The sequence below is a fragment of the Molothrus ater genome, chromosome 24 (genome assembly GCF_012460135.2).
Source record: "Molothrus ater isolate BHLD 08-10-18 breed brown headed cowbird chromosome 24, BPBGC_Mater_1.1, whole genome shotgun sequence".
Lineage (NCBI taxonomy): Eukaryota > Metazoa > Chordata > Aves > Passeriformes > Icteridae > Molothrus > Molothrus ater.
In genome coordinates, this window is record NC_050501.2 from 98017 (window position 1) to 237604 (window position 139588).

At 48.7% G+C, this 139588-nt stretch overlaps 6 protein-coding genes, 2 long non-coding RNA genes and 4 other non-coding genes across 22 annotated transcripts; 3 read left to right on the forward strand and 9 right to left on the reverse strand.

The window, feature by feature from the left end:
- Positions 1-30632: 30632 nt before the first annotated feature.
- On the reverse strand, positions 30633-52206 carry YTHDF2 (YTH N6-methyladenosine RNA binding protein F2). Its single transcript, XM_036397129.2, has 5 exons — positions 51920-52206; positions 51475-51499; positions 51117-51196; positions 45620-47185; positions 30633-31581 (listed from the first exon to the last, which is right to left on the reverse strand). Exons 1-5 carry the CDS (start codon positions 51944-51946, stop codon positions 31558-31560), a joined length of 1722 nt encoding a protein of 573 aa, XP_036253022.1. The 5' UTR covers positions 51947-52206; the 3' UTR covers positions 30633-31557.
- Positions 52207-53551: 1345 nt separating this feature from the next.
- GMEB1 (glucocorticoid modulatory element binding protein 1) lies at positions 53552-65072 on the reverse strand. 2 transcript variants are annotated; one of them, XM_036397263.2, is made up of 10 exons: positions 64772-65072; positions 63218-63378; positions 62208-62290; positions 61147-61271; positions 60250-60353; positions 59684-59838; positions 58434-58562; positions 57604-57741; positions 56416-56538; positions 53552-55359 (listed from the first exon to the last, which is right to left on the reverse strand). In XM_036397263.2, exons 2-10 carry the CDS (start codon positions 63343-63345, stop codon positions 54653-54655), a joined length of 1692 nt encoding a protein of 563 aa, XP_036253156.1. In that variant the 5' UTR covers positions 63346-63378; positions 64772-65072; the 3' UTR covers positions 53552-54652. The 2 variants fall into 2 exon arrangements, with proteins under 2 accessions (XP_036253156.1, XP_036253157.1); XM_036397264.1 differs by lacking the exon at positions 64772-65072 and adding an exon at positions 64150-64331.
- On the forward strand, positions 65052-82534 carry TAF12 (TATA-box binding protein associated factor 12). 6 transcript variants are annotated; one of them, XM_036397265.2, is made up of 6 exons: positions 65267-65426; positions 78769-79020; positions 80162-80239; positions 80994-81108; positions 81293-81381; positions 82059-82534. In XM_036397265.2, exons 1-6 carry the CDS (start codon positions 65424-65426, stop codon positions 82092-82094), a joined length of 573 nt encoding a protein of 190 aa, XP_036253158.1. In that variant the 5' UTR covers positions 65267-65423; the 3' UTR covers positions 82095-82534. The 6 variants fall into 6 exon arrangements, with proteins under 6 accessions (XP_036253159.1, XP_036253158.1, XP_054373179.1 ...); XM_036397267.2 differs by lacking the exon at positions 65267-65426 and adding an exon at positions 75837-75996; XM_036397268.2 differs by lacking the exon at positions 65267-65426 and adding an exon at positions 76017-76193.
- On the forward strand, positions 67575-75205 carry LOC118695619 (discoidin, CUB and LCCL domain-containing protein 1-like). Of its 2 annotated transcripts, XM_036397261.2 has the most exons (14): positions 67575-68316; positions 70505-70642; positions 71099-71150; positions 71336-71408; positions 71575-71708; positions 71848-71885; positions 72006-72200; positions 72898-73019; positions 73108-73276; positions 73392-73484; positions 73674-73764; positions 73916-73953; positions 74120-74236; positions 74690-75205. In XM_036397261.2, the coding sequence occupies exons 1-14, from the start codon at positions 67575-67577 to the stop codon at positions 75076-75078; spliced, it is 2391 nt and encodes a 796-aa protein (XP_036253154.1). In that variant the 3' UTR covers positions 75079-75205. The 2 variants fall into 2 exon arrangements, with proteins under 2 accessions (XP_036253154.1, XP_036253155.1); XM_036397262.2 differs by lacking the exon at positions 67575-68316 and having other exon boundaries at positions 68359-70642.
- On the reverse strand, positions 75418-75547 carry LOC118695636 (U11 spliceosomal RNA). Its single transcript, XR_004981554.1, has one exon. It is a non-coding gene; the product is annotated as a U11 spliceosomal RNA (small nuclear RNA).
- A 1379-nt stretch (positions 82535-83913) lies between the features above and the next one.
- RAB42 (RAB42, member RAS oncogene family) lies at positions 83914-87275 on the reverse strand. Its single transcript, XM_036396875.1, is given in 6 exon segments — positions 83914-84346; positions 85159-85424; positions 85426-85537; positions 85539-85579; positions 87017-87091; positions 87192-87275. Coding segments are annotated over 6 exon segments (1011 nt in total).
- A 1058-nt stretch (positions 87276-88333) lies between these two features.
- LOC118695617 (uncharacterized) lies at positions 88334-91187 on the reverse strand. 2 transcript variants are annotated; one of them, XR_004981549.2, is made up of 5 exons: positions 90963-91187; positions 90506-90569; positions 89866-89911; positions 89398-89499; positions 88334-88783 (listed from the first exon to the last, which is right to left on the reverse strand). It is a non-coding gene; the product is annotated as an uncharacterized LOC118695617 (long non-coding RNA). The 2 variants fall into 2 exon arrangements; XR_004981550.2 differs by having other exon boundaries at positions 90506-90572.
- LOC118695638 (small nucleolar RNA SNORD99) lies at positions 88911-88981 on the reverse strand. Its single transcript, XR_004981556.1, has one exon. It is a non-coding gene; the product is annotated as a small nucleolar RNA SNORD99 (small nucleolar RNA).
- LOC118695641 (small nucleolar RNA SNORA44) lies at positions 90028-90158 on the reverse strand. Its single transcript, XR_004981559.1, has one exon. It is a non-coding gene; the product is annotated as a small nucleolar RNA SNORA44 (small nucleolar RNA).
- Positions 90752-90894, reverse strand: LOC118695640 (small nucleolar RNA SNORA16B/SNORA16A family). Its single transcript, XR_004981558.1, has one exon. It is a non-coding gene; the product is annotated as a small nucleolar RNA SNORA16B/SNORA16A family (small nucleolar RNA).
- A 4009-nt stretch (positions 91188-95196) lies between the features above and the next one.
- On the reverse strand, positions 95197-112078 carry TRNAU1AP (tRNA selenocysteine 1 associated protein 1). Of its 3 annotated transcripts, XM_036397150.2 has the most exons (10): positions 111964-112050; positions 109167-109243; positions 108954-109051; positions 108129-108228; positions 105599-105651; positions 104840-104971; positions 101337-101456; positions 99710-99872; positions 98790-98823; positions 95197-96584 (listed from the first exon to the last, which is right to left on the reverse strand). In XM_036397150.2, exons 3-10 carry the CDS (start codon positions 109037-109039, stop codon positions 96448-96450), a joined length of 825 nt encoding a protein of 274 aa, XP_036253043.1. In that variant the 5' UTR covers positions 109040-109051; positions 109167-109243; positions 111964-112050; the 3' UTR covers positions 95197-96447. The 3 variants fall into 3 exon arrangements, with proteins under 3 accessions (XP_036253043.1, XP_036253041.1, XP_036253042.1); XM_036397148.2 differs by lacking the exon at positions 109167-109243 and having other exon boundaries at positions 111964-112078; XM_036397149.2 differs by lacking the exons at positions 109167-109243; positions 111964-112050 and adding an exon at positions 110878-110913.
- Positions 111709-115473, forward strand: LOC118695546 (uncharacterized). Its single transcript, XR_004981541.1, has 3 exons — positions 111709-111850; positions 113060-113199; positions 114283-115473. It is a non-coding gene; the product is annotated as an uncharacterized LOC118695546 (long non-coding RNA).
- Positions 115474-139588: the final 24115 nt, after the last annotated feature.

Genomic DNA, 139588 nt, shown 5'->3' on the forward strand with positions numbered 1-139588 from the left:
TGGGCCAATGACTTCATTTTCCCCATGGAAAATGGGGTCAGTTTGAGGCCACGCGCCCTGGCTCTCTGCATTGTTGCCCTCTGTGAAATTTGCAAACTTGGCTGATTTTCTCCAAAACTAGAGCTGCTGGCAACGAGGAACCTGCAAGTCCTTAGGGCCCCAGATGCCACCTTTCGTGTGATACCCACACCCTGGGCCAATGACTTCATTTTCCCCATGGAAAATGGCCTCCATTTCTGGCCTCTCACCCTGACCAACCGGGTGGTGCCCAGCAAGAAAGTTGCAATCTTTGCTGGATTTCTCCAAATCTAAAGCTGCCAGTAAGAAGTACCCTGCAAGTCCTTAGAGCCCCAAAAGTCACCTTTCATCTGACACCCAGACCCTGGGGAAAGGACTTCTTTTTCCCATGGAAAATGGCTTCTCTTTGCAGCCATTTGCCCTGGCTAACAGGGCAGTGCCCAATCAGAAAGTTTTAAGCGTTGCTGGATTCTTCCACAACTAAAGATGCCGGCAACTAGGAGCTTGCAAGTCCTTAGAGCCCCAAAGGTCACCTATAATTGACAGCCAGACCCTGGGGACATGACTTCTTTTCCCCATGGAAAATGGGGTCAGTTTGAGGCCACTCGCCCTGGCCATCTGCATTGTTCCCTTGTGAAATTTGTAAATTTTGCTGGATTCCTCCACAACTAAAGCTGCCAGTAAGTAGTACCCTGCAAGTCCTTAGAGCCCCAAAGGCCACCTTTCATCTGACACCCAGACCCTGGGGAAAGCACTTTTTTTCCCCATGGGAAATGGCCTCCGTTTGCAGCCACTCGCCCTGGCAGAAATTTGGGAGCCAAGCTAGAATTACCAAATCGTTGCCGCATTTTTCCAAAATAAAAGCTAGCAGCAACTAGAACCCTGGAAGTACTTAGAGCCTCAAAGGCCACCTTGAACATATTACTGAGACAATGGGTAAAGGACATTTTTCCCATGCAAAATGGCCTTCATTTCTGGCCACTTGGCCTGGCAGGCAGGGCAGTGCCAAGCAAGAAATTTACAAACTGTACTGGATTCTTCAAAAATGAAAGCTGCCAGCAACTAGGACGCTGCAAGTCCTTAGAGCCCCAGATGCCACCTTTCATCTGATACCGAGACCCTCGGCCAATTTCATTTGCAGCCATGTACCTTGGCCAACAGGGCAGTGCCAGTGAGAAATTGGCCCAGGGTCTGGGTATCAGATTCATTTTCCCCACGGAAAATGGCCTCCATTTCTGGCCTCTCACCCTGACCAACCGGGTGCTGCTCAGCAAGAAAATTGCAATCTTTGCTGGATTTCTCCAAATCTAAAGCTGCCAGTAAGTAGTACCCTGCAAGTCCTTAGAGCCCCAAAGGCCACCTTTCATCTGACACCCAGACCCTGGGGAAAGGTCTTCTTTTTCCCCAAGCGAAATGGCCTCCGTTTGTACCCACTCACCCTGGCAGAAATTTGGGAGCCAAGCTAGAATTACCAAATCTTTCCTGGATTTTTCCAAAAGAAAAGCTGGCAGCAACTAGAACCCTGGAGGTACTTAGAGCCTCAAAGGCCACCTTGAACATATTACTGAGACCCTGGGTAAAGGACATTTTTCCCATGCAAAATGGCCTCCATTTCTGGCCACTTAGCCTGGCAGGCAGGGCAGTGCCAAGCGAGAAACTTACAATGTGTGCTGGACTCCTCAAAAGAGAAAGCTGGCAGCAACTCGGACCCTGCAAGTCCTTAGAGCCCCAGATGCCACCTTTCATCTGATACCCAGACCCTGGGCCAATGACTTCATTTTCCCCATGGAAAATGGGGTCAGTTTGAGGCCACGCGCCCTGGCTCTCTGCATTGTTGCCCTCTGTGAAATTTGCAAACTTGGCTGATTTTCTCCAAAACTAGAGCTGCTGGCAACGAGGAACCTGCAAGTCCTTAGGGCCCCAGATGCCACCTTTCGTGTGATACCCACACCCTGGGCCAATGACTTCATTTTCCCCATGGAAAATGGCCTCCATTTCTGGCCTCTCACCCTGACCAACCGGGTGGTGCCCAGCAAGAAATTTGCAATCTTTGCTGGATTTCTCCAAATCTAAAGCTGCCAGTAAGAAGTACCCTGCAAGTCCTTAGAGCCCCAAAAGTCACCTTTCATCTGACACCCAGACCCTGGGGAAAGGACTTCTTTTTCCCATGGAAAATGGCTTCTCTTTGCAGCCATTTGCCCTGGCTAACAGGGCAGTGCCCAATCAGAAAGTTTTAAGCGTTGCTGGATTCTTCCACAACTAAAGATGCCGGCAACTAGGAGCTTGCAAGTCCTTAGAGCCCCAAAGGTCACCTATAATTGACAGCCAGACCCTGGGGACATGACTTCTTTTCCCCATGGAAAATGGGGTCAGTTTGAGGCCACTCGCCCTGGCCATCTGCATTGTTCCCTTGTGAAATTTGTAAATTTTGCTGGATTCCTCCACAACTAAAGCTGCCAGTAAGTAGTACCCTGCAAGTCCTTAGAGCCCCAAAGGCCACCTTTCATCTGACACCCAGACCCTGGGGAAAGCACTTTTTTCCCCATGGGAAATGGCCTCCGTTTGCAGCCACTCGCCCTGGCAGAAATTTGGGAGCCAAGCTAGAATTACCAAATCGTTGCCGCATTTTTCCAAAATAAAAGCTAGCAGCAACTAGAACCCTGGAAGTACTTAGAGCCTCAAAGGCCACCTTGAACATATTACTGAGACAATGGGTAAAGGACATTTTTCCCATGCAAAATGGCCTTCATTTCTGGCCACTTGGCCTGGCAGGCAGGGCAGTGCCAAGCAAGAAATTTACAAACTGTACTGGATTCTTCAAAAATGAAAGCTGCCAGCAACTAGGACGCTGCAAGTCCTTAGAGCCCCAGATGCCACCTTTCATCTGATACCGAGACCCTCGGCCAATTTCATTTGCAGCCATGTACCTTGGCCAACAGGGCAGTGCCAGTGAGAAATTGGCCCAGGGTCTGGGTATCAGATTCATTTTCCCCACGGAAAATGGCCTCCATTTCTGGCCTCTCACCCTGACCAACCGGGTGCTGCTCAGCAAGAAAATTGCAATCTTTGCTGGATTTCTCCAAATCTAAAGCTGCCAGTAAGTAGTACCCTGCAAGTCCTTAGAGCCCCAAAGGCCACCTTTCATCTGACACCCAGACCCTGGGGAAAGGTCTTCTTTTTCCCCAAGCGAAATGGCCTCCGTTTGTACCCACTCACCCTGGCAGAAATTTGGGAGCCAAGCTAGAATTACCAAATCTTTCCTGGATTTTTCCAAAAGAAAAGCTGGCAGCAACTAGAACCCTGGAGGTACTTAGAGCCTCAAAGGCCACCTTGAACATATTACTGAGACCCTGGGTAAAGGACATTTTTCCCATGCAAAATGGCCTCCATTTCTGGCCACTTAGCCTGGCACGCAGGGCAGTGCCAAGCGAGAAACTTACAATGTGTGCTGGACTCCTCAAAAGAGAAAGCTGGCAGCAACTCGGACCCTGCAAGTCCTTAGAGCCCCAGATGCCACCTTTCATCTGATACCCAGACCCTGGGCCAATGACTTCATTTTCCCCATGGAAAATGGGGTCAGTTTGAGGCCACGCGCCCTGGCTCTCTGCATTGTTGCCCTCTGTGAAATTTGCAAACTTGGCTGATTTTCTCCAAAACTAGAGCTGCTGGCAACGAGGAACCTGCAAGTCCTTAGGGCCCCAGATGCCACCTTTCGTGTGATACCCACACCCTGGGCCAATGACTTCATTTTCCCCATGGAAAATGGCCTCCATTTCTGGCCTCTCACCCTGACCAACCGGGTGGTGCCCAGCAAGAAATTTGCAATCTTTGCTGGATTTCTCCAAATCTAAAGCTGCCAGTAAGAAGTACCCTGCAAGTCCTTAGAGCCCCAAAAGTCACCTTTCATCTGACACCCAGACCCTGGGGAAAGGACTTCTTTTTCCCATGGAAAATGGCTTCTCTTTGCAGCCATTTGCCCTGGCTAACAGGGCAGTGCCCAATCAGAAAGTTTTAAGCGTTGCTGGATTCTTCCACAACTAAAGATGCCGGCAACTAGGAGCTTGCAAGTCCTTAGAGCCCCAAAGGTCACCTATAATTGACAGCCAGACCCTGGGGACATGACTTCTTTTCCCCATGGAAAATGGGGTCAGTTTGAGGCCACTCGCCCTGGCCATCTGCATTGTTCCCTTGTGAAATTTGTAAATTTTGCTGGATTCCTCCACAACTAAAGCTGCCAGTAAGTAGTACCCTGCAAGTCCTTAGAGCCCCAAAGGCCACCTTTCATCTGACACCCAGACCCTGGGGAAAGCACTTTTTTTCCCCATGGGAAATGGCCTCCGTTTGCAGCCACTCGCCCTGGCAGAAATTTGGGAGCCAAGCTAGAATTACCAAATCGTTGCCGCATTTTTCCAAAATAAAAGCTAGCAGCAACTAGAACCCTGGAAGTACTTAGAGCCTCAAAGGCCACCTTGAACATATTACTGAGACAATGGGTAAAGGACATTTTTCCCATGCAAAATGGCCTTCATTTCTGGCCACTTGGCCTGGCAGGCAGGGCAGTGCCAAGCAAGAAATTTACAAACTGTACTGGATTCTTCAAAAATGAAAGCTGCCAGCAACTAGGACGCTGCAAGTCCTTAGAGCCCCAGATGCCACCTTTCATCTGATACCGAGACCCTCGGCCAATTTCATTTGCAGCCATGTACCTTGGCCAACAGGGCAGTGCCAGTGAGAAATTGGCCCAGGGTCTGGGTATCAGATTCATTTTCCCCACGGAAAATGGCCTCCATTTCTGGCCTCTCACCCTGACCAACCGGGTGCTGCTCAGCAAGAAAATTGCAATCTTTGCTGGATTTCTCCAAATCTAAAGCTGCCAGTAAGTAGTACCCTGCAAGTCCTTAGAGCCCCAAAGGCCACCTTTCATCTGACACCCAGACCCTGGGGAAAGGTCTTCTTTTTCCCCAAGCGAAATGGCCTCCGTTTGTACCCACTCACCCTGGCAGAAATTTGGGAGCCAAGCTAGAATTACCAAATCTTTCCTGGATTTTTCCAAAAGAAAAGCTGGCAGCAACTAGAACCCTGGAGGTACTTAGAGCCTCAAAGGCCACCTTGAACATATTACTGAGACCCTGGGTAAAGGACATTTTTCCCATGCAAAATGGCCTCCATTTCTGGCCACTTAGCCTGGCACGCAGGGCAGTGCCAAGCGAGAAACTTACAATGTGTGCTGGACTCCTCAAAAGAGAAAGCTGGCAGCAACTCGGACCCTGCAAGTCCTTAGAGCCCCAGATGCCACCTTTCATCTGATACCCAGACCCTGGGCCAATGACTTCATTTTCCCCATGGAAAATGGGGTCAGTTTGAGGCCACGCGCCCTGGCTCTCTGCATTGTTGCCCTCTGTGAAATTTGCAAACTTGGCTGATTTTCTCCAAAACTAGAGCTGCTGGCAACGAGGAACCTGCAAGTCCTTAGGGCCCCAGATGCCACCTTTCGTGTGATACCCACACCCTGGGCCAATGACTTCATTTTCCCCATGGAAAATGGCCTCCATTTCTGGCCTCTCACCCTGACCAACCGGGTGGTGCCCAGCAAGAAATTTGCAATCTTTGCTGGATTTCTCCAAATCTAAAGCTGCCAGTAAGAAGTACCCTGCAAGTCCTTAGAGCCCCAAAAGTCACCTTTCATCTGACACCCAGACCCTGGGGAAAGGACTTCTTTTTCCCATGGAAAATGGCTTCTCTTTGCAGCCATTTGCCCTGGCTAACAGGGCAGTGCCCAATCAGAAAGTTTTAAGCGTTGCTGGATTCTTCCACAACTAAAGATGCCGGCAACTAGGAGCTTGCAAGTCCTTAGAGCCCCAAAGGTCACCTATAATTGACAGCCAGACCCTGGGGACATGACTTCTTTTCCCCATGGAAAATGGGGTCAGTTTGAGGCCACTCGCCCTGGCCATCTGCATTGTTCCCTTGTGAAATTTGTAAATTTTGCTGGATTCCTCCACAACTAAAGCTGCCAGTAAGTAGTACCCTGCAAGTCCTTAGAGCCCCAAAGGCCACCTTTCATCTGACACCCAGACCCTGGGGAAAGCACTTTTTTTCCCCATGGGAAATGGCCTCCGTTTGCAGCCACTCGCCCTGGCAGAAATTTGGGAGCCAAGCTAGAATTACCAAATCGTTGCCGCATTTTTCCAAAATAAAAGCTAGCAGCAACTAGAACCCTGGAAGTACTTAGAGCCTCAAAGGCCACCTTGAACATATTACTGAGACAATGGGTAAAGGACATTTTTCCCATGCAAAATGGCCTTCATTTCTGGCCACTTGGCCTGGCAGGCAGGGCAGTGCCAAGCAAGAAATTTACAAACTGTACTGGATTCTTCAAAAATGAAAGCTGCCAGCAACTAGGACGCTGCAAGTCCTTAGAGCCCCAGATGCCACCTTTCATCTGATACCGAGACCCTCGGCCAATTTCATTTGCAGCCATGTACCTTGGCCAACAGGGCAGTGCCAGTGAGAAATTGGCCCAGGGTCTGGGTATCAGATTCATTTTCCCCACGGAAAATGGCCTCCATTTCTGGCCTCTCACCCTGACCAACCGGGTGCTGCTCAGCAAGAAAATTGCAATCTTTGCTGGATTTCTCCAAATCTAAAGCTGCCAGTAAGTAGTACCCTGCAAGTCCTTAGAGCCCCAAAGGCCACCTTTCATCTGACACCCAGACCCTGGGGAAAGGTCTTCTTTTTCCCCAAGCGAAATGGCCTCCGTTTGTACCCACTCACCCTGGCAGAAATTTGGGAGCCAAGCTAGAATTACCAAATCTTTCCTGGATTTTTCCAAAAGAAAAGCTGGCAGCAACTAGAACCCTGGAGGTACTTAGAGCCTCAAAGGCCACCTTGAACATATTACTGAGACCCTGGGTAAAGGACATTTTTCCCATGCAAAATGGCCTCCATTTCTGGCCACTTAGCCTGGCAGGCAGGGCAGTGCCAAGCGAGAAACTTACAATGTGTGCTGGACTCCTCAAAAGAGAAAGCTGGCAGCAACTCGGACCCTGCAAGTCCTTAGAGCCCCAGATGCCACCTTTCATCTGATACCCAGACCCTGGGCCAATGACTTCATTTTCCCCATGGAAAATGGGGTCAGTTTGAGGCCACGCGCCCTGGCTCTCTGCATTGTTGCCCTCTGTGAAATTTGCAAACTTGGCTGATTTTCTCCAAAACTAGAGCTGCTGGCAACGAGGAACCTGCAAGTCCTTAGGGCCCCAGATGCCACCTTTCGTGTGATACCCACACCCTGGGCCAATGACTTCATTTTCCCCATGGAAAATGGCCTCCATTTCTGGCCTCTCACCCTGACCAACCGGGTGGTGCCCAGCAAGAAATTTGCAATCTTTGCTGGATTTCTCCAAATCTAAAGCTGCCAGTAAGAAGTACCCTGCAAGTCCTTAGAGCCCCAAAAGTCACCTTTCATCTGACACCCAGACCCTGGGGAAAGGACTTCTTTTTCCCATGGAAAATGGCTTCTCTTTGCAGCCATTTGCCCTGGCTAACAGGGCAGTGCCCAATCAGAAAGTTTTAAGCGTTGCTGGATTCTTCCACAACTAAAGATGCCGGCAACTAGGAGCTTGCAAGTCCTTAGAGCCCCAAAGGTCACCTATAATTGACAGCCAGACCCTGGGGACATGACTTCTTTTCCCCATGGAAAATGGGGTCAGTTTGAGGCCACTCGCCCTGGCCATCTGCATTGTTCCCTTGTGAAATTTGTAAATTTTGCTGGATTCCTCCACAACTAAAGCTGCCAGTAAGTAGTACCCTGCAAGTCCTTAGAGCCCCAAAGGCCACCTTTCATCTGACACCCAGACCCTGGGGAAAGCACTTTTTTTCCCCATGGGAAATGGCCTCCGTTTGCAGCCACTCGCCCTGGCAGAAATTTGGGAGCCAAGCTAGAATTACCAAATCGTTGCCGCATTTTTCCAAAATAAAAGCTAGCAGCAACTAGAACCCTGGAAGTACTTAGAGCCTCAAAGGCCACCTTGAACATATTACTGAGACAATGGGTAAAGGACATTTTTCCCATGCAAAATGGCCTTCATTTCTGGCCACTTGGCCTGGCAGGCAGGGCAGTGCCAAGCAAGAAATTTACAAACTGTACTGGATTCTTCAAAAATGAAAGCTGCCAGCAACTAGGACGCTGCAAGTCCTTAGAGCCCCAGATGCCACCTTTCATCTGATACCGAGACCCTCGGCCAATTTCATTTGCAGCCATGTACCTTGGCCAACAGGGCAGTGCCAGTGAGAAATTGGCCCAGGGTCTGGGTATCAGATTCATTTTCCCCACGGAAAATGGCCTCCATTTCTGGCCTCTCACCCTGACCAACCGGGTGCTGCTCAGCAAGAAAATTGCAATCTTTGCTGGATTTCTCCAAATCTAAAGCTGCCAGTAAGTAGTACCCTGCAAGTCCTTAGAGCCCCAAAGGCCACCTTTCATCTGACACCCAGACCCTGGGGAAAGGTCTTCTTTTTCCCCAAGCGAAATGGCCTCCGTTTGTACCCACTCACCCTGGCAGAAATTTGGGAGCCAAGCTAGAATTACCAAATCTTTCCTGGATTTTTCCAAAAGAAAAGCTGGCAGCAACTAGAACCCTGGAGGTACTTAGAGCCTCAAAGGCCACCTTGAACATATTACTGAGACCCTGGGTAAAGGACATTTTTCCCATGCAAAATGGCCTCCATTTCTGGCCACTTAGCCTGGCACGCAGGGCAGTGCCAAGCGAGAAACTTACAATGTGTGCTGGACTCCTCAAAAGAGAAAGCTGGCAGCAACTCGGACCCTGCAAGTCCTTAGAGCCCCAGATGCCACCTTTCATCTGATACCCAGACCCTGGGCCAATGACTTCATTTTCCCCATGGAAAATGGGGTCAGTTTGAGGCCACGCGCCCTGGCTCTCTGCATTGTTGCCCTCTGTGAAATTTGCAAACTTGGCTGATTTTCTCCAAAACTAGAGCTGCTGGCAACGAGGAACCTGCAAGTCCTTAGGGCCCCAGATGCCACCTTTCGTGTGATACCCACACCCTGGGCCAATGACTTCATTTTCCCCATGGAAAATGGCCTCCATTTCTGGCCTCTCACCCTGACCAACCGGGTGGTGCCCAGCAAGAAATTTGCAATCTTTGCTGGATTTCTCCAAATCTAAAGCTGCCAGTAAGAAGTACCCTGCAAGTCCTTAGAGCCCCAAAAGTCACCTTTCATCTGACACCCAGACCCTGGGGAAAGGACTTCTTTTTCCCATGGAAAATGGCTTCTCTTTGCAGCCATTTGCCCTGGCTAACAGGGCAGTGCCCAATCAGAAAGTTTTAAGCGTTGCTGGATTCTTCCACAACTAAAGATGCCGGCAACTAGGAGCTTGCAAGTCCTTAGAGCCCCAAAGGTCACCTATAATTGACAGCCAGACCCTGGGGACATGACTTCTTTTCCCCATGGAAAATGGGGTCAGTTTGAGGCCACTCGCCCTGGCCATCTGCATTGTTCCCTTGTGAAATTTGTAAATTTTGCTGGATTCCTCCACAACTAAAGCTGCCAGTAAGTAGTACCCTGCAAGTCCTTAGAGCCCCAAAGGCCACCTTTCATCTGACACCCAGACCCTGGGGAAAGCACTTTTTTTCCCCATGGGAAATGGCCTCCGTTTGCAGCCACTCGCCCTGGCAGAAATTTGGGAGCCAAGCTAGAATTACCAAATCGTTGCCGCATTTTTCCAAAATAAAAGCTAGCAGCAACTAGAACCCTGGAAGTACTTAGAGCCTCAAAGGCCACCTTGAACATATTACTGAGACAATGGGTAAAGGACATTTTTCCCATGCAAAATGGCCTTCATTTCTGGCCACTTGGCCTGGCAGGCAGGGCAGTGCCAAGCAAGAAATTTACAAACTGTACTGGATTCTTCAAAAATGAAAGCTGCCAGCAACTAGGACGCTGCAAGTCCTTAGAGCCCCAGATGCCACCTTTCATCTGATACCGAGACCCTCGGCCAATTTCATTTGCAGCCATGTACCTTGGCCAACAGGGCAGTGCCAGTGAGAAATTGGCCCAGGGTCTGGGTATCAGATTCATTTTCCCCACGGAAAATGGCCTCCATTTCTGGCCTCTCACCCTGACCAACCGGGTGCTGCTCAGCAAGAAAATTGCAATCTTTGCTGGATTTCTCCAAATCTAAAGCTGCCAGTAAGTAGTACCCTGCAAGTCCTTAGAGCCCCAAAGGCCACCTTTCATCTGACACCCAGACCCTGGGGAAAGGTCTTCTTTTTCCCCAAGCGAAATGGCCTCCGTTTGTACCCACTCACCCTGGCAGAAATTTGGGAGCCAAGCTAGAATTACCAAATCTTTCCTGGATTTTTCCAAAAGAAAAGCTGGCAGCAACTAGAACCCTGGAGGTACTTAGAGCCTCAAAGGCCACCTTGAACATATTACTGAGACCCTGGGTAAAGGACATTTTTCCCATGCAAAATGGCCTCCATTTCTGGCCACTTAGCCTGGCACGCAGGGCAGTGCCAAGCGAGAAACTTACAATGTGTGCTGGACTCCTCAAAAGAGAAAGCTGGCAGCAACTCGGACCCTGCAAGTCCTTAGAGCCCCAGATGCCACCTTTCATCTGATACCCAGACCCTGGGCCAATGACTTCATTTTCCCCATGGAAAATGGGGTCAGTTTGAGGCCACGCGCCCTGGCTCTCTGCATTGTTGCCCTCTGTGAAATTTGCAAACTTGGCTGATTTTCTCCAAAACTAGAGCTGCTGGCAACGAGGAACCTGCAAGTCCTTAGGGCCCCAGATGCCACCTTTCGTGTGATACCCACACCCTGGGCCAATGACTTCATTTTCCCCATGGAAAATGGCCTCCATTTCTGGCCTCTCACCCTGACCAACCGGGTGGTGCCCAGCAAGAAATTTGCAATCTTTGCTGGATTTCTCCAAATCTAAAGCTGCCAGTAAGAAGTACCCTGCAAGTCCTTAGAGCCCCAAAAGTCACCTTTCATCTGACACCCAGACCCTGGGGAAAGGACTTCTTTTTCCCATGGAAAATGGCTTCTCTTTGCAGCCATTTGCCCTGGCTAACAGGGCAGTGCCCAATCAGAAAGTTTTAAGCGTTGCTGGATTCTTCCACAACTAAAGATGCCGGCAACTAGGAGCTTGCAAGTCCTTAGAGCCCCAAAGGTCACCTATAATTGACAGCCAGACCCTGGGGACATGACTTCTTTTCCCCATGGAAAATGGGGTCAGTTTGAGGCCACTCGCCCTGGCCATCTGCATTGTTCCCTTGTGAAATTTGTAAATTTTGCTGGATTCCTCCACAACTAAAGCTGCCAGTAAGTAGTACCCTGCAAGTCCTTAGAGCCCCAAAGGCCACCTTTCATCTGACACCCAGACCCTGGGGAAAGCACTTTTTTTCCCCATGGGAAATGGCCTCCGTTTGCAGCCACTCGCCCTGGCAGAAATTTGGGAGCCAAGCTAGAATTACCAAATCGTTGCCGCATTTTTCCAAAATAAAAGCTAGCAGCAACTAGAACCCTGGAAGTACTTAGAGCCTCAAAGGCCACCTTGAACATATTACTGAGACAATGGGTAAAGGACATTTTTCCCATGCAAAATGGCCTTCATTTCTGGCCACTTGGCCTGGCAGGCAGGGCAGTGCCAAGCAAGAAATTTACAAACTGTACTGGATTCTTCAAAAATGAAAGCTGCCAGCAACTAGGACGCTGCAAGTCCTTAGAGCCCCAGATGCCACCTTTCATCTGATACCGAGACCCTCGGCCAATTTCATTTGCAGCCATGTACCTTGGCCAACAGGGCAGTGCCAGTGAGAAATTGGCCCAGGGTCTGGGTATCAGATTCATTTTCCCCACGGAAAATGGCCTCCATTTCTGGCCTCTCACCCTGACCAACCGGGTGCTGCTCAGCAAGAAAATTGCAATCTTTGCTGGATTTCTCCAAATCTAAAGCTGCCAGTAAGTAGTACCCTGCAAGTCCTTAGAGCCCCAAAGGCCACCTTTCATCTGACACCCAGACCCTGGGGAAAGGTCTTCTTTTTCCCCAAGCGAAATGGCCTCCGTTTGTACCCACTCACCCTGGCAGAAATTTGGGAGCCAAGCTAGAATTACCAAATCTTTCCTGGATTTTTCCAAAAGAAAAGCTGGCAGCAACTAGAACCCTGGAGGTACTTAGAGCCTCAAAGGCCACCTTGAACATATTACTGAGACCCTGGGTAAAGGACATTTTTCCCATGCAAAATGGCCTCCATTTCTGGCCACTTAGCCTGGCAGGCAGGGCAGTGCCAAGCGAGAAACTTACAATGTGTGCTGGACTCCTCAAAAGAGAAAGCTGGCAGCAACTCGGACCCTGCAAGTCCTTAGAGCCCCAGATGCCACCTTTCATCTGATACCCAGACCCTGGGCCAATGACTTCATTTTCCCCATGGAAAATGGGGTCAGTTTGAGGCCACGCGCCCTGGCTCTCTGCATTGTTGCCCTCTGTGAAATTTGCAAACTTGGCTGATTTTCTCCAAAACTAGAGCTGCTGGCAACGAGGAACCTGCAAGTCCTTAGGGCCCCAGATGCCACCTTTCGTGTGATACCCACACCCTGGGCCAATGACTTCATTTTCCCCATGGAAAATGGCCTCCATTTCTGGCCTCTCACCCTGACCAACCGGGTGGTGCCCAGCAAGAAATTTGCAATCTTTGCTGGATTTCTCCAAATCTAAAGCTGCCAGTAAGAAGTACCCTGCAAGTCCTTAGAGCCCCAAAAGTCACCTTTCATCTGACACCCAGACCCTGGGGAAAGGACTTCTTTTTCCCATGGAAAATGGCTTCTCTTTGCAGCCATTTGCCCTGGCTAACAGGGCAGTGCCCAATCAGAAAGTTTTAAGCGTTGCTGGATTCTTCCACAACTAAAGATGCCGGCAACTAGGAGCTTGCAAGTCCTTAGAGCCCCAAAGGTCACCTATAATTGACAGCCAGACCCTGGGGACATGACTTCTTTTCCCCATGGAAAATGGGGTCAGTTTGAGGCCACTCGCCCTGGCCATCTGCATTGTTCCCTTGTGAAATTTGTAAATTTTGCTGGATTCCTCCACAACTAAAGCTGCCAGTAAGTAGTACCCTGCAAGTCCTTAGAGCCCCAAAGGCCACCTTTCATCTGACACCCAGACCCTGGGGAAAGCACTTTTTTTCCCCATGGGAAATGGCCTCCGTTTGCAGCCACTCGCCCTGGCAGAAATTTGGGAGCCAAGCTAGAATTACCAAATCGTTGCCGCATTTTTCCAAAATAAAAGCTAGCAGCAACTAGAACCCTGGAAGTACTTAGAGCCTCAAAGGCCACCTTGAACATATTACTGAGACAATGGGTAAAGGACATTTTTCCCATGCAAAATGGCCTTCATTTCTGGCCACTTGGCCTGGCAGGCAGGGCAGTGCCAAGCAAGAAATTTACAAACTGTACTGGATTCTTCAAAAATGAAAGCTGCCAGCAACTAGGACGCTGCAAGTCCTTAGAGCCCCAGATGCCACCTTTCATCTGATACCGAGACCCTCGGCCAATTTCATTTGCAGCCATGTACCTTGGCCAACAGGGCAGTGCCAGTGAGAAATTGGCCCAGGGTCTGGGTATCAGATTCATTTTCCCCACGGAAAATGGCCTCCATTTCTGGCCTCTCACCCTGACCAACCGGGTGCTGCTCAGCAAGAAAATTGCAATCTTTGCTGGATTTCTCCAAATCTAAAGCTGCCAGTAAGTAGTACCCTGCAAGTCCTTAGAGCCCCAAAGGCCACCTTTCATCTGACACCCAGACCCTGGGGAAAGGTCTTCTTTTTCCCCAAGCGAAATGGCCTCCGTTTGTACCCACTCACCCTGGCAGAAATTTGGGAGCCAAGCTAGAATTACCAAATCTTTCCTGGATTTTTCCAAAAGAAAAGCTGGCAGCAACTAGAACCCTGGAGGTACTTAGAGCCTCAAAGGCCACCTTGAACATATTACTGAGACCCTGGGTAAAGGACATTTTTCCCATGCAAAATGGCCTCCATTTCTGGCCACTTAGCCTGGCAGGCAGGGCAGTGCCAAGCGAGAAACTTACAATGTGTGCTGGACTCCTCAAAAGAGAAAGCTGGCAGCAACTCGGACCCTGCAAGTCTTAGAGCCCCAGATGCCACCTTTCATCTGATACCCAGACCCTGGGCCAATGACTTCATTTTCCCCATGGAAAATGGGGTCAGTTTGAGGCCACGCGCCCTGGCTCTCTGCATTGTTGCCCTCTGTGAAATTTGCAAACTTGGCTGATTTTCTCCAAAACTAGAGCTGCTGGCAACGAGGAACCTGCAAGTCCTTAGGGCCCCAGATGCCACCTTTCGTGTGATACCCACACCCTGGGCCAATGACTTCATTTTCCCCATGGAAAATGGCCTCCATTTCTGGCCTCTCACCCTGACCAACCGGGTGGTGCCCAGCAAGAAAGTTGCAATCTTTGCTGGATTTCTCCAAATCTAAAGCTGCCAGTAAGAAGTACCCTGCAAGTCCTTAGAGCCCCAAAAGTCACCTTTCATCTGACACCCAGACCCTGGGGAAAGGACTTCTTTTTCCCATGGAAAATGGCTTCTCTTTGCAGCCATTTGCCCTGGCTAACAGGGCAGTGCCCAATCAGAAAGTTTTAAGCGTTGCTGGATTCTTCCACAACTAAAGATGCCGGCAACTAGGAGCTTGCAAGTCCTTAGAGCCCCAAAGGTCACCTATAATTGACAGCCAGACCCTGGGGACATGACTTCTTTTCCCCATGGAAAATGGGGTCAGTTTGAGGCCACTCGCCCTGGCCATCTGCATTGTTCCATTGTGAAATTTGTAAATTTTGCTGGATTCCTCCACAACTAAAGCTGCCAGTAAGTAGTACCCTGCAAGTCCTTAGAGCCCCAAAGGCCACCTTTCATCTGACACCCAGACCCTGGGGAAAGCACTTTTTTTCCCCATGGGAAATGGCCACCGTTTGCAGCCACTCGCCCTGGCAGAAATTTGGGAGCCAAGCTAGAATTACCAAATCGTTGCCGCATTTTTCCAAAATAAAAGCTAGCAGCAACTAGAACCCTGGAAGTACTTAGAGCCTCAAAGGCCACCTTGAACATATTACTGAGACAATGGGTAAAGGACATTTTTCCCATGCAAAATGGCCTTCATTTCTGGCCACTTGGCCTGGCAGGCAGGGCAGTGCCAAGCAAGAAATTTACAAACTGTACTGGATTCTTCAAAAATGAAAGCTGCCAGCAACTAGGACGCTGCAAGTCCTTAGAGCCCCAGATGCCACCTTTCATCTGATACCGAGACCCTCGGCCAATTTCATTTGCAGCCATGTACCTTGGCCAACAGGGCAGTGCCAGTGAGAAATTGGCCCAGGGTCTGGGTATCAGATTCATTTTCCCCACGGAAAATGGCCTCCATTTCTGGCCTCTCACCCTGACCAACCGGGTGCTGCTCAGCAAGAAAATTGCAATCTTTGCTGGATTTCTCCAAATCTAAAGCTGCCAGTAAGTAGTACCCTGCAAGTCCTTAGAGCCCCAAAGGCCACCTTTCATCTGACACCCAGACCCTGGGGAAAGGTCTTCTTTTTCCCCAAGCGAAATGGCCTCCGTTTGTACCCACTCACCCTGGCAGAAATTTGGGAGCCAAGCTAGAATTACCAAATCTTTCCTGGATTTTTCCAAAAGAAAAGCTGGCAGCAACTAGAACCCTGGAGGTACTTAGAGCCTCAAAGGCCACCTTGAACATATTACTGAGACCCTGGGTAAAGGACATTTTTCCCATGCAAAATGGCCTCCATTTCTGGCCACTTGGCCTGGCAGGCAGGGCAGTGCCAAGCGAGAAACTTACAATGTGTGCTGGACTCCTCAAAAGAGAAAGCTGGCAGCAACTCGGACCCTGCAAGTCCTTAGAGCCCCAGATGCCACCTTTCATCTGATACCCAGACCCTGGGCCAATGACTTCATTTTCCCCATGGAAAATGGGGTCAGTTTGAGGCCACGCGCCCTGGCTCTCTGCATTGTTGCCCTCTGTGAAATTTGCAAACTTGGCTGATTTTCTCCAAAACTAGAGCTGCTGGCAACGAGGAACCTGCAAGTCCTTAGGGCCCCAGATGCCACCTTTCGTGTGATACCCACACCCTGGGCCAATGACTTCATTTTCCCCATGGAAAATGGCCTCCATTTCTGGCCTCTCACCCTGACCAACCGGGTGGTGCCCAGCAAGAAAGTTGCAATCTTTGCTGGATTTCTCCAAATCTAAAGCTGCCAGTAAGAAGTACCCTGCAAGTCCTTAGAGCCCCAAAAGTCACCTTTCATCTGACACCCAGACCCTGGGGAAAGGACTTCTTTTTCCCATGGAAAATGGCTTCTCTTTGCAGCCATTTGCCCTGGCTAACAGGGCAGTGCCCAATCAGAAAGTTTTAAGCGTTGCTGGATTCTTCCACAACTAAAGATGCCGGCAACTAGGAGCTTGCAAGTCCTTAGAGCCCCAAAGGTCACCTATAATTGACAGCCAGACCCTGGGGACATGACTTCTTTTCCCCATGGAAAATGGGGTCAGTTTGAGGCCACTCGCCCTGGCCATCTGCATTGTTCCCTTGTGAAATTTGTAAATTTTGCTGGATTCCTCCACAACTAAAGCTGCCAGTAAGTAGTACCCTGCAAGTCCTTAGAGCCCCAAAGGCCACCTTTCATCTGACACCCAGACCCTGGGGAAAGCACTTTTTTTCCCCATGGGAAATGGCCACCGTTTGCAGCCACTCGCCCTGGCAGAAATTTGGGAGCCAAGCTAGAATTACCAAATCGTTGCCGCATTTTTCCAAAATAAAAGCTAGCAGCAACTAGAACCCTGGAAGTACTTAGAGCCTCAAAGGCCACCTTGAACATATTACTGAGACAATGGGTAAAGGACATTTTTCCCATGCAAAATGGCCTTCATTTCTGGCCACTTGGCCTGGCAGGCAGGGCAGTGCCAAGCAAGAAATTTACAAACTGTACTGGATTCTTCAAAAATGAAAGCTGCCAGCAACTAGGACGCTGCAAGTCCTTAGAGCCCCAGATGCCACCTTTCATCTGATACCGAGACCCTCGGCCAATTTCATTTGCAGCCATGTACCTTGGCCAACAGGGCAGTGCCAGTGAGAAATTGGCCCAGGGTCTGGGTATCAGATTCATTTTCCCCACGGAAAATGGCCTCCATTTCTGGCCTCTCACCCTGACCAACCGGGTGCTGCTCAGCAAGAAAATTGCAATCTTTGCTGGATTTCTCCAAATCTAAAGCTGCCAGTAAGTAGTACCCTGCAAGTCCTTAGAGCCCCAAAGGCCACCTTTCATCTGACACCCAGACCCTGGGGAAAGGTCTTCTTTTTCCCCAAGCGAAATGGCCTCCGTTTGTACCCACTCACCCTGGCAGAAATTTGGGAGCCAAGCTAGAATTACCAAATCTTTCCTGGATTTTTCCAAAAGAAAAGCTGGCAGCAACTAGAACCCTGGAGGTACTTAGAGCCTCAAAGGCCACCTTGAACATATTACTGAGACCCTGGGTAAAGGACATTTTTCCCATGCAAAATGGCCTCCATTTCTGGCCACTTAGCCTGGCAGGCAGGGCAGTGCCAAGCGAGAAACTTACAATGTGTGCTGGACTCCTCAAAAGAGAAAGCTGGCAGCAACTCGGACCCTGCAAGTCTTAGAGCCCCAGATGCCACCTTTCATCTGATACCCAGACCCTGGGCCAATGACTTCATTTTCCCCATGGAAAATGGGGTCAGTTTGAGGCCACGCGCCCTGGCTCTCTGCATTGTTGCCCTCTGTGAAATTTGCAAACTTGGCTGATTTTCTCCAAAACTAGAGCTGCTGGCAACGAGGAACCTGCAAGTCCTTAGGGCCCCAGATGCCACCTTTCGTGTGATACCCACACCCTGGGCCAATGACTTCATTTTCCCCATGGAAAATGGCCTCCATTTCTGGCCTCTCACCCTGACCAACCGGGTGGTGCCCAGCAAGAAAGTTGCAATCTTTGCTGGATTTCTCCAAATCTAAAGCTGCCAGTAAGAAGTACCCTGCAAGTCCTTAGAGCCCCAAAAGTCACCTTTCATCTGACACCCAGACCCTGGGGAAAGGACTTCTTTTTCCCATGGAAAATGGCTTCTCTTTGCAGCCATTTGCCCTGGCTAACAGGGCAGTGCCCTATCAGAAATTTTTAAGCGTTGCTGGATTCTTCCACAACTAAAGATGCCGGCAACTAGGAGCTTGCAAGTCCTTAGAGCCCCAAAGGTCACCTATAATTGACAGCCAGACCCTGGGGACATGACTTCTTTTCCCCATGGAAAATGGGGTCAGTTTGAGGCCACTCGCCCTGGCCATCTGCATTGTTCCCTTGTGAAATTTGTAAATTTTGCTGGATTCCTCCACAACTAAAGCTGCCAGTAAGTAGTACCCTGCAAGTCCTTAGAGCCCCAAAGGCCACCTTTCATCTGACACCCAGACCCTGGGGAAAGGTCTTCTTTTTCCCCAAGCGAAATGGCCTCCGTTTGTACCCACTCACCCTGGCACACCCTGGCAGAAATTTGGGAGCCAAGCTAGAATTACCAAATCTTTCCTGGATTTTTCCAAAAGAAAAGCTGGCAGCAACTAGAACCCTGGAAGTACTTAGAGCCTCAAAGGGCACCTTGAACATATTACTGAGACCCTGGGTAAAGGACATTTTTCCCATGCAAAATGGCCTCCATTTCTGGCCACTTAGCCTGGCACGCAGGGCAGTGCCAAGCGAGAAATTTACAACCTGTACTGGATTCTTCAAAAATGAAAGCTGCCCGCAACTAGGACGCTGCTAGTCCTTAGAGCCCCAGATGCCACCTTTCATCTGATACCGAGACCCTCGGCCAATTTCATTTGCAGCCATGTACCTTGGCCAACAGGGCAGTGCCAGTGAGAAATTGGCCCAGGGTCTGGGTATCAGATTCATTTTCCCCATGGAAAATGGCCTCCATTTCTGGCCTCTCACCCTGACCAACCGGGTGGTGCCCAGCAAGAGATTTGCAATCTTTGCAGGATTTCTCCAAATCTAATGCTGCCAGTAAGAAGTACCCTGCAAGTCCTTAGAGCCCCAAAAGTCACCTTTCATCTGACACCCAGACCCTGGGGAAAGGACTTCTTTTTCCCATGGATAATGGCTTCTCTTTGCAGCCATTTGCCCTGGCTAACAGGGCAGTGCCCAATCAGAAATTTTTAAGCGTTGCTGGATTCTTCCACAACTAAAGATGCCGGCAACTAGGAGCTTGCAAGTCCTTAGAGCCCCAAAGGTCACCTATAATTGATAGCCAGACCCTGGGGACATGACTTCTTTTCCCCATGGAAAATGGGGTCAGTTTGAGGCCACTCGCCCTGGCCATCTGCATTGTTCCCTTGTGAAATTTGTAAATTTTGCTGGATTCCTCCACAACTAAAGCTGCCACCATCTAGGAGCTAGCAAGTCCTTAGAGCTCCAAAAGCCACCTGTCATTAATACCCAGACTCGGGAGACATCACTTCATTTTCCCCATGGAAAATGGCGCCAGTTTGAAGCCACTCGCCCTGGCAGAAAGTGGGGAGCCAAGCGAGAATTACCAAATCTTTGCTGGATTTTTCGAAAAGAAAATCTGGCAGCAACTGTAACCCTGGAAGTACTTAGAGCCTCAAAGGCCACCTTGAACATATTACTGAGACCCTAGCTAAAGGACATTTTTCCCATGCAAAATGGCCTCCATTTCTGGCCACTTGGCCTGGCAGGCAGGGCTGTGCCAAGCGAGAAATTTACAAACTGTGCTGGACTCCTCAAAAAGGAAAGCTGCCATCAACTCGGACCCTGCAAGTCCTTAGGGCCCCAAAAGCCACCTTTCATCTGATACCCAGACCCTTGGCCAATGACTTCATTTTCCCCATGGAAAATGGCCTCCATTTCTGGCCTCTCACCCTGACCAATAGGGTGGTGCCCAGCAAGAAATTTGCAATCTTTGCTGGATTTCTCCAAATCTAAAGCTGCCAGTAAGTAGTACCCTGCAAGTCCTTAGAGCCCCAAAGGCCACCTTTCATCTGACACCCAGACCCTGGGGAAAGGTCTTCTTTTTCCCCAAGCGAAATGGCCTCCGTTTGCACCCACTCACCCTGGCAGAAATTTGGGTGCCAAGCTAGAATTACCAAATCTTTCCTGGATTTTTCCAAAGGAAAAGCTGGCAGCAACTAGAACCCTGGAGGTACTTAGAGCCTCAAAGGCCATCTTGAACATATTACTGAGATCCTGGTAAAGGACATTTTTCCCATGCAAAATGGCCTTCATTTCTGGCCACTTGGCCTGGCAGGCAGGGCAGTGCTGTTGTCTTCTTGTGAAGGCCGTGATGACCTGCTATCGTAGTCCAGCACTGCGATCTCCTCCTTGGGATCCCTTGTGGCCAATAACGGACGCTAACACCAATGTGGTGGACGGTTAAAGGCGTTTATTGAGGGGTCTCAAGGGTATTTATGGACTAAGGGGTTTATCTGCGTCAGAAGGCGGTTTGGGTATACTTTCTAGGGTTAGTGTGGAGTGGAAAGTTACTGGCATCCATAGGTTAGGGGGGCTACACGTTTGGCTACATTCCATGGGTGATCCTTATCTATGGGGAGAGGGGTAGAAGGATTCCTGTAATTTTCCGTCACAGCCCGAAATCTTCCGAACGCCTGTACCTATGCCTACCACACAGTGCCAAGCGAGAAGCTTACAATGTGTGCTGGACTCCTCAAAAACGAAAGCTGGCAGCAACTCGGACCCTGCAAGTCCTTAGAGCCCCAGATGCCACCTTTCATCTGATACCCAGACCCTGGGCCAATTACTTCATTTTCCCCATGGAAAATGGGGTCAGTTTGAGGCCACTCACCCTGGCTCTCTGCATTGTTGCCCTCTGTGACATTTGCAAACTTGGCTGATTTTCTCCAAAACTAGAGCTGCTGGCAACGAGGAGCCTGCAAGTCCTTAGGGCCCCAGATGCCACCTTTCGTGTGATACCCACACCCTGGGCCAATGACTTCATTTTCCCCATGGAAAATGGCCTCCATTTCTGGCCTCTCACCCTGACCAATAGGGTGGTGCCCAGCAAGAAATTTGCAATCTTTGCTGGATTTCTCCAAATCTAAAGCTGCCAGTAAGTAGTACCCTGCAAGTCCTTAGAGCCCCAAAGGCCACCTTTCATCTGACAACCAGACCCTGGGGAAAGGACTTCTTTATCCCCAAGGGAAATGGCCTCCGTTTGCACCCACTCACCCTTGCAGAAATTGGGGAGCCAAGCTAGAATTACCAAATCTTTGCTGGATTTTTCCAAAAGAAACGCTGGCAGCAACTAGAACCCTGCAAGTCCTTCGAGCCTCAAAGGGCACCTTTCATCTGACATCCAGACCCTGGGGAAAGGACTTCTTTTTCCCATGGAAAATGGCCTCTCTTTCAAGCCATTTACCCTGGCCAACAAGGCAGTGCCCACGGAGAAATTTGTAAATTTTCCTGGATTCCTCCACAAATAAAGCGGCCGGCAACTAGGAGCTTGCAAGTCCTTAGAGCCCCAAAAGCCACCTGTCATTGATACCCAGACCCTGGGGACATGACTTCATTCTCCCCATGGAAAATTGGGTCAGTTTGAGGCCACTCGCCCTAGCCATCTGCATCGTTCTCTGTGTGAAAATTGCAATCTTCGCTGATTTCCTCCAAAATGAAAGCTGCTGGCAACTAGGACCCTTCAAGTCCTTAGAGCCCCAAAGGCCACCTTTCATCTGACACCCAGACCCTGGGGTAAGGACTTCCTTTTCCCATGGAAAATGGCCTCTCTTTGCAGCCATTTGCCCGGGCTAACAGGGTGGTGCCCAATCAGAAATTTTTAAGCGTTGCTGGATTCTTCCACAACTAAAGATGCTGGCAACTAGGAGCTTGCAAGTCCTTAGAGCCCCAAAGGTCACCTATAATTGATAGCCAGACCCTGGGGACATGACTTCTTTTCCCCATGGAAAATGGGGTCAGTTTGAGGCCACTCGCCCTGGCCATCTGCATTGTTCCCTTGTGAAATTTGTAAATTTTGCTGGATTCCTCCACAACTAAAGCTGCCAGCATCTAGGAGCTAGCAAGTCCTTAGAGCCCCAAAAGCCACCTGTCATTAATACCCAGACCCTGGAGACATCACTTCATTTTCTCCATGGAAAATGGCGTCAGTTTGAGGCCACTCACCCTGGCAGAAAGTGGGGAGCCAAGCGAGAATTACCAAATCTTTGCTGCATTTTTCCAAAAGAAAAGCTGGCAGCAACTGTAACCCTGGAAGTACTTAGAGCCTCAAAGGCCACCTTGAACATATTACTGAGACCCTAGCTAAAGGACATTTTTCCCATGCAAAATGGCCTCCATTTCTGGCCACTTGGCCTGGCAGGCAGGGCTGTGCCAAGCGAGAAATTTACAAACTGTGCTGGACTCCTCAAAAACGAAAGCTGCCATCAACTCGGACCCTGCAAGTCCTTAGAGCCCCAGATGCCACCTTTCATCTGATACCCAGACCCTGGGCCAATGACTTCATTTTCCCCATGGAAAATGGCCTCCATTTCTGGCCTCTCACCCTGAGCAATAGGCTGGTGCCCAGCAAGACATTTGAAATCTTTGCTGGATTTCTCCAAATCTAAAGCTGCCAGGAAGAAGTACCCTGCAAGTCCTTAGAGCCCCAAAGGCCACCTTTCATCTGACACCCAGACCCTGGGGAAAGGACTTCTTTTTCCCATGGAAAATGGCCTCTCATTGCAGCCATTTGACCTGGCCAACAGGGCAGTGCCCAATGAGAAATTTTTAAACTTTGCTGCTTTCCTCCACAACTAAAGCTGCCGGCTACAAGGAGCTTGCAAATCCTTAGAGCCCTAAAAGCCACCTGTCACTGATACCCATACCCTGGGGACAGGACTGTTGCAGACATCTTTCATGAAAAATCCTGTCTTAGGAGCAGTTTCAGCAACCAAAGTAAACAATGGTTATCTGCTGCTGTGGAATGCAACAGGTAGACCCTTGATTGGTCTACTGTGGGTGTTTGGATTTCTTGACCACTCATGGCAGAGCTGGCTCTTCCTCTGTCGGGGACACAGATCTTTGTTATTCATTCTTTTCTATTCTTAGCTTAGCTAGCTTCTCAAGAAACCTTTTCCTTTCTATTGCTTTTTAGTATAGTCTAATGTAACATATATCATAAAATAATAAATCAAGCCTTCTGATCATGGAGTCAACATTCTCGTCTCTTCTTCACCCTGAAAACCCTTGTGACCACAGTCACGCAGGACTTCATTTTCCCCAAGGAAAATGGGGTCAGTTTGAGGCCACACGCCCTGGCTATCTGCATTGTTGCCCTCTGTGACATTTGCAAACTTGGCTGATTTTCTCCAAAACTAGAGCTGCTGGCAACGAGGAGCCTGCAAGCCCTTAGGGCCCCAGATGCCACCTTTCGTGTGATACCCACACCCTGGGCCAATGATTTCATTTTCCCCACGGAAAATGGCCTCCATTTCTGGCCTCTCACCCTGACCAACCGGGTGGTGCCCAGCAAGAAATTTGCAATCTTTGCTGGATTTCTCCAAATCTAAAGCTGCCAGTAAGAAGTACCCTGCAAGTCCTTAGAGCCCCAAAGGCCACCTTTCATCTGACACCCAGACCCTGGGGAAAGGACTTCTTTTTCCCATGGAAAATGGCTTCTCTTTGCAGCCATTTGCCCTGGCTAACAGGGCAGTGCCCAATCAGAAAGTTTTAAGCGTTGCTGGATTCTTCCACAACTAAAGATGCCGGCAACTAGGAGCTTGCAAGTCCTTAGAGCCCCAAAGGTCACCTATAATTGATAGCCAGACCCTGGGGATATGACTTCTTTTCCCCATGGAAAATGGGGTCAGTTTGAGGCCACTCGCCCTGGCCATCTGCATTGTTCCCTTGTGAAATTTGTAAATTTTGCTGGATTCCTCCACAACTAAAGCTGCCAGCATCTAGGAGCTAGCAAGTCCTGAGAGCCCCAAAGGCCACCTTTCATCTGACACCCAGACCCTGGGGAAAGGACTTCTTTATCCCCATGGGAAATGCCCTCCGTTTGTACCCACTCGCCCTGGCAGAAAGTGGGGAGCCAAGCGAGAATTACCAAATCTTTCCTGGATTTTTCCAAAAGAAAAGCTGGCAGCAACTGTAACCCTGGAAGTACTTAGAGCCTCAAAGGCCACCTTGAACATATTACTGAGACCCTAGCTAAGGGACATTTTTCCCATGCAAAATGGCCTCCATTTCTGGCCACTTGGCCTGGCAGGAGAGGCAGTGCCAAGCGAGAAACTTACAATGTGTGCTGGACTCCTCAAAAGAGAAAGCTGCCATCAACTCGGACCCTGCAAGTCCTTAGGGCCCCAAAAGCCACCTTTCATCTGATACCCAGACCCTTGGCCAATGACTTCATTTTCCCCATGGAAAATGGCCTCCATTTCTGGCCTCTCACCCTGGCAGAAAGTGGGGAGCCAAGCTAGAATTACCAAATCTTTGCTGGATTTTTCCAAAAGAAAAGCTGGCAGCAATTAGGACCCTGCAAGTCCTTAGAGCCTCAAAGGCCACCTTGAACATATTACTGAGACCCTGGCTAAGGGACATTTTTCCCATGCAAAATGGCCTTCATTTGTGGCCACTTGGCCTGGCAGGCAGGGCAGTGCCAAGCAAGAAATTTACAAACTGTGCTGGACTCTTCCAAAACGAAAGCTGGCAGCAACTAGGACCCTGCAAGTCCCTAGGGACTCGAAGGCCACCTTTCAAATGATAGCCAGACCCTGGGGAAATAACTTCTTTTTCTCACGGAAATATTCCTCTTTCTGCAGCCACTCGCGCCTTCCGACAGGGCGTTACCAAGCTCAAAATTGCAAACTTTGCTGGATTTCTCCACAACTAAAGCAGCCAGCAACTAGGACCCTGTAAGTCCTTAGAGCCCCAAGACAACCTTTCTTCTGATACCCAGACTCTGTGGAAATTGCTCCTTCTTCCCATGCAAAATGGCTTCTCTCTGCGGCCTCTCGCCCTGTCCAACAGGCTGTGCCCTACTCCAAACGGGAAAACTCTGCTGGATTTCTCCAAAACTAAAGCTGCCAGAAACTTGGACTCTGCAAGGCCTTTGAGCCCTAAGAGTCACCTTTCAACTGATACCCAGACCCTGAAGAAAGGACTTCTTTTCCACATGGAAAATGGCCTCCGTTTGAGGCCACTCACTCTGGGCGACAGGGTGCGTCCATGTTAGAAATTGGCAAACTTTGCTGGATTTATCCAAAACAAAAGCAGCCAGCAACTAGGACCCTGCACGTCCTTAGAGCCCCAAGAAAACCTTTCTTCTGATACCCAGATTCTGGGGAAATGACTCCTTCTTCCCATGGAAAATTGCCTCTGTTTGTGGTCACTCGCCCTGTCCAACAGGGCTGTGCCATACTCCAAATGGGAAAAGTCTGCTGGATATCTCCAAAGCTAAAGAAGCCAGCAACTGGCAACCTGCAAGGCCTTTGAGCCCTAACAGTCACCTTTCATCTGATACCCAGACCCTGACGAAAGGACTTCTTTTCCACATGGAAAATGGCCTCCGTTTGAGGCCACTCGCTCTGGCTGAGAGGGCAGTGCCAGGTAAGAGATTGGCCAACTTTGCTGGATTTCTCCAAAATTAAAGCTGCCAGCAACTAGGACCCTGCAAGGCCTTAGAGCCCCAAGGCCACCTTTCAACTGATACCCAGACCCTGAGGAAATGAATTCTTTTCCACATGGAAAAATGCCTCTGTTTGCGACCCCTCACCCTGTCCAACAGGGCGGTACGAAGCGCGAAATTGGAAATCTTTCTGGATTTCTCCAAAACTAAAGCTGCCAGAAACTAGGACCCTGCAAGGTCGCAGAGCCTCAAAGGCCACCTTTCATCTGAAATTCGGACAGTGGTAAATGACTTCCTATTCCTACGGAAAGAGGGCTCGGTTTGCAGCCACAGGCCCTGCCCGACAAGGCAGTGCCAAGCTAGAAAAGGGCACACTTTGCTGGATTTCTCCAAAACTAAAGCTGCCACCAGGTAGGACCCTGCACTTCCTGAGAGCCCCAAGGCCACCATTCATCTGATACCAAAACCCTGGGGAGAGGACTACTTTTACCCATGGAAAATGGACTCTGTTTGGAGCAACTCAATCCTTGCCAACAGGGCGGTGCCCAGGTAGAAATGGGCAAACCTTGTTGGATTTCTCCAAAACTAAAGCTTCCAACAACTAGGACCCTGCACGTACTTAGACCCCAAGGCCACCTTTCATCTGATACCCAGACTCTATGGAAATGACTCCTTTTTTCTCATGGAAAATTGCCTCCCTTTGCAGCCACTCACCCTGTCCAACTGGGATGTGCCATGCTCCAAACAGGAAAACCTTGCTGGATTTCTCCCAAACTAAAGCTTCTAGCAACTAGGACCCTGAAAGGTTTTATAGTTCTAAAATGCAGCTTTCAACTGATACCTGAACTGTGAGGAAAGGACTGCTTTCCACGTGGAAAATGGCCTGCATTTGAGGCCACTCACTCTGGCCGACAGGGCAGTATCAGGTAAGAAATGCGCAAAGTTTGCTGTATTTCTCCAAAACTAAAGCAGCCAGCAACTAGGACCCCGCAAGATTTTGAGCCCAAAAAGTCAACTACCAAGTGATACCAGGCCCTGGGGAAAGGATTTTTTTATCCCACAGAAAATGGCCTCAATCAGCAGCATCCCGCTCTGGCCGAGAGTGCGGACCCAAGAAAGAATTGGGCACACTTTGATGGATTTCTCCAAAGCTAAAGCCGCCAGCTACTAGGACCCTGCATGTCCTTAGAGACCCAAGGCCACCATTCTATCTGATACCAGAACCCTGGGGAGAGGACTTCTTTTCTTCCATGGAAAATGGACTCTGTTTGAATTAACTCAATCCTTGCCAACAGGGCGGTGCCGAGGTAGAAATGGCAACCTTGTTGGATTTCGCCCAAACTAAATCTGCCAGTAACTAGGACCCTGCAAAGTCTTAGCGCCCGAAAAATCACCTTTCAACTGATACCCAGACCCTGAGGAAATGACTTCTTTTCCACACGGAAAAATGCCTCTGTTTGCGGCCACCCGCCCCTTCCGTCAGGGTGCTACAAAGGGCAAAATTGGCAAACTTTGCTGGATTTCTCCAAAACTAAAGAAGCCAGCAACTGGGCCCTGCAAGGTTGCAGAGCCTCAAAGACCACCTTTCATCTGAAATTCGGACAGTGGTAAATGACTTCCTATTCCTACGGAAAGAGGGCTCGGTTTGCAGCCACAGGCCCTGCCCGACAAGGCAGTGCCAAGCTAGAAAAGGGCACACTTTGCTGGATTTCTCCAAAACTAAAGCTGCCACCAGGTAGGACCCTGCACTTCCTGAGAGCCCCAAGGCCACCATTCATCTGATACCAAAACCCTGGGGAGAGGACTACTTTTACCCATGGAAAATGGACTCTGTTTGGAGCAACTCAATCCTTGCCAACAGGGCGGTGCCCAGGTAGAAATGCGCAAACCTTGTTGGATTTCTCCAAAACTTAACTGGCCAGTTACTAGGACCCTGCAAAGCTGTAGGGCCGCAAAAGTGACCTTTCAATTGATACCCAGACCCTGAGGAAAGGACTTCTTTTCGACACAGAAAATGGCCTCCGTTTGAGGCCACTTGCTCTGGCCAACAGGGAGGTGCCAGGTTAGCAGTTGGCAAGCTTTGCTGGATTTCTCCAGAACTAAATCTGCCAGTTACAAGGACCCTGCAAGTCCATAGAGCCCTAAAAGTCACCTTTCAACTGATACGCAGACCCTGGGGAAATTACTTCTTTTTCCCATGGAAAAGGGCCTACCTTTTCAAACCCTCACCCTGGTAGACTGTGATGTGCCATGCAAGAAATTTCCAAATTTTGCTAGATTTCTCCAAAACTAAAACCGCGAGAAAGTAAGACTTCTCCAATACTAAGCGCCCCGAAAACCACCTTTTATCTGATACCCAGACTCTGGGGAAATGATATAATTTTCCCATTGAATACAGCCTCCATTTGCAGCCACTCCCCCTGGTAGAATGAGATGTGCCAAGCGAGAAATTGGAATACTTTGCTGGCTTTCTCCACAACTAAAGCTGCCAGCAACAAAGATCCTGCAAGTCCTTAGAGCCCTAAAGGCCAACTTTCATCTGATACCCAAACTGTGGGGAAATTTCTTCTTTTTCCCATGGAAAATGGCATCCGTTTGCAGACACTCACCCTGGCCGACAGGGTGGTGCCAAGATCGAAATTGGCAGACTTTGTTCTTTGTCAAGAACTAAATCTCCCAGCAAGTAGGACCCTGCAAGGCGTTTGAACCCCAATGGCCGCATTTCAACTGACCGCCAGACCCTAGGGAAATGACATCTTTTTCCCATGGAAAGTGGACTTCATTTGGGGTCACTCGCCTTGGCCGACACAGCGATGTCAAGCTCAAAATTGGCAAACTTTGCTGGATTTTTCCAAAACTAAACCTGCCAGTAACTAGGACCCTGCAAATCCTTAGCAGCCCAATGGCCACCTTTGAACTGATACCCAGAACCTGGGGAAAGGACTTCTTTTTCCCAGGGAAAATGGCCTCCGTTTGCGGCCACTCACCCTGACTGACAGGGTTGTGCCAATTGTGAAATTAGCAAACTTTGCTGGATTTATCCAAAACTAAAGCTGCCAGCAACTAGGACCCTGCAAGTCCTTAGAGCCCCAAAGGGCAATGATAAACTGATCCGCAGACCATGGGGAAATGACTTTGTTTTCCCATGGAAAATGGCCTCTGTTTTCGGCCACTCACCCTAGGCGAAAGTGCGGTGATAAGCTCAAACTTGGCAAACTTTGCTGTATTTCTCCAAAACTAAAGCTGCCAGCAACTAGGACCCTTAAAGTCTTTTGCAGCCCCATGGCCAGCTTTCAAGTGATACCCAGACCCTCTGGAATTGACTTCTTTTTTCAATATGGCCTCAATTTGGGGCCACTTGCCCTGACATGGCAGGGCCATGCTAGAAATTGGCAAACTTTGCAGGATTTCTCCAAAACTAAAGCTGTCAGCAACGAGGACCCTGCAAGTCCTTAGAGCCCCAAAGGCCACCTTTCATCTGCTACCCAGACCCTGGGGAAATGACTTCTTTTTCCCATGGAAAATGGCCTCGCTTCGCAACCCCTCTGAATGGCAGACCGTGACGTGCCAAGGTAGAAGTTGGCAAACTTTGCTGGATTTCTCCGTAAGTAAATCTGCCAGCAACTAGGACCCTGCAAGTTCTTAGTGTCCCAAAGGCCACCTTTAATCTGATCCCCAGACCCCGGGGAAATAACTTTTTTTTCCCATGGAAAATTGTGTCCCTTTGTAGACATTCCCACTGGTACTTAACATTGGTTTGCAGCAGCAATTTCAGTCCCATCCAAGACCTGACTGTCTTATGCTGAGAGAAAAACTCTGAATAGTTCGATATATTTCTAGTGCCATCAGAGAGATATTTTCTTCCATTTTCAAGCCCTTTATTTTTTATTTTATGTACATAAAAGTTGTATTTGCTTTTTTAAGCCCTATATATCTGTATTTAGAATTTCTAATACTCCACTATCTTGTATATAGTACAGTAGATACAAGGTTCTATTTTGAAATAAATTTTACCAAGAGTCATTTTTTTTATATTCGTAAAAGATAAGAATGGTATGGTTTTTTGTATTTTTTGCACAAACACCCCCAAAACTTCCAGGCAATTTTGGGGTTTACAGCTCCCAAAGGGCTGTAAACCTCCTTTGGGAGGACCCCCACCTAACCACTCATTTAGTCTACCTTCTCCTCCACTGCATCTTCACTCTCTCCCAGTGACATTCGGCTCCCCCAAATTACCATCTCTGTATCACCTCCTAACCTGGGCTCCCTCATAGCTCATTCCCCGGTTCTAAGGGAGGGAAAGGCAGCCAGTATGGTCTTATTCCATCACTCACTCACTTACCAAGTTACTTCAGCAAGTCTGCTGGCACTTGGGGGCCCTGACACTGGCCATGCCCCCAGGACACCTGACATTGTTCCACAGCAGTGCTTGTCAGACTGGTTAGTTGGTCACCTCCTGGAGCAACAGGCTGCTGGACAGAGGTGGAGTCCACCAAAATTGAGCAGCAGGGTCCATGATGACAGAAGAGGAAGAGGGAAGGGGAGGTTTTTTATTATTTTCTTCACAATGTGTTTTTCCCAGGGAAGATGATTTGGGCTGTGAGGCATCTGCATTTCCCACTCCTGGAAGGAGCTTGGATCGTCCCCAACTTACCCATGACATGGGAAGGAATCCTGGGAGCAAGGCCAGGTGGGCACTGCCCCTCACATCCAGAGGCAGGTGACACTATAGAGCCACAACAATCCCAAAGGGCTTGAACAGCCCCAGGATTTTGCTGGGGATGCCACAGTAAGAGCACTCTACTTCAAACTCAAGGAGAAAACACCTCTCCACTCCTTTTTTTAAGGTATTTTTCCAATAGTTGAGGGGCTGACAGCAAGGGGAAGGGAGCAGGAGACAACAGGTGATGCTCAACAAGATCTCACATTTATTAATGAGAAGTGATTAATGGTGAAAAGAAAGGCAACACCCAGTCCTCATTGGCTTAACAAGAAACTGAAACATAGTCACTACACATTTTACAATATTTCTTCCTTGGTTTGTTTGTTTTGGGCTTTTTATTGTCCAAAATTCATTTTCCTGTAAACAAGACAAGTTTTTACCATTGTTCTCAGCTTTCAAAAAATCAAATTCATCCAGACCTAATCTTTAAATCTATATAATGCACAAGAACAGAACATTTCTTAGGACTCCTAGTACTTGACTTTTGAGTAACAAAGGGTCAGAGAAAAATGAACCACCTTTAAGACATAACCTCTTGGACAATTTTCTGTTCAATTCTTCTTAGGTCAAAACCCCAACTTCCTCACAGAATTCCTCCTCTTCTGGTCCGGGGAAAGAAAAAAAAAATAAAGTTACTCCACTTTGCATGGTGGATGCTATAATTCAGTGCTCCAAGTGCAAATATCAAAACCAGGGAAGGAGGCCCAACAGGGTGGAAAGAGGAGGAACAATGAGATTTAAAAATTAGACAAAAAAAAAAAGGCATATGCCAGTTATGGACTTGAAAATCCAAAAACCATAGTAAAAAGACAAAAACAAAGTGTATGCTCTGAAATCACAACCAAAGCCAAAAGAAATGGGACAGGTTTTACCTCTACGCTACCTAGAAGGGATTTTTTTGTAGTTGTTTTTGGTTTTTTTAGTCCTATGTCTTGTGATATTCCAATACTTTTTTTTTTAATTGGAAGTTTGTAAAAGTCTTTTTGAAGTCAAAGGAATTAAGAAAAAAAAGTCCTAATTCTTTCTGGGATACTCTTGCTCCTTTCTCTCTCTGAAAGACAGCTGGGATGCAATCTCTGCAGCAATCTGTGCTGGAGGAATGGCCTTTTACTTGACACGGCCTTGGCGTTCCTGCAAAAAAAGTAAGAGAGATCATATTAACTGAGAGCAGTTTTATTCACCACTGTTACACATCGGCATTCCAAGACATGGTTCTCCCATGGACCCTGTCCCAGCAAAGCCAGGAAAAGAGCATTGTTCTTGTCAAAAGAAGTGCTGCTACTGCATCCAGTCACTGCAGAGATGTGACGCTGAGGTCAAACAGCTCCTTATTCTCCTTTTTTTATCTCAGGTGATTCACCACCTGCAGAGCTGCATCCAGCTCTGGGGATTCCAACATCAGAAGGATGTGGAACTGCTGGAGGAACTCCAGAGGAGACCACAGAAACACTCTGAGGACTGGAGCCCCTCTGCTCTGGAGATAGGCTGGGGGTGTTCATCCAGGGAGACCTCTGAGGCCCTTTCTGGTGCCTCATGGGGCTCCAAGAGAGCTAGAGAGGAACTTTGGACAAGAGCCTGGAGGGACAGGGCAAGGAGGAATGGCTTCCCACCGCCTGAGGGAAGGGTTAGGTGAGATCTTGGGAAGAAATTCTTCCCTGTGAGGGTGGTGAGACCCTGGCACAGGGTGCCCAGAGAAGCTGTGGCTGCCTCATGCTTTTAAGTGTCCAAGGTCAGGTTGGACAGGGCTTGGAGCAGCCTGGTCTAGAAGAAGGTATATCTGCATTGGAATGAGATGGTCTTTAAGTTCCCTTCCAACCCAAACCATTCCATGATTCTATGAAAAAACGCCACCTGAACTCCCACGTAGGCATCAAAGTAGGCTGGAGCTCAAACCCAGGGAGCATTGACATCAGCCTTGATCTGCAGGGACTGAAACAGTCCCAGCCCCCCAGCAGAAAATCTCTCCAATACCCCTGTCACAACTTGATGGTATCTCACTGGAAAAACAAGAACTTCACAGGAATTTCCCACTGACTGCTATCACCCTGGGTTTTCCTCCAGCACTGTAGAAACACCCTGTCCAAACACTTGCACCAGAACATAGAGGCAGCACAGCACCAAATACCCCTAGACACCAAAGGCTGCCACCCACTTTGCTGTTCTCAGCACTCCATGCCCATCTCTTCAGAGTTCTGTTTGGGTTTAATGGAGAAGCTCTCACAGAAGCGGGTCCAGGCTTCCTCAAAGGGTTATGAGGTGTTTGAAGTGTCATTCCCAGATCATAAGACACCACCTCAAAAATGAAACCTGTCAGCAGCCAGAGGGCCCTGAGCCGATGCTTCTCCCTGGCTCTGCCTCTTCCCTGAAGACAGTCAGGTCCCTGTAGTTTAGGCATGACATGCACTGCAGGGCTCCAGCTCCTGTGGAGTGAGCCCATCACCACCTATCTAGTCCAAGAGGTGCCAAGTCCATCCCACTTCCACAGCAAAGCCGTACCTGCAGCAGGTACCCACAGGTACAGCAGGTTTTCCCTCTTCACTCAGAGAGGAGATGCTGTCAGGGCTCTGAACCTAGTACTTTGGTTCAGCTGAGGATGTTTCCCTGCATGTCCCTCTCTGCCTGGAGTCGTATCACCTGAAATAAGGGCAGCAACAGAGTCCCCTGCCTTCTTCCCACGGTCCCATGCTAACCTGCTGATGGGGGGCACCTTCCCATCTTGGCAGCTCACGTAACCGCTGCCACAAGCACACAGGCTGCTACAGGAAACCCCATCCTTTGCCACTGCTGAATCCAGGGAGAGCCCATCCCCAAACAGCTTCAATCCTGGGACAACAGCATGTGCAGCCATCTATCCTTAGAAACCTTCCCAAAAACAGAGGTCTGGTCTCCAGCTTAGAACACCACTGGCTTTAGCCTCAGCCACAGACGCAAAGAGGCTTTACTTCCCATTCCTCTGTAGGATGCAGAGCAAGGCCAGCATGATCCTCTGCTGTCTTCTGGGGACAGGGATCAGACGAAGGCACATGTTCTCATCAAGAACAGTTACGCAAGTAAGTCAATTAAATTCCCCTTTTCCTGTAATTCTGCCCAAGTCGGTTGCAGGTGCTTTCATTGCCAAAACACCACAACAGCACAGCAAAATCCAACTGCTAGGTTGGGAAGCAGAGCCAGGCCTGAACACAGAGCACAAGAAGCACTGCAGGGAGAGCCACAAATCCAAAGCAAGGTGCCAAGCCCTGTTCCTGGTTCAGCAGCTAGCATGTTATGTTACACAGGGACAGATGGCAATGTCACACATCCCTTTGGAAGCAACTGCAACTGCCTGAGCTAATGTAACCACTTCCCAAATGCAGACATGGGATAAGCTGGCTGCCATGTTCAATCATGCCCTGTGCATCTCCAGGGCCAGTGTCCTGGGCTGGGACAGTGGCCAAGGTTCCTGCTGTACACATCACCGTGTTAGCTGAGCAGCTGGACTCCAATCAATCACCTCTTCCTGCTGAGAAGATGATGCTGCTCCCAAGGCCTGCATGCAGCTAATAAGGAGCCAACCCCAGGGAAAATCCTCCCCTTAAATACCGATGTGTCAGAACAGAGCCTAGAGCAGATGTCCCCCCATGTCACCAAGCTAGAGAGGGGGCCAAAGTGAACATCTTCACTTCAGACCTGCTGTAAACCAGGACTGGGGGATGGGGTCCCCAAAAGGTCCCCATTCCCCTTCAGTCAAGAGCCTGCCTCAAGGAGCAAGCCAGAGGGGAATGGAGGAAAGGTGGCTGAATATGAAAGGAGGTGGATCCCTGATCCAAAACCACAGAACCTAACTGGTTTGGGCTAGAAGAGAGCTGAAATCTCATCTTGCCATGGGCAGGCACACTTTCCACTAGACCAGGTTCTTCCAGGCCCTGTCCAACCTGGCCTTATACAATTCTGGGGATGGGGCAGCCACAGTTTCTCTAAGCACCCTGTGCCAGAGCCTCACCACACTCCCAGGGAACAATCCCTTCCCAATATCCCACCTGGCAGTGAGAAGCCATTCCCTGTGTTCTGTCCCTCCATTCCTTGTCCAAAGTCCCTCTTCAGCTGTCTTGGAGCCTCTTTGGGCATTAGAAGGGCCTCTAAAGTCCCCCTGGAGCCTTCTCATCTCCAAGTGAACACCTGCAGCTCTCCCAGCCTGGCTCCAGCTCTCGGAGCATCTTTGTGGCCTAGTCTGGACTTTCTCAAGCAGCTCCACATCCTTCTGATGCTGGAATCCCCAGAGCTGGATGCAGCACTGCATGTAAGGTGTCATCTGAGTAGAGCAGAGAGATTCAAGACATCTTGTCCTCAGGAGCATTACAGTGATCATTCAACCACCAGCCAAATCTACCAGAATACACAGCAAAGCTCAACCACATTGCAAACGTTTGTCCTTCCTGGCTCATCCTTGTCCAAATCCACAGGCTATTAACAGTGTAAGTGTCACAGCCCACCCAGCTACACAACAGCCCCGGAAGACAAAGCAGCATCTGCGCACGCAGACTAGGCTTTGCTCTGGGATATGATCTCTGGAAAGCAAAGGGATTCCATCAGGAAGTGTTTTATGCCCTTTGGCTGCACTTTCATTAAACTTGGGTCATATCTTATTGATCCATATGGGAAGAAACAAGAAAGACACCTGCTCAGACTCATCCCCATCCATCAAACCCCTCAGGAAGAGCAAGAGCAGCATGTTATGGAAATGGCTGATTTGTGCCACGGCTCAAATCCTGTGCTGACACAAAGCTCACACAAGGCAAGTGTGCAAACAGGAGCTCTCTCTGATCACACCACTCAAAGCAACTTCAGTCCTGTCACTACTGTCCCCAGGGGCTGCAGCCATGCCACAAGCCAGGTCCTGATAACAGCAACTGAGCAATATGAGATCACCTTATATATTCACACTGCAGGGGAGCCAACAACAAAAGGATCAAATGTTTGCACCTGACAAAATGACAGTGAGAGACAACATTGCCCACCTATTCAGAGGCTCTGACCTTGATTGACAACCAAGGTCCAGCATCAACACTCCCAGCAAAGGTAAAGATTTTATTGCCACACCACAGATAGGGAAATAGCCAGACTAAGCCAAAGGAGGACCTGGAGAAGAAGCCAGGGCACAGCTCCCAGCTGTGCAGCTTACAAACTCTAGTTTGTTGGGACCTGCCTGAGCTGCAGGCCTGCCTTGGGCAGGCCAGGCCAGGCACAGTCTCAGTTTTACCTGAGAAAGTCCTCCAAGCAAAAGGCATCACTCACCCAGTGCCTGCCCATAGAGGAAACAGCAGGCAATTCCTTCATTGGAGCAATGGAACTCCCAGTACCATTCCCCAAAATGCTAAGACACCCAATCAGAAAATCCTGAGTTGGACCCACAAGGATCATCAAGTCCAGCTCCTGGCCCTGAACAGGACACAGCATCAATCCCACCCCATGTTAGAGAGCATTGTCCAAATGCTTCTGGAGCTCTGGCAGCCTTGTGGCCCATGACCAACCCCTGGAGAGCCTGTAATCAAACTCTGGCCTTGGTACACACCGACACACACACACACATCAAGCACCTCAACAGCCCCGCTCAGCCTGTGATGCTGCACTTCGCTGTTCGATGCAATCCCAGCCAAACAATCCAGCAGGACTTCCATGTGCCCGTGTCTCCAAGGCAGACATCTTAGATCACTGCCTCAGAAATCATGACTTACTGCAGCCCATGGCCCTCCCAGCAGGATCTGCTCAAGGAAGACACAGCACAAATGATGGATGATGTATCACTTGTATATTATGCTCCACAAGCAGTCTCAAGTCCCAGTACTTTCAAACCAAACATGATTTTTCCAGTTGTCAGCATTAGAAAGCCATCAGGGTTACCAAAAAAAGCTACATCCTTGTCTAGAAAAGGGGATAAAAATCATGTAGTGATCTGCTTATAGCCTGACACCTTCATCCTACTTCCCATTCACTTAATGGGGCTCACCACCAAGGAAGACAGGAAATGAGGCAAATAAAAGTGATTCTTTGTCATAGCAGGACAGGCCTTTTGTTCTACAGATCAAAATCCAACACAGCAAACCCATATATCCACACAACTCTAAACAGAAAAAACTCATATCAGTGAACAAGCAGGAGCCAAGAAGAGACATGGCCTTGGACCCCTAATTTCCATGTCAGAACAGCCAGCCTGGTACAAGAAGGGCATGAAGACAGCCAAGGCTTTTCCTCTACAGGAGGGTTTACACAAGGTGGTCTGTGCTATTGGATATCCTCAGGCACACTGCTGTTCCCACAATATTTCCAGGCACCTTTTAAAACGGATTCAATCAATTGCAAAGAACAAACCTCCTCTTAAACATCACATTTAATTGCCTGAATAAAGCAGCCCAATTCCCATAAACATTTCTAATTACTTTCACATAGGAACTCTTGTCCCAAGGGGCAGGAAACAGAATGGTGAAAAGCTGAGAACATGCATGAGTATTTAGAGCAAAGGAGACAGAGCAAGCTGGGAGGATTCCCAGTGGCATTCCATGGAAGGACAGCTTGGCTCACAACACAGCCTGGAACTAGACTGGCTGACTTTGGAGCACAAAAAAAATAACACAAGTCCTTTCCAGTCATTAGGAAGAAAGAAAACTCTCCAGGTCTTCAACAACCAGGGAGATTTTTATTCTTCCCCATCACTACAAGGGAAATGCATTTCATTACTTTGGTTACCTTAAGTGATCGCTCAGGCAAGAAGTCTTACCACAAGTGCCACAAAACTCTTCAGAAAAGGAAGGAACTCCACTTTAATGTTTCAAAATCTTCACTGCTTTAGAGTTAAAGCCTTGGCAGTGCCCTCTGTCACACCATGCAGGTGTAATGTCAAGGACAGAAAACCCACAGAGCTTCAGTGGAATTTGTGGCTCCACATACTCATAAAACATCTAGAAAGAGGACTGACCAAGTTTACTGATGATATTAAGCTATTCAGAGTAATAAAAACAGCAGTTGACTAAGTGGACAACTTTGTGAGAAAAAGCTGCGGAACTTTACAGGTACACTTGGTCTACCTGGTTGAGAAAAATTAAACAATACACATGCATAAAATCCCTGCCCTAATCCTAAGAATACAGGTTCCAAACTGACCATTAACCATCAGAAACATGATCTGTAATGCCAGAAAACTGACTAACCTGAAGAAAAGCAAATGTCACCCTGAACAAATGTTATACAAACCCAGACAGGATTTATCCTGAGCAGAGTGTAGCTTTGCTCATCTCCACCTCCACAGGCATGAAGCAGAACTGAAAAAGTGTCACAGAAAACCAGGGATGAGCAAGGGACAGAAGCATTTCCATCTGCATTTCCATCTGCATCTGTGCTTTAACTCTCTGGCCTGGAAGACAGATGACTGGAAAGGCAGAGTAGGCACAGAAGAGAGTGAAATAATTGCTCACCATCTTTTCTCACACAAGAAAAAGGGAGAATCATGAGGTAAACTCAAAGCAAATCAAAAGGACACATTTCCCCACACAACACATAAATTAGCTGAAGCACTGTAGATCCTGTGGATGCTCAAGGAGTTCATTGAGATCATGGACAGAAAAGTCATTATTTGAGAAAGACAAAGATACATCCTCGGGATAATGTAAATTCCAAAGCCAACATATTGTTCAAGGGAAAGAAAACCTTCAGAGATGAATATGTGCCTGTACTGTCCTCACAGGTGTTTGCTCTCAACTGTTATTGCCAGCTGGACACAGGACTTTAAGTGGAAAGAGCAGGGATACCCAAGCAATGTCTCCCTCTGTGCCCAGCAGACATGCAGCTCCTGCAGCCACAGGAGACACACTTACACAGACTTGGATCTGACCGACTGCAGCTGTCCTGGTATTTGAGGCTTAAACACCACCTCCATCCCAAGACAGCAGAGACACTTCATGCTATCACCGCTAAGAAAAGGTGCTAAGAAAAAGACACCACAATATTCTGTATTGTGAGGGGACAAGAGGAGATCTATTTGCCTGCTTCTGTGAGCCAGGAAGAGCGAATTCACAAGCTCAGGTAGAAGAACCAACACTCCCTATAGCATGTCCCGTCATTTTACAGCCACTTGAAAGGGAACATAAAGCCACATTCACTGGAACAGTTTTGTATTTCACCTTTTTTTTCCCCTCCTTTAAGTGTATCAAGAACATGGCTCTGGAATCAGCTGAACTCCAAATCAGGCTGAAACAGCCAAAAGACTGATGATCAAGACTTCTCGATTAACTTTATTTTGCAATGATGATTTGGAATTTGGAAATTCTCTGAAGGTATTTTACAGACGGTACCACAAATAACAGAGCTGAGATGGAGAGAGCAGAGCCCTTCCTCACTGTGCATAGATACAAAGAAGGAAACCAAAGAGTGTGGTTTCCTTTCCCCCCAAGATTAGAAACAAAATACAAGCCTTTTAGGTAGATTTTATCCAAATCTTCCAAACTGGGATTACATCACAATAGCTCTGCAGTTAACCACACAAAAAAGCAGCTCAGCATTGTAATTCTAAGAAAAAAAAATCTAATTATACAGAACCAGAAATTTCCAAGTTCTTGCACAAACCCCAAATGGTTCATTATTAACTACTCAAACACACTGTTATATGACTTATATGTCAATTAAAAAGGCTCATACTGGGGACTAGTCACTGAAGGAGCTACGAATAACTTCTAACCTAGCCATCAATTTGGGCAATGACCATTCTTGTTTAACAGGGACTTCCCTAGGAACTGCTGTGCTGGCACTGCTCTGGCTGACAAGCCTCCAGTGGTTTGTACCACTAAGGAACTAATTATTAACTCACAAAGCCGTAAGACAGCACAATTACTACCAGGTACAAACCAGAACATGCAGGAAAATGAGAGGACTAATTGTAGCGAGAGTGACCACAACACAAAACAAGGAGCTTCATGAACCTGAAACAGAAAAAAAGGAAACAGTTTCTTTCAGGCAAAAAGCTGGTGCAGAATTACAGTTTCAATAAGAACAAGGAAGGAACACTGTGCATGGAGCTGTTCTTGATCAACTGCTCACAGAACAATGCGCTTCAACGGTTTTCTTGGGATCCCAATCGGCTTTCAAGCAATGTCTTGTGACCCACTGTACTTCTGCATTAGGGAAAAACCCAGGGAACTGAACCAGACCACGCGCTGGGGTTTCACTGAACGAAACAGACAGCAAAGAGTCTTGCTTGGAAGATTAGAACTTTTTCTGGGGAAGCAGATGTTAATAAAATAACCTGGAACACATACCTGTGTAAGTTGCTCTTAACCAAGGTGCCAGCAAGTTATCCAGAACTCTTGGAGGAAAAAATAAGAGGAAGAAAACCAAAGCAACCCCTGCTGCTGACAGCTTACACACTCCCTTCTGCATTCCAAGCCCTCCACAGTGCTTCTAGGGAATTTGCCAGCCATACACGCACAATTTATCACAAAACCACAGGCTGGTTTGGGTTGGAAGGGACCTGAAAGCCCATCCCATTCCACTCCCTGCCATGGACAGGAACACCTTCCACTAGACCAGCCAGCTCCAAGCCCTGTCCAGCCTGGCCTCGGACGCTTCCAGGGATCCAGGGGGAGCCACAGCTTCTCTGGGCAACCCCTGCCAGGACCTCAACACCCTTACAGAAATTAATTTCTCCTCAATATCTAATCTGAATCTATCCTATTTCAGTTTAAGGTCATTCCTCCATCTTAATTCATCTGCTGAAGGGAAAAAAAAGGTTTTTGTAAGTTTTAAAACATTAATTTGAAGTCATTCATATGTTCATAATCAATTCAATTAACATATTTATAAGTTAGTTAGTTCAGGGTATTCTACAGCTCAGAGCTGAAATCATGCAGCCAAGATAATCTGGAGTGGGGGGACATGAAGCTTTGCCCACACCGAGAGGGCAAGAAGTAGGTTGGGAACAAGTTCACAAGAACAGGGTGTGGAATAAACTCCCCATGGTTGAGGCCATATCTCTAAGAGGTGAGAAACCCCACAGCAGATGGCCTGCACTCTGTCTGGCCCAACACCAATCCCCGTCCTTGAACCCTAGAATGGCCTGGGTTGGAAAGGACCTTATAAATCTTCTAGTTCCAATCCTCTGCCATGGACAGGGATAAAACAATTGAAAAATTTAAACAGTACATCTCAACAGGCCCTTAAACTAACATCAACAAGTCAACTTTAAATACTATTTTATAATATTAACATTACATTAAAATATCATTTTAAAGACTTCTAACACAACACTAGTAGTGAGAGACAGGACTACAAGGCCAGTGCAAGTGGTTTGCCCTTCCACTGCTCTGATTCCACTTCAATTGCAGTGAAAGGGCTCCTAGCCCCAGCTGCTCCTGTTTGGGATGGGGTAAACACAGCTCAGGGGATGAGGAAACACAGCTCCCTGCCTCACAGCAGAAAACACAGATTAGAGCATCAGACAGATTTAAGTCTTCCCTCCAGTTTTCTCCTTTCTTTAGACATAGGTAGAACATGAGCAAAAATCTGTGAGTGCTGTTAAGGGCTGGCTTAAAAATATCGTAAGCACAAAATATTCCTTACAAACAGCCAGTGCCAAGCCACTGGAATAAGCAGGATGGTTTGTTTCCTCCACTCCTGGGCAAATATACAAGCATGGACACAGACCTACAGGATTTAAACAGCCTGGACATAAACTGAAACCATATGCATTGCTGAACAGCATAGCAGAAATTCTGTCTTGGCGTATCAATCAATTAATTTCACTACGGCCACAATCTGGAGCAGAAAACAGCAAATAGCCCTGGGATCACCAAATGAAAGGAACTGTGTGAGTGGAAGGAGTGCTCCCTTGCTGCCACAGAGTACAGTTGGCTTTGCCTTGATATGGAATATCCAGGAATTGAATCTTCAAGTCAGAAATACTGTCCTGTGGAACATAGTAAAGCCAAAGCAAATGCAGCATTCTCCAGGACAACTCTAACAGCAGGAGAAAAGAGTGCTGGTCCACCCTATAGGGAATATTCTCCCTCCTCCCCTCTGAAATTACAAATTGGGAAGAAGTAAAAAAGAGCTTTGTAAAATCCATCAGAAAGCATTCATGTATTCCAGTGACTGTAAAATAGCTTGCCCATTTCAAACAGGCTCATACAACACCCCTCAGTTTTCCCTTAAATCACATGTTCCAAGGAGGCAGTGACACTTGCCAGTATTAATACTCCCTTAACCAACAGACAGCATCGGCTGAGGCACAAAGCAGCACAATTCCAGAAATAACAGATCCAATCTGGCCAATCCGACCTCTGTGCTTTGAGGCTGATCCTCATCATGACAAACCCCACCAAAGCTCTCCCCGTTCTGCACAGCTCAGCTTGACTCAACACTCGAAGTCCCAGTGGACAGTGTCTCTTCTCAGCTGCAAATCTGACCGCTAAACACTCTACACAGCACTGCTTTTCATGATAGCCTTCCTAAAATCCCTGGAACCTGTGAGTAGCCAAATATCTCAAGCATGGGCGGGCAGAAAGAATCCAAATAAACTTCCCCTGGAGTTTTCCACTGATTGCATTTCCACAAAACACAAGCTGTCAACCTTTCACACCAAGCAGATCATTATGGGAGACCTTTACTACAAGGTCAACGCAGCATTCCTAGAAATCCAAGTGCATGACCACGGGGCAGGGATTGTGTTGTTGTTTTGATTGTTTAAAGCAAAGATAAAATAATTCTTACGTGGAAGAAGTCAGTGACAAGCTCTACCATAAAAGCAGCTATTCTGGGTTTCAAGACTGCTCTGGACAGGATTGCACTGCGAGTTGGCTCCACCATTGTAGGTCAGGAGAATATTCAAACCTTTTAAAAAATGGATTAGTAGAACAAAGCAACACATGGAAAAGGAATGGGGATTAGCTTTAGAGGAACAGGATGGGCACAGACAACAGGAAAAGAAAGGATTATTTCAGTGTTTTCAACACTAAACTAACTACCCACCCCTCTCCCTTCACTGGACAATGGAAACAGCATAAACACGATACATTTTTCATATAATTTCTTGGACCTGCTTTAGGGGATTCTGAAGAAATGACTAACAATGAGAAGTATAAAAGAATAATCAAGAGTATCCAGACTTTCACAAGTGATCATCCATCTGCTCAGGCAGCAAGCCACAATCAAACTGCAAATGAGACAAAGAGTTGGGCAAGCTGCAGCTGATTGAAACAACTGCAGCTCAGGATAAGTTTGAAGCAAGCCAAACCTTGAAACATGTAAGCTTCGAAGAATCCAACTGCAGAGCATCAACATCTCACACTGTAGGAGAAATAAAAGAGCTGGGAGCAATGGAATTTCCCCAGCACAAAAAGCAGGCAGGGAGATACTGCCAGACCAGGGTTTTAACTTTCCAGTACATCAGTTTTGGTTCCTCATATATTTTTTAAATTCAGGTGATTACTTGAGATGCTTCAAGCAGACAGAGCATGGTTTGGGCTTTTTGGCACCTCTAGTCCCATGGTAGGAATCACTCCAAGAAAAAAGAAAACCCTCCTCCACCAAAAATAACTATTCCTCAATGAAACCATGAAAGAGAAGTTACAGAAACCTTAAACACATTGCAGGCTGTGTCAGTGAATGACTGAGAGGTGAAACTGTTGCTGTAAGAATGACCAAGGCCCAGAGAGTCACCTCCTCAGTGCGGGATGTTACACAGGCCTGAGCATGAAACACAGGATGAGTAAATAGCAAAGAGCAAACACCAACTGTGTTTACACAGCTCCCTTCTCCTCTGTGAATTCCAAAGACCTATAACTAAGTTCCTTTGCAGAGAAAGAGTGCTTTCCTAATCAACTACTGCTGCATCAACTAGAACATGGTTCAGAAAGGCAGCACTGGCACTCAGACTATCGCTGCTGCTTTCGACTCTCCACACCAGCACGTCTCAAGAAGCAAGCAAGGGGAGGAGACTTCAAAATGCAACTGAGAAGATGAACAAAGATAGTTTAGAGCTTTAAGAAAACTGCTAAGCCTTATTCCTTATTTTCAGACTTTACACAGCAAATGCAGCAGCCTTCCAGAAGAGCCCATCATTCTGTCTGCTTTTCCCAAAGCCTTCTCTCTTTTCCTCCTCCTTCTGCTTACCCATACCTAGTATTAAGTCTTTTCATTCATCCATCCATCCCTAACCTGTCCTTAAGGAGCATTTTCCCCCTTCCCCTGCATTCTCCCACTGTGCCAAGGTCTGACTCTTTAACAATGCTAACTGTTGCTCCCTGAAGTCAGGTCTGGAGGGTTTCACAGAATCCCATAAGGATTTAGGTTGGAAAGTACCTTACAGATGATCCTGGCTCCACCCCTTGCTGTGGGCAGGCACACCTTCCACTAGACCAGGCAACTCCATCCAACCTGGTCTTGAACACTTCCACAGATGGGGCAGCCACAGCTTCTCTGGGCCAACCTGTGCCAGAGTCTCCCCACCCTCACAGGGAAGATAGAGGCTGGACAACAAGTGAAACAATTCTAGGAGGTGAAATCACACAAAACAATCAGGTCCTCACAAACCACCAGTTTACACCTTTACACCTTGCCATTTATTATGCCTCCCTTACAGACTTTCACTAAGCACTGCAAGTAACCACATTTGTGCTTAATTATTACAATTTATACGATGCTCCATGTAAAATATAGATAAAAAATTTTAAACTGCATTCACTGTCACAGTGAGCAGCTGCAGCTCCTGATTCTGTTCTTCAAGTCTTGGGGAGAAAATTCCCCATTGCTCAAACTGAAGAGATCATCAGGAAACTTGGCAAACTCCCAGCCAGCTGTGCTAATGCTAATTTTTATAATTATCGTTTTGATCAAACATAAGCCAAATCCACATTGAGGGAAAGGGCAGCCCCAGGTGACTTTACAGCTGAACCCAAGTAAGATTCAAAGCCCACTGGTTCCTGAATTTCGGGCAGGATTTTCAATTAATGCATCGTTAAGGAGTAGATGATGACAGGAAGATTTGAGAGCAGCTGCAAGGCAAGTTGGGAGCTCAGCTCATGTACCACACTGCTGGCAGCAACATGCAGGTGACAGCCCACCATGGCCCCAAAGAGAGCAAGGAGGAACACAGCGACCATGTCCACAGGACAAGCAGGCATGGACTTCAATCGCAGTGAGGGAGATTTAGGTTGGGCATTAGACAAAGCCTCCTTACAGGAAGGATAATTAAGGAGAGGGATAGATTGCCTGGGGAGGGACAGAACTGCTGTTCCTGGAGGTTTTACAAGTGGAGGGAGACATCTGTCATGCTGACCCCACTGTGGCCAGGGGGTGGATTAGCAGCCATTCTAAGACCCAGCTCTGGTTTCTAACAACTTCCCAAATGCCTTGCTGGTCTCCAGCTTCAAACTGCTCTGATCCAGGAGCTGATAATGGCACAGAAATACATTTTGTTTACATCACAACACTCGGCAAAAGCTGAGATTCAGCATTACCAACACACAGTCAATCGCAGGCGGGGCCTGGGCAAGGCTTCTCACCCCACTCTGCCAAGTGCTGGCACCTATTTCATAGAATCATGGAACAGTTTTGATTGGAAGAGATGTTGAAGATCATCTAATTCTAACTCATGGGCAGGGACACCCTCTGCTAGACCAGGCAGCTCCAAGCCCCAACCAACCTGGCCTTGGACACTTCCAGGGATGGGGCAGCCACGGGTTCTCTAGGCAACCTGTGCCAGGGCCTCACCACCCTCACAGGGAACAATTTTCTTCTAATATCCAATCAAAATATATTCTCTCAATTTAAAGCCATTCCCCCTTGTCCTGTCTCTGCAGGCCCTCGTAAATAGTCTCACTTCATCTTTCCTGAGCTTCCATCAGGCACTAGAAGGTCACAATTAGGTCACCCCAAAGCCTTCTCTTCTCCTGGCATAACAATCCAAATTCTCTTAGTCTTTCCTCACAGGAGAGGTGCTCAATCCCTCCAATCACCTTGGTGGCTTCTCTAGACACACTTCCCCACAAAGTCAGGCTACTATTTGAGTGTGGGTTCCAGGTATGAGGAGGCAGATAGCCAAAAGGCAGGCTAATATCCGCAAGTCCACACCCCAGAGTTTGTCCAGTGCAAGGCAGCGCCCACCACCTCTTGCCCTGCAGAACTCAGACAAGACACACAAACATGTTACCTTTTTAACATTTTCCTCCTCCTCTTGGCGTTTCTCATAGTGTGAGAAGTCATCAAAGATGGAGGTGGTGTGCTTGTAGGTGGCAATAATTTTCAACACCTGCTTAGCCTTTTCCAGAGGCACCTCCTGAGTGTCCCTGGAGTTGGTCACTGGTTTATTCTCGTTGTTCTCTAGGCGGATGTGTCGCAGCTGGCTGTTGGGAACGTCTTTCACAAAAATCCACCTGACATCAAAACGTCCCTTCCATTTGTCCTGGGACCACACACCTGCACAGGTGTTATAGTCCACAGCAGATTTCATTTCTGCTACGCCGCAGAAGTGACCACTACCGTTGACACTGAACAGTAAGTATACGGGGCCCTTCCCATTCATGGAGCGATAGGCTGCATCCAGTCTCTTGTTGCCATGCTCCGTACTGCACCAGATATTGTATTTAATGGAACGGTGGATATCGTCCTCAGAGTAACTCTTAATGATGAAAACCCGCCCATGCTTTGGGTTCCAGTCAAAATCCTTGGGGTTATAGTTGTTAACAGATCTCAACTTCTCCAAGACTGGGTGTGGCTCAGAAGGAGAACCAGAACTGGCCTGAGCCTGTCCCACTCCGTTACCATCCACTCCATTCTGGCCGAAGCCGTTGCCACGGTTCCGAGGGGCGACCCAGCGGGTAGGCTGTGCCGGTGGCACAGGCAGTGGGGCTGGCGGTGGCAGTGCCTGTGGCTGCTGCCCACCCGGAGTCTGGGTAACCGGTGGGCTACTACTGATCTGTTGGCCCAGGGGCTGTGGAGACACCTGTGGTGGCTGCTGAGCGAGATTCTGGACCAAGGTCTGTGACGGGGCTTTTGCCACTGGCCCTTTGTTATCCCAAGTTCCGATATCCATGTTATGTTTTATGGGAGGTGGCGGAAGACTTGGCCCTGCAATGCCATTCTTGGCCTTCAGCTTGGGCTGCTGCTTGGCAGGTTTGCTGGCAATGTCAGCCCATGAGGTCGGCTTTGGTGGTGTAATCGTTGCCGGAGGCAAACTGTTGGATGTCACAATGTTACTGGTGATAGATCCACTCCCCACGGCTGAGCCGATGACTTTCGGGACACTGCTCGCCACGTCCGTGCTGCCCAGCTTGAGGGCTGCCATGCCCTGGTCAATAGTGTTCATGCCAGGAGCCTTGTTGAGGGTCTCATTGGCAAAGGCTGACTGCCCATCAATCATGGCCCCTCCCAGTGAGCTGGGAGCATAGGCATAGTTGCTGCTATAGCCAGAGCTTTGAGTGGATTGTCCCTGAGAATTGTTATTCCCCCAAGCTGAAAAGTCAATCCCACTTGGAAAGAAGTTAAAGCCGTGCTGCCCAAGGAATGGAGTGCTGCCAAGGGCCCCTGGCTGCCCGAACATGGCATCGGGAAGGAAGTGAGGCTCCCCATTGCTTAGCTGTCCATATGAGGTCAGGTAGGGCATGGGGGGGTCTCCCCCTGTGGACCAGGCAGCTTCGCCTAAAGAGTAGGAGAATCCAATGGAGGGACTGAAGTAGCTTGGTAAGTAGGAATCAGACATTGCAGTGTATGCATTATTCTGAAAGAAAACCACAAAAACATAAGCACTGAATTGTTAGGAGTTGAACCAATTTTAAGGGACCTTAGTAAAGGCACCTTAGACTTCCCCATGCCCTACTCCTTCCTACTTTAGGACTGGGCAGATAAATAGGCCCAGCCTTGAACACCTCCTTTGTTAGAAGGGCTCTAAAATCTGTTCCATTGCCAGAAAGGTTAAAGACAAAGGCTAAGAAAGGTTAAAGACAAAGCTTCTCATGCCAAGAGGGGAGTGTGTGGTGTTCCTGACATACACTGGACACTGGGAATCCCCGAAGCTCCTGCTCAGGCTATAAATCCAGTATCTTGCACCCAAATATCATCTTCTGCTAGTAGCTACCTCCAACAAGGATTTTTCCTGCTTGTGTAACATACTTAACCCGTATTAGGGAGTTCCAGGGAGGATCTGGGGAAAGAATGCAGAGAGAAGGGGAATAAGAAAGAAAAGGATCCAGAAGAAACACACAGTGAAAATCACAAGTGTCCCTGATTGCTTTCCTTAAACTTACTAGCCATGAAAACAGCTTTATTCCTACAATTTAAAGTTCCACACTTCACAATATTCCAAGCAATTGCAAACAAACAGGGATTTAAGGCCTATTCCTCAAAACACAAACTCCTCCAGTGCTGTGGGTACACACTGAAAATTACCTGAAAATGGGAAGTAATCAACAGAAGCCTTTTGCAGCACAGTGACAGCATCAGCACAAGCAGGTTTCAAATCCAGAGAGGAAAAAAAACCCACCGCCTCCATGACTTGATCTCCCTTTTAACATCCAAGTAGCCTTTAGGTTACAAAAAACAAATGCCTAATTTGACAATTAGGGAAGTCTCAGACATCCCCAAGATTTGCTTACATGAAAAACATCTGTCATTTCCCATTCAAACCCAGGTCCCCTCTGGGGAGTGGTTTCAGTCCTGCTAATGGGCATCATCCTGAGTAATTTGAACCTGTGAGCAGCAGCCTCGCCTGCCCAGCCCCTAAGACACCAGCCCAGTACAGACGAGATCAAAGGTGCATTCAGTTCCCAGCTAAAAGCTTGGCTTGCAGCAGGCTCTGCTCCATTTTTTGTTGAATCACGTACTCACGTGCGAAGCACAGCTCCCAGAGGATTTTATGTCATGCTGAAATCCAGGGAGTCTCTCAAGATGGCTGTGGCACTCTCCAGAAATAGCTGGTTTGCCACTACCTTCCACTTACAGGAGAGCAACAGGTTTGGGGCTAACCAACCCCCAACTTTACAGAAATTAATAGGAATTATTTAACACCATGTGTTCAGAGACAAAATTTCTGTAGTACTGCCTGAAAACTCAAGAGATGCTCTGTTCAACCTTTGATTTCACAAACGTCTCCCAAAAGCAAATTAGTAAAAAAACTCACTCTCATCCAGGGCTTTACTAACTGAGGAACTCAGTCCTGCTAAACCCTGGACTCAGTATGTCCAAAAGCACCAACACTGACACTAACTTGTAAGACAAATGAAACTTAAACTTCCTATTACTATTTTGAGCCACTAAAAGCACTTCATAATTTTATTGCCTCAATGATAAGAGTAATATTTTCTCTCCTGAACTCAGCTTTAAAGAAACAGGAACATGCCAGCCCATCCCTAATCCTGAGGCAGAGCCTCTCTCCACAAGACGACTCAAAGCACATCACTGTCAGATTTAAAAAAAAAAAAAAAAAAAATCTTTCTTCTTGCCAGCTCAAAATATTTTCCCACTGGTCAATTATGTCCAACTTTGACATATCTAACACAGGGCATATTAAGCTATGACCTGTAGAATACTAAGCACCTGCATACAGGTAGTAAGAGAGCAGAGTAGTTCAAGAGTTGAGCACAGGCAGCTCAGAGCAGATTTGGGACACAGTCACTGCTGTCCTCCACCTGAACGTCTTCAACACTGCTTTGTTATCAAACACAGCACCTCACTCTGTTCCTCTGCCCTCACACAACTGACACACTTGCTGATTACCATGCAAATAAAACACCAGCTACTCATTCTCTCCATGACTAAGACTCTTCGCACAGTTATTTCCTCAAATTCACCGTTCCTCTTCACCTCAGACCAAGGCTCTTAGTGAGCCTTGCTGTTGAGCCTTTGGATTTTAAAAGGTTAAAAAATCATTTACTGTGTATCTGAGCTTTAAAATACAAAGTAACCTCCTGGGAACTGAAAAGTAACAGTCATACCTGAAAGAGCAGGTGGGGAAAATAAGGAGCAGTGAAACTTTACAACATGGTTACCTCACGGGTGTGTGGAGAGCTCAGGAATCAACTCCAAAACTCATTTACTTCAATTATTCAGAGCAGTTTCTCTAACTCCCTTTCCCATCTCCACCAAAGAGGTGTACCCCTGGATACCTATGTATTTTTGCCTCCCTCCAGACCGAGCTCTGGAGGTTTTGGATTCTACACAGCACAACAAGGAAAAGACTCACTCAAAGGTTCTACTCCAAGTTAACTTGGTGGTTTCACCTTGCCTGGCTCAGTTTCTGCCTCCTGGGGCACATACAACCACTTCCTTATTTTTAAAATGAATTTTTACCAGCCTGAGACACACTGAAAGAAACTAAAGATCCAGAAATATTTCATCAAAACATGTAAAGGAGAATAAAATACTGTGTTGCTTCAAAATTATAGTAACCCTTTTTGTCTTTGGGAAATTAAATAAAACTGCAGTTTGTATGAAAAACATCCATATTCAGAAAGAAGCTGGGAATTAGGGATGTTGATAGCTGAGAAAGGAAAAAACCAGCATTAAACGACAGCTACTAGGAAAGCAACTGCTTTTATTCAAGACTTGAGAAAGCAATAACGTTCTCTCACCCTATGAAGGCTGAATTTAGGCTTGTAACTTTTCAGGGGGTTGAATGCAGTGAGTTGTCTTGATGGACAGGCTGAATTCTGAAGATTATGAACAGCTGACAGACAAAGAATACTTATCCTCAGATCTTTGGCACAAACTAGGAAAATACTTGCTGAAAATTTAACTGAGACAGTAACCTGTTCATGTGTTCCAATAAAACATGCATCACATTTACATGAGAAAAATAATGTACTGAAAAATAAAAATATGCAAAAATACAGCAAGGGGAAACCAGAACAGCTTATATTTACTGATCACAACTGGAAAGAGAAGGCAAGAGAACAACCTGTCTGCTCCAGTGCTATTACAGATGTTTATCTATGTACTCACTTGTACATCTAATCAGCTGAACTCCATCTGTTCTGTGTCACTCCCCTGCAGCTCATTACAGAAAACAAACACCAGTTAACAGTGGTGTTACTCGAAGAGAAAGTGAAGAGGAAAAGTAGCTGCAAGTTTGACTTCCGGGATCTGGTCACAAAGCTCCAAAACTGTCTGGCTCAACTTCTCAGAAAGTCTCAACATTTGTATCACATGTGGGCTCTGGGTTTGGGGTTTTTTTGTGTAAAACAGAGAAATCCCCCTGATAGGCATCATCAGTTGACTTGGTGTTGAGGTAAGAAGGTTGATCTGATCCTCTGAAAGGTGCAGTAGCCTGCTGTGCAGCAACTTCACAACCCAACTCAGCACATTTCTCTGGTGTAAAGAACCAGAAACCAACACAGTCACAACACTAAAACTGAAAGAGCAGAAATGGTAACTTTGAGACAGTCACGTTGAAAAAAAAGAGCTGGACACCAACTCCAGGAAGTTCTCAAAAAGTTGCTAAAAACCTTCCTACCTCACCCACCACAATCTAAGGGCAGTCAATGTTCTCTACCAGCAGAAATGCAGATATAGGATAGAATATTAGTTAAGGCAGCTGGCAAACATCGAAATGCAATCAGTAGAGATGGGAAACATAAAGGAGGCCAAACTTCCCTCCACTGGAGCAGCAGGAAACCTTGCTGCTCTTCGTCCTCCCGCCTGCAACAGGTACTCACCGGGCGAGCCTGGGGACTCAGGTAGGGCTCAAAGTCATCATCATTCAACCCATCTTTCTGGTGCACAGAGCCGTTTTGCACTGAGAAGAGATGTGTAAAGTTAGAAAGACCAAGGCAATAAGCTCCCATTATTACGGGCTTAAAGCATTTAAAGCCAAACCCTAGAATATAATAAACTTCTGCCAATTCTAACACACCACGCTCAGCCCACGGCACACAGACACTTTCCCACCGCACAGGCATCACCTGCAAACTATCCCCAGCCCAGCAGCCAGGCCTGGTCGCGGGGTTTATTTCCCTCCCGGCAGAGGGATCCTCCCTCTCCCAACTAGGCCCGCCCGGCCCCCCGGGATCTCACCTTTGTTGCCTTGGCCCTTGGGTCTCTGGCGCGCCAGCAGCGACGTGGGGAAAGAAAATGGGAAAGCGGTGAGTCAGAGGAACAGACCCGGCTCGGGTGAGGATACAGACCCGGCCCAGTGAGGGGAGAACAGAGCTGGGGAGGGTAAACAGACCCGGCCAAGAGAGGGGAGGACAGATCTGGGGTGGGTAAACAGACCCGTCAGAGCGGGGGAAGCCAAGGCCCGGCAGGGACAGACCCGGCCCGGGGAGGGGAGAGATCCGGCCCGGCAGGGTCGAGCCCTGCGGGGACAGGCCCGACCCCGCCGCATCACAATGGAGCGCGGCCATGCGACGGGAGAGGAGTGAGGCCGCAGCCGCCGCCCGGCCCGGGGCGCAACCCATTAGGCCCAGAGCTGCGGCCTCGCCCAGCAGGGGCGTCCCGGTATCGGCGGGGGGACTCCTACCTGCTCCAGAAGGCTGCTAGCCGACATGGCTCCGCGGCGGGGCTGCAGGCGGGGCGGGGCGGGGCGGGAGGCGGCGGCGCTTTGTCCGGGCCCGGCGGGCTCGGGGCGGCCCTGGCGGACTCGGGGCGGCCGCCGGCAGGGCGGGGGGACGCTCTATCCCACCATCTCCACCCCACCCCCTCGGCCGCGCGTCTCTATGGCCCGGGCCCGCCGCCTCGCGCTCCCCCCGCCCGGTCACGCGGCACCGCGCGCACCCAGGCACAATGGCGGGAAATAGGGGGGAAAGCGCGGGGGGGGGGGGGGGGGGGGAGGGGGGAGGGTTGGGGGGCGCAGTGCATGCCGGGACGGCGGAGGACTGCGGTGGGGGGAGCAGCGCCCCCATTCGACTGGAAGTGGGAGACCTCTTAAAGGGCAAGGCGGCCTCGCTGAGGTTCTAAGGCAAAAAATGGCAAATTCGGGGCCCGGCTGCGGGCTCAGCCCAACCTCATCCTGTCGCGCGCGGCATTTTAGCTCCCCCCGTCCCCAGTCCAGCACTCCAGGGTGCACAGAACCCAGGGAACATCGCAGTCCCATGGGACCCCCAGCCAGGTCAAGGGGGCTACCTGGGTGCTGGGTAGGTGTACAGCGATCAGGGAGTGCAGAGTCACCCCACTTTCTGGCCAAAAGACACAAACAGCTCCAGCAGGGACCTGACAGGATCTGCTGTATGCCTGGATTGGGGAAGGGGGTCCCCAAAAGGTCCCCATTCCCCTTCAATCATGGGCCTGAGGAAGCCAGAGGAGAATGGAGGGAAGCTGGCTGGATGTGGAAGGAGGTGGATCGAATCCCAGACTGGTTTGAGCTGGAAGAGACCTGAAAGCTCATCTTGTTGTACTCCCTGCCGTGGGCAGAGACACCTTCCACTGTCCCAGGCTGCTCCAAGCCCCATTCAACCTGGCCCTGGACACTGCAAGGGACCCAGGGGCAGCTACAGCTTCTCTGGGCACCCTGTGCCAGAGCCTCCCCACCCTCACAGGGAAAAATTCTTTCCCATAACTCCGTCTAACCCTGCCCTCTGGCAGTGGGAAGCCATTACTCTTTGTTCTGTTCCTCCAGACCCTTTGTCAAAGTTCCCCTCCAGCCCTCTTGGAGCCCCTTTAGGCACTGGAAGGGGCTCTAAGAGTCTCCCCAGAACCTTCTCTTCTCCAGGCTGAGCATCAGATCTGGCTCCCACAACTGTTCCCACCTCCACTCCAAGCCAGGAAGCACTTCCCAGAGGCCAATGTCAGAGCAGCAGCAACCACCCCTCAAAAACTGAGGTTCAGGAGTCCCTGCCCATCCCCTGCTCTCCCGAAGGCAGTGGAGGCACCACTGCCTTTCACCTCTCCAATGAAAAAATCCATTGGAGCTTAACTCCATTTTTCCTTTTAATGCAAAAAAATAGCCAGACACATCTTCCTGCCCTTCCCCCACCCTCCCCAGGTGTGTTTCCTTTGCTTCGTATTTCCAGCCAAGCAGCTCCCACCCTCCCAGCCTCCCAAATCTCCTCCAAATCTCCCACACCTCTGAAGCCACTCGTTGCTTTCCCCCTCCATTTTCCCAGTGTGGCAAAGCCCAAATGGATCTCCAGCCACCAGAAAAAAAGAGGGAAAGTGGGAAAACAGCGGCGTGCACCGTATTTCAGCAATGTGCCAGTTCTAACCCTGCCAAGAGATTACAGGAAGAAAGAAGAAAAAGTAATACAAAAATAAAACCACCAAACAAGAAGCGACAAGCATGGAGCAGCCTCAGCACACAGTGTAAACAGAAGCTGTCCTGATCCGAAATCTGTCTCTCCCAGAAAGCAACAGCACAACATGCTTTGTACACCCTGAAAGGTCCCTGGGGTGCTGAGCAGCCAAGGGGGAGGACTGGGTTTGAGCTTGAGTTGATATTTTTTGCCTTATACAAAAGGCTGATGTGATCTCGGAATATTCAAGTGGCGTTTGCAGCACCGAGCCTTGCCAGGCAGGGAAAGGGATGGGGGAAAAGTGCCATGGGAAGAGGAGGGATTGGGATACAGGGACCCTGAGAGAAGGTCCCAGGGCTTTGCAGCTGGGAAATCTGGACAAGGGAAGGGAGAGAGCAAACAAATACAAAAAAATAGAGATTTAAAAACAATTTGTGTGGAGGAGGAGAACATGGACAGAAAATTCATTGTACTGTCGGCCTCCTCAAAGCAAGAAAAATAATAAAAAATCCCATTTAAGGTGACAGTGAAGGGTCCGACGGAATTCCCTTTTCCTGGGGAAAATAAAAATACAAATGAGGTACCTGTTCCACCCCAAATCCGTCACCCCTTCTCACAGCCACGTCCATACTCAAGTGTTATTGTCTCTCAAATAAAGTCTCCAGGCCAGGGCAGCCCTGGAGCAGAAGCACTGAGGCATGGCTAGTTCCTCCTGGTTGGGTTGTCCAGCAGAGATCCAGTCTCTCCTTGACCCTGCCATGGGTGGTATTGTTCAGTGCTCCACAGAGACGGAGCCTTATCCATGTCTCATGTGTTTCTCCAGCTTTGTTTAAAACAAAAAAACCCAAACGTTTTACATACATATACATATATATATATATATAAATATATATATATATATATATATATAGTACAATGAAAATATCCATGGTAACAACTGGGGTGGCTGGAAAAGATGCTTAACAAAAAAGCCTGAAATAAAACTAATTCCCAACTCTTCCCCTAACTGATGCTTGCCTTCCCCACTAGTCTTCCAAGACCACAATCTCCACATTATGGACCTGGTGCTGATGGTCTTCCACATCTCCCACCACTTTCTCCTCAGTCCTCAGCTCTGTCTCCAGGATCACAGCTTTGCCCTCTGATTCGTCTGTGTCCGCCTCAGGATCCGGCGCCGGGTCGATCTCTATGATGGTCTGCCCATCGTCCGAGGTGCCTTCCACAGCTTGGATGGTGGAAGTGATGCCAGACTCCATGGCCACTAGTTCCACAGGGTTGACCATGGTCGCCACATTGGCCAGGGCCCCGGTGTCCTGCATGGCTGCTGAGCTCAGCAGTGCCAGGCTGGAGGATGGGTGCAGGGTGACGGTGTCCGAGGAGCTGGTCTTGGAGGATGAAACCACGGTGGCATATCGGAAGAGCTGGGAGCCAGACGGCAAGGTATGAACAGTCACTGGGCTGGAGCCTTGGCTGAGGGTTGCCACTGGGATGTTGCCCACAGAGAACTGTTGTCCAACGGGCGCGATGGCGATGGGGGAGATGACAGTGAACTGAGGCTGCTGGATGGGGGTGGAGGGGCTGAGAATGGTAGCGGAGGCTGGGCGCTGCAGACGGGGTCTCTTCGGAGGCTTGGGAGTGCTCATGGGCATCAGCACTACATTCTGGATGGTTTGAGACTTGGTCTTCTGGTCCCTGGCAAGTTTCTTCTGTTCTTCCAGCTGCCGCTCCAGGTCTGCATAGGGAATGGTTGAGCAACATGTCACGCCAGGGTAAGTAGGAGCTCCTGGGGCTCCAGAACCAATCATCATTCCCAGGTTTGTGACAGGAGGTCACCCAACCACCCAGTGAGCCTGATCTTGGCTTCTCCCTTGAGATCAAATGGCACTGAAGGAAAAGGCTAGGTTCTCCTGCCACCTACATAGACCTGGTCAACGTTCCAGCTGCCAGCGCCTGGGTAAGACACAGGTAACATTCCATACGTGTTGGCTACTCCTACTGACAAGGAGATGGACATTTCTGCTCCCCACAAGCTAAAACCCACCTGCAAGGGAGAGTGGATAAACCCCCCCAGGCAGTTGGAATTGCTTCCTGAGCTTGGCTGGGTCACCTCCCCAGGAGCCAAGCACCTGCACTGGGGACAGCCAGCAGGATGCCGGGTCAATGAAACATCCCCCTCAACACTTATTAGTGGGAACACTGGGAGCCAGAAGTAGCACAGTGACCTCATTTATCCAGGGCAGGGGACTAGGACATCTCAGATAACAACAGATCCTACAGTACATGGTGAGGAGGGAGACACATCCAATGAGCAGCTCTGGGGATCCCAGGTGGCTTCAGCTCAGAGAAAACTGAGCAGGATACCCAATAGCACTATAAGACAAGAAGATAGCCCTGATAGCCAAGACAAGCAGAAGCTCAGCACCACATACTCAGAGACGCTTATTAGCTTGGGTACAGCACAACACTGTCCACGGCTCAGGTGATCATGGCACAGCGCTGAGCTGGCAGGTCCTGTCCCTAATCCTGAGGGAATTGGACTGATGCCTGCAGCACCCCCACTGCAGCAAAGGGCACAGATTTTGAGTTGTCCAAAGTCCCAAGCAATTGCTCTCTGTGAGACAGGGGAGAGAGGAAATTTCATTCAAGCCCTAGGACAGAAAAGGATTGGGATGCACTTGTTTTGGGGCAGCCTGTTCTGAACACTAACCCTAATTAATTGAGGAAAAGGAAAGTCATGTCCATTCCCAAGAGTAGCAGCAGGATGTGAACTCTTGTTAGGCCCCTTTACCTGCCAGTGTGTAAAGAAACTGTTCCTCTCCTTGCTCTGTCTGGTTTTTCCTGTTGTCCAGGACCTTCTTGACTGTGTCCATTAGGCCAAATGTATGGGCGACGTTGTTCAGGACTGCAGCATCTCCAAGGAAGGGGCACAGGGATGTTAAGATTTGGGCACTCAAAAGATGCTCCTGTTACACCAAATATTTTCTACTACTTTTTAAAACTCTCTCTGTTCTTTCACAAAGGCTAGCTGAAAAAAAAGGAAACTCAACTCCCTCATCCTTCTGACATCCTAGGATTAAATCATCCTATTCACATGATAAAGCAAATTTGACAGAGCTGTGTCACTCAAGCAGCTCCTAATTGCTGCAAATGAAAGTGTAATTTGCAATCACAGAGATACAAACGAGCTCTCCACCTACAAACCATCACCCCCATGCTCCTGACAGAGTCATTAACATGCCAAGCTCCACAGAAAGCTGTGCAAAATGTCTGTTATAATCCACTGACTTCAATTACTCATAGTTCCCGAAACCTGACACCTATCAGACACAAAGATGCACCAGCCCAAAGTTAAATTAGAAAATTAAAAAAAAAATATATCCTGGGTAAAATGAAGTTTGTGGCTACATGTATGTTCTCCCAGGAAGAGCATCAACAAGAGGTGTTCACAGGGGCATGTGCCAAATCAGATTAGGGAGCCTGTTACAAGTTAAAAATAACCCTAAAAAGGGGAGGGGAATTTATTTTTAACCCAGATAATTTCCCTCATTTGGTTCAGCCCCCAAAACAGGTTTTCTGGCACCAGTAAAAGCAGAGAAGAAGTGAGGGGGCAGGACCTGTTTAGGCCTGCAGTGTCACAGAGAAGTGTTTGAGTAACTCCAGTCCAAGTGACTCTGGGAAAGCTTCCATCAGGGCTGGGAGCTGTGAACAGTCATCTGATGGTCCGAGCAAGCTACCAGGGTCACTTTGCTCAGGGAACAGGAGGGAATGGTGTATCCTTGTGCTTTGAAGCAATGGCACTTCACAGCTGGGCAGGCTGAGAACACAGACTATGCTCCCACAACTCAGCTAATGAGTGGGAACTCACTCCGCATCCTGACTCACCAGCTTCACATGGTGGAATGGACCCTTAGCACCGTTTTTGGTTTTTTTTTTTTGCTTGCAACTGCCCTTTTGAGGCTTTTTCCTCACAACCTACCTGTCATCTGGAAGGGAGACTGACCCAACCGCTGCTGCACACCTCTTAGGACTTCTTCTATTTCCTTTTGGATGTTGCACACCACCTCCTCCATCAGCCCCACATCAGCTATTCCTTTCCAGAACATCAGTGTGTCCTCTGGCACAAAAGAGGAGGAAAAGTCAACATATACAAGCATTTGGCATTTTTCCCACAGGGTCACCTTAAACCTCTAAGGCAAATGTATCTTTTCAAGGTGACTACCTTTGCAAGGTAGCTTGGCTACTGGGGTGGACAGGACATGTGAAAAAAATAACCAACCCCAAACCAAGTAAAATAGACTCAGGCAGCAAATCAGGAATAGGTTTTTAAGCAAGTCCATGACTTCCAAGGCAACATTTCACATTTTTGCAAGATGCAAAGCTTAAAATCATCATATGAGGAAATTCTAGCTAAGCTTCCATACTGATACAAGAGGGTGGAAGGCCAGAGAGACACAGAACAGAGTTGACAGAGAACAAACATTACTCTGCTCTTTGTTGGTTCCTGCCTGGCTCCAGGCTGGCAGATGTTTCACATCCTTTGAATAAAACAGAAAAGCCCATCACTGCAACCAGTAACATCTGATCTGAGGGATTATCCATCAGCCATGAGGCCAGGGCCAAAGTCCTGCAGTGGTGAGGAGCTCCACTGGCAGAAAGCCTGAATGCCTGGGTAATCCTGAAGATCCAAGAGGCTGAGGGACAGCTTTGTCATTGCCCAAACTTTACTTATTTGCAAGATTTAGGTTTCCAAAAATGTAACAGGGGAGGAGAGGGGAAGAAAACACTGAACAAGCAGCCTAAGCTTACCTGAAATCTCATCCGTGTCCTTTTTCATGCCTTCCTCAGTGGCCATGGTGACAGCAGCTGTCAGAGCCGAGTTCCACTCTATCCCCTCCTCCATACTCTCCTCCGACAGCGCAATCTGGGTGATGCTCCCTGACAGAAAGCCCCCATCAACACCCTCTGACAGCCTGAATCCCTGCTTTGCTTCCCAACCCCCTCAGCCCTCCTCAGGCTCTCTTTCACTCTTTGGATAAGGTTTGTGCTTGGCTTCTTTCAACCAAACCAGTTAAAAGTAAGTATTGCTGCTTCTCATTGGAACTGTGACTGTGAAAAGTTCTGGAGCTTCTGGAGGGAAAATCATGTGCCTTGCACAGTGGAGTCCTGGCTCAAGGGAGCAGAAAGAGATCAGAGTAAAGAAGGGAACAAATAAGGCTCAGCCCAGCCACCCTTCTCCCCTTGCATCATCCACAGGAAACTCTGCACCCCTAATCCCTCATGAAATGGAGCTGGCATCCCAGCTGGTTTATTAAAGGGAAATGGATCTCACCCAATTCTAAATTTCTGGATCAAATTTGGGACTTACCAATGTGCAGCCACTGTAAATTGGCTATGGTGCTTTCCAAGAGATTCTCCTTAGCCTATGGACAACTCTGCCATGTCACCCACCCAGGGGCAGAGAAATGTAACCCACCCAGCTTAACAGTGGGGTACAGTTGGGAATAGTCTTCTCCCTTAACCACAGCAAAGAGATCAATATCTGATCTGGAGCACAGGATCACTCAGAACTTACAGCTGGAATGACACTCAAATCATGTCCAACCACCACATCCTGTTCATGGATGTTCTGTAGGAGGACAGCATTTCTAAATTCACTCCTGAGACCAATTCATGCCTTTATAACAGACTCACAAATGGGAAATATATCGGAAAATGCTGTGCAAGCTCTCACAAGTGTTTGCTCCCATGATGATCCCAGAACAAAGATCCCTGCAAAGCTCTCAATCCTTCTCCTGGCTATGAAGGCTGCCTCTCTGGAAAGCAGCTTCTTGATGCCAGCTGTTTTCCAACCTTCCCCATCCCGCCGAACAGAGTCCCCTGACAGATGCTGCCAAGACTTCTCCAAACAGACACAAGAAGCATTTTCCCTTCCAGAAACCAGAGCAATCTCCTGGTGAGACTGCCCTGATGTGCTCGGGAAGAAGGTGTAAAATGCGTATAGGAGGGAGAGGAGCATCAGAGGGAAGTTCCCATGGCATTGGTAACTGGTTTCCTACCATCAGCTGAGGTTGGAGTCTGCACCACGCTCTGCTGCCCCGGTACTGGTGCTCTGGCACTGCTGATCAGGAGATCAAACTTGGTGCTTCGACAGGTGTTGGTGCAAACTTTGTCGTGTTGGTAGAAGTCAATCTGCCCTGAATCCATCATCTTCCTGTGCAGGGAGTGGGGATAGAATCAGGCTCAGTTCAAATCTCAGCCTAGAGACAAAAGGGAGTATTCCACCTGGGAATGCTATGGTCATAGGAAGGAAAGAGAAAGGGAGATCCCCAGGCCACTCTGCACCCAAAAAATCTCCTGCAAGGCTTTCAAATGGCAAACACAAGAGACTCCCAGCTTCACACACACTGTTTCAGTCCTGTTCCACCCCAGGTTCCCCAGGCAATGCCACTTCTGTCCAGGGTGAGGGATCCTGACCCTCACATCATGGAGCCAGGATCTCTGTAGGCTGCAGGTACTCTGGGCCTCCAAGAGGCCTCCTGGGGACTGCAAGGCAGACAAAATGCCTGCTGGGGGTCCTGCAGCTGCAGGGGTGGAGCTCTGAAGCTGGACAGGGGTCAAATACCTTAGCATGATTCCTCCAAGGCGAATGGCTCTCTTCCAGTCCTTCAGGGTAGACTTCCCAGCCAGGTGAACAAAGTGCTTCGGGCTAATCAGTTGGTCATTGAACTGGCAACAAGACAAGCAAAGGCTCAGCAAACAGGGAGGATTGGGACATCCAATACAGCTCATCTGAGCCCCTACTTCCACCCAGAGAGAGGAGCTGCTTCTCAGATCCCTCCCAGCTTTGATCGCCTGGGCACAGCAATGCTCACAGCTCCAGGAAGCATGTCTGTAGGGATGACCTGCCAACCATAGGCATTCACAGCCCTAACCAAAAACAGCCCTGAAGGGTTTATATGAACCAAATAATCTCCTATGAACATGTAGGGTCATTTTGGAGATCATTACAGGAGGTTTCTGTTACATCCAATGGCCCAGCAGCATCCAGCTGACACAGGTCTTCCCTTGAGCATCCGTTCTGCCCTGCTCCAGTGACTTGAGTAGCTCCTGCTGAGGGGCAGGAGCACAAAGGGCTTGGCTGTCAAACTGCCATGCTCTCAAGTGGGAAAAGGTAACATCAAGATTTCCCTTCTCAATGCAACCTGCTAGCCAAGGAAGTGACAGAGGTGGAATACCAGGACACCAAGGAAAAGGGAGGAGGCAAAGCTCTGCCAGATCTCAACACATATCTCCTGCCTGCCTTCAATCCTTCCTCAAGGGCAAATGCCACTGAAATATGAAGAGGGTGATATCCTTCCCTCTTTAATCCACTCTTTCCATGCTTCTCCCCATGAAAAAACAACTTTGGCACCAACAATCCAAGGACTCAGGATGAAACACAAAAACTAAGGAATTCCTGTGGAGGCCAACCAGCACACATGAAGAGCAGAAAGGAATCCACTGTGAGTTTCTCCTTTACCTTCACACACTTGACATTGATTCCTGGGCAGACAAATTTCTTCCAAAGGAGGATGGCTTTGCTCTCCCCACAGGTGATGGGATAGGCAATCTCGATTTCCTCACTCGTTTCAAGGGTGCTGGGGTCTGAGGGAGGAATGGCTCAAAATGAAACTTTCCACCCAAGAGGCTCCAATCCCACAAGGCGGGAGCTGAAAGCTCAGAGGTTATGAGACCTGCACTTGGGAAACCAAAAAAAAGGGCAGATCCCAGTTCAGGATCAGTCCTCTCCATCTTCTCAGAGTTAGTTCAGATTAACTCTAACAGCAACTGGCATCTGCTTTTTGGTATAATATTTGGCTCCAAATGAAGCTCATCTATAAGGAAACATGAAATCAGAAATCCAACGCATCTGTAAGGGGGGAGGTGTCAATGAGAACAATCTTAGTAGCAACAAAATGGTTTAAAATTTGAAGCACAGATATCTCTCAGATTCTTGCAGCTCTGGTATCTCTTTAGCAACGATATCAGATATTTACTGATAATATATTCTCTTCATGTGCTAATCCTGCCAAAAGACCCAAACTGACACAGAAAGCAGAACTCTAGTCAAGATCTACTGACAGCATCCGTTGACAGGAGCCTTTTCCCACACACTGCTCAGGATGGGAGAGAGCAGTTGGAGCCAACCTGCTCAGTTCTTATGAGCATCCAATCCAAACCATTGGACGGCTGGTTCAGCAAAGACCCCACAACCAGAGCCTGATGCTTCAGTCACCACATCCTCATCACTATCATTCCTGCTGCCAGTGTCTGGACACTAGGACTAGGGTGACATCCCGGCTCCCCTGGACCCCATGGGAGCCCTTACCATTCATTGAAGGAGAGCCAGGATCTCACTACCAGGACTTTGAGACCAAGCAGTAACAGCAGACTCTTATTCCAGAGTAAGGCCAGCCCCTTTACCCACATCCATGCCTGGGAAGTAGCATCTGCAGGGGCAGAGCCAGAAAGAAGCCCAGCAAAGTGGAGGAAACCAGCCCTGCACAGGAGGGGATTCATCCACACCAAGTGGGAACTCACCAATCCCTTCTTCCAGCTTGTGGATGGTGTGGGTTTCCACGGCCACCACAGCGGCACTGGCCTCGGAGCCCTCTTGGTAAATCCTGTGGTGAAAGAACCCATCCATAAACAAACTATATAAATCATGGGAAATTAGGATTCGCAGCACAGGGTTAAAAAAAATCAGTAAATTTCTTTTTGCCTGTCCTCAAGGGACATTAATTTTGTCTGATACAGTTGCAATCACCTGGAATTTTTTGGTGAACGCCAATACAACAAAACAATAATAATCCCAAGGGCTGATAGATGCAGAGGCATTCCCAGTACTGTCATCCCACCCTCCACTCTGCCAGCACCACTGAGGCAGCTCTTCAGGCTTCCCTGTGCCTTTTCCTCTGCCCTTGGTCACCCTCGACAACAGGAAGCAGAGCCCAGTGTCCTAGGATTTCTCTTCCAGCCCTATGTGACACTGCAACACAGATGACCACAAAGGGAAGCTACTGTCAGGCCCACAACCATCCTGCCCCTGCAAATATTATCAAATTAGAGCCAGTTTTTTTTCCATCCTGATTGATCCAGGGTGAAGATGAAGCCACTCTCTGCAGCAGCTGCCAGGGAGCTACAAAATTCCCTCCACATCCCAGCCCCACTTTATTTTAGAAGAGGATTATTTTAGGAGAGAGCTGGCACAGTGGCACATGAAGGTCTGAACACACAGACCACCACATCCAGCAGCTGCAGTGTGGCAAAAACCAACCCGGGGATTGGAGAAGGAAGAGAGAGACTGGGACAGCACTGCTTCCACAATCTGGGAGCACTGCACCAACACAGCCTTGCAGGACAATTTCAGCCCTCGGAGGCCCCATGACAACCATACACACAAAAGATTTAATCTGTTGTATTTTCTCTCTCCCCTTCATGGCACAAAACTGACATGGATCTGGAAAACACAGTCACACTCTGTACCCACACCATGAAAACACACAGGGCTCCCCCCCATCCCACCTTCCAGGTAGTACCATCCTACTCACCCTTGCTGCACCGGCTGGAGCTGCAAGATCACTTGGGTTTTGGTATCCTCCGGGCTCTCCCCTTCATTCCCGTCACTTGGTACAACCACCACATCACCCACAGGGACGCTCACCTCGGCATTCGCCATCTCTCACATGAACGTGGCAAGGTTTTCTCCTCCCTGTGGATCACAAGAGTTGGGAACAGATCCCAGAGGCAGATCCCCCCAGTGTCATCCCACTCATAACTCCCAAGCCAGCAGCTCTCTCCAGCTCTGAACCCCCAACCTGGCACCAAGGAACAGACCCACATTGGTGGGTTTTGGCAAGAGTGTGTTTTCAACACAGAGCTTCTCCCACTGGCCCTGGACATCAGTGCCTCCAGCCACCCCTGGAATGCTCTGGTCCACCCTGGCATGCTCTGCTCCCTCACCAGGAACATGCCTGTGGATGATCCTTCCCAGGAGAAGCTGGTGTCAAGGTGTGGTGTTAACACAGGAGGACCTGACAGGGGGTCCCGGAGAAGCTGCATTCCCAGGGGATGTGCCTATGGTTGTGCACAAGGCACAGAGGTGGTTTGGTTACAGTGTGCGGCTGGACGTCGTCCCTGCAAGCCTGAGGTCTACAAGCTGCTGGGAAAGCCAGTCTCAGAATCGTGGAATGTTTCAGGTAAGAAGGAACTTGAAAGCTCATCTCGTCCCACCTCTGGCCACGGACAGGGACACCTTTCACTCGACCAGGTTGGTCCAAGTCCCATCCAGCCTGGCCTTGGACACTTCCAGGGATCCAGGGGCAGCCAGCTTTTCTGGGCAACCTATGCCAGGGCCTCACCACTCTCATAGGGAACAATTTTTTCTCAATATCCCATGTAAATCTCAGAGATTTCAGGTCAGGATCTCCTGGCGAGTGACAGGGGTTTCGGTATCCCCTGGTTGGGATACACCAGGACAAACCTGGGGAGCCGCCGACACAGGGGCCACGCATCCACCCGGCTCCAGGCGTGGGACTCCCGCGGTTTCCCGCACCTCATCCCGCTCCGGGGGACAGACAGAGCCACCCGGGACCCCTCGAGAGACGGCAGAGCTTCGCCAGGATATCTGGCGCGGGGGGGTCAATAGGACACGGACAAATCGCGGCGGCGATCACGCCGAGGCCTTAAAGGAGAAGGGGGGGAGCTACACAAGAGAACCCCCTGGCCCCCGCGGGGTCTCCGGGCTGCGGCTCGGAGGTCGCAGCCTCCCCCGCGCCGGGGTCGAGAGGTCACGTGACACAGGACCCACGGGACCACCCCGCGGCGCGCACGGCGGCGAAGGGGCGTGGCCAGCCCGGGGGAGGGGGCGTGGCCTCGGCCCCCCTCCCCACGGCGCTGGCTAGCCCCCGCTGCCCTCCCCCCCCCCCACCCCCCCCCACCCCGAGCGGCGCGCGCGCGACGCCCGCCCTCGCGGCAGCGGCGGCGGCACGTACGGCGGCGACCCCTCCCTCCCTTCTCGGCGGGGCCAGGCCCCCTCCCGCCCCGCCCCTTCGCGCCGCATGGCCCCTCCCGGCCCCCGTAGCGCGGCGCTAGCTGGGCCTTACCGTCGGCGAGCGGCCGAAACCGGGGGCTGTGGGACGGGGGAACGGGGGGATGGGGAGGGGGGAGGCGGGACGGGCAGCAGCAACGCATGCGCAGTGCCCGCCGCGGCCTCGGCCGCCAGCACTTCCGGCCGCCGCCTGCCTTAAAGGGGCCGACCGGTGAAGCACGCGGCGTTTTGCTGCTCCCTGGTGGCCGCCGGCAGTATCGCCTTCGCGGCTTCACCCGCCAGCCCAAGCCAGGAGTTGCCGGTGGGGCTGTCACGGCGAAGTTCGCTCCCCCCTGGGGTCACAGCAACGAGTCGTGGAACGCACTACCGGGCATCTCCCGCCCCGCCCCAAGCCAGCCCCGGCGGGACCACCGGGACCTCCCACGGCCGGCCTGCCGAATCTCCCACTGCCCCTGCCGTGCGTGCCCGTCGACTGACAACGAGTCCGACCAATGGTGACGCGGGGTCGGGCGGCGACAGCCAATGGGCGTGGCAGGGCGGAGAAGGGCGTGGCCGGGGCGACGGCGCTGCGGAGCCCTGGCGGGGCCAGGGTGGCGGCGGACGGACGAGGATGCTGGCGGGCGGCGGGGCGGCCTCGGGGGCGCTGGTGCTGGTCCGCCACTGCCTCCTGCTCGGCTCTCTGGGGCTGCGCTCGGCCGGCGCACAGGATGGTGAGTGCTGATTGCGGAGCACCGGCAGCGGGACATCCCACACCGGGACGCGGCACCGGGAGCCCCACTCCCACCGGTACCGTCGGAGTTTCTGCTTCGCTCGCCGGGATGGGACCGGAACTTGGTGCGGTATGGGGACTGGGAAAGGGGACCGGACGGGCTCGCCTCTGCCCCGGGACGGGCTCTTCGCTGTGTCTGGACCGGGATCGAATCAGGATGGGCTCACGGGAACAGTTCCCCGCTGTGACCAGAGCAGACCACACCGGCACAGGGTCGTCGTGGTGCGCCTGCCCCCGGTTCTTTTCCTGAACGGGTTCTCTGCCATCCCTCTGTCCCGGTACCGACCCGGGGACAGGGTCCCTGCCATCCCTTTGCTCCGGTACCGAACCCAAACGGGATCCTCGCCATCCCTCTGTCCCGGTACCGGACTGGACGGGGTCCCCGCCCTCCGTCTGTCCTGGTACTGGTCCGGGACGGGGTCCCCAGTATCCCTCTGCTCCGGTACCGGACGGGACGAGCTCTGTCCCTGCTCCCACCACCCCCGCATCACGCCGGTCCTGCACCAGCCCATTTTCCCCGCAGCCCCCCCAGCTCTCTCTGTCCCTGTCCCCGGTCCCGAGAGTCCCGCGTTCGGCTCCATCCCGCCTGCAGGGCTTTCCCGAGGAACCCCTAATCCACGGGTTAAGAGGATCGCTGGGGTTTACGTGCAGAGCCGGGCAGTGGCCTCCATCCCGGGAATGCCGCTCCCGGGAGAATTTGTAGCCGCGGGGTCCAGGACGACCCCGAAGAAATGTTCACCCAAACGTGATCCCAAAGTTCATGTTTCCCGGTGTCACTCGTCCCCAACTCATCCAAGAGCGAGGAAACAACAATGGGTCATCCAAAGCATTATCCCCGAGGGGAAACTGAGGCACGGGAACAGGCTGGGATCACTGGAGGCAGAATCCCAGTACGTTCCCACTCAGAAAGTGTGGTTTGGGGCACATCATGCAACGGGTTTCCACCGGATCCCCAACCCACTGGTGGACACGGGGGAGCTTTCCCGGGGCCAGCAGCATGACCTCAGAGGCAGGAATGTGCCGGGCTTTTGTCGGAGCATCGCCCTGTTGTGTCTTTCTTGCATCCTGTGAGAAAACAAACAAATCCCTGGCAGGAATGATCCCAGCGGGGCCCCGCTGAGTTCACCCTCGCCCACCGGAAATCCAGTTTTCACATTTTTTGGGAGGGGAGTAAAGTTTCTCTGGCTGGGGGCAAGTCCCCTGTGGCTCTGTCTTGGCTATTCCTGGCCCCTCGGTATCATCTTTGGAGCCAAATTCCCAGGAGTGCTGCATCTCTCAGTTTATCTCTGGCATTCCCTCTCGACACGCGCTGGTCACACTCAGGATGTTTTCAACAAAGATTTCCTTTCCTTGGATGGGTTTTTTTCCGGAATGGGTCCCCACAGCTCCTCTGCACTATCAGTATGGATATAGAGCTGGGGGGATCCATCCAAGACCCCCCAGTTGGGCTCACATGTCCAGCTGTCCTGGCCATAGAGGGTTTTCCATGCAGATCCCAGTGGCTTCAACTTTCTGTGCTAGAAACTCCCCCCAAATACCCCAAATTTGTCTCCCCCAGCAGAGCATCCCTTCTGGGAGCTATTGTACTGGCAGCCCTGGGGTCCCCGCGGTCCCCCCAGCCCCCATTCTTGGAGGGCCTGATCCTTCCCAGCTCTGTTCTGTCAGTGGACAGTGCCCAGAAAGGCGAAAAATTGGTGATTTCTCCCAGTCCCACAGAATAAACCTCCCCCAGTTTAGATGCAAGCCCTTCCCAAAGGCTGGGGAGGAGGGCACTCTGTGCTGGGGCTGGCATCTTTCACTGCCAGCCCCCTGGTTTTTATTCCTGTAGGATTTTCCCTTGCTGGCGCTTTGTGTTGTCTCCCAGCAACAGCAAGGGGAGCCGAGGCTGGGCAATTCTATGCCCACCATCCCTTTTCTTTCTGGCTGTGCCAGGATTATGCTTGGCAGGAGCAACAGCTTTTGGGGGATGTGAGGAGGAGGTGTTGAGCACTGGACCCCTACAAACGCCTGGCCCACACAGTGGGGCTAAGTGGTGCTTTCCCCCTTTCCCTGCACCCCAATTCTGCCCAGAAATTATGGCCAGGTCTCAATGCCTGATGCTTTCAGCTTATTTCAAGGATATTCCCTCATGCCCAGAGGCAGTGAGCCCAGAGGAAAGCCCCTTTCGTGGTGGGTCTGGCATCACCCTGAGAAGGATGCAATGGGGATGCAGCTGCCCAAGGTTATCCTCAAGGTCAAGGCTGCAGCCAGGGGTTCCTGGGGCTGCTCAGTGCTGTACAGCCCGATGAAGTGGGGATATTCTCTCCTTGAATCCTTTTATATCCCCCCAAATTGGGGTTGTCCTGGGCTGGAGGACGTAGAGGAGCTGGAGGTAGAGGGTCATGCTTGGTGGCTGAGGGGGAAGCTATGGCAGCTTCATCCTTGGATCCCCCTGTGGACAGTTCCCAGTGCCAAGAGCATCCAGAAAAGCCACCAGAAAATAATGCTTTGGATGAGGAAAACATCTGAAGAGGCTGCAGGTGCCCAGGGGTTGTTCTGGGGGCCTCACCAAGGGGGGAAACTGAGGCAGGGAACAGCCTGTCTGAGCACTATCCCTGGTGCGTCTGCAGGAAATGGCTGTGGCCACACGCTGCTGACACCCCACAGTGGCACCCTGAGCTCCAAGAACTACCCAGGCACGTATCCCAACCACACCATGTGTTGCTGGCGGCTCCAAGCCCCCCCGGGCTCCTCCCTACTCCTGGCATTTGGGGATGTGGATCTGGAGCCCTCAGAGCACTGTGCCCACAGCTCCTTGCTGCTCGCTGACCCCCAGACCGGCACTGCCTACGGTAAGGGGGTCCTGGGGGAATGGAGACAAGGGTGATACAATGTTGTGGATAGGGAGAATATCAGGAAAATCTGGGGTTTTAGCTGATTTCATCATGAGGAGGGAGAATATCTAAGGAGGGGGGTAAACAAGTGGGGCAGTATCCAAGGAGGGCAATATCAGAGGACAAGGGGTATCTGGTATGTGACAAGTGGGTTATCCAAAGAAGAGAAATATCCAAGGAAGGGGATACCCAAATAGTGGGGGTGGGGATATCCAAAGATAAGGGTCAATATCCAAGGAGGAGGATATAGAAGGAGAGTAATATTTGCAAATGGGGACATCTGAGGAGGTGGGTACCCAAGGAGATGACTATTGCAAAGCTTGGGGGGAAACTGCCCAGCTGGGACCAGATGCAGCCACTGAATAATTAATTTGTCAGCCCAGCCACTGCCCAAACACTTCCAGGATTTTCCCAGACAGATTTAATGGTCTTGGAGGAATTTGGCAGCACTGGGAACATGACGAATGCTGAGGAAAACATCTTGGGCGTGGGGGGAAGCATCGAGTAGTGGGGTGGGATAGAGAAGCAGCGCTGGTGAGGGGCAGGGGCTGGACAGGAGATGCAATGGGAAATACAGGATCGAAAGGAGCTGGCTTGGATCCATGGGATGGGGAGTTTTCCCTGTTCTTCAGGGCTTTCACCCTTTCTGGGCTGGTCCCCAAAGGGGTTACAGCACGCAAGGTCCCTGGTCCCCATCCCCTCTGCTGTGGCCTCAGGGACATAATTGTCCCCAAAGCTAAGAGACATCCTGGCCCCATGCTGAGATACAGCAATGTGGGAAAGGTGGGGGGAACTCCCAGATGATGTTCCTGGGGGGCTGGGGGAGGTGGCCGGGCACCCACAGACCCTTTGGGTGCCACCAGAGCCATGCCAGCATGACACAGAGCTTGGGTTCCCCTCCCTCTCCCGTGGCTGACACTGGTCCTTGAGAAGTTCCAGATGTTTTCTGGGAAGCAGCTGGAGCAGGCAGAGGCTGTGGGCTCCTTCCCTGACTCAGAGCTGGTGTCTGGCCCCTGGCCTGATTCTGCTGGGATGTGGCAGGGTCTCCATGGGGGTGGCAGCCTCTGGGGCTCAGCTGAGGGGTCCCCAGCTCCCAGGGTATCACCGAGATCCTTACAGAGGTGGCACCAGTGACCCAGGGCAGCGCTGCCATCTGGCAACCAGTGGAAGGGAAATCTGCATGGGGCTCATCTGCATCTCATCTGCATATTGTGCAGACCTCAGTTGTATCACATATGTGAGATCTCTGCGCGCACATGTGTTCCACGTCCCCTGGGATCGACCTCCTGGTTCAATATGACCCAGGCAGGATGAGGGTGTGGGTCAGGGTGGAGAAACTGAGGCACAGGAGGAGGTGTCACCAGCAGCCCCAGGGGAACACAGGCACACAGTTCCCTGTCCCCAGGACAACGATGGCATTTGCTCAAAACACCTCTGTGTGTCCAGAGGCCCAAGTGATAGGCATGATACAGAGCAGAGCGATGTGAGGGACAGGGGGTGGTGGCAGTCCAGGGATTGGGGCCACATTCTGTCCCCAGCTGGAACCAGAGATGTCCCTAAGGAATCCGCCTGCCTGCTAAGCCAAAGTTTTAGTCAGGGAGATAGAATTGCAAATTAATGTGGATTAAATGGGGGGAGGGGGCAGTTTAGGAGGCAGCTTCAGCAGCACCTATGAAAGGGGGCATGTGGAGGAGACAAGGACACAGCTCCCATTTTGGGGTCCTGAGGGGTGATGCCATGTGTACCAGTCCCTGCAGTGAGGGATGTGGTGGCAGGTGCCCAATGAGGGCAATGGAGCCACCCTGGGGCTGGGACCAGCCTGGGCATGGGACCATCCTGTCATGATGTTGCCCTGGCCTGGGACCACCCTGGGTGTGGGACTATCCCAAAACATGAAACCATCTTCAAGATGGGACCAGCCTGGCATGGGTCCATGCTTCATGGGACCACCCTTCAGCACTCTGGTGGGGATAGGCCACTCTGGACGTGGAACAACTCTGGGACCACCCTGAGCACAGCCCAAATGCCTGAGCCCCCCTGGCCCTGGCGAGGGCCAGGCCAGAGGAGATGAAGTCCTTGGGTCAAAGTGTTGAAGTGTGTCTCCAGGGACACCAAATCCTCTCCTTGGTGCCATCCCTGCTGGCAGGGCCCTACTGCAGGAACTCCGTCCCTTCTGCCCCACTCCTGGTGACAAACTCCAGCACTGTGACCGTCCTGTTCAACAGCACCAGCCACCGCTCGGGACGAGGCCTCCTTGTGTCCTATGCCACCTCACAGCACCCAGGTATGGGGGCAGCAACCCCTGGGATGCAGAGACACCCCTGGGATGTGTCCTGGCCCATGCAGGGACGTGAAGGATGCTCCTTGCTGACCCCAGGATGAGCTTCCGTTGCCCTGAGCTCCCGAACTTCCGTGTTCTCCCTGGCTGGGGGCAAATGTGAGAGACCCGCAGGCCATATAGCCAGCTGGGACCCCTTTGAGAACCCTGAACCCCCAAGTCAGGTGGCACCCCAATGTCAGACAGAGCCACAGGCAGTATAGATTGTGCCATGGGGCCAATGGCTGCAGGGACCAAGGGGCCATCCCTCCCTGCCCCTCCAGACATGGGGGCATGAAGGGCAGAACCCAAATGTGGAGCAGGATTCAGTTGGGAAGGGGAATGGAGTGCCCTGAGGCAGAAGAGGGTGTGTGCTGTGGGGCAGGTGGGGGTCCCTTACCCTGGGGTGTTCCTGCCTTGCAGACCTGATCTCCTGCCTAGTTCGAGGCACTCACTACACCCAGGAGTACATCAGGTGAGTGGTCAGGGTGGGGAATGGTCCCATTTTGGTGTCCCCTGCTGCAGGGCTCCCTATCAGTCCTGGTTTCATCCCCATCCCTCTCCTGATGTACAGCTCCGGTGGGATGGGGAGCAGAGTGGGTATGAAGAGGGGGTTTGGATGGGAGGGAGCCCTGACCCACTGCCTACCATGTGTTTCAGTGTGTACTGTCCTGCGGGCTGCAAGGACATCCATGGGGACATCTGGGGCAACCCCAGCCAGGGCTACCGGGACGTAAGTGTGGGCACCATAGTGCACCTGCTGGGGATGGTCCCCACAGCACGTGTGGCCACTGCTTGTCACCCTCAGCAACCCAGAGGTGATGAGTGTGGCCTTGGGGTGCCCCACGGGGTGCTCAGGCCTGCTGTGGGGGGCTGCCCTTACTCCCCACTCCTTGCAGACATCGGTGCTGTGCAAGGCAGCTGTGCATGCTGGGGTGATTGCGGATGAGCTGGGAGGGCAGGTCACCCTGTCCCGAGAGAAGGGGATCACGCTCTATGAGTCGGCCTTTGCCAATGGGCTCCGCTCCAAAAGGTGGGTGAGGAGTGGCTGGGGCTGCACCCCCCGTGGAGCTGCAGGACCCACCCACATTGACACTGGGAAATTGCCACCCCTCAGAGACCCTAGGGTTTGTTCACCCTGTTTGATGCTCCCCCTGCTTTCTTCCACACAGGGGATCTCTCTCTGAGAAGCGACTTGTATTCCACAAAGGTATTTTTTTTTCCCATTACCCTTGAAATTAAGGCAGGATTTTAGCTGTCAGACCTGCTGCCACTCCCCTGTGCCTAGCTGGGGTTTCCAGGTTCCCAGTGTGCTGTCTCCTGTCCCCAGCCTGTGATGATGTGCTGGAGGTGGTCACCTTCAATGCCTCGTCCTGGTGGCATGAGGTGGACGTGCTGGGCCAGGACCGAGCCTGGGTGGCCGAACGGGCAGCACTTAGCACCACTGGCCACTCCTGGGCAGCCGAACCCGGTGCCAAGGCTGCCTGGCTGGAGCTGGACCTGGGCACCCGAAGGAATGTCACAGGTGAGAGTTGGCCATCAAAGGGGGACAACAGCTGCCAGTGTCCCCATGCTACCCTGATGACTGTCCTCCCGCTGTGCCAGCTTGACTGATCCCCACAAAAATGCCCAGGGCAGTTGCACCTCCATAACTCCCAGGATACACTGGAGTTCATTGTGCCATGGTTTTACTGGTGCAAACAGGGATGCAGAGCACACCAGCCCCTCCGGCTGCTCCTGTCCTCCTTTTGTTCCTTTGCCCCCTCATCTGCAGCCATTTCTGGGATGAACAAGTTAATATTATGCTCTTGCATCTGGTGCCAGTGAGCATCTTTTGTGCGGCTCGAGCCTGCCAAAAGCAGGCGCTTTGTGTGCCAGCGACTGGCCACCGCAGCGAGGAAAATGGGAACATTGTCCAGACAGAGGCTGGAGGAGGGAGGAATGCAGGGCTAGCAGCTGGGGCTGGAGGTTATCAGTTCGTGGGGGCAGACCAGAGTATCCCACACTGAAATCTGCCACCCAAATCCCCTCCCAGGGTCAGAAGGATCCCCCTCTGCCAGGTGACGTGTCCTGCCCTACTAGTCCTTTCCCAGCTGGGTCTTGAGTATATCAGGATAAAGGGCTATTCCAGCTGGGAGAAGAGGGCAGCAGGGCAGAGGGCAGCCTTTCCCCAGCCCCGCAACCCCTAACTGACAGCAGGGAACTCCCTCCTGCATTCACAGGCATCATCACAAAGGGCTCCTCAGAGCAGCATGACTACTACGTGACGTCCTACCATGTCTCCTCTAGCCGCGACGGGAAGAATTGGAGACCCTACAGAGGCAGCAGTGGTCAGGAGGACAAGGTGGGCATGTGGAGAATATCCCTGAGCAGGCTGAGACCCCCTGCCAGTGGATATTTAGCCACTGGTGCCTCTTCACCCTCTCCGGTAGGTGTTTGAAGGAAATGCTGACAGCCAAGGGGAGGTCTCTAACGCCTTTATCCCCCCCATCGTCGCCCGCTACATCCGTGTCACACCGCAGAGCTGGCACCAGCACGTTGCCCTGAAGGTGGCCCTGATGGGCTGCCAGCTGGCACGGGTCCGCATACCCCGTCCCTATGGTGAGACCCTCCACAGGAGCTCACACCCCCATATCTGAAACATCCTCCTGGGACCTTCACCTTCCTGTGCACCCTGTGGTGGTTCCACAGTCACGGTCCCTGCTCTGTCCTGTAGTGCCCAGTGTCCCCAAGGAGGTGCTTGAGGCCACCAGCCACCCAGCCAGCCGCACCCCCATCCCTGGCATTGCCCTGGACCCGGAGAAGGCAGGTGGGTGCCATGGAGGGGCTGTCCTTGGGGTGCAGCATTGTCTTTTGGTGTTCAAGGTGCCATTGGGGCTTCATCCCACCGTGGGTACACATTTTCCTCCTCTAGTGGCCCCAGGTGGGCTTCTGGCACTCATGGGTGCAAAGGGGTGGGATGGGGGCCCAGGGCACTGACACTGCCCTCCCTCCCTAGGCTCCACACTGCTGGTGATGCTGCTTATTGGAGGCTTTGTGCTCTTCTGCTCCTGCCTCCTGCTTCTGGCTTTCCTCTGCCACAGGAAGAGGTTGGTCCTGCCTTGTCCCCTGCTTTGCCCTGGGGGACTCAGCATCACCTCCCCAAATTCAGCCCCTAAGGCAATGGGTGTGAGGAGATAGGTGGTGGTGGGTGCAGGGTAGCTGGGACCTCTTGTCTCATCTTGCATCTCCCCTTGGCAGGAAGTCAGCAGTGGAGCTGAACTGTGGGATCACAAAAGGTAAAAGGGTTCACAACTCCTCCCCAGAATCAGGGGTCTGTGTGCCATGGGGTGCAGCTGGTTTAACTGATGCTGCTGCCAAGCTTGGATTTGTTCCACGCCCCAGGGGCACCTGCACGTCCAGGTGACAGTCTGTGACAACCGAGGGTTTCCTCTCCCTGTCCAGGGTACCCCAAGCTGGAGTTGAGCCAGGTCTGCTCCCTGCAGAGCCTGCCAGCCCCTAGCCTGGCCTCCTTCCCCATGGCCCCCACACCAGGGGACCTCAGCTGGACCCATTCGCCAGGTAACAGGGACATCAGGGCAGGAACTGGTCCCTCAGCCCAGAGCTGGAGCCGAATCTTCCCAATTGTACCTCTTTCCCCATTCTGGTCTGACCCCTCCTGCATCATGGACCTGTGCAACAAGAAGGCCCTGATAAATTAGACATGCCCATTTAATTATTATAATTAATTATTATAATTTATTGTAATAGCACCACACATTATTTAGTAGTAGTAGTAGTCCACCTCAATTACAGCTGTTGGCACTGGAGGGTGGCTGGGGATAGCAGGAGCCCCTCTCTGTGGTGTGGCAAGGGAATGTGGGGTCTCCATGGGTGGGTACCCTGTGTTGGGTGGGTTTTAGCAGTTTTTCTATCCCTGAAAGTCCAAACATGCTCAGTTTTTCAACCCACCTCACCCACCTCTGCTGCAGCACCACCACCCACCCTCCTGACATGGCAGCCTCCCTGTTTCAGAGTACACTGAGCCAGACCTGGTGCAGGTGAACCCCAGCAGCCAGACAGGTCCCTCCACCTTCAAGCCACTCTTAGAAGAGGGCTACACTCTACCACTGGTCCTGAACCACTACGACGTCCCAGGGAAGCACAATGAGTATGCGGAGCCACTGCCACCAGAGCCTGAGTACGCCATGCCATTCAGTGAGCCGGAGCCTGCCGGGATGCACCGCAACACTTGCATCATCACAGGACCTGCCGGGTGCTCCCCGGTGCAGTACCAGACCCCTGCCCTGCGGCCCGGGGAGCTGCCAGCTGCGGTGGAGGGGACTGGCACCCCCTGTTCTGAGGGGTCCCGTGGGTGGCCTAGGCACTGTCCCCTCGCACACGTGTACCACGAAGCTTTGTGAGGAGGGGAGTACAGCAGCACGGTATTGGGCAGGGGGGAAAGCGTGTAAAGGAGGACCTTACCCGCGCTAGCAGTGGGCTTTTTAAAAGTAATCGTATGTAAATATATGCTTTATATACAGAAAGACAGATATGGAGTGGAGTGACTTGCACCGCCTGCTGGCCGGGGATGCAACCAATGCTCCCGGTCCAAAGTGTTACAGTCCTTGTCCCACCTTTGCCGCCGTCCGTGGTGTCTCGGCTCCACCCCCGTTGAGACAGGGCGCAATACACCGGACCACCAGGAGCCCCTCACGGCTGCAAACGCCGCTCGCAGCCCATTTCCTGTCGTTTACCGATGCCGGGGTGCCGGAACAAGCGGTTACCGGCAGCCCTCCTTCACAAAAATTGTGCTTCCGAAATCTCTTGATGTCGATTCCGCGGGGGTGGCGCGCGACCTTCCCCGTGCCACACACGGCAGAAGCCCTTTTTAAATCGTCCATGCCGCCCCACCCAACACCGGAAAGCGCCGGTGTACCGGCTAGGACAGGGCGACAGACGCCGCAGATACTAAACATGATGATCGGTATGTCTATTCTTTCATCTATCCTCAACTCATTTCTTAGCGCTATTTCTGTGGTTTTCCCTCAAAAAAGCGCAGTTTTCCCCGCTTTTTAGCCGGCCAGGGTTATGCAAATCGCGCGGGGCATGCTGGGCACACCTCTTTCCTGAGGCGGCGCGGGGAGGAGGAGCGCTTTTGGCGGGAGCGCTATGGCGCGCACGCGCGCGCAGGCGAACTCGCTCCTGATTGGCGATGATGCGCGCGCGCGCAGGGGACTCGCTCCCCATTGGCAGCGGCGACGGCCGGAAGCGGAAGCGCTGCCGAGTGGCGGCGGGCGGCGGTGGCGGCGGGGCTTGGACTGCCCGCGGGTCATGGGGAGGTACGGAGGGCTCGAGGGGGCTACGCGGACCACCTGGGGATTCCACATCGTCTGTTGCAAATCCGGGAGGGAGCACAAGAGTGAGCGCCGAGTCGGTCCCGGTGGCGGTCAGTGACCTTCGCTCTGCCCCGCGACTCCCGGCGGGGACGTTCTGCGCTGGGAGGGGGATTCGTTCCCATCCCGGCTGTCTCCGTGGGGTGAGCGCTTCAAGCTGGGGAAGTTCTGCCTGGAGAAGAGAAGGCCCCGGGGAGATTCTTAGAGCGCCTTCCAGTGCCTGGAGGGGCTCCAGGGGAGCTGAAGAGGAACTTTGGACAAGGACCTGGAGGGAAAGGACAAGGAGAGTGGTTTCCCACTGCCAGAGGGCAGGGATAGATAGGATACTAGGAAGGAATTCCTCCCTGTGAGGGTGGTGGGGCCCTGGCTCAGGTTGCCCAGGGAGACTGTGGCTGCTTCATCCCTGGAAGTGCCCAAGGCCAGGTTTCACGGGGCTTGTAGCCACTTTGGACAGTGGAAAGTGTCCCTGCCCATGGCAGGGGATGGAATGAGATGACGTTAAAGTTTCTTCCCACCCAAACCATTCTGAGATTTTATGATTGTATTTAGATATTTGGTAAAATTCACTATGGTTAATGGAAGTGGGAGCCCCCTGAGCACTCCAGTGATGTGCTGTTTGTCATTAAGGTGGATTTTAGTTACGGCTGTAATGCTGTGCTGTCACAGAACTGAACAATTTGTGGTGCTGATCGCAGCACCCAAACCTCCTCTTGCCCTGGAGGGAGCTGCTGCTGTGAGGATATGGGCTTACCTGCACATCAGCAGGTACCAGGATGCTCTGTTTCCTGGCAGAAAAATGGATTTTGACCGTATTTTTCTTCAGAATCCTGTGGGATGATGTTCTCTGCAGCAGCGACTGTGTGATCTTTTCTGACAATGCAATCTGTGGCACTGTAGTGAGGACAGTTTGTGAAACTGTTTCCTCTAACCATCATATATAGGATTGGTGATACAAAAAATATCTGGTGTTTCTGTAGGAATAAGAGTTATGGGGAGAGGAAGATGCCAGAGTAGGTAATGCTGACTGGTGACATTCTGGGAAGGGTGTGGACTATGGTTTCTCCACTCACTGGGCTCACAGTAGTTGCTGATGTAATTAAAGATCTAGACACTCAGATAGCTGTAGTAAATGGGGCTGGCATGTGAGATTTACCCTGTGGATCTGCTCATCCCATTAGTTTTGTGTTCAGGGATCTTAGTGGCATGTGAAGGGTGCAGTAAGATCTGGGAATAAACCAACAAAATGACTTTAGGCTGCTAAAGTGCTTCTGCCCAAGGATACTGGGGCTTTGTGTCCGAGGATTTCGGTGCTTCCTTCCCTGCATAGTGGGTAGGAGTTTCTGCTTTGTGGATCTGTGAAGTGAGGCGTGGGGTGAACAGCCTGAGATCAGCCCCAGCTAAAGCCAAGACTGAAGGTCTCTCTCGATCATGTGCTGGACTTCTCAGCCAGAAGTGCCAGCTGAGGGGTTTAGGGTGCAAGCGTAATGATTTTCCATTGTTAATTCAATTAAAATGGAGCTGGAAACTTGCCGAGGGCACTGCAGAAGGCTGTTAGGGACCTAAATTCCCCTCAGAGGGCTCCATGTCTGCAAGTGCATGAGTGTGCATTGGAGTGAAGTACTAAAGCTTCTAAATTCTCTCATGTACTTTCTCGTGTGGGTTTTGATATTAATTAATCCAAACTGACTAGGCTTGCTTTAATGAAGGGAAATGTCTATTTGTAGATCAGGGAGAAGACACTGTGTATGAATGTCCCTAAAGCTGGTTAAACAAACTCTTCTTTGAGTCAGCCTTAGCTTCTCAGCCATCTCTGGCCCTGCCGTGAGAGGCTTTGCCATAAAACTGTTCCTTAAACTCTCTTTCCTGTGACAGACCCATCAGTGCTGCCCATGGTGGTTGTGGTAGTGGAAGGTGCAGGGTTTGGATGAATTTCCTGTCATGGAGCACTGAAGACAGAGCAAAACTTCATTGAGCCTGAGGCTTAGAGCAGAAACAGAGGAGGTGCCAGTCAGTGTTCACCCCATGACCAACAACTTGAGTAACTTCAGCACCTGGAGGATCTGTGTAACCACACAAACCACATGTAGTTCACCATTGTGAGCTCTATAAATCCCACTCCATTTTCTGCGGTCAATTGCCCAGTGCGGGCACACACATGTTCCTCCCCCTCTGAGCACCAGATTGTGTTCTCAGAACCCAAAATGAACCAATGTTGTCAGTCCCACATGGAGGGGTCACTGCAGGCCGAGCTGTGAGCGTGATGCTGCCAAAAGCGAGACCCCAGGGAGACTGGGTCCTGCTTTCTCTGTAAGGCTCTGGATTGTGGGGATGAGGGATTCCATGCTGCTGCAGCAGGAACAAGCCATGTCCTGCAATTAAATCTGCTCTGAGTGGTCCGTTCTTTGTGGGAATTGGGTTCAGGAAGGCTGTGTGGGGTTGGATGTGGTGGAGTTCAGCTCAAGGGATGAATGGGTGGGTGGATCAGTGCTGTCACCAGCATGCAGCCACTGTGATGCTGGAAAACTTAATTTTCTGTACACCAAGGGAAGATTTTTCTCTGCTACTAAGCATCATTTCTCCCTTCATGCCGTGAGCAGACATTCCTGATCTATAAACTGCAGGCCCTGTCAGAACACTGCCGTTTTCTTTGGACAAAGACCTGTTCACCCTGCTGAATTCCTTCTGTTTGCTAATCATGGCTTTTCTCTCCCTTTCCAGTTGATTGGTTTGGATCCCCACAACCCCAAGAAGAAGCAGGACCTAGACAAGCTTTATGATCTAAAAGCTAAAGCCCAACAGATTATGAACCAGTTTGGCCCTTCTGCCTTGATCAACCTCTCCAACTTCTCCTCGATCAAGCCGGAACCAGCGAGCACCCCCCCCCAGAGCTCCATGGCCAACAGCACTACTGTGGCAAAGATGCCAGGAACACCCAGTGGAGGAGGGCGGCTCAGTCCTGAAAGCAACCAGGTAATTCCATCCCGAGTTTGGGACAACAGGGATGATGCTCGGGCATCACAAGTATCACAGATTTGCCTGTGGCTTTGTTCGCCTTCTTTAAATCACCAGCAGAAATATAATGTTTGTTAAATTTACTCTGTTACTGAGTGAACAAAACTTCCTCACAGAGTTCCTCTCTCCCAGGTCCTTCCTGGCTGGATGGGGTTTGGATGCTGTAGGTGTAGAGCTTTTTCCAGTCTTAGGAAAGTGTATATTGGAGTGTGACAGGGGAAGTTATTTTTAAGTGGGGTTTAGATGGGAAAAATATGGGGAGAAGTGGGTGGTGAGGTGCTAGTTGCCCAGAGAAGCTGTGGCTGCCCCATCCCTGAGAGTGTCCAAGGCCAGGTTGCATGAGTCTTGGAGCTGCCTGGGATAGTGGAAGGTGTTCCTTCCCAACCTGGCGCAGGAGCCTTTGATGCACATAAAAAAAACTGCTGCCCGGGGAATGTCCCAGCATTGCTCCCTGATGGCTTTGCTGGCACCCAGACTGTTAGGAAGTGCACTAAACCCCAGCATAAAACAGCCACAGCAGTGAAGGAATGAGAAAGGGCAGGAATTTCCCATGTATCTGGTTGACCCGACCAGGTGACAACTTCCATCCATATCTTTTAAGACTCGGCATCCTGTTGTTCAGCCCAGTGTGGTTTCTGCTCCTACCACGTCTGACTGCCCTGGAATAACCCAGCACTCCCACAACTCTGTTTTCCACGTGAAGCACTAAAGCTGATAAGTGCTAGTGCGATGGAAATGCTTCCCTCATGCCCTAGGCACAACTTTAGTCACTGATATGCTGATTGCACTTGCTGTCTGATTCTTAACACTTGTAGTTTTGCCTTTCCACTCCTTGCCAGCCGCATTTTCATGCTGGAAACATTTATTCTGGCTGCTGCACTCCAGTTGCTGTCCAGAGCAACCGCTGGTGCTTGAAAATGACTCCTTAACAGCTGGTATTTCTTATCTCTGCCATTCCTGAGCTGATAGACTGTGTCAACAGTGTGACTCGGCCCTGGGGGCATGGGGGAGGAGGTGGTTGTGGTTGTGGCTGTGCTCCACCGGCAGCTTCTTTGCAGGAGCAGGGCAGTAAATCCTTCCTTTCCTCCCACACGCTCAGGTTTTAACCAAGAAGAAATTGCAAGACCTGGTGCGTGAGGTTGATCCGAACGAGCAGCTGGATGAAGATGTGGAAGAAGTAGGTTCCAGCCCATGGAAGGGACTGCAGAAAGAGTTAATTTGTAATTTGTCACAGATCAGTGGCCGTTTGTCCAAGGAGGGAGCGTTTAGTTCATGTAACACTTGTTTTCCCATGCAGCCTTCAGCCATCCCTGGTTTTCTGCATCTCAGTCCCAAAAAGGCTTTTAAAACAGCAATTGCAGCAAACACCTATGAAATCCACTCCTTTGAGTGGAATTTTGCACACCACAATATAAGAAAGATCTAAAGCTATTAGAGGGCTCCCAAAGGAGACTCTGAAGATGGGGAAGAATCAGGAGGGACCATAAGAGGAACGGCTGAGGGCACTTGGTGTGTTCAGCTGGAGGAAAGGAGATTGAGGGCAGAGCTCAGTGGGGACTGCAGCTCCTCCCGAGATGCAGCTCTGACCTCTGCTCCCTGTGGCAGGGACAGGAGCCAGGGAATGGCTGGAGCAGGGTCAGGCTGTAGATCACGGAAAGGTTCTTCCCCCAGAGGGTGTAGGGCAGTGATCAGGCTCCCCAGGCAGCCAGACTCAAAGAGCATTTGGACAATGCTCTCAGGCACAGGATGGAGATTGCTGGTGTGACCTGTGCAGGGCTGGGAGCTGGCCTGGATGATCCTTGCAGGTCCCTCCCAATTCAGGACATTCTGTAATTCTAAATACCAGCTTCTGAGGGCTTGTTTTCATCTTCCCACGTAATTTCAGCTGCTCAGTGCTGACCAGACTGATTGTTGCCCTTGTTCCGCCACAGATGCTGCTACAGATCGCCGATGACTTCATTGAGAGTGTGGTGACAGCCGCCTGCCAGCTTGCACGGCACCGCAAGTCTAACACTCTGGAAGTCAAAGATGTCCAGTTGCACCTTGGTGAGTGACTCTTATCTGTTTTTATCCCTTCTACCCCCAGCTCTCAGCTCCTCCTGGAGTCAGGGCTCAGTTGCGATGCTGTGGTGGAAGCCTGTGAGTAGATTATGCACCTCTGCCCATGACAAGGGGTTGGAACTGGATGAGCTTTAATGTCTCCCAACTGAAACCATTCTGTGAATTCCAGAGCGCCAGTGGAACATGTGGATCCCGGGCTTTGGTTCTGAAGAAATCAGGCCCTACAAAAAAGCCTGCACTACAGAAGCTCACAAACAGGTAAGGAGCCCTCACAACACCAGGAATCACATGGAAGGCTGATATGAGGATGGAGGTCATGGCCTCCTGACGCTGTGAATTTGTGGCCTCTTCCAAGTTGTTCAGACCAGAAATTACTTCCAGAGCCTCCTGACCTGTCTGTGCAGCAGGCTGAGGTTGCTGTGTCTCCTCAGCTATGTTGGCTTTGCCCAAAGAGAAGCAGCAGCTCTTGGTGCTGAGGAGCTTGGGAGGGTTAAAACCAACTGGGAGCTGCACACAGGCGCTTCTCAGCTGCCCCTGACAACTCCATCTCTGTGCAAAGGAACTGAAAACACCCTTAATTTTGCTTTTAAACTGCATTGGACCATTGGTTTTTAAGCCGTGGTCAGAGCCTAGAAGGAACTGCCCTGCAGTGGGTTCATGAGTGATGCTGCAGCTCCCACTGGGCAGAGAGGGGGGCCTTGAGATTGGGCTTTGATTCCACTGCCCCAGGTTGCCAAGTGGAGAAGCACAGATACTTCCTTCTCCTGTTCAGCCTGGAACCCCATTAAGATTCAAACAGACCTGAAAGACCTGTGTGGAAGCAAGTCAGACCATGTCCTGGGAGCACCTGGGATGCCTTGTTTCTGCTGTGGGTGGTTGTGCAGTCACTCACTCTGAGCTCTCAGCTTCCCATGGTTTTCCCTCTCTTGTTGCAGAGAATGGCACTGATCCGCAAAACTACCAAGAAATAGCCCCTGGACAGAGCTGGAGACACCACCAGTGCAGTTTGGGATACCTGCCGCTCCACTGAAGCCTCCATGATGTCACCTGTGGGATATTTTTTTAATGCTTTACAGAGAAGCATCTATTTTTTATTAACAGTGCAGCAATATCTTGACTTGATGAGAAGACCTGCCAAAAACATTCTACGCCCTCTTCTCGTTCCTCCTCAAAGTGCAACATATCTCAAACAGACTTTTATTTGTGACTTGAAAGTGGTTTATTGTACAAGTGATTATCCAAGGGACAGAGCATTTGATCGTGTGTGGGACAGTATTAGAAGCATCTGTAGAGGTTTTTGTTTCCTCCTTCCTGCCCCTACCTGCTCCAGTACTTTGTAATGTCAGTGTTTATATAAATACTTGCGTTTGTTTTACATGAATAAAGAAATTATTCTAGGCTGCTGGTACAAGCTTGTGCTCTTCAGGCAGCCTTGCACAGGGATGGCAGGGGGAGGGTCCCTGTCACCTCAGCTCTGTGTGTGGTGCTGTTCTGTGGGAGATCTCCTGAAAGTTTACAGGGAGCAGAATCGTGGAATATCCTGAGCTGGAAAAGATCCCCAAGGATTATTGAGTCCAGCTCCTGGTCTGCCCAGGACACCCCACCACTCCCACCCTATGCCTGAGAGCACTGTCCAATGCTCTCTGAAGCTGTGGCAGCCTTGGGGCTGTGCCTATTCCCTGGGGAGCCTGGTCATTGCCAGAGCACCTCTGAGGGAAGAACTGTTTCCTAATATGCAATCTATGCCTCCCCTGACACAGCTTCAGCCGTTCCCTCAGGTCCTGTCTGGTCACAGGGAGCAGAGACTGGAGGTGTCACTTGGGAGGAGCTGCACATGCTGGTGAGTCTCCCCTGTTTCCTCCAGGGTGAACAAACGAAGTGCCCTCAGCTGCTCTTCTGAGAGGTTTCCTCCCCTCCAGACCCTTCTAGACCACAAGAATTTGGCCAGTCCCTCACCTGCCAGTCAGGATGGCCAGGTCATTTCCCTCTTGACCTCCAACCCATTGCTGGGATATTTGGACTGTTGGGAGGGGGATGTTGTGACAAAGCAGGAAGTCAGAGTCCCCCTGATTCTGTTTGTGCCTGGACATTGAAAAAGCCACATGGCCCTGACTGTTCCCACTGCTCTGCTCAGACCTCAGGGACGCTGCAGGGGCTGTTGTGGGGATGCAGGAGTTGACAGCAGTGCAAACCCCTGCATGACAGGAAGGCTCAGGAAGGCTCCTGCAGCCCTAGGCAGAGCTGGGCTCATCCTCCTTGTCCAGCTCTCTGGAGGCTCCCAGTACCTGCAGGGGAAACCAGGGTGGGTGAAGTGATTCCATGACCATCTTGGACTCACTCCTCATGTCGCTGTGGGATGAGGAGCCTGGGGAGCTCCTTTCTGCAGCCTTGTAGACAAGGTTTTTTTCAAATTATATTGTATGAAGATTAATCTGAAAGGGAAAGTGGGCATTTCCTCAGAATGGTATGTGGTTATTTTTGCTTTGGACTCAACTAGGCATGTACTCAGCTGGAGTGGCAGATACATCATCTGAGTTCCACGATAAATTTGTCACTTTTAATTCTATTTGGAAAGACTTAAAGATTTAGGGCTTTATGGTAGGGATCTCAGTCAGTACAAGAGAGCATAGGGGAAAGGGTAACATTGACCTCTGCAAGCCTGTGGGGTTCCACCTGGGGACTTCACCCTTCCAACACACTTCCCATGCCACCCCTGCCTGTGACTGGCTGCTCCATATCCACTTCCCCTCCTGAGCCCAGCATGTCCCTGCCTTGCCAGTGTCCTCAGCTCTAGCACAAGCATCTCTTCCGCTTCTCCTCCTTCTCCACTGCCTGAGCCTTGGGCAGCACTGGCAGTGGGATGCTGCTCTTCACCCCATCCCATGCCTCAGTGGCCACCAACTGCCCCGTCTGCAGCGCTTGGTAAATGGCAACTGTCAGCATCTGAAAGGCCTGGACCACATTGGAAGCATCTTTGGCTGAGGTCTCCACGTACTGGACACCCAGTGAGGCCGCCAATTTCTCCGCCTCCCTCTGGCCCACCTGGCGCTGCGCAGCCAGGTCACTCTTGTGCCCCACCAGCAGGAAGACCATGCGGAAGGGTTGGATCGTGTCAGTCACCTCCTGGTGCCATTGCCGGATGCTCTCAAAGGACGTGCGGTTGGTGATGTCGAAAAGCAGCATCCCCCCGGCTGAGTTGCGGTAGTAGGAGCGAGTCACAGACCTGGGGTGGGGACACCAAGAGCAGGGGAGTGAGTGGCCCCTGGAGTTTGCTGTGGCACCTCGGGCAGCATATTCCCTGCCTACAGAGTGGCCCTGGCTAGGACCTGCTCCTGCAAGCAGCATCCATCTTGCATTCAAAGCACCATGAGAGGAGTGAGAATCAGCCTTTTGCTGTGTCAATAAGAACTCCAGGGGCAGCTCTGTCCATGTTCAGCCGCCAAAGCTCATCTGTCTCCTGCAGCCACAGCCCCCAAGTGCCCCTATGTCTGCAGCCATGTCCCCAGGGCTCCACCATCCCTGCTGTCATGGTCCTGGAACTCTTCTGTCCCTGCTGCCATGTCCCCAGTACTTTCCCATCTCTGCTGCAACAGTCCTGGAACTTTCCCATTCCTGCAAACCCAGATCTGCCACTCTCATCCCCTGCAGCCACATCTCCCAAGCTTTCCTGTTCCCAGGAGCTGCCTGGCTGGTGGAGACCGCCCCACAGTGAGGTGTGAGGCTCCTAGCAGCTGAGGAAGAAGTTTTGCCCAGCCCTCAGTGGGTTCCCAGCTGTTCGCCAGTCCCTCTGCAGCTGGTGTGGCAGGGGGATTCTTGGGGGAGTACTGTACCCCCTTTAGAGCTGGAGCAAGGGCTTACAAGGCAGTCCCAAGGGCTCCTTTCCCTTGGCTTTTGACATGGTGGTTCCTCACCCAAACGGACAAGTGGGAACACAGCCACATCAACAACCTCCTTGGGCTTGGAATCACAACACTCCACCCCAAATCTGGAGGGGGACACCCATCTCCACAACCCCTCCTGACCCCATGGACCTACCTGAACCTCTCCTGCCCGGCTGTGTCCCAGAACTGCAGCTTCACTTGCAGCCCTGGCTTCAGCTCCACGAATTGGACGTAGAAGTCCACCCCCACCGTCTGGTTGACAGCGTCCAGGAAGACACCTTCGGTGTAGCACCGCAACAGTGAGGATTTCCCCACTGTCGAGTCCCCCAGCATGATTACCCGGAACTGGTACTGCCACCGTGGCTCCATCGGTGCTTCTGCTGCCTGCCAGGACCTGCCACCCCCACACCAGGAGCGTGTTCAGGCAGGCAGGGAGCTCCTCCACCCAGGAGGCGTTCCCAGTACCATTGGTGCTGCGTGGCCCCTTTGGAACCCCTTTGTTCCCTTTATTTTGGCTCTCTCCAGCAGGAAGCACTCAGGGGTGCCTGCTCCCATTTTCCCATGGACAGGACACCCTGAAAAGTGTCCCAGACAAGGGGAGCTGTTGCCCCACCAGTGATGCCCCCCAAAGCAGACAATCCCCCATGCCATGGATTGAGTGCTGCGCCCCTGCCTGGGATGAAGTGCTTGGCACAGCCTTTATTTAGTGTGGAAAAGCCTTAGGTTTATTAAAAACACTCCTACAGCAGAGTACTATTTTTTTCAGAGCCCCCAAATTAAGGTTTGAAATAAACCCAAGCCCAGGTGAGAGACCCAACCCTCATGGTCACCCAAGGGCTACAGGTGCTGAGTGGAGAGAGAGAAGCATCCCCACAACTGGAGGTCCCACGTCCCCCTATCCCCATCAGCACTGGCAGTGCTTGCCAGGGCTTCCTCCCTGCCAGGGGCTGGCAGTGACTCTGGTTGGGGATGAGCCTGATGCCATCACATCCCTGGTGTGGGGGGCAAGGATCCCCTGGCCCAGTGCCTGCTGGATACCTCCAGCCAGTGTCGGGAAGGCCAACTCCACGTTGAGGTTGCTGTGGGCTGAGGTCTCCACGAAGGCCATGCCCAGAGTGGCGGCGAGGTGTCCAGCTTCCTCTGCTGACACAGTTCGCTCATCCACCAGGTCACACTTGTGTCCCACCAGGACAAAGGCAGGCAGCTGGTCCCCCACAGCCTCGTGATACCACTCAGGAATGTGTTCAAAAGATGCCCGGTTGGTGAGGTCAAACACCAGCAGCACCCTCGCTGCGCTCCGGTAGAAGGACTTGGTGATGGATCTGGGCATACCCAGCAGGTTTTCAAAGGATACTGGGAAGCTTTAACACCAAGAACCCTAGGATGGGGCTCGGGAGGTTTTTGGGTGACAGGTCAGACTTCAGGAGTGGGAAAGGGAGACCTGTCTTGGGCATTTACACTGCCGTTTTCTGTTCAGCATCCCTCTCCCCAGACTGGGGGGCTCCAGAGGAGATCTGTGGGGTTTTCAGGGACTCTGTGGTACTGTTTATCCCTGCAAAAGCCCCAGATCTGTGGGGATGAGGCAGCACTGAACAAAAATAGGGCACCACCAGAGCCAACCCTCGGGTCCCCAAAAGGTTCCCAGGGATGGAGAGGGCCTGGTAGCCCAGCTCCAGCCACAGCACTTTGGTCTTCAGCCCTTCGTGCCCCATTTGAGCCTCCTTCACACTCCCAGGTGCTCCTGGCTCCAGCCTGATGCAATCAGGAAAGAAAACATCCAGCCCCAGCCCACCAGCACACAGCAACAAGCACCGGGCCCTGCTCCCTTGGCTGCTCCCCTGAACAGCTACCTTGTCACTGCAAGCTCAGCACAAGTTGTCACTGGCCCCTAAAGAATCACCATCCCAGTGAGCCATTGCTGTCTGCCCCTGCACACCCAGCTGGGGATTTACAAACACCCCGGAGTGGGAAGATGACTCGGTGGAGTGCTGGGGTCCACATACCCGCCTCACCTGAACTGCTCCTGGCCAGCCGTGTCCCAGAGCTGCAGCTTGGCCTTGCCGGTGGGTGGAATCAGGATAGTCCGGCTAGAACTCAACACCAACGGTGGGGCCTGGCATGGCTGCCCCACCAGGATCCCCACCTGGCCCATCAGTGAAGCAGTGCAGCAGTGAGGAACTTACCCACGGCTGCATGTCCCAGCACGATGACACGGAACTGGAAGCGTCCCTCAGGGTCAGGATCCTGGGGGGAATCTGTCATTGTCTCCATGGCTGAGCTGACTAGATCCCGACCTGACCATGTTCCTCCTGTGCTAGCAGCAACAGACAGGCCTCCACCCTTATCCCCACCCAACCACGGGACAAGGACGGCTCTGGCCCCGCACTCACCCAGACAAACTGGCCCAGGGAGGGAGCAGCTGCCAGCTCCGTCCTCATCCTTCCTGATAACACTGAGGAAAGAAGTTTTCTTCCCAGGTGTACAAACAAAAAAGGCTTTGGAGCTGCTGCATAGTTCTTTTAACCACTTAAGAAAACCACTGAACTTATTTACTTGACTTTTTTATTCCCTTGTTTTTACAACGATTTTTATCCATTTACCTGTTTCCCAACCACCAAACTCCAAAACACAAACCTGAGCAACAGCCCAGCATTTCAAATCTTAGCAGCAGCACAGCTTCAGCTCTAATCACATTGGCATTTAGTCTCCATTTGCTGTGGCCAGGATGTTTAGTGTTGCCACATGCCAGCTCTGGATGTCCACCTCTACTGGCAGTCTCTCATGTCTCCACTGCCTGGCTTTGGTGACAACAGGGACAACCAGGCAGTGAGTGCAGACTCCCTGCTGTCCCCAGGAGCCAAGATCCTGGGAAATGCCCCACAGGGAAGGGGCTCTCAAGACCTGCAGGTTGACTAGGAGTCAGAGGCACCAGCCCAATGCAGGGACTTTGCCACAGCCCAGCCACCCAGAGACAGAAATAAGAGTGGCTCCAACTCAGAGGCTGCGGCTCCCCACAACCAGCTTTTCTCCATGGTGACAAAACAGGCAACCAGAACCACCAACTCTCCAGCTGAGGGTGTTGGAACATCCCGAGGTTGGAAGGAGCTGCTCTAGCCCCTCCATGAAGATCCACGGTGTTTCTGCATTCTAGGGACCCCTGTGGAGGGCTGTGGGGGACGTCCCACTGGCAGGTGCTACAGCAAGCACAGGAACTTGCCTCCAAGCACTGGTGAACTTCACTGCAAGGGGATCCTCAGGCTCCATGGTTCAGAGCAAGCCCAGCCTCACCCCATCCCAATGCAACTCAAACACTGGAGACACCACAAAGATTTGAAGTAATTGCATTTATTCAAACTCCTACCACACACAGAGAATATTCCAAGCTGGAAGGGACCCACGTGGATCACTGAGTCCAGCTCTTAAGCAAATGGCCTGTACAGGGATCAAACCCACCACCTCGGCATTACTGACTCTCTCCTCTAATCAAATATTTAATATCCAGACCTCCTCCTGAGAAAACTCCATGAAACACTGTTCTTCCATGTGGAGCATCTGAACTGGAGCTTCAGATACACCTGGAGCCAAACCAGCTCTACCTCCCTCCACTGCAGGTAAGTGGAGCCCAGAAGTGGCTGATCCCACTTGGCAGAGCTCATAGCTTAGGAAGGAGCTAGGATCTGGCTCTGCAGAGCTCCCACTTCTGGAGGAGAGGGCTGGGAAAGAACAGTCTGGCACTGCAGCACCAAGTCCCTCGGGGATGGTTCACCCTCTGCTTAGACCTGAAAAAAGGGATAAAAAAGAATCCAGCTGAGGGATGGGCAGTCAGGCTCAGCACTGTGTGAGATTCCATCCACATTCCAGAACTCCTGGATGTCCCCTCCCTGCCCTGTGGTTTGGGCAGCTCATGCCTGGCCTCAGCCCCATATCCGCAGGACTCATCCAACAGTCTCCAGACTAAGGAATCATCATGGACCAGGCTGCACTGCCACTGATCTCACCCACACCCTGCACCACAGAGCACAACTCTGCCCAATGAAAAGCCTCGGAAACAAGGTTGATCATTCACACCTGCAAAGTCCAGGTGAAAAACTGGCCACTTCCAGCACAGTGAGCTTGAACTGTCCCCTGTCCTCCAGACCCACTCCAGATCGCACAATGCCAGAATGGTTCGGGTTAGAAGACACCTCAAAAGCTCACTCCATTCCACAGCCAGGGATACTGTCCACCAGACAAGTCACATCCAACCTGGCCCTGGACACTTCAGGGAATGGGGCAGCCACAGCTACTCTAGGCAACCAGGGCCTTCTCACCCTCACAGCCAGAACTTCCTCCCAGTATCTAGTTTCCACTTACTGCCCATCCCAACACCAGGAGTTCTCCAGAGAACACTTACATGCTCCACACTGCAGCTTCCTTACAACTCAGGTCCTACAGAAAGCAAGCTGAAGCCCTTGGGACAGGGCTCACAGGTTTTAATCTTTTTCCAGAGTTACTGCTGAAAAAATAGAGCCAGAGTTTAGTGCCGTAAGCCAAGGAGTCACTGTAAATCCACGGCTCAGATATTCCCAACAAATTCCAGCGTCCCCGACCCTCATGGCATGTATGCCCCCTGTGCCCCATGTTTATCCCTTCTCCTGACCAGGAGTTTACTTCCTAACTAGAATTCCCAAAATAGTGAGGCCAGCACAGCTTGTCTTCCTAGTGGCCCCTCTCAGCACAGGAGACACCTGCAGAGAGCCCAAGACCAGCATGAATGTTACTCTTCCTCCTTTTTCGACCACAAGATCGGTATTCAGATCTGGTGGGAAAGGGATTTGGAGGGATGGGCTGTGTAGTTTCAACAAGGGTACTACCCTCTCACCTGGGTTTATCCATCAGATGGCTGAGCTCTGGAACACCCAGGACCCCTGGAAGACATCACAACATACCCCCAATATCAGCAGTAGGCTGCAGACTTTTGTGGACACACCTTTGACTCATTCCACCCTGGAACCCCAAGCAAGGAACAGCCCAATTCCCAAAAATGTATTGGAGGGGTGAGTGACTGTCACAGGCAGAAGAGGCCCAGCAGTCAAAGACCTTCCCATTGCTCTGGCATGTTGTTGGAGACCTGCAGCTACTGCATGGAACCACAGCTCTTGGATTAACATGCAGGTAAACACAGAGTTTATCTGGTAAAGTCTGTGATTGAGTGATTGACTGGCTCTGGGATCAGGGTTGACACCCAGTTCTGCCTCTAGCGGGCCCTAGAGAGAGGAATTGCCCTTATCTCACCCATACATCGTCTGGATGGAGCAAGTACTAAGGGAGTTTGCAGGGCCCAGCCCCAAGGACAAGCCCCGTGGAGGATGCACAGCCTCCGAACAGCACATGCTGGCACTGCTCAAAAGCAGAGGGGCAGGAAACGCTGCTGGTTCCTACTCTGGTCCAGGGAGGCCTTAAACCCAACCAATTCTCAGCCTCCCAAAAGAGGACTCCAGAACCAGGATCGCCCATCTCACCTGCCCAAAGCCGAGGCTGTCACGAGCCATCCCATGTCCCGGGATCACCTTCTACGCCAGGATGCTGCTGGGGAAGAAGAGAGCTTTAAGTAAATTGCGAGAGAAGTGTTAAAACAAAACTACAGAAAGATGGGATACATTCCTTCCCCCTCCCCCCACGCCGTGCATCAGTTTGGACCCCCGGGGCAGGGATTTGAGGCAGCCGCCTCCTTCCAGCACCAGTAAGCCCCCCCAGCCCATGGCGGGCCATGTACTTTCCCGAAATGTTGCCGGACAGTTACGAAGGCTCCAACTGAGCGGCGACCGTCGAGGAAAATGCCTTTGCTTTCGGCTCCTTTTTGACTGCATCTACCACAGCACCGACAGACGCAGCTTCGATAGGGCCGGGCGGCTCTTCCACCCGCGGCCGCCTGTCCCGGGACAGGGCATTAGCTCAGCCTCGGGGGCCCTCACTCACCCGGGGCCGGGCCCGGCCTGAGGAGGAGGGCGGGGGCAAAGGCCGCGCTGCCCTTCGCAGCCTTCGAAGCGCACCGAAGCGCCGCCGCCGGACGCGATGCCCACAGGGCGCCGATGCGGCGGAGTCGAGTGGCAGGAGAGCCCCAGAGACGAAGAATGGCGGTGGATGGTTCCCGATGGCCGCCACAGAACCACCCCAGCTCGCCGCCATGGCAGAAAGAGGCGGAAACCCAACCGCGGCCATTTTTTATAGCGCGGCAGCGCGGGCTCCGATTGGCTGCTGGTGCCGGGCTCTACCGCAGAGGCTTCTGGGAGTTGTAGGTAGCCCTGCCTACAGTCCCAACCATCGCTCCCGCCTTTCCCCCTTCCAGCCTCCCACTCCACCCCATCCCAAAGGATAACGAGACTCCCGAACAATCTGCTCTAGTGGCAGGTGTTCCTGCCCATGGCAGCGGGTGGAATGAGATGAGCTTTCAGTCTTCTCCCAACCCAAACTATTTCATGATCCCATGATTCACAACCCCCACTAGCACTGGGAGCAGCTGCACACCCCCACCCCACCTAAATGACTCTGCAGTCCGGGTGGGACAAGTACAATTTCTCTCTCCTTCTCCATGCAAGGTCCACACCAGAGGCTGCTCTTTGAAAAGCTGAAAGCAGCAGCTGCATTTCCCCTTCTCCTTCCTCCCTTTTGGAACGGGGTGGGGGGAACACTCCACCCTCGGGGAATAGAAGGAAAGGTTCTTGGAAACAGAAGTATGTTTGCCAACACAATACCTCTGTAAGGCTCCTGGTTCATGATTCGCAATTCGTAGAAAGTATTTAAAATGGCAGCACCTGTCAACGGGCTGGAAGGAAGTGCTGGAACAGCTGCTGATGCTGAAGGCACAGCCATAGCAGGAAATCAGCTGGAAAGGCCTGAGAGTGCTTCCTGCCCAAGTCCTGGAGAAAGGGCAAAATGGATGGTCATGTTTTAATCTGTTCTGAGCAAATGAACAGATGAAAAAATTCCCAATGTTCAGCCTTTTGAGCTGGTAATTCCATCAAACATGGCAGATCAGCAACAAAATAAACCCTCAGTCATTTAAGGCCAAGTCTGGGAACAAGCCCCAAACTTTGTGTGGCCAAACTCTCCCCAAGACAGCCCTTGCCAAAGCTGTCAGGGACAAGGTACAAGCTGCTCCCATTCTCCTCCTACATGGATCTCACAGCTGCTCTGCCAAGTCACAAGGCAATCCCTGGAGTCTCCTTGGCACAGCCACTGATACGTGAGCCTAAAAATCATGTCAAATCCTAGGGCAGAGTAAAGCCTGGGAGATTACTCTGGAAGAGTAATCTTCCAAATGGTGAACTGGGAGAATCCCCACAGAGCAGCAATGAAAAGTACTGGATGCCCAGCTGACCTCAGCCATGGATGGAGATCCAGGAGGGGCAGAGAAAAATCCCACTGCATGTCCATGGTCAGTGAAGCCCTGATGAAACCTCCCGAGAATCTCTCACCAGCCTCTTCCACAGCACAGAACAAAGAGCACATGCTGGAAGAGGCTGCAGTTCCCAGCACCTGACAGATGGGAGCAGACAATGCACAGAGATGTGAAAACTATCAGTAAGGAACAGCGGGTGTGCGTTAGTGATCCAGGTGGAGTTTTGTGCTTATGGCTCCCTGGAACACATCAAGGGGCTGAAGCAAGTCTTGGCCATGGTCAGCTCTCAATCTCTACCAATTGTGTTATCCACCATTGCTTTTTCCCTGGAAATTTTACAGCAGAGTCAGCATGATCTTTGAATGATAGAATCATGAGACATCCTGATTTGGAAGGGACTCACATGGATCATCAAATCCAACAGAACTGCACAGAACACCCCAAGAATCCCACCATGTGCCTGGGAAAAATGAGTATGTGCTGAGCAGGACCCCAAACACCTACTTAAAAAACTGACTGCATTTGGAAAAAACATTTTGACTTGGAATAACTCCTAAGGAAGAAAAAAAAAAAAAAGAGATATTTTCTGAAAAAATGTTCTAACCAGGAAAAAAAGGAAAGTGAGCTCTGTCAGTGACATTTCCCGAAGCAGCTCTATCAGTTCCTGCTACTGCATTTCAAATTCACACCCCATCCTGCCACTGAATTAGTTTGATGGTTAAGCAATTCCCAAGTTAAACCCAGAAATGGGTGTATCCAGTAAGTTTTATAAGATCACTGGAAGGTAGCAAGGCAGGAATGTAAAAATTTCTCTCAGATCTTGTTTAGCAAAAACTGAAGATTAACAAGCCAGTAATGAGATAGCCAGTACAGGAAGATTAGAGTCAAATATTTATTTCTGTTCCTCAAAAGAGATTTAGAGAAATTCCTAAGGGTGTTGGTATGTCTCAGTATGTGGGATATGAACCTGTCTCCAGAAACAGATCCAAGTAACAGGAATTTTCTCTAGTCAGACTCACATGGAAAAAAAAAAAAAATCACTGTCAGCCCCTTTCAGTCCTCTTATCATTTGCTAAAGCAATGCTTCCAGACTCCTCATCTCTTTGGAAGTGGGTCAGGATTGTCCCCAGGCCACCCCAATGTGTATTGTCAAGCTTTTAATTAAACACAGACTAATGGAAAGAGCCCTCCCTGCAGCCTCAGAGCTCAGCCTTTGGAAATCACCCCTCTGTGCCCATGTTCCTCCAGCTCTGCTGAACATTCCCAGTCTGTAACTCAAATGAGAATCGGAGCTCCTACACTTTCATCTAAATTTGATGATCTCATCTTCATCAAAGAACACAATAAGAATATTTGAGTTGTTTTTGGAATTGCTATAAACCCTGCCTGCTGAAGGGCAGAGGGCTTCTTGATCTCTGTTGCCGATATGGATGCAATTTTCAGGAGCTGTGATATCATCTGCCTTGGACTTCTTGCCTTTAGCACATAGAGATAAAAGGAGAATTTACCTTACTACATGGAGTCCTTGTCTGTCATCCTGTGTGACACTAAATGGTAATTAATCTGGGCTTTTCCTGTAGCCATCCAGGAAAAACAAAATCCCACACTTCATTTAACTGGGATTCCAAAAGGAAAACCTTACAAATCCCAGGAGGTGGCTGTTTTCTAGCTCCATGTAAGTCTCTCCTTTTATATATAAGACTATATAAGACACAGCAATAATGGCCGGGAGCTGAAAACGAACATTAAGATGAGTAAGTGATATTAAAAAAAACAAAACAAACCCAAATAATGCAGAGGTTTAACAGCTCCAAACAACCTTGGCTGAGATTCCCCCAAGCAACCCCAAAAGCCTGGCTCATACTTCCAGGGAATGAGGCCCAGAGCCTTGCATCAACCTCTCTCCTGAAACAAAAGCTGGAGCTATTTTAAGCTCTGCAGCACCAGTAAACAGGAGTCAGCAGGTCATCTCTGCTGGCTTCTGCACTCCCAAATTATTCCTCACAAGGGTCTGTACATGCCCAGCTCTCCCAGGAATTAGGGGTTAGGATGGGCTGGATTAATATTTACCATTTTTCTTTCCACCACAAAACAAAAGCAGAGAGCAAAAGGATTTTCCCACAGGGTTGATGTCTGATCCCTGATAACCTGCTCCTCTCTCCTCTAGAGAGAGACTTGTATAGATAGAGTTTATCCAGGCATTAGGGAATACTCCACAGACAGCAATGCTAGGCAGATGAGAACAGCAGAATAAATTTATATTGATAAATAAATGTAGCTTCACCCCCTGGAGGAAAATGGGATGGACACATTGTAAAAGCCAAAATTCATGGGGGGTAGGAAAAGACAACTCCAAAATAGGAGAAGGGCAGGCACACAGGGCAGCACAGTAACAGAATGATCTAGAAAGTGTTTTAAATGCCCTTCTTTACATCATTTTTGCAATGCCACTCTGCTGAACTTCCCAAGAAGAGGGGGTGTCTTGAGCTGAGTGGATATATCAGAGGATATAAAGCTCTGCTCTCTTCCACTTCTGCTGCTTCCGAAACTCCTGGCATACGCAGGGAACATTCCTTTCCTTATATTCAGAGCAACTGAAGGTGAGACAGCAGCACAGTCAGGGGCACAGCACGAGGAAAATTCACAGCAGATGAGAGCGCAGGAGTCCAGCAGTCCTCTAGTTCCTCTAGTCGCTCATTAGGAATAACCTAACTCCAGTCACACCACCATTCCCCTCACATCCCACTTCCAGTTGATAAAAAAGGGACCACAGACTGACAAATAGGTCATAATTATGGACACAAACAAAGGTGTAGTAGAAGTAACTTTATCAAAGTACTTAAATTTTATGGTAAATCTCTGCATCAACATGGGCAGGGAGGCAACGAAATGCTCTGCAATAGCAATTTCAGTTACCAAACTATTCCTTGGATAGACATTTATTACAGGTAGTTTCTCTGTTCCTATTTCTCCAAGAGTTTAAGGCACAAAAGCCTGAAAAAGGGCTTATAACATGTATATAAGTGCTATTATTTTCACTTTCACCTCTAATGCAACATATCAGTTTAAATATATTGCTTGTCCATCCAGCTTATACAACATCCAGTAAAAAACCACATTCCAGGTTAACAACCATTTGTTGCACAATATATCAAGGCAATTGCTCTGACCCGTTTTTGCTGCAAGATCTTAAGTTTCACTCTGACTGGACAGTGGAAGACACTACAAAATCTCATCATCTCAATGAGACCATCATGGTGTGTCCACAATGAAAAAAAAAAAAAGCATGATACACAAAATAACATTTAAATATGGTTGCTGGAAAAAGTGTTTTAAACTGCTGATTCATGGGGAATTATTTCCTCATACACAGGTGGAGAAGCAGGCCAGGTGTGCAAAATACCACCAGGTAAAAGTTTTATAACACTCCTTTCTGCCTTTGCTCTCCAAAGTGCTCTTTGGGTTGATTACTTAAGAATATCAAACTTGCAAGCTCAAGATCATAGCTTAAGTTAACCACAACATAAGCTTTCATCCCATGCTCAAGTTACAGCAACCTTACCCAGTTACTGGAAAGATTTTGAGACATTTTAGTGGTGTCTAAAAATGATCTTTTTTGAAATAACACATTCATAAGCGTTGGGTCAAATGACTTAAGACAGTTGAATGGGCAGCAAAGCAGAAAGATGGGCAGGAACCAAATTGCAAAGGGTAATTTTACTTAAAAGACCAACTTTTTTATTGTACGATGGAGTAGAGTCTCTCTCCTGTGCCATCTTGTTGAAAGTTTATAAATTACAATTCCCAGTAAGTATTAAGAGTTCATTTCAAGACAAAAGAAATAAAACTGTCGCAGTTCTAATTTTCACCATGAATAAAGGTTACCGTGATGCTCCTACAATACTTGTTCTCTACAGGAAAGGCCACAGTCCTCCTGTACTCCAAGTACCTGGCCTGGGTGGGGACAGGGCCACCCCTCACAACTGCAGGATCCAGGGGCAGTGTAACAGTCCGGAGCGCACTGGGAGGATGTCTCACAGACACCACGCCTCAGCAACGAGGCTATAACACGGCTGGGATCTCTGATGAGACAGTGTCCAAAGGCTGCCAATGACAGTCCATCAAGGCATCATAGAGCTCTTCACTCTGTTCCATAAACTGCTTGTTTGCTTCATGGACATCTAAATGAGGTGTGGGATCTATGGGAGGAAAGACAGAAAATATGTCACACATCAAAGGTGTTCAGAAAAAAAACACCCTGTAAACAAGTTGGTATATTAAAACAAACATGGGGGGAGTCTCAATATCTCCAGGGCAGGTGTCAGAGGATAGTGCCAGACTCTTTTCAGTGGTGCCCACTGACAGGACAAGGAGCAACCACTTCAGCATGAACAAGAAGTTCTTTTCATGGAGGGTGGCAGAGCACTGGAACAGCTTCCCAGGGAGGGTGTGGAGTCCCCCTCTCTGGAGACTTTCCAAACCCACCTGGATGTGTTCCTGTGTCCCATACTCTACGTAAGCCTGCATTAGCAGGGAACTGGAGTGGATTATCTCCAGAGGTCCTTCCAACCCCAAGTATTCTGTGATTCTGTGAGTCACCAAACATTCCCAGCACTTGCCCAATCATAAACCTGACCCGATCAGTCCTACTCAATTTCTCTGCAATGAGATAAGGAATAACTACATCCAAACATGTCCCTTTTGACAACAGTGATTGCCCCACAGGACAGCCAGTGGAGGGAACACACACCTGCACCTCACAGCCCAGTGCAGCCACCTGCACTGCCAGAAGGGGTTTGCCCTGATGAAAAGGGCAGAAACAGAGGCAGGGACACTCATTCCCTTCTGCTCCCTCCACTGTGAGGTCACAAATGATGGATGGATGGATGGATGGATGGATGGATGGATGGATGGATGGATGGATGGATGGATGGATGGGAACATTCTGTGCTGCTGCAAGCAGTCACCAGAGCTCATCTGCCAAAGCCTCCAGCAGTTCAAAGATGGGGTCACAGTTAGGAATGAAGGGAGTGTCAGTGGCACCACAGCATCATGGTGAGCATAGCCCTATTTTACATGTGGAACAAATGTTTGGAAAGCATTTTGGAGCTGGACAACAAGCGTGCAGGTCCAATCCTGCCGCTCTGAATGCACAGTGATGGACTCCCCAAACCCCTGTAGGGTGGAAAGCTCACCTGACAACACTAGCAACCCAAAGCTCAGATTATCAGAGTAGCACAATCACAAAGGTCAGTGAATGACTCTCAGTACAAAGCTGAAGGATTGGAAAGACTCTAAAACACATCAGGAACAAAATGTTTGTAAACATGTAGCTTCCCTGTGAGGGAGGTGAGGCCCTGGCACAGGTTGCCCAGGGAAGCTGTGGTTGCCCCATTTCTTTAAATGTCCAAGGCCAGGTTGGACAGGGCTTGGAGTGACCTGGTCAAGTGAAAGGTGTCCCTGCCCATGGCTGTGGGTGGATAAAGATGGCTTTAGAAGTTCCATCCCACTCAAACCATTCCAGGATTCTATGTTTGGTTTTAGCTACATCATGTTGTAACACATTACAGGAGAAGAGATTTAAGGAAAAGGAATGATACAGTGACAATACATTAATTCAGTTTCCTACAAAAGTAGGAATCTTTCAGTTAATCAGCCAGGAAAAGAAATATCCAGAGATATCCCAATTCTAGTCCTGGTATGTTTGGTTCAGCAAAAGGAAAGCTCTCCTAGAATGCTTTTAACAGCTTCCACACACATCATCATGCATACCTGTGAGTCCTGTAGATCTGTTACTATGCAATTTTTAATTTTTTTGTTTTTTAAGAATAGAGTAAGATATACTGCATAGTGCATATTGCACTCAAGACAGAAATCTGGAATGGCTGGCATGAAATTATAGTTTCATGCATCAATAAATAAAAGCTACTTGTACAGGTATCTAAAACCCCAATCTGGTTTAGTGACCCATTTCAAGCAACAACTGCTTGAAATATTTTATCAGTGTGGTGACTAATATTATTCCCTTTTACTTGTAAACTAAAAGCACAATGAAGTATTCTGGGCTCTAAATGTCAGGATTTTATAGAAAACCAGAGTATCTATTTTTTTCTTGGTAGCATATCAGAAAAAGAAACCCTAGTAAAAAAAGGATAACAATTTCAGTACTACAGAAGATTAAAATCTCAGTGCTGGGAAAGTCAAACAGTTTCAGTCCTCACCAGGTTCAGAATAGGAGCAGCAACAGTAAAACCGGGATGCAACTGTTCTAGGTGATAGTGACAAATTTTCCCAGATTTACTCAAAGATAAAGGTATATTGTAAATTGAAATTAGGGCCAATATGAGAAAGTCTATCTCCAAGCAGTGCACAACATACAGACAACTTCAATTTGAGAAACATACCTTCCAATGCATCCTCACCAACTTCTTCATATGTCTGCAAGGAAAAACAAACCCCTTAGGACAGTGGATAATTATCTTTTCTTTTGCAAGCATTGCTTGTTGATTAGTACTGTCAGAGACTGACTTTTATACTGGAGTTATTACAACAGAATTCTTCACCCCTAAGCCTGTATTCCATTCCTAACACTCCATAGGCAAGACCCTACACTAAACCTCTATCAGAGGCAGTTCTTGAAATTCCAGGGTTGAAGTGGGGTGACTGTTCTGATGTGTTCTATCCTTTATAACAAAGCTTATGAAGTATCCCAAAGGCACTCTGAGCACTGCCTTTACCTGTACTCTTCTACCATCACAACTGTACTAAGAGACCTTTTGTGTCCTCCAGACTTTTTTTTACCTCAGCAATATACTCTCCATAATGCAACAGGACACACCAGGGGCTAAACACTAAATAGTAGTGATATTAAGACTTTGTTATTAAGAGGTATATACTAAGATCTCTTGGTGTGTTCAGTTTGGAGCAGAGCAGACTGAGGACAGAGCTCATTAGGGTCTGCAGCTCCTCCTGAGGGACAGCTCCGATTTCTGCTCTCCATGACCTGAGGGAATGGCTGGAGCTGTGTCAGGGGAGGTCAGGCTGGATATCCAGAAAAGATTATTCCCCCAGAAGGAGCTTGAGCACTGAACAGACTCCCCAGGGAATAGTCATGGTCCCAAGGCTGCCTCAGCTCCAGGAGCATTTGAACAATGCTCTTAGGCACAGGGTGGGATTGTTGGGGTGTCCTGGGCAGGGCCAGGAGCTGGACTCAGAGATTCCTGTGGGTCCTTTCCAGCTCAGGACATTCTGTGATTCTCAGAACTGAAGATGAGATGTTCCCATCCCACCTTTCAAGCTCTGTGGTGTTTTTGTGCTGCCCTACCTGCATGGTGCTCTGCGTGTAGCCATACTGGGGGTAGCTGTAGCTGTAACTGCCCGTGTTCTGGTCGTACCCCCACTGAGCGTAGTAGTTGTGATACTGTTGGTAATACTGGTTGTAATTATAGTTGTACATCTGATTGTACTCCATTGGTTTCACACGATTACTTCAAAAAATAAAGCGGGATAAAAATAGCAATAAAATAGCAATAAACCATTTTTTAACATTGCAATAAAATAGCGCAGACCAAGTATGAAAAAAGCAGTGAAATAGCTTAAGATACAATGTGGTAAAGAGACAAGGTTTAGTCTAACAAGCAAATTTAAATCTTTAAAATATATTCAATATTTATTGCAGCAATATTTATTATTTGCATAAAGAAGTGGTTTAAATTTAATACCCTTTCCTGTATTCATTCATATTCCTCTACATTAATAAACATGACTGTCATTCTTTATGAGATAATTGGATGTCACTTCCTGGCTTTGGGAAGGGAAGAGTTCAGGACTATGAGCTTCAGTTTAGAACAATCCTGAACCACAATCCAGATACGGGAGTCCCTTCCTCTGTCTGGTAAAGAGGATTAATTTAAGTGATCTGCAACTCTCTGAGAGAAAGTACTGAGTCCTGCTTTACCTGAAGAGTTAAAGACTTAAAGCCTGGCAAAAAACCTCACGGGTTTTTTTGTAAGACTGGAAAAAAACTTTCCCTTCTGCCACTGTCATACAGAAACCTAAGCAAGGACTCGTCCTCTTTCTCTCTGAACTGGGTGATCTTCAATGCACAGACTTGAGAAAGTTAATGAAATACAAACTACTAGTAATCAAAAAATAAACTTAAATACCCTGAGAACTGACTAAAATTCCTATTCCTTGCCACTTTATGAAGTGGCAGCATTCCCAAGGAACACCATTCCACCTAACTACCAAGATTTGAAATAATGAGATGACAAATATCGTTTGGAAATGAAAATATGTCACACATAAAGCTATTTCTACTAATGATGAAATTAGTGAGAAGCAGGAAGAAGGAAACATCAATCTTCTCACCACAATGCACCCATTTTTTCTGCTTTTCTCTTCCTTTCCCCCCCCGCAAGCCTTATGAGGTCACTGAAAATCTAAATATTATTCAAATAGGGAGCAATTACTATGATTCGTATTACCCTAGTGCTACGAGCCCCAAGTCAGACCAGGATCTCATTGTATCAGGTTCTGAACAAACACAGAAAAAAAAGTTAATCCCTGCCCCGAAAGTCTTATGAGTAGTAGACATTATAATAGAATTAGCAAGGTAGTTGAGTTTTGCTATCCAGACATCATTAAGAAGATTTAAACTATTTCAATTTAATGCAAAGGAACATACATTTTAAAAACAATCATATTTAACTACAGTGTGTGCACATGTGTACGGATTTAACAATATATACAATTCAAAACAGTGTAAAATGCTTAGTCTTGAGCTAATGTTATAATTTCTTTGAATTCCTGGGCATTCTGATACTCCCCATATTCATGGGTATTCTTTCATTTTGTGATGGCCACATCCAGGACATGTATCCAAAGCACTAAAAGGCATTTAAAACCAGATGTGATTTTTCATATAAATGTCCAGCTGTTCTTCTACTCACGCTTTTGGTATAGCCACACTCAAGCGTACAGGTTTAGAGCCCAACCCCACAGCTCCCTGACACTCTGTCAGTGCTCTCTTCTGTTCCAGTTCATCTGTGAATTTCACGAACCCATAACCTCTGCAGAGACATAGAAAAACTCACATAAAACCAATGTCAAAGAGCAATGCCACGTTATAAAAATTAGTTACGGTGAAGTTTGATTTGGTATGGGAAACAGTGAACAAAAACATTCATTAGGGTTGTTGTCCCTGCTCTTGGGAGAGATGAAATTATTCTGCATTTCAGTTGCTTTTCCAGAATGCCTGAAGCCACACGTCCAAGCTCTGGCAGTACTTTCAAGGGCTTGTCAATGTAACGTAGTTCTTGTGCCAGTGGATTGTGGGGAACTGGAAGTGAGCTGACACAAGCCATGTTGAAATGCGTGAACTGACACATGGTAAAGCCCCAAATCTCTGCTGGGAGGATACTGATAATCTCAAAAGCGCAGCTGGAATGGGGGACAGCACATCCAGTGTAGGAATGTGCCCCCTGTTGACGGAGTGACAAAATTATCCTTTGTCTCCTTAAAAATGAAAAAAGCCCAGAAGTTTCTCTCCTCAATTAGGTAAAAATACACCTCATAGGACCTGGGGGACTTCACCTCAAACTTAAAGATAGCCAATTGGACAGAAGCCAAAAAGTCCTGCCTAAGCAATTCAGTAGAAAAGAAGACAACAAAGGAACTACTAGCTTTTGTAAGGTGTTTTACCAGGAGCAAGAGCGTCTTGCACCTGGCTTGGATTTTCTCTGTAAAGAACTTTGTTATTTTGAGTTTTATTAAAACTTTTGTGTTTCCAACACTGCCACAGAAGCCATCCTGCTAATTTTAAGCCATCTGAGGTGGCTGAGCTATCTCGGGTGTGATATAGATCTCCAAGACCTGGCTGGAAAAGACATATCAATATCAATCCAGAATCCCTGGACTCTGCAACAAGCCTTCATTGTGACGTGGCAGCACTGCACGTCAGCCAGACAGAAAACTCCAACTCCTTCCAACCCCAACAGTCCTTTGCGTGGGATTTTGATGCTGTAGTGAGTCAGAAGCAATGCAACAGCATCCAAGAGGGCAGTGCCAGGATCCCATCATGGGATGGGCTGCCTAACACGGCAGAAAGATCAAAGACTTAGATGTGGGAGGGTAAGAGGAATCCATCTAAGCAAAGGAAGAAGTTTGGGAGGGAAGGGCTTGTCTACATGGGGAAAAGAACGAGCCATAACCAAGGGTGTAAGTTTACAGTGCATTATCTATTCTGTGGGAACTGCTAAACACCAGCTTATGTCCTATTTTGAAAGCAGCATCATGTACTACTCATGCGAGGTCCCCACTGGCAGCTATTTCAGAGCAGTTCATGCCCCAGAAAATGCAGTACCTTGCACAACAAGCTCCACACACAAGATATATAAATATCTTATATATACACACACACACATATATATATATATAATATATATGTATATATATATACACAGGTATGGATGTATCCTCCTCACAAAAAGACCAGATCAAAGCTTAGACTTATCTACATACAAACTAGATTATTAAACACAAGCAAAACTCTACACAGACCCACATTCATTTAACTTGCCCTCTGCCAAAGGACTATGGCAAATTAATCCAATGCAAGTCAACTTCTAAGTCAGTTTAAGGTGTTCACACACAAACCCAACTAAGTTTCTAAGCTGCCAAAAGACTCCTCCAGATTTTCAGATGGGACCAGGAGTGTGTAAGAGAAACTGGGAAGACTGGCAGCTCCAAAACAGAAACAGATAGAGATGGATGCAGTGTACAGGAATAGATGCTGGGTGCTGCAACGGAGACAGTGATTCTTCCAACTCTTCCAGACACTGATTCTTCCAACTCTTCCACACATTTAGCTTTTCCACACTAATGGCTAAACCACTGGTGCGGAAAGAAATAATTTCTTCCTGGCCAGGACCTCCCTAGAGACCTTCTGTCCTGCCCCTGAAGTTTGGAAAGCCCCAGCACCTGTAGCCTCAGCAGAAAGCAGAGAAGTAGGCACAGCACCACAGCACCGTGCTCCAAGCTCCTCTCCTGTCTGGACAAGAGGTGCTGGGAGGAGGCCTTCCTGATCCACCAGCCCTGGCTGGAAGGGCCAAGGCTTCACTGGGCATGTCCACAAGCCCTAAGCTCCTCTCTCACATCACACTGACACCTGCAGATGCCTCAGCTTTGAGCAATTGCACAAGTCCCAACAAAGCCCCTGGCACCAACACTCTGGCACTGCCAGGGGAGACAGCTTTGCTCTTCCCAGAAACAGGAGTCTAAGTCCCTGCTCCTCCCCTGCTTCCCAAGCTACCACAGCTTGGGAAGCTACCCAGCAGCTACCTTTCCTTGAGGTCTGCACCTATGCACAGCTCCTAAAACCCAACTAATAGTCCAACCTGCAGCACCAACATCTGTTCTATAGACAAAGACTGAAGCAGGTGCTGCACAACAGGAACTGTGGGGTTTACACTGAGGAGGAGCAGAAGTCACACAGAGCCCAACCCAGCAGTGTCAGTCCCAGGGGAGGTGGCAATGACAGCATGAGGACCCAACAGCCAGAGAGACTGAGTAGCTCTGCAAGAGGTTCAAGATGTACATGAAGAGGAACTTCATGACTGGGGAGAAGCACAGCTCTGGAACAGGCTGCCCAGACAGCCTGAATTAACTCCATCCTGGGAGGTTTTCCAGGCTACACAATCCATGGATGATATGATCTAATGCTGGCTGCAGTCCTGTTAGGAGCTGGACCAGAGACCTCCAGAGATTCCTTCAAACCAACCTGTCTAAGACTAAGGAACCACATATGAGAAGGTGGAGGGACCTACAGCCATAACCTATATCTTATCCCAACATTCTCAGAGGTGTTATATCACAAAACTGTGCTTCACTGAAGCCATGCTCTGCTTTGAAAATAAGGATGCTCACCAACTGCTCCTTCCCTGGAAAATACAGCTTAATTTCATGCTATTTAGAAAATGTTTTAATAACATTAAGAGATCCGACCTCTTGATACCTGTTTTCAGCAAGACATTTTCAGGAAAGACAAACAAGGCAGCTACTGAGAACCTAACAGTGAATCATAGCTTTGTGTGCCCTACCCTATTTGAAAGAAAACACATATAGCTCTCACAGGAATATACACTCAATAGCCTAAAGTTTGTAAAGCACAATTCCACCCAAGAGTCCAGGAAAAGAGTGTTTCAAGATTACTTAAGATATTTTTCAGCATTTTAAGAAGTGCAATAACACACAAAGGGCCTCACACTGATGGAGGAGTGACAATACACATGGTGGCTATCAAAACTCAAGCAAACTACAGACTGAATGGCCGAAACTACTACATTTTAAGATTACTAAAATCTAAGCTAAAAGAATTTTTTCCCCTTGCTGTATTCTATTTTTCCTGTTGCCACATGTGAAGTAAAAAAAAAAAAGTGAATAAAAGACAACTTACTTGGATACTCCTGCCTGGTCCAAAACAACTTTTCCACCTCTACACGATGGATAAACTTTAACAAAAAATTCATACAGCATCCCATCATCCACGTCAGGAGTCAGGTCTCCAACAAAAAGGGAATATTCTGGACTAAAGAAATCAAAAGAAAACATCTTAAATACAATCATTAAAAAAAAAAAAAAAGGGACATGCTGATTTACAGTAGTGCAGAAGTGACAGTTACCATTTAGCCTAAATATCTGAACTCAGAGAAGAGTGATACTAAAAGACCCTTTAATGGAGAATTTAAATGCCGCTAGTTAAGCTGCTTAACTAAAATTTTGATTGACACTGCTTTTTCAAGTTAATTGAAGCACCACAACCAATCAACTTAATACTGCTTTTTATTTAAAGATTATTTCCGAGCTTATTACTCACAGGATATTTCTGATTTCTAAAACGGCAAGAAAAAAGATCTCATTTATAGATATGCTATTTCCAATACATAGATCTAAATTATAATATATAGATCTTAATTTATAATATATGAATTAGATACTTTGATGCTACAAAGTTTAAATACCTTAAAGGACACTGGATAAATCTGCTGTGCCACACACAGTGCAAAACACAAAACTGGCAGTCTAAGTTCTCTTCCTCCTACTAAAGACTGGCAGTGATGAACTTTGGGTTTACATATTTTGAATACTTTTTGCAAGGCAATTAATAGAGAGACATTAAGCAGGAAAAATTAATATTTATATATTGAGCACTTACCTGTTATCAGGCTGTTTTCCATATGTTGCATAATTCAATTTAAATCGCTTCGCCTGAAACAAGGCAAAAATTAATCCATACATTCAAATGTTGTCATGTGAATTCAAGAAATTAGGGAAAAATACAATAAGCTGATTTAATACAACTTAATGCTGACACATGTTCAATGCCTTCATGCCAGCCAGTTAAGGTAACAAGCACGTTTTTATTTAGCATCAGTACAGATATAATAATGAAAATCAAAATGTAAACAGAGGTAGAAATAACAAATGTTAAATTTCTTCAAATTTTAAGGTCTTAAAATGAAATGACAGCACCATTACTGGACTTTTGTGATTTAACACAAACACTAGCAGACCAGAATCCAACACACTGGAAAATGGAATCAAACTGAGTCTGGAAGTGTGGCTAAATACTTGGTTCTGGACATTTAGTAAGACTCAAAATTAAAGGGTTCTGAAAGAACTACATTGGACACTGGAGCCCTCTTTAAATTTTACATCTGAATTTATTTTTGAAACAAGTTTTGCAGCAGCCCAGATTTGTGCCCTCTGGCACATCTGGAACTCTCTGTCCCCCACCTACCAGACTTTTAGCAACTTTTATCCAACTTACATCTAAGTTTAGACCAAGATCTAAGGAGACCAAGATCTTTGAATCAGCTCTTAGAGATCAGGGGCTAATCTCAGGATCAGGATTTCAGATCCTAGAATCAGGATTTCGGATCACAATCAGAAATGCCCTAGAGATTAGGGTACTTGTTCAGTACAGTGAAGAGCCCTCGTATGATGGATTTCCTTCCCTCAAAACCAGGTAAATACTTCTTGGGAAATAGAGCACAGACTTAACTCTAGGCTATAATCCTGTTCCTTGCATGTTTGCATTCTCTGGAGCACAGTACTACACAACTTCTGTGGATTATTTACAAGCTAACACAAAATTTAGATTCCACTTTGAAGCACGTGGATCTTTTCTGGGGGGGGGGGAATCTTGCTCTTCATTGCAATAGTCTGGGTTTAAAATCAACAAGACACCTGAGAGTACTTCCACTCAGATGGGAACTGGGAACACGAATGCTTGGAAAAGAGAAACACCACCAGCACCATGGCTCTCTGTTATTCCCTTGACTGATTCAGTATTTAAAAATAAATAAAAGCATGAGCCACACTCAAGTTTTCTGTAAACAAAATTCTCTAAATGCAAAGGATGAGCTGGGCAGTTGCCTGCTGAGTGCATTGATTTGGGCTGCTTTGGATCTCTGCCTGACATCTGTAGTTCTCTCCATGTGTTATGTAAATCATCCCTCCACACAGCACTGTGTTTTGAACAAAACTGCGAAGAAAGATGGGTATTCCCAAAACCAGATTTCCATTATTATCTTACTCCTTGCTCTCTTTGTCTCTCCAGTGACTATAGAAGGTATCCAGGATGATCAGCTTGCCTTAATCATGAGCAAACATGTGAAACAGGTATCTCCAGGCCTCTCATCGACTCCTTTTAACGGGGCACGTCACCCTCTCCGGAATGTTGACTAAATAGCTCAATCTGGACTTCCCAGTCTCCTCTGGGTATTAACTATTCTGAAATAGGAATCCATTTACTTTGTATATCATACCATAAGTGAGGTGATTTTAGAGCTGCTTTATGAATCAGTCACCCCACCTTACTGCAGCCAACTCCTGTGGGTACAACAGACAGCTGTGTCAGCCGTCCCATTTTAATCTACCACATATTCAAGTCAACATCCTAAAATTAGCCTCTCTGCCTATTCCTCTTCTTCTCCCTAACTACCCAGCTTTCATGTAGAAGAGATGCTAGTTATGCACTGCAATTATTCAATACTCTGTCTTGTTCTCCACTGTAAAGAGGTTTGAGTAAACTCTGTTTGCTAAGGGCCAAGAACAATGCAAAATTAAAAGTCATGTTTCTTTTGCCAATCAATGTTACTCAAAAGACAGTGTAAACTTGCAAGTTCATCCTCTACACACACAGCTAAATTCTCAGCTTGCCTCATCCCTGAAAATGTTCAAAGCCTGGTTGGATGGGGTTTAGAGCAACTTGGTCTAGTGGAAGGTGTTCCTACCCATGATAGGGGATGAAATATGATATGCTTTAATGTCCCATCCAACCCAAACCACTCTGTGACTCCATGATTATACAAAAGGAGAGAGATGGAAGAATTGATGTAGACATACACTATACTCAGTCTAATTTCTTCCTTGTTCTTCTCAGGTTTCTGATTGGTCCAACTTTGGTAACAGCAGCAATGGTTAGATATAAAAAACATCACACCCCACAACACTTCTACACTTGAACTTTATCTAGACAGTCACAAAGAAATCAGTGGTTTTTCTCAACAATTTTCTGAGCAAGAACATTGGCAGTTTTATAGTCATAACTTCAATTCTAAAGCAAAGATGAATCCCAGTTTGCTAACCATTGAATTATCTGTAATCATTAAAAATACACATTCTACACTATCTGTCCCTACCAAGTTTTGGTTCTCAACTGGCTGATCCCATTTACTTACCGGTGTAGCACCAGGAAGTGGTTTTCCATTGATTTTGTGTAAACATTTCTCTGCAGTAGCTAGATCTGCAAATTCTACAAAGCAATAGCCTGCTGGAATTCTGAACATACAACACAGAAGAGAAGAGACAAAAGTTATAAACTTAAAACACATTTGATGAGGAAAGCTGTATTTTAGATAACTGGTAAGAAATTTGCTATAGTTGCAATACATAGAAGAGCTTCTTTCTAAAGTATAAATATTGGCTACCAAAGAGAAGCTGGATCTCAAGAGATAGCCCCTACTTACCATAAGTCAGGTAGATAAGCACATAGAAAATGGTTTAGCTTACAGTTTACTTCCTACTTTCATTGACTATCAATTTGCCTGCACAAGTTTAAACTACTGAAAACTGAAATTACAACACTTAAAAGAATAATGAATAAGAATGAAACTACTTTATTCTGCATAAATCACTCATTTTATTTCAAATGAACTTTAAAGGTTCTCTTATTGCTCTGAGTCCGACTTCCCACCTCTGCCAGCATCACATATCTGTACTACAGACTAGCAACCAAAGCCTGGGGAGGTGTAATTCCCAGAGGGATGGAATGAGATACATACACTGCTCTGGCTGAGTGCTGGAGCACTGCAGGATGCGGGCCAAACCGTGTTTGTTGAGGGGAGGCTGAAGAGCCAGCAGTGCCCTCTCCATTGCTCTCATCAATATTCACATATTGGTGGCAGCAATGGTGAGAAACTCAAAGGGAAAATTCACTCTGATATGGAAGGACCACAGTGAGGCTTCAGTCCAAATGCACTCGGAGAACAAACAGAAACAGTTACCCTGTCAACCTGTTTCGAATGATTTTTACACTCAGTACAAGCTCTCCCATGGTGGCAAAGGCTCTTGAAACAAAGTTTTCATCCATATAGGGCTCCAGCTATAAAAGCAAAAAGAGAAAGAAAGTTAGATTAGGGCATCTACAAAAAAGAGAATATATGTGTCAATGTCCCTCTAAGCAGTTAAAACATTATGGAGAAGGATTTTACCCTTACACTTCAAAAAGAAGACTCATTTAAGAGGGTCGATGCCACTCAAAACCAGCAGGCATGCATGAACCAGGCTCAACAGTCTGCAAAGTGGAACCCAAGAGACAGCATGAATTTCAGAGAACAAGGGAGCTTCACAGAAGGACAAAAGCCACTCAGAAACATACAGCAACAAACTGAGCATTTCCTACAGGGAGCAGAGGAGAAGGTGGCAGGCTCCTTCTCCAGGTGCAAGCGAAGGCTGGGCCAGCACTGTGGATACAGAGTGTGGCACAACCCCGGGTGGCATGTGGCAGGTGACACTGCCCCATGGAGCTGCGGTAGGGGTCTGCAGAGCTGTGTCTGCCTCGCACAACCCTGGTTATACCAGGGCAACGCTCGGGGGAAACCCTGGAATCGCGTCCCACAGCAGCTCTATGCTTCATCCTGCCCATGGGAGCACTGACCATGTTCATGTCACAGGGAAGGACCACACTGTGCAGGTAAGAGTGCATGTGAACATGCTGGAGAGCAAGAGTCTGCGTGGTGTAAGGTACTGACAAGTAGGAAATGGTGCTGGAATTTGGATCAAATATACTATGAAGAGCCTGAGTGAACAGGGCACCTCTGTGTATAACAGAAACTGGAGGAGGGAACTAACCAAAATTAGAATGGGGAGCGGTGTGTGTGACAAGTAACATGGAGCTGAAAAATGTATGTATAAGATATATATAACTCCATGTATTTACCTGTGTAAGACAGGTGGCTCATGGTAACCTACAGCCCTCAAGTATTTGTGTATCTGTCAGGTACCAGGTGGCTCCACCACTTGCGTGTGGGACAGATTGTGCAGTATGTGAAAGAAGGTGACCATACTGCACTTGCACGTGTCAAAGGCAGAAGATGCCCTGTGGAGGTGAGTGTGAAGCAGAACTGACTTGCCCCAGGAGCAGAGGCAGCACCACTCTGCACAGATGTGCTATGCAGCGTGATCCCGCTGTGTGTGCGTACAGGAAAGCTGTATTTGTAAACACAACCAGTTGCTTGGATATGTCCATATGGCTCAAAGAGCCACGGCCTGCTTGTGAGAGTAGTGATGAAAAAGAAGATGGGCTTTATCATAGAGAGGTGGCAGAAAACCCTCTCTGTGGGGAAAAGGGAGAACAGACTCCACAGAGTCTCCATGCACGAGCAGAGGCAGGTAGAGGATGACACCCTGATATTGTGGGTGTGCTGAGTGTGTGTGTGGGAGAGAAGTACCCAGCAGGATTCTCAGGGATGTGTTGAGCTGTGTGTACACACACATGTGAGAGATGAGGAACACTACGTGCAAGCAGGACTGTGCTGGTGTGAGCTGCAAGAAAGGGACTGAAGGAATATGTGCGTCCAAGAAACAGGTGGCAGAGAAGTTGTGACATTGTACATGCATAGTGGAGTGCACACAGGTGTGTACAAGTGTGTGACAGACAGCAAAGACACTGCACGCAGCAGTGGGACAGCATGTGTGTGTCACAGTGTACCACAGTGGCAGCAAGGCAGGCACCACAACACACTGAGCACACACACACATGCAGTGCGGCTGGGTGGCAGAGCACTACAACATGCTGGGGTGAGTTCACATGTGTGTGAAAGTGTTTGTTCAGTAGTGAGTGTGAAGGACACAGGGGCACAAGAGTGAGGGTGTATGAAGGGCACACAAGGGACACTGTGGGCTGTGCATAATTGTGAGTGTACCTACAGTGTGCACGTGAGTGAGCATCAAGACACTCTTGGGTGAAGAAGCCCCTGTGAGTGTGCTTCACACAGCTGGTCTTTCTGACAGGTACACACACAGGCAGGAATGAAGGACCTAGCAGGAAGTGCAAATGCTTTGAATGTGCGTGCATGTAGGGGAGTCAAAATCCCTATGAGGGTGTAAGTGCACCCACAGGTGTGCATGTAGGTGGCAGGTTGTGAGGTGCATACAGGTGTGCCTACAAGTGTAAGCACAATTAGAAGCACAACCATGAGTATGTATAAATGCCTTGCACAATGTAAGCATGTAAGTGCCCATAGCAGCTGAGCAGGTAAAACAGCAGATAAATCCTTGAAGCATGCAAGTGTACACGCTGTGAGTATGGGAGTGCCTCTTAAGAGCATGGAGGTGTGAGACTTTTTGGTGCCCATGCATGTGTCTGACCACCAGGGACACTGGTGTAAGTCTCGCTGTGACCTGGCTGCAGGCAGGCAATGAGGGTCACTCTAGGGGGTGTGTGTGTGTAACTGCTCACAAATGAGCCTGTCAAGCTGGGGTTTATGTCTGAGTGTGTGTCAGCCTGTGTGAGCATGTCAGCATGCACAGGAGTGTATGACGTGAGTGTCACTTGGGGAGTTCAGGTGTGTCTGAATGTGTGAGGGGCTGTGAGGCTGTGTCAGTGGTGTGAAGGGGTCAGTCGGTCAGGGAGAAGGTCAGCTGGTGTCAGGTGTCAGTCAGAGTGAGGGTGTCAGAACTGTGAGGATATCAGTCTGTAGGTTGTTGTGTGGGCGTTAGAGTGAGAGCGTCAGTCAGTCAGAGTAAGGCTGTCAGTTGCTGTAATGGTGTCAGACAGCCAGTGTGACGGTGCCAGAGGGACGGCATATCAATTGGTGTGAGAGTGTCAGTCAGTGCGAGAGTGTCAATGAGAGGGTGTCAGTCGGTCGGTGGGAGAGTGTCAGTAATTGTGCGGGTGCAGGTCAGTGACGATATCAGCCGGTCAGTGCCTCCCGCGCGCCCCCGGCCCGGCCGCGTGCCCCCGTAGCCCCGTCGCCCCCGCACAAAGCCGCGCGGTCCCGGCCGGACACTCACGTCCCCCATCCACAGGCTGGCGGCCATGCTGCTCCCGCAGGCCCCGCGGCGGGTTCAGCGGGGCCGCGCGTTCCACCTCCCGGCCCGGCCCGGCCCGGCCCGACCCGGCCCGGCCCGGCCCCGCCGCCGCCGCCCCTCCTTCCGCCCCACCCCCGGTGCCCCGGTCCCTCGGTCCGTCCCCCGGTCCCTCCCGCCACCGCTCGGGCCGGCCCCGCCGCCTCCTCCGCGGCCCCGGCGGGCGGAGAGAGCGGCGCCCCTGCCGCCGCAGAGCCCCCTGGCGGCAGGAGGAGCGACAGCCGCGGGAGGGAGCCGGGGGCAGAGGGTGGGGGAGGAGGGTTGGAGCAACCTAGGGAGCCTTTGGGGCAACTGCAGCTACCTGGGGGGACACTGGAGTGCGGTGGGGAGCGGTCTCTTCTACAGTGCCTGGAGTGAGAGGGCAAGGGGAAATGGCCTTAATCTGAGACAGGAGATTCAGATATCAGGAAAAAATTCATAGAATATGCTGAGTTAGGAGGGACACACCGGGATCATTGAGACCAACACTTAGCCCTGCACGGGACATTCGAACAATCCCACCCTGTGCCTGAGAGCATTGTCCAAACGCTCCTGGAGCTCTGGCAGCCTTGCAGTTACGGCCATTGCCTGGGGAGCCTGCTCAGTGTCCCAGCACCCTCTGGGGGAAGAACCTTTTGCTGCTATCCAACCTAACCCTCCCCTGACACAGCTCCATGCTGTGACAAACACTTTGGTCATCTCTTCAAGGCACCACTGCCGTCAGAGATGGCACAGGGTTTACAAAGTTGGACAGTTTTTGACAATGCTGAAAGGCCAAAGACATGTGGGGGTTTTTTTGGTTTTGTTGTTGTTGTTGTTGTTGTTGTTGTTGTTGTTGTTGTTGTAGAGAGGTTTGTGAGAGACCACGATCCCGGCTCCCCTCCACCCACTGAGGCAGCAGTTGCATCAGAAACTTCGAATCCCAGCCAGATTGCCTCTTCATACAGATCCATCCATAGAGATCCATCCTCGGGATCATCAGCCCGAGACGCGGGGTTGGATTAGGTACGGTGTGATCCTCTTCTCTTGTTTACTTCTGCAGGCCTTCGACAGCGTTGGTGGCAATTCCTGGAGAAGATGAACCCCCTCTTACCGACGGAACAGAGACGAGTGAGCCTGAGAACTGGTTGGTATTTTCGGCATCCCGAGAGCCGGTTGGAATTTCGGCATCTCCCGTCACGGGTAAGACCTTTGCTCTGTTACGGAACGCCACGCATGAGCTGAATCCCTGGCTTGGTTGTGCAGGCCCTGCTGCACGCCATAAATCCAGCTCCTGGCGACAGGGACACTTCAAAGCCTCCGCGCTATTTTCGCCGCGGTGGCTCAGGCTCCGGGCGAGCCGGGCGGTGCCTCCGTCGGTCGTATCCCGGGAGAGGGCAGCAAGAGCCCGCCGGTGTCGGGTGGAGGTTTTCCGGTGCTGTCATTGGGCAGCCTCGTGTGATGGAGCCAGTTCTGGAACTCCTTCCGAAGTGATGTGTTAGCGTTCGCTCAAATCTTGCCCCACAATATCCCTCTTCCATGACCAAGGGCAGAAATACACACACACACAGACACACACACACAGACACACACACACACACAGACATACTCCCCTCCCCGCCGGGAGGGGAGTGGAGAATTCCTTGCTTTGCTTTTCCCTGTGGATAGAGCAGGGCACGTTTGATCCTTCCTACATTCCTTCAGGAGACAATGAGAATCCTTCATCCTTATTCTGAGCAGGATCTGCATCTCTCATCATGCACGTCCAGTATTGGCTGCTCTAGAATATCAAGTCTTGGGGGGTGCAAGATGTGAGATTAACAGTTTATATGTTTTCTGACTTCTGAGTCCTTAGAGCACCCTCAGATCATTTTCCTCCAAGCTCCTCCCTAAATTCTAAAATCTAGCATGCAATCAGAAAGGCAGCAAGACCCACAGTTGATAACTCAGCTGAACAAAGACCTTGGGTTGTCAAGTTGCACGTTTTGTGCCTTGGTGTCACTGGCAACTTGGTCTCTTGCAAATTCACCCCCTTTGAAGCCCCTGCTGTGTCTGCCTTTCAGATGTCAGCTTCCAGAATGGTTTTATGTTTCCAACATGGCAATTTATCCACTGGTTAACTTGGAGCTCTGCTCTGCAGAGCCCACAAAGCTGTTGCTCATTCTCTGTTATTGCTTACAAAAGCCAGTAGTTCTTTGTCATTTAGTGAAGTGAGTCCAGTGTCTTTAATAATCCCTTTCTGGCTTTTTCCTTCCAACTGAGTAACACAAAACTTGCTTTTCCTAGGATAATCCATAGACGTGGATATTGGGCAACAAAAATGCAGAAGGATGTGATTGTGTTGGACCAGGAGAAGACAAGTTTAAATTCAGTGTCATATCTGAAGTGACAGCTGTTTATGCACTTAACCTTGTGACAGAGTAAAAACAGTGCCAGAAGCATGTTATTATGCGAAAAAGTGTTTATTCCCCTTTAAAAATTTATGAACTGGCAAAGAGGCCATGAAAGAAAGATGTGGGTATTCCTCTGTCCTGAGTATGAGTGTCAGCAGTTAGCAGCCAAAGCATATGTGTCCCTTGTTCCCTTTGCTAGGATAGCAGGTATTTCTGGATCTAGAAACTTGGTCCTGAAAACTGCTGAGTAAATTCCAACTAGTGTTTACTGGAATCCACTGGAGGGGTGATCCCTGAGCCCACGTTTAACTGGTCTCTGGGAGCTGTAGCCTGTTGGAGGCCCCAATCCTGGAGGCTTCATAGCTCTTTCAACTCTTGGTAACTTTGATTTGCATTAAGGGTCACTCAGTACCTCGTGGGAGGAGGCCCTGACTGCTTTCAACTTTTAGAATTAATGGTTTTGATCTTGAGAATCTGGCCTGGGAGATTTTAATTTGAATTTGCTGGTTTTAGCTTGAACATGAAAATGACTTAAATGGGTTTTGTGCCCTCAGTACTGGATGTTAGTGTGTTAGAACCTTCCCTTTGTTGGTCTTGCAGGTGCAAGTCAGTCCTTTTTCTTAGGCAACTGTATGCAGTGGACTGAGATCAGGGGTTAATTTGGCCAGGGATAATTGAAATAATAAATTAAATAAACCAAACCAAACCAAAACATAAAGCAAAACTTTGAGTTTGGAATAGCTTCTCAGATTCTGAAAGTAATTGAAATAATCCAGAAGAAAATATGCCATGAAATCTGTTTTCCATTATTGCATGAGATGGTGTGTCTTAAAATTTGATCAAATCCATTTTTTCATGATGAATATAATGCTGCTTAAAGTGATCTATCTGGGGTCTTTTTCAGTGTAGAATTACAAATTATTGTAGGCTTGACAATCTCATTTGTTTATTTATTTATTGATGATTCACTGTTCCTGTCATGATTTCACAGCAAGTAAAAATAATTTCTGATTGATTTCTAGCTGCCAGTAGTATTTTTGAAAGATGTTCTAATAAAAGCTCATTGATGTGTTTGTGCCTGCTAGCTTTCTTATCCAGACCCAGTTTCTTGTATATAATCAAGGTGCAGTTGGAGAAATTTGATGTCCTGTCTTGCATTCTATTTAAGAAAAAGTGTAGTCATTTACATGAAGTCCGATGCTCATATTTATCCGTGGGTTTTGTGGGATCCCCCAACAAAGTCAAGATCGAAGGACAAGGACAGTCCATTCTTTTTGCTTTAAAGGAATGCATTTCCAGCTTCAGTGGCCCCTGAGTGGGATGACTGTGAGCAACAAGACAAGGAGTTCAGTATGGGGAACAGCTGAGCACATCCATGAGTAAGGGGGGCCAGAGGAATTTATTCCCAGGGTTGTCAGTTTTGTCGTCTAGGAGCAAACGTGCTCCCCTTGCTGGTTTTGCATTCCTATTTCCACACAATCAGTCAATCCCCATTCCTCTGTAGTTTTTATCCTCTTCATATCTTCACTGAGGGATGTCCTTACTCACTCCTCAGAGAGAATTCTTTGGAGACCACATTTAGCCTCCACAGGGATGAAATCATAGTCTGCTGTGTCTCACCAGGATTCAGCAAGGGTCATCTCAGATTGTGGATGGAATTCACCAGGAATAGGGTCAAAAAGGGGGCTGTTTTGTGTTTTCTTCCTTGGTAATACAGGGAAATTGCCCTCAGAGAATTTATGGAAAGGTCAGTTGGTCAAATAAGAGTGTTCTGGATGTTCACACGAATAAGTTACTAACTGGCAGGGGTGGTTTGTTTACATCCTCCATAAGGATCCCATGGAAGAGATTTAATCCTGGGTCTGGATATTTGATTGTGAGTAGCTCTTGGGATATCTGTTGGAGTGTTTGTAGTCCATATGCAGTCAGCTGTGGGATCTTATGATAATGATGTTTTCAGATAAAGTACATAAATGAGCTTTTCCAGCCCACCAAAGTGAACATCCCAAAGTGTTCAGCTAATGGCCCAGTACAACAGTTCTGATGTTGCTGAAAACAAGTCCCAGTCTGTTCAAATTGATTCTAAGGCAACAGGAAACACAGAAAGTAATGCAAGGGCCTTGTTTGAATGGAGCCAGCACAGGGAAGGGCACAGTGCAAGGCTGGCAGAAAAAGAGGGAGAGCTGGAGGCTGAGACAGTGGATTCATCAGGGCATCTGTGCTGAAAACAGCATGTCTGGAAGATGGCAGTACCAGGTGATCAGTTTTCACTGCAGGAGCTGGCACAAGTCTCTGCTGCACCCTTTACACTCAGGTAGGCACCTGTGTGCATGTGTTTGTGCATGTAAGTGTGTAGCAGTGCAGGATGTGTGGAGAAGGGCTGCTCTTCACTTTAGGCATCTAATTGAAGCACATAAAAAAGATACCTGGAGTTAGGGAGGAAAATCAGGCCTCTTTTCTCTTAATCCCCTCTGTAAAATGCAGTTAAAAGCACTTTCTGTGCTCCAGTTTAACCAAGCTCCAAGCAGTGTGTGGAGTGTTCAGTTTTTTTTTCACTGACTGTGTGTATTTTGCACTCTGTAAGTTAAAATCTGGACCTGTGTAGAGTGTGGCACCCATGTCATTAGGCCATGGCAAAGCTGAGCATGGGGTGGCAGAGCAGAAGCTTTTGGTGGTCTGGTCCCAGTTACGTGACATTTGGCTCTACCTGCAGCCTTAAAACTGAGCTGGAAACACAGCATAAAGTGGAGATGGCTGGAAAGGTCTTGCACAACCCCACAAATGGTCACTGATCAGAAAAATTACACTTGAGTGACTCCTGTCTGAGTTTCTGGAGCAGTTACAAATCTATCCTTGTCCAGATGGGGCTGGAGATGTGCCAAGAAAGCTCCTCAGAGACCTATCCCTCATCTCTTGTCTCTCCAGAAGCTTGTGCAGTTGAATTAATATATATTTTTGGTTCATTCCTTCCTGTAAGTCTGGAACAGACTTTGCTCATTCCCATTGACACAACAGAGATTGATGTGGAGTGGTGACACAGCAGAGATTGATGTGGAGTTTTTAGGGGACTACAATTTAACAGTTGGTGCTTAGGAAAAAAAAAAAAACAAAAAAACAAAACCCCAAATTTTTATCCTAGCACATATTAGCAGGAAAGTCATGTGAGGCACAGGGTGATTAATTGTGCCACTCTGGGAGTCTTTGGTGCACTGACGGAGAGAAAGACACACTGGAGAACAAAGGAGACCCAAAAGAACAACCAGAGGTCTAAAACTCTGGTCCTATGGAGGAAGCTGGAGGAACCGGATTTATTTAATCCAGAAATCGAAGATTAAGGGTAGGATTTGCTAAGGACAGTCTTCCAGTGATGAAAGGGAGGAGGCTGAATCTGTTCTCTGACTGCTGTAGAAAGGATGGGGAGTGCTGAACTTCCAGCAAAACACATTTCAAGAAAGTTTTTACAGGTTTTCCCGTATTAGACAGGAGGCTTCATATGGGGGTTTTGTGGGTTTTTTACCATAGCAGACCCCCTGAATATGGTGTATATGTGTAATACATATGGAAAAGGTAATACATGTGGAAACTGGATCATGACTTTGAGGGAGGAAAGATTGCTCCTCTGTGCTTGGGATGAGATTCAGTGCATTGGAAGCAGGGAATTTGAATGGGTGTGATATAACTATGCACAAGGATCTGGCTTGCCAGATGTACAGTGCCATCGGCAAATCTCCCATGGACTCAAGGAATTTTAACATTTACAAAATAACACTGGAACTGACTACACAGAATAAACCAGAACAAATTCCCAAAATGACCATTTCTGTGAATGAGACCATCACAGTTACAATTACTGGATAGATGATCGAAAGGGAATTTTTTAAGGATTTAACCCTTATATTTAAAAAACCCCAATCAGTCCTAAAGAAGGAGGAAGGGAGGGGAGATAAGATGATACCCACACCTCTTTCCAGGATGGAATACCTGTGGGTTTTGCACACTGCAGGGTATATAAAGTCTGTAAGGCTGATCTAAGATTATCTGGGCAGAGAAAATGCAATAGATCCTTGAAACTCTCTGGATTTGATGGAGCAGTACCCATTTTGGGGGTCAGTGGGGGAATGTTCTGCTCCAAAGAGGCCAGCTGAATGAATACTTCAGTGAATAGAGAGATACTTGAATATTTTCTTGGTTGCCAACAGTCCAGTTTATCAAGAGCTGCTTTCTTAGAGATGGTTTGTCACTGGAAAAAAAAAAAAAACAACAGAGAAATCAGTCTAACATTTACATTGTTTCTTTGATTCCAACAAACATGGATCAGGGAATCAGGGTGGGAATCTTGAAAACTTTTCTCTAAAGTTTAAAGGGATGAGACCTTGCTGTCTGAACTCTTTGGCTGGAGGCTCCAAAAGTAAATTGCAGTTTCCTTACTTCTGCTTGCAAGGTTTCCATCAGGCTCTGGGAGAGGAATACAGTGGGACAATTTTTCTTGATCTTGCTCTTGTCTTAGTGAATGCTGAAAAACTGAAGGGAAGGTAGAATTCCCCTCTTTTTTCAGGCTAGAAGCTCAACAGGTTTTCAGAGGCTTGGGCTTTTCAACAAAGGTTTTGTGGGGGATTTTTGATTTTTAAATTTCAACCTGTCTTCTCCTATTTCAGTGTTCTTTGATTGAAGATATATTGGATAATTTCAAATCCTCTGAAGTGGTTTTCCAGGTATTCTTTGGCTTTGATGGAAGAGAATTAGTGTCCCTATCAAAGGCATCCAGAAAAATTAATAATTTGCTTCTTTTGTGTGGCAGGGAGGTTAATGGGGCCACCAATGCTGAAGCTGGCCCAGGGTGAAGAACTTTGATCTCCCTGAGTGGTTTTGATTGTTTGGAAGCCCCAAAGCTCCTGAGTTTTCCATGGAGTGGTGTTGCTTTTAGAATTACACCTGCCTGCTCAGCACAGGGCTCTGGACCTGAGGAAACACAACAAAAACACCCATGAAAGCACCTAGTTTAATGTTCCTGCCTCCCTTGTTGCCTGTTGTTGTACTGAAAAATTGTGTCCAACCCCATCTGATGGGATGAAGTTCAAGAGGGGAGCAGAGCTAAAAGATCCATCCCAGATAGATTCAGACATTTTAACCCCCCGTTCTCCTTATTTATAGTGAGTTACTGGTTCTTGGACAAGATGGATTTAATGGGAGTCTGGTGTGACTCAGTCCTTCAACAAAAGCATCCTTTCTCTGCAAAATTAGTTACTCATTTGTGCTGAATGAGGAATGCAAAACAGAATTTAAGGATTTAATTAACATTTGCTTCTCCTTTCAACGTATCAGTCTTTACACTCATAAACTTGGTGATAAAACTATTTTCAATTACTTTCTACTTGTCTGAAAATCTTCCAGCCTCCACAGAATCTGAATGTCCAGGTTAAGAAACCAAGTATGTAAAAAGAAAAGCTAGAAATAATATTCTGCTATTTTTATAAAAGGACAAATAATTTTTGTGTGCATATGTATTCATTTTTAGCCCAGCAGTTGTTACTGTATGTGCTAGAAGTACCTGTTAACATTAAAGCTTGTTTACAAATCTTTTGTTCTGACATAACTTGAGTGGGCACAGTTTAAAAATATGGGGTTTTTATCCTGATTTAGAATATTCCCATATAGGATTAGGTAACATACCATTATGACAATCTGACTGTGTCTAAGTAAAACAATATTATCTTTACCACCAGACTGGCATAATTAAAGCAGTGTTGGAAAACTATAGTTAAATGTTATTGCTTTGGACATAAACCAAGGAATACTATAATTTTTTTAAAAATTGTTTCTTCTCAGAAGTCAGGACTACAGGATTTGATTCAGAGTTCTTAATTCTGGAAAGCATTTTAAAGTTTACTAAAGGTGCCATTTTTAGTCATAAAAATAACAAAATGAAAAATCCAGAAGTGTATTTTTAGGAAGAATAATGAAGATTTATAGGGTAATGATAGTTGCAGTGCTCCTGGCCTAGGAGCCCTATATTGAACAGAGTGATTGAATGTTTGGCTTTTAAAAAGAGAGAGAGAGAGAAAAAAAAAAATCAAAAGCCAGATGAATAATGAAAAACAAATCCTTTCTCTAGTGAAAAGCCAAAGCTGTGTTTTGAAAATTAAGTGGTTTTTTGAGTTAAGCAGTGAAAAAATGGACTTGATCTTTGCAATAGGTTGGATTTATTATTGGAACCAGTTGGCTGTGCCATAGAGGAGCAGAATTTTCTGGTAATGAGAGCAGGAACTGGGAGTCAGAAGCAGTAGGTTCTGTTTCTAGTTTGGGCACTAGCACACAATGGAGCCTTGGGAAATGCTGCCTGGTTCGCACCTTGCCTTTCCCAGCCATAAAAGAGGGCTAAGAAAAGAATCCCACCTCACAAAGTGTATGCACTAATTAAGGAACATTGCCACAGCAGCTTGCATGCATTACTACTGGAGGGGGGATTTTCAACAAGGACATGCTTTATCTGCTTTTGAAAAACCCTGCACTAAACATTTACCAACCTGATTGCCCAGACTCCTAAATCCATGTGTGGCCATCTGATTTCCAGAGGTCTGTCTGCTGGTGACAAGAACATGATAGGGAGTGTTTTTCCCTGGGCCATGAAAACAGAAGGATGACAGGATTCCCTCTCACTGGGATCCTGCCATTTGCCTTGGCCAATTCCACAGCATTTCCCCACTCCCAGCAGTGATGTGTGACCCCTGCAGTCTCCACTGTGGCTCTCTGAGGCAGGTGGGGAATGGTCAGCCCAGGTCATTCATGCAAAGGATGGATCCCGATGGGTGCAGACAGGTCCTGCTGGAGCAGCTCCCTCAGGAAAGGAGCAGAGTTAATCTGCACATCCTCACTGCAGTTACCCCAGTATCCCCAAATCCAACTTGGTTCATCTCTCCCAGTCATTCAATTCCTAAGTCACCATGTATTAGCATTACAATTGCTCAGCCACCCCTTCCTCCAGCTGATGTCATGGTCGGTGAGTGAAAGGAATGGCCTTGGACACCATCCCTCCCTCCCTGGATCAGAGGAAATGTGTGCTCACAAGACAGGAAATTCTCCTCAACCACAAAGACCTGGAGCTCATCTCTCACCTTCCTGTGGGCCTTACCCAGTTCTCATCCGGGGTCTTTAAAGGTTATTAATAGCACTGGTTGCATTAACAGATGTGTGTTTTTCTTCTTCTGTCAACCAAGTTATTAAACTGAGATTTTTGGGTTGTGTTTATTCAAAGTATCAGAGATGGACTCAAGCATGTTGTGGTCCTGCAGGACAATGATTCTTTGTTGCTAATAGGCAGCCAAGTGGGATTTGTCTTTGTGGCAGGCTCTCAGTCAGCAATGGACAGGATCTCAAGTCTCCAGTGAAAAACAAATAGCTCCAAACTGGGGCAGGATTTGGTTTCACAAGTATTTCTTTACAGCAGTAGTGCATTTCCAAAACCCCAGTCACGTTCTCCTTGTTACAGCTGATTTTCCAGAACTCAGCTTTGTTCTCCTTGCTATGGCTGATTGTTCCAGAAGCCAGTCAAATTCTCCTTTCTGTGGCTGATCCTTTCTACACCACCACTGTTCCCCTCTCTCATATTGTTGTACCATTTGCATGGCTATGCAATGGCCTAGCTTTTGGAATTATCTCAATTCCAAAAGAAAATCAGGACAAAATCCCTTTCTTTTTGATTTTTCATCCTGTTAGGTTATTTTTATTTCAGGTCAGTTCCCTAATCCATATTTCATCTGCAGAAAAGCAGTTGTGGAGACAGAGAGAAGGTGACAAGGAGAGGAAATATAGGAGTTTGTGCGACTGGAGGCTGAACCAAACCAAAATGAGCTCCCTTGTGCTCCTCTTTGAGACACAAGAACCTCAAAGTGAGTCTTGGCTGCAAGGCACATGTGTGTGGTTTGGTGTTTGTGTCAAAGGAGACAGTTTGTATCTTTGGTGTTTGGTCACTGGGTAAAAGTGCTGGTGTTTGTTGGGTATAAAGCTCAGCAATCTCCCAGGCTGGCTCTGGGTTTGCAGGCAAAAAAAAGGTGATGTAGGGATTGGAAAATACTAGGTTCTCTACATTTCAGGAGTGTGACTTTCTAAGTCCTGCAAGTTCAAAAATTATTGTGTGACTTTTCATTCTTTAAATGGCACCTCTCTGTGTGCTAATTTAGGAAAGGAATCAGTCATCCAGGGTGGAATATAGGATGTATCTGATATTCCACTCTGGAATATCAGGGTAACGTTTTGGTGGCTATTGGGGACCTTAAAAAGGTGTTCTCATAAAACCTCTGCTGTCGAGATACAGCGGAGGAATTGCAGCACACAATATGCGTGAATGGCAAATCCCCAAGTTTATTGAAAACTCACACATATTTATATTGGTGTTAATGAAGCTTATACATATTGCAAAAGCTGAGCTCATTATTGGTTAAAGCACACTTAGATCAACCACACCTACTTCTATCTTCTAATGATTATTTTGTTTCTATGTTTGCATTCTTCTAGCTTCTCTACCTAGGGTATCTACATTTTCTGGCAAGCGATTTTCTCCCCCGTCTTCCCGTTTCAGCGAAGGTCACTACGACCTTTGTCAGTGATTGGACACCGGTTACATAATTCCCAGCTTGTTTCCTCTATCCTTATCCATCAGTATCACATCGAAATGTCCTTTCTCAACTAACCAATTATCCAAAAAGCTCTCTATACTCTGCAGTACAAGGATTCAGACACAGGGAATAGAAGTTCTGGTTTTAAATGTGCTAAGCCCTTCCTGCAAACTAATGATTCCATTTTCTCCTGCTTCCTGCTGGAGTTGTTGGTGCTTGGTGCCTGCAAGAAGGGATTTGGAGCTGGCACACAGGTAAGCTGTTCTGCTGCCTTTGGAGAAAAGTGTTATTTTGCCTAGCAAAGCAAGGAAAGGAGTGTTGAGAAACATCCATGCAGCCAAGTAACACACAGGATGGGGAGCAATCTGTCCTCCACAATGTCTGCACTGATCCTCACGAGGAGTTAAACTAGACAGAGTGAATAGATGGTGGGCTGGTTCTCTCTTGAAAAGGTTTTTTTTTTTTTCCTCAGGAAGAAGGACTGAGAAGATTAAAAGTTCAACTTTTTTTATCCCAGATTTATTCTGGAGTGTAATATGTATTGTAAATAACTTTCTTCATGGAAAAGTATGTGGATGAAGCCCAGTCTCTGGGCTATTTTCTCTGTTGTTCAGATTTAGCCTGAACTGGTATGAGTTTCTAGTTTTCCATAAATGTTAATGCTTTTAAAAACAAGCCCAACATGTAATTTTACTTATTGTAGGCTTTGTGTTTGTCATGCAGAACAACAGCCACAGCAGAGCACGAGCTCTGAATGGCCACCCTGAAAACAAAGTGCTCTGGTTTCCAGTGCAGAGTCAGGTACCCCTGAAATATGTGAACAAACCTGGGGCTGCTCTCTTGGTCTGGAACCCCCAGTTCTCTTGATGGGGTGCCTAGGCTGTCCTCTGGCTTTGCTCACCCTCCCTCTCTCTGTGTGGGGTCATAGGACTTGGGAAGGGGAGATCAGAGATATTCTTTCCTTGTGATCAGGCTGGATCCCTCTTTTTGTTGATTCCATAATGCCTGAGAGAGCAACTTCACGTCCCTCCTGGGACCAAACTCAACCCCTAACAAGGTTTCCTTTCCCCTGACATTGCTGCTGACCTTTGGTTCATGCTCAACAGCTGTGTGAACCTGACAGCCCCTGGAGCCTGTCCTGGCCTGGCAGCCTTGATGCTGTAGTCACTGAGACTGACTAGGAAGTCACTGGAAATGAACTGGCAGCATCAAATCCTCTGGCATGTGATCCTATGGGGTCAGATTTTGGATCCATCTGTTGGTTGCTTATCCCCATTTAAGTGTTGATAGCAGTTAAGAGCCCACCCAATGTAACAAGGCTTAGAACTGTAAATATTCCTGGAATACATGTAACAGCAGCCAGCCTTCTCATATGGAGTGTGGGCAAAGCAGTGCTCCCTAATTATGGATTACTGCGCAAATACTACATGTGATTGCTCAGTGAGTTGGAGACATTTGGATATCAACTTCAGCACCTCAAGACATCCCTAAATCTCCAAAATAGGCTGTTCTCACAGTTAAACCTCTGAATTAGAAGAGTTTAGTTGTGGGGGTGAAAGGATCCCCTTTAAACTGGTGAGCAGATGAGAGGGAAACAATGTTCTTGAGTTTCCTTGAGACCCATGAAATGACCATTTGAGTTTTTCCACAGAGCTACATTTTCTCCGTTGCTATTTAACTAATTGCTGGTAACTGCAGTGATGAAGACCAAAGAGCACCAGAGCAGCTTTGGAACAGAGTGAAAAAGACTCAGTGTTGTATGCTCTCCTTGATTTCTACCTCAGCCTTATCCTACACTCCCCTGTGGAAGGAGAGCTGGATCTTGTCACAGACTCTGAACAGGGCTGGCAGCCCAGTACACTACCTCATCCTGCCCTGGAAGTGCCTCTGAGTGACAACAGTGATCCCACGGCTCAGGACAGAACAGGTCCTGTGTGATCGGTATTGAACATCCACCCTTTGAGCAGATCCTTGTTCTGGGGCTTTTCCAAAATCCTGCAACATCTTTGAATCCAGGTCTTTGTTCTCTTTGGTCCACATGGAATCTCCAGAGCTTGTTCAACTCTGAGCACATCACCTTGGCTCTATCTGAAATCAGTATCTGGGAGTTTTGGGGCACAACTGGACAGCAGGAACTCAGTTGGCTGCATGGAAAAGAAACCTTTATCCATGTACTGCATCAGGCCTTGCGCAGGCAGCAAGATCCATCTGCGGAAGGGGATGTGGCATCCCTCTGATATGCCACGGGCAAGTGGTTCCTGCCAGGAGCACGATGCTGGGTTTGCCAGGCTTCTGGACAGCCACCCTGGTGCTTCCCAGCCCAGATGGTGGGTGAGATCTGTCTGAGCTCAGCGCTGCTTTTAGCAGCTGGGAGAAGGGAAGAACTGCCTCCCAAGGAGCTGGCTGGACACAGCAGCCTGTGTGGGATGGAAGGGCCTTGCCTTCTGGCTCAGGAGAGTGTGGGGGGTTTGGAGGGGAAGTTTTCTGGCAAGCAATGAACTTGTTCAAATAAACAAGAGGCTAAAACCAGCTTGTCCTGAGTTCCCTTTAGAAACTCTGCAGCAAATGTTGTCAGTGACTGTAGGTCCTCGTTGGGAATTCCATGGATAATCACTGACAGCAGGGAAACACGTGGCAGTACACGGCAGCTCAGAGAGGGCCCTCTGTTCTCTGAAATCACTGGAAGATCTGTCCTGTCTGTGCTGATGGAAACACAGCAGACTGAGCAGAACTGCCCCGTGCTTCTGGCTTGGCCATGCTCAGGCTCTGTGGCCTCCAACAAGTTCCTCCTTTGCACTGTAGATCCTTCTGTGTGTGGTGAGATCAGGGATAGACAGCTGCTTCTCTTGGGATTCTTGCCCAGGCTTTTAAACTGCGAGGTGCAACTGGAAGGGACTGTGTTCAGAATAGGTACATATTCAACATTGGTCTAATTTTTTACATCCTTAAAGATGAGCAGGGGCTTACCAAAAGCTCATCTTGTTACAAGACCATTTTTTTTCCACCAGGGAAAATGAGAAATGCTGCAAAGAGATAAAGAGGCTGTGTATGATCAAGGTGACACTGGACCAGGCTTGGGCTCTCTCATATTTAATGCTTTTCTCTCATTTTGCTGCACTGTGAGCCCAGCTTTTTGGGTCTGTGTCGTGGAGAAATTAACTTTATCCCATATGAAAGCAGGACATTATTACAAGGTGACTCGTGTCCAGGTGCAGTGATAGCTGTGGGAGGTGGCTGGGGCTAGGAAGGCCAGGACTGAAGAACTGAGTGTGGCTCCAGTGTGTGAAAGGAGCAGGGAATTTGGGATTCAAGGAGTGAAAAGAGGAGCCAGGTCAGGCTGTGCTGTGTTAGGTGCTCCCTTCCTGCTCCTTTCTGCACATTGCTATCAAGTCTCATGGCATGCAGATAAGAAATAAATACTTGTTTCTCTGGATTCATGGACTTGCTTCCTTTCAGAAAAATCAAAGTGAGGCAGAAGGTGGGAATCACTGTCAGAGTCTTGAATTTAAGAGCATGGTGTTGTCTTCTCCCTCTGTGAATATGGAAACCTCTTTCAGATCTGTCCATATCCAATGCTGCCAATTGCTTGTCCCATGGAAAGAATGAACCTGCTAAGCAAAGCCTAAACCTATAAAAATCCTGGGATGTAATTCTCAGCAGGAATATCATATCATATTCATATCATTCCTGTTACACCTAAACACTACAGACCAGTCTGGGAAGTGATAAGATTTTCTAGATTTCTCTGAAATCTTCTTTTATCATTGAGGGGCATCCCAGGGACACAGCAAAGCATTTTTCATGAAGCTGTGAATTTGTGTATGCATGGAAATTTCCTATGAATGGAGCATCTGGAAGGAGAGAATGAATCTTGGACTCGTGAAAATATACAGACCCACACATGGGCTCCACAAACACAACAAGCTGGAGCTCTTTCTCAAACCACTTTTCTCTTCTGCTTATTTTATGCCTTCTTGAGGCTTTTCCAGCATCCCTTGTTGGAATTTATAATCTGTCTGTTCTCATCATGGCTTCTAGTCCCAGGCTCAGTGCAACTCACATCCCTCCTTATAAAGGAGTAGCAGACTATTCCCATCTGATACCATTCCTACTAATCCTGAGAAGTTACAATTGAGTTAAAAACTCATGTGTGTAGTTAACATGCCAGGAAACACCAAAAGGAAAATATGTAAGGCCAAGGAGAAGTGACCGGACTGTTTAATGTGATTGAAAATCAAGCTAGGAATATTCAGTGGGGATTATCTCATGGAAGTGACTGTACCTGTTCACTGTAGCATAGTTATTTTATCTTCTGAGTCTTCTCATTCCTGAAAATGACCATTTCATATTTCTGGGAAAACCTGGAGGGTCCCTTTATTAGGATGTGCTGGTCACAGCAATCCATCATTCAGAGCCATGGTGTTAGTACAGCAGGAACTGCACCTGGAGGAGTGGAATGTCAAATAGCTGCAGCTTTTCTGCAGGGAAGAAAGAAAATATGTTCTCTCATGCACTGAAAAACTTCCTAAGAAACCCTGTGATACTGTAAAACTTGCCAGGAGATCTCCAAATAAATATTTTTTTGTTTATATGAAACTAGTTTTCCTTTGGGCCATGAGGTTTGAAATCCCTAGATCTCAAAGAAGGCAAGGGAAATATAGGGAAGTGGTTCTGCACGAAATCTTCTTCTCTGTCTTGTTTTGTAGGTTTGTATTGCTAAGACCTGAATGACTTAAGTGGTTCCAAGAGGCTGGATATCCAGAAAAGGTTCTTGCCCCAGAGGGTGTTGGCACTGCCCAGGCTCCCCAGGGAATGGTCACAGCCCTAAGGCTGCCACAACTCCAACAGCCTTTGGACCACCCTCTCAGGCACAGGGAGGGATCGTGGGGTGTCTGTGCAGAGGCAGGTGTTGGACTAAATCATCCCTGGGGGTCCCTTCCAAGTTGGAACATTCTATGATTCGATGAAACACTGCAGCACTTAAATCTCTTAGAAATCCCCACGGGTCCCCATGGACCTTCCCTAAACTCTTTCCATAAAAGACTGCACTAGAAACAGTCCATCCTCATTCTCTCTCTGCACAAATTTCCTTCTCATTAAAGAGGAATGGCAACTTTCTTATCTTGCCTTGGCCAGGAAACACCACAGATCTGTCACTTCAAGGAAGTAATTCTTTCTTAACCCTTACCAAAAGCAAGATTGGCCTACAAAGTCTAGAATACACTGGTTTTTTGTTTGTTTTTTTTTTTTTTTTTTTCTCCTTTGGATTCCCTGCTGTTTTGGTAATCCCAGTAACTGGTTAGAAAACTCTGACATGGGCTATCTGGGAGCAGAGTTATCACTTCAGTACAAACTGTGTTTTGAAATCTCTAGGCTCTGGTTTGTCTCTGAAGGTTATAAATACTGTTCCCAGCACAAATATTCTCTGTGTCTGAGAGCTAATGAGCCAAACAGCTGCACTGGGGCTGTCCACCAGGAAACACTAAGGCATGTGAAAAAGATTTTAACATGCCCAGAAACTCCGATATAAGAGACTTAATGTGTGTCTAAAATGCAGGGGTTGTCCCTCATCTAATTTATACCTTCAAATGAAACAGTCCTTTAATGATCTTCTTTGACACCTGTTTTGTCAGGACAAGACAGCACAGACCATCATCTCTGTGACACTGGTGCAAATCCAGCTGTTTTCAATAAAACAAGCTATGTTTACAGAAAGAAGAGACCATAAAGTGTCAAAAACCTCTCTCTGAGAAAAGTATGCATTTTTGTAAGGATCCATCTGAAATGTACCACATGCAGACAAGTATTCACTGGTACCTCTGACTCTCTGAGCAGCTTCAACTCCAAAGCACCAGTAAACCACTTTAACTCGCCAGCTAAACCAGGTTTTGACTACTTTGCACTACCAGAAAAAGGAAAGGTGTCCTGGCTCCTGCTGACACACCTGATCTAAAGTATCCAAGAATTTATAAACAGGATCTAGGAACTATTTGAAGAAACAAGTAACTTTGTCCATAAATTTGGATCAACAGCAGTATCTATAATTCACTTCAGAAGTGACATAAACAGGAGACTTAACTGTGTGTCAAACCTAAGTTAGTCAGGATAAGAGTGCAAGCGATCTTGCAGTTCATGGAATCATAGAATGCCCTGAGTTGGATGGATCCAGCTCCTGGCTCTGCACAGAACAGCTGCAAAAACAACACCACGTGCCTGAGAGCATTGGCCAAACACTTTTCAATTGTGAGGACCTGAGCGAGTGTGCAAAAATAAACATTCTGCATGTAAATCTGCTTCTAAGCCCTCCTTTGAGAGGATCACAAGGCCTTTCCTGCAAGACTTTTTCCCATCAGTGCTCATCAGATCCCAAACTCCCACCAGGGTTACAAATGGCCCACTGAAACGGAAGTAAAATGCAGTTGCACCTCACTGTACACAACAGCAAAAACTCTTATGTTATCAGATGTCAAAGCCACACCTGATCCTGGTTTAGAAAAACCCCTCTGACTCTGCCTGCACTTCTGGAACCCATGAGAGCAACAGCAGTTGTATTAAAGGACATCCTGAATCCTTAAATTCCTGATCCGGGGCTACGGGAACCATTCTTTTTGCCTGACTCATGTTGACTTAAACCCAAGTGACTTTTAGTTCAGGCAAAGTCAAGCCCAAGTTGTGAACAGGATCTTTCCATTCATATTCCCCGTAAGGCTGCTTCTTCTTAAAGAGAAAAAACAAATAAACTGGGTAAGCTGAAGACAGTAAATAATTTTCTCTCTTGTTTTGGGCTAAAAACTTCCCAGTTCCTTAAGTGAAAATTGCTGTGGCTTAGAGAAATGTGTTTCAAGGCCCCTTTATTGTTTGTCTATCATTAATCACTGGAAGAGCCTTTCCCTAGGGAATGCCATTGGCCAGTTTGCTTTTAGTACCTCCAGGCTGGATGCTGATCTGGTTCCTCTGCTTGCATCTGGCATGAGTCTGGTGAAGGAAGTGGAGTGACTTGGAATTCATAGCTGTGTGAAAGAGAGCAGAGGCAAGTATCTGAAGCCTTCTCAGATCTTTAGCATCTGGAGAACATAATTTACCAAAACACCCAAACTTCCATTAATAACTGCTCTGACATCCTGGTCCTGGCATTCTTTCCAGCAGGGAGACTGTGCAAGGGTGGGAAAAGAACAAAAGCAATAGGGAATAAAAGAAGCAATGAGCAATGTGGATTTCATATGCTCATAGAAATGGACAGCATACACTCTTCATGCTGGGTTTTCTCTGCTCCTGGCCTTTGGGATTCAGTGGAATTACTCCTGATTTACAACCATTTGAGTGGAACAGGTTCACTCCCCTTTTCTTCAGCAAAACAAATATTTATTGCTTAGGAAGAAAAGCATAGGATTCTTAAAATTTGACCTAGAGCTGAGCATAAAGTAATGCAAGATTTTGTGTTTCTTTAGTTTGTAAACAAAGAAGGAGCCCTTGGAGGGAGTGTGTGGATTAGTGCCAGAGGAATGGCAGAGGGACAGTTCCTGTTGTGCTGTAACTGAGGATTCCTCCTGCCACAGGCACAGCAGCTCCATGTGCATCTCATGGGAACGTGGAAGAGCAGGATGGTCTAACATGAGAGAGTTGAGCTTTGGGAATGCTGACAGCAGCTTCTCTGCTGGCTCAGGGCCCTCAGGCAGAGCAGGACCTTGATCAAAACAAGCTCAACTGCCTGAAGGAATCGAGATCCAGTGCTGAGCTGGAGGTAGCTGGGGGTCTGCAGTGCAGATATATGCTAAGCATTGTTTCCAAAATCACCCTGAGTGCCAAAGGGGAATCAAGGTCAGATGCTCAACTGGTGTAAAACTGGTGTGGCCCTCCTGGGTCCTACCTCTGATCTATGTTTTTTTAGCTCTGTCCAGACCTCAGGTTCCTGTAGCGCCCATGAAGAAACTCCAGATTTCCTGAAAATGGATGATTTTTTTTTTTTCTCTTCCTCCTGAAACACATCAGCACTGTTTTGACGTGGTGATTTAGCCCTTGGAGAGCCACAGAGATCCCTGCCTCTGGAGAGCACAGAGCAGCTTCCCTCTGGAAGGGAAAGGAACCATGTGTGTGCATCCCCATCCACAATGCTCACTGAGCACGGTCCATTAAACTCAGCATGAGATCCAGGCCCAGCCACAATCCAGAGTATTTATGGAGTGAATGTCTTCCTGTAAAAGATGTGGAAGGATGATGCAACCACTGTAGAGCCCCGACCTTCCTTCACGTCCTCTCACCTATCATACACACATTTTTATGATTATTTCCTTTATTTGGGACTGGAATAGCAGGGAGAGATCCTGGCTGCCTCTCCATTCTGCAAGGAAAGGGCAGGAGAAAGGTCTTCACCTCCTCCCATGCCCTGGGGAAATCCAGGAGAATACCAGTTTTTCCACTACAGCTAAAACAGTAGCTGCACTGGCCAGGCAGAATGTTTCAGGGGACACATACAGAGCCCTAGCAATTAATTAATGCCAGACCCAGGAACATTTCTGTGGGTTCTGAAGGTGCTGAGTGCCAAGTGACCAACAGCTGCCTTGGCAGGAAAAGGCTTTTTGCCTAATGTCCTTGAAACAGAGCCCAGCCCTACAATTTTCATCTCCCCCATCCCATTTTGTGAGGTTAGGCCATCTTGGGCTGAATTTTGTAAAAATCTGAAAATCCCCCAAAACTTCCTTTTTTACCAAAGCATCTTGACCTTGCATACTTGTCTCTCTCTGCCAGGCAGGTCATCAACTTCCAGTCTAATACACCAGAGAGAACATTGTGAAATGACTGTGCATGAAGAGGCATTGGAGTAAAGGTGATTTGAGACTATTTGCTTGGCCAAGAAATGGAACAAGCTACATCTTTTCTTTAACCTGACTCATGGCCATATTGCAGGGATCAGGTTGGAAAAAACCCAAGTGACTGTTATTCGCCCAAAGTCTGCCTTTAAACCCATCTCATGCACCTCTGTTGCCAGATGACATCATGTGTCTGAGGGGGAAACAAATAAAATATAGAGATGCAAATTATTGGTTCAAATAACTTCCTTAAAGCAGAAAAAAATAACAGACTGAGGTTTTGCAAAACTGATTTGAAAATATCTGTTATTTCATATTGAAGTCAAATGGCCCAAACTGCAAAAGTTTGAGCAGTGTGTCAGTGGTTGCTTTATAGTGGTTGGGAATTTAAAAGACAGTGTGGCAAAAGCTGTACTGAAAACAGAGGTTCTGAACTTGAAGTGTTTTAAGCAGTTTTGTAACAGTAACACTGTTGTACATAAATGGTATGAAAAAATGCAGCATTTGTAATAACTTTCCAAAACAACTAATAACACTGTCACCTCTAAATATATATAGGGGTTTCTACCACCACACAACTTTCTGGGAAAGTGAGCCAGGGAATTGTGCAGGAAAAGCATCCTCTCTGGAGGAGAGTCAAACTCAGCTTGTGTGAGTTTGGTCTGTCTGGAGGCAATGATGGTTCCAACCACAGACGATTTCGTTATCAATGTGTTTAAAATCCCATCATTCCTATAACAAGGCTCTTTATGGAGCTTGGAACTGGTCTTTTCTTAAACAGTTGTGATGTGAAACTTCAAAAATATCTATTAGTAAGGAAACAAATGAAAAAAACCAGACCAGCCTCATAGATGTCTGTCTGTAACTCTTGGGTGGCTGGTTGTTAATTGCTGCCTCGAGATGCGTAGGATGTCTCTGCTTCGGCCCGTGTGGCTGAAGAACGAGTCTGGACTCTTCAGTTTTTGGTCCTGAGGTTGTTTATTAATTATCTATAAAATTTTCTTTCTGCCCAGCCAAGGTCTGCTCAGCAGGGCAGCCACGAGCACTCTGACGGCCCCTGAGGTGGTGTTGTCCTTTTATACTACAAACTAGGTATAACATATTTACACTTAATTCCCAATATCTATCACCTGTGTTAGACAGTGCACTTCTACTCTAAACCAATCCCAAAGTGCAGAAAATGGAGAACAAGAAGAAGAAGAAGAAGAAAGGCTGGACACGCCCAAGTTCCTCCATCTTGTCCCCATAACCCCCATACCAAAAATCCTAAAATCTACATTTTTCACCCTGTGATAATTTTATTATTATACTATTCAAACCTCTGTGACTTTCAGGTCCTCATAAAAAGCTGGTAACTTGTTCCAGGGGTCAAAATCAAATCTCTAGGTGTTTTGAGCTACATGCCAGGGTCTCCAGCCCCCCGGCGGGGTCCTCGGCAACTCTGGACACCCAGAGGGATGGACTGAGTTCCGACATGTAACCACAACAAAAAGAATTAAGAACAGGCAAGTGAAAGTCTCACACTTAACATCTCCCAAATAATTTTTAAGGTTTAGTAACTCAGCTTGTGCAGTCCTGTCGTGGTGAGGGAAACTTGGACGCTCAATATGAATGTTTAGCAAGCTTCGTTTATTGAAGAGAGCATCAGACTTTTATGCACAACAAGTAATAAGCTCATACATATTCTGCAAGCTAAGCAATCTATTGGCTATACTACAATATCAGCTCTTCCTCATACCTTAGGGATTACATCTCTGTTTCTCATGTCTCTCTTACGACTTGTTATTGTACCACAGCCATGCTCAAGGACACAGTGTTTTGCAGGTGCAGGGACCCAGATTAGCTGCATCCTCCCAATTCTTGGTCCAGAACGTGGCCCCTATCACGTAGCCATTCCTCCACACAGTCCTTTGGAGGAAGATGCTGCTCTTTAATCAGCAGGTTTGCAGCTGATTTTGGACATGTCTGTGTTACATTCTATGGTTAACAATCCCTTCAGCTGGGAGAAGTCCCTGCCACTCCAAAGGTGCCAGCTCTTTGTTTCAGGGGGGCTGGAAGCTAATCGAGGATTCCTGTGCTCTGATTCCTGTGTACAGGAAAGGCTGGCAGAGCAGTAGCTGGGTGAGCTGGGGACCCCACTGACCTGCTGGTCTCTGAAATCTACCCCTCTTCTCTATCCTCAGGGCTGGGCTTGGGCTGCAGGAGGACCAGATGACCCAAGGGTCCTTCCAACTTAGATTATTCACTAATTTCATGTAATGAGCTGGAATAATTCCAAAACCTGAATGGGAAAGGTGTGGGCAGGCACCTGTTGGAATCTCAAACCTCTAATGAAAACTACAAAAATCCTGGGGGCCACCCACCCCTCCAGGTCCTCCCAGGCTGCCAGAGCTCAGGGATTTGTTGCTGCCTGTTGAGGCTCCTGAGATGTGCAGCTGGTGTGAATTACAGAACTATGTCAGAGCTGTTTTGTCTGAGTCCTGGATTTTAAGGCTAAGATCTTAGGTGATGCTAGAGGTCTTTGGAGGGATGGGATCCAGAAGAGAATTTACCCTTGCACCTTTTTGGATAGAGCTGTGTAGACACAGGCACTAGAGGAGGCTCCTGGTCCTTGTGGCAGAGCTGCAGCTTCTTCAGGAGGTGGCAGATCCCAGTGTCCATAAAATGGGATGAGAAAAAGCAGCATTTGTAGGCAGAACCAGTAATGTTATTTCATAGCCCATAACTGGAGAGAGGTCCCTTTGTCCCTTCTTTCTCTCAAGCAATGTTACCTCCAGCACATCCTGCTGTGCCTCGCCTGAGCAGGTGTTGAGGACCAAACCCCCCGAGACACAGAGTGGTTACAGACACCAGAGCTGTGCTCCAGAAGAGTCCTGTGGCACTGACAGACTCCTTAAATGATCCTGTCCAAGTCCACCTTAAACATGCCCTCCCTCCCTGCAGTTTTCCTTCGGGATAATTAAGCATTCAGTAAGTTAAGAAGTGGAAAAACCTGAGGAAGCATCTGTTTCACAGGTGGGTGCAGCTGTTTCTTCCAAGGGCTTGTTCTCCTGCAGTTTTGCGCAAGCCCGTGCCTTGGTACAAATGCTCCTGGCCATGATGGTGACTCACATTTGTATCTAAACATCCAAATTTTGCAGTTGTTAAGGGTCTCAGGGGATCACTTGCTGGCATACTGCAGTCTTGTGGCATGGATGTCCTTGGAAGTGCTGAGTTTCTCACTGTTCATCTGTTCTGAAACAAGGATCCCATGTTTTGATAAATAGGGTTTGGTGTCTTTCCCCTGGGTGCTCTGGGCTGTAACTCTGGTACTGCAGAACTGAGGTTTGCATCCTGCCAAGATCAGGCTTCAGAGTGGCATTTATTTTTTTCCTAGAAGTGAACATGTGCTTTTGCTGGCCAGCTCTGTCAGAGCACCATCTCTTTCTGACTTACGATGTTAAGATTGTTTATATATATATATAATATTTACAAGGGCATCAGCAGCCACCTCACCCATCCCAAGTGTCACATCCCTTGATAAACTTCAATGTCACAATAAATCCTCAAATACAATAGTTCCTCCCAGAACTAATATAATTATGGATTTCACAAGTCAACTCTGCAACCACAGACAAAATTTGTCCCCTGCCTGACATCCCTTTTGCTATGGGCACAGCAGTGTGGTCTGGGGGCTGTGTATCTGGCAAGCTAGGAAGAGGGAATCCCAGCTCTGCTGTAGCCAGCGGGTGTTTCCCTGCAGTCAGCATTTCATCACGGCAGGGCTGTCCTGGAGTGAGCAGGGGGTTGTTTTCCTGCCCTTTCCATCCACAGGGAAGGGAAACCATTGCACCCAGGTTGGAATTAGACAAGGTGAGGCACTGAGCCTTTGCTCAGTGCTGCATTTCTGTGACACTTTCTTTTGACAATTTACAGCCACTACTGTGGTGCCACAGCTGATGCACTTGGACAACAGAGCCAGCGATCTCAGAAGGCTGTTCAGGAGCCCCAGCTCTTCTTCACTTATTAAAGGGAGCCTAGAGAGATTAGGCTACAAATGGAGATGCCTTAATTAATTTCCTCTCAATTAGACAGCATGAATCTGACCCTAAATACCCTTCTAGACACACTGAATTAGTACTAACTTAAACTCAGGTCTGGAAGAGCCCTTCTCAGCTGTTAGTTCTCTGGGAACCACATTGAGCCCCAAAAATATCCAGGGCTGTTTATTTGTCTTGACCCAAGACACACAGACCAGCAGAACTCCTTCCCAGCCTTGCAATAAACACAGACCCTTGAGAGACATTGGTGGGTTTTGTTCTGTTACAAGTAATAAACCACAGATGGAGAAAACACCAGTGGCACTTGAGTACCATAGCCCTGTGCCAGCAGGAGAGAAGTGAAAGGGCCGAGCCCAACTTCAAAATTGCATTGTATCCTCAGACTGGAACAAAAAGCAGGGAAAGGACTCCTCCATGGCCCTGGATCTGTCACTTGTGACCAGCCTGAGTGTGGGAGCAGGATGCATCAAGCAGGCAGCACTAGCTGGGTAATGACCAAGGAAATGGAACCATTTTTCCGACCATTGAGTAGGATGGATCTCACCATCTCTGCTGGACCTGGTTCGTGTTTGGTGTCATCAGGTTAAAAGAGTTTTATATCATCAAGTCGAAGGAGTCCCAAATGGGAATGAGGACCTGTCATCCACTCCAGAGGTAACTTTTGCCAGAACTGACCAGCTGTGAGAACACAAGCCTGCTGCAAGGCTCCAGAGGCCACCAGTGTGTTCTGGGGGTGACCCAGCAGCTCTGGGACAGGAGACAGTTCTGAAGTCACTGAGGACTGAGTGAACACAATTCTCTGTACCATGCTGCTTGTAGCAGCTTTTATTTTGGCTTCTGCAGGTAGAGGGACATGGGTAGAGATCCTGCTGAGACAAAAGACTGTGTGTATGCTTGCCTTCATTTTATTCTTTGGCCTGACATGATTTTTAACAATTATTTAAATATCTGTTTTTCAAATAACTATAAATCCAGAGAAGCTGCTGGTTGGGCATGGTGACTGAACCCAGAAGAATGTAACAAGGTGTATTAAACACCCACTATTCTTTGCTTGGGGGAGATTTTAAGCAGGGTTGACATCTTTATTGCTTCACTTGAGGCAGCTCAGGCAAAAGGAAGAAATAAAAATCGGTGTTAACTTGGGTGCGTCCTGCCTTTGATCATTCTGAGTCACTCAACCATCATGTTCTTCTTTTACCTCTTGGCATGTCCAGAGGGGTTTGCAGCTCGGTTCTAGCATGAGGGGTAGTTTTGTTTCTCCCAGTGCCCTACGAAAATCTTGCACAATGCATGGAGCGAGCTCCCAAAATCAAGGGATCTCCAGCTGATACTTCTTCACATCCTGCTCCTATAATCCAAGAGGTTGCTTGAAGGATGAACAAGACTGGACTTGGTACATTTTACTGCACTGGGAAGGTGGAAGCATTCAGGTGGATGATGATGATGAGAAGCTTGGAAAGGATGATTTATAATCGAATTATTCTTTACTTTTGTTGTAGGTTGAAAACTTAATCAGCCATCATAATGCTGGCTTACTGCTGAATATTCCCCACAGAACTCCTGACAAGTGAGTGGTGTTGGGATTTTGGCTGAACAGTTCATCCGAGGTCACACAGCAGGTTTATGTTAAAGCAGAATTTGGAAGATCGCAGTTTGAGGTGCAGCTGCTGCTTCTTATAGAATCAGAGAATGATGGAATGGTTTGGGTTCGAAGTGAACTTTTTAAGTTCATCCAGTCCCACCCCCTGCCATGGGCAGGGACACCTTCCACTGTCCCAGTGTGCTCCAAGCCCCGTCCAACCCCTGGTCTTGAACACTTCTAGGGATAGAGCAACCATAGCTTCTCTGGGCAACTTGTGCCAGAGCCTCACCAGCCTCACAGTGAGAAATCCTTCACAGTGAAGGATTTCTTCCTAATATCTAATCTAAACCTGTCCTCTTACAGCTTAAAGCCATTCCTCCTTGTCCTGTCAATGCACAAAGGGGGATGTCTTATTCTAACAGAAGGAGGAATGGATTGAGCAACACATTACACACTGTCCTTTTAAAAAGCCACAAATATGCCATCTTCCCATCTTCAGGGGCCCTGGAGGGGTCAGAATTCAGCTGGGGTTTATATTCTTGCCATGTGAGAAAATGAGACCAGAAGTGTGCAGCACTTTATCCCTGTCTTGTTTACAAGCAGCAGGAGAATGTCCTGAGAAATGTGAGCAGCTAATTTTAGGTGACAACATAGTTCGGGCCCTCCAAAAGGAGAAGGAATGTATCTCCAGCCAGACTGCCTGGAGCTCCAAAGTTCCTGAAGGCAGTGGATGTTTATGGCATCTCCAGAACCTGAAATCTTTTGTGTGTAGACATAATCATCTGGTGTGCCACAAGCAGAGGTGGCTATCATGGACATGATTGTGAAATCCCCCATCTCATGGAAGAGGAGAAGCTGCATCTGGGGTGGTTTGCACTGTGCTAATGCTCTCCAGCCCCAGACCCAAGGGGATTTCCAAATGCTAATTAATTAGGAATCAGAGTTTTCTCTTTCTAGTAGTGGGGGCACAGGGAGCATGGAGGCTGATCTGGTGTTGCACAGGAACCTGAAAGGACCTAGATGAATTGCAGGGCTTGATTCCCAGGGAAACTGCCCTACCTTGGAGGCAGGAAGGAAAGAGGCTGAAAGAGGCTCCAGGATTACTATGTATTCCCTGTGTTTTTTTCCATCTTCTGTCTTGTTTCCCAGCACTCAGCTGGGATGGGGATATGCTGGGGCTGCATTGCACAGTGCCTGGGCTCCTGGCCTGGCTTTGTATTGGCCCAAAGAAGGTACCATCCCTTGTACCACTTCTCCCCAGGAAAGCTTCCTGACCCTAAGGAACGGCTCCATCTTTCTCAAGTCACTCCATATGTACAGAGGCTCCTGTCCAAAATCTGACTGCTCTGTCCCACCCTGGCCAGCAAGGATTAAGAGTGCCCTCTGCTGCACTCTTCCTTCCGTGGCAGTGCTCTGCTTGCTCTTTGGGAATAAACAAAATGACTCTTTATTACAAAAAACAACTTTCATGCTCTAAAGGTCTGCCGTGCTGGCTGTGCACAAGCCTGGTGCTGTATTTCAGCAGCAAACAGAAAGGATCATGACCCCAGATAAAGATGTGTGTGATCCTGCATCCATCCCAAAGCACTTTGGGGAACCTCTGCCCTTTATGAAAAACTTTCATCCAGAAGCTTTTCATTGCCTTATGAAATATGCAGCTCCTCATGCAGGAGTTCTAATCACGAAACTTTCATTCCCCAGAGCTGACAGGTGATGCACAGCCAGATGTGTACCTGACAGCACCAAACTACCCATCCCTCCCTCCTGCTCAGACTCTGAGTGCCACAAATCTCTGTTTCATCACTCCTCAGCCCTTGCAGCCAAAAAGGAACAAAGGGGGACTGTGTCATGAAAGCTGTGCCAAGCTTCATAATCGGAGGTAGAAAGAGGAAAAATTTAAAAATAATAATCCTGCGTTTACTGGGGTTTGATTTACCCACTTGGAAAGTAACCAAGCTGCAGGCAGCGGTGGCAGCCCCGTAACCGCCAGAGCCGCAGGAATCCACTCGTGCTCCCTGGAATTTGGGCATTTTTTGTTGCACCCTTTTGGGCTCCGTTCCAGCCTGTCACTCAGCGCGGGGCCCGCCCCTTCCAGAGGATATTTAAAGAGAAGCTGATGCACAGATTGCTCCAGAGAGACGGGAAACTCCGAAGGAGG

Excerpts from the sequence above, each read along its gene's own strand:
- YTHDF2 (XM_036397129.2), bottom strand. The coding sequence starts at position 51,946 with ATGTCGGCTAGCAGCCTTCTGGAGCAG. Across the intron at positions 51,197-51,474 it reads CAAGGGCCAAGGCAACAAAG|TGCAAAACGGCTCTGTGCAC; the intron begins GTGAGATCCCGG and ends ATCTCTTCTCAG. Across the intron at positions 47,186-51,116 it reads TGAGTCCCCAGGCTCGCCCG|AATAATGCATACACTGCAAT; the intron begins GTGAGTACCTGT and ends GTTTTCTTTCAG.
- GMEB1 (XM_036397263.2), bottom strand. The coding sequence starts at position 63,345 with ATGGCGAATGCCGAGGTGAGCGTCCCTGTGGGTGATGTGGTGGTTGTA. Across the intron at positions 62,291-63,217 it reads CTCCAGCCGGTGCAGCAAGG|GATTTACCAAGAGGGCTCCG; the intron begins GTGAGTAGGATG and ends CTTTCACCACAG. Across the intron at positions 55,360-56,415 it reads GTTTCTTTACACACTGGCAG|ACCTGGAGCGGCAGCTGGAA; the intron begins GTAAAGGGGCCT and ends TTCCCTATGCAG.
- TAF12 (XM_036397266.2), top strand. The coding sequence starts at position 65,208 with ATGGTGACGCGGGGTCGGGCGGCGACAGCCAATGGGCGTGGCAGGGCG. Across the intron at positions 65,427-78,768 it reads CTCGGCCGGCGCACAGGATG|TTGATTGGTTTGGATCCCCA; the intron begins GTGAGTGCTGAT and ends CTCCCTTTCCAG. Across the intron at positions 81,382-82,058 it reads CTACAGAAGCTCACAAACAG|AGAATGGCACTGATCCGCAA; the intron begins GTAAGGAGCCCT and ends CTCTTGTTGCAG.
- LOC118695619 (XM_036397261.2), top strand. The coding sequence starts at position 67,575 with ATGCCTGATGCTTTCAGCTTATTTCAAGGATATTCCCTCATGCCCAGA. Across the intron at positions 68,317-70,504 it reads CCAGACCGGCACTGCCTACG|GGCCCTACTGCAGGAACTCC; the intron begins GTAAGGGGGTCC and ends CCCTGCTGGCAG. Across the intron at positions 70,643-71,098 it reads TGCCACCTCACAGCACCCAG|ACCTGATCTCCTGCCTAGTT; the intron begins GTATGGGGGCAG and ends CCTGCCTTGCAG.
- TRNAU1AP (XM_036397148.2), bottom strand. The coding sequence starts at position 111,990 with ATGGCCGCCAGCCTGTGGATGGGGGAC. Across the intron at positions 109,052-111,963 it reads CCAGCCTGTGGATGGGGGAC|CTGGAGCCCTATATGGATGA; the intron begins GTGAGTGTCCGG and ends TTGCTTTTATAG. Across the intron at positions 96,585-98,789 it reads TGGTGAGGATGCATTGGAAG|ATCCCACACCTCATTTAGAT; the intron begins GTATGTTTCTCA and ends TTCCTCCCATAG.